General features: G+C 38.0%; 8 protein-coding genes across 14 annotated transcripts; 3 read left to right on the forward strand and 5 right to left on the reverse strand.

Moving 5' to 3' along the window:
• Nucleotides 1–2065: 2065 nt before the first annotated feature.
• On the reverse strand, nucleotides 2066–44157 carry LOC121645578 (calpain-5-like). Of its 2 annotated transcripts, XM_041994077.1 has the most exons (15): nucleotides 44153–44157; nucleotides 35753–35757; nucleotides 31629–31632; nucleotides 24714–24874; nucleotides 21909–22040; nucleotides 9589–9797; nucleotides 8325–8517; nucleotides 8050–8243; nucleotides 7328–7405; nucleotides 6332–6527; nucleotides 6117–6239; nucleotides 5792–5988; nucleotides 4871–4992; nucleotides 4093–4229; nucleotides 2066–4009 (listed from the first exon to the last, which is right to left on the reverse strand). In XM_041994077.1, the coding sequence occupies exons 4-15, from the start codon at nucleotides 24867–24869 to the stop codon at nucleotides 3833–3835; spliced, it is 1914 nt and encodes a 637-aa protein (XP_041850011.1). In that variant the 5' UTR covers nucleotides 24870–24874; nucleotides 31629–31632; nucleotides 35753–35757; nucleotides 44153–44157; the 3' UTR covers nucleotides 2066–3832. The 2 variants fall into 2 exon arrangements, with proteins under 2 accessions (XP_041850011.1, XP_041850010.1); XM_041994076.1 differs by lacking the exons at nucleotides 31629–31632; nucleotides 35753–35757; nucleotides 44153–44157 and adding exons at nucleotides 30379–30388; nucleotides 33171–33175.
• ompa (olfactory marker protein a) lies at nucleotides 10635–16357 on the forward strand. Of its 2 annotated transcripts, XM_041994079.1 has the most exons (4): nucleotides 10635–10839; nucleotides 11238–11401; nucleotides 11538–14536; nucleotides 15808–16357. In XM_041994079.1, exons 3-4 carry the CDS (start codon nucleotides 14468–14470, stop codon nucleotides 16237–16239), a joined length of 501 nt encoding a protein of 166 aa, XP_041850013.1. In that variant the 5' UTR covers nucleotides 10635–10839; nucleotides 11238–11401; nucleotides 11538–14467; the 3' UTR covers nucleotides 16240–16357. The 2 variants fall into 2 exon arrangements, with proteins under 2 accessions (XP_041850013.1, XP_041850012.1); XM_041994078.1 differs by lacking the exon at nucleotides 15808–16357 and having other exon boundaries at nucleotides 11538–12576.
• dcun1d5 (DCN1, defective in cullin neddylation 1, domain containing 5 (S. cerevisiae)) lies at nucleotides 36329–46040 on the reverse strand. Its single transcript, XM_041994080.1, has 10 exons — nucleotides 45941–46040; nucleotides 43574–43631; nucleotides 43354–43396; nucleotides 40981–41077; nucleotides 39523–39688; nucleotides 39256–39347; nucleotides 39056–39164; nucleotides 38365–38469; nucleotides 37031–37133; nucleotides 36329–36867 (listed from the first exon to the last, which is right to left on the reverse strand). The coding sequence occupies exons 4-10, from the start codon at nucleotides 41043–41045 to the stop codon at nucleotides 36815–36817; spliced, it is 693 nt and encodes a 230-aa protein (XP_041850014.1). The 5' UTR covers nucleotides 41046–41077; nucleotides 43354–43396; nucleotides 43574–43631; nucleotides 45941–46040; the 3' UTR covers nucleotides 36329–36814.
• A 545-nt stretch (nucleotides 46041–46585) lies between these two features.
• LOC121645656 (cullin-5-like) lies at nucleotides 46586–64536 on the reverse strand. 2 transcript variants are annotated; one of them, XM_041994237.1, is made up of 19 exons: nucleotides 64509–64536; nucleotides 62658–62767; nucleotides 61046–61145; nucleotides 60352–60528; nucleotides 59518–59659; nucleotides 59250–59395; nucleotides 58642–58722; nucleotides 58188–58281; nucleotides 57342–57472; nucleotides 57155–57262; nucleotides 55906–55970; nucleotides 55675–55807; nucleotides 55406–55537; nucleotides 54763–54886; nucleotides 54015–54190; nucleotides 53054–53215; nucleotides 52581–52699; nucleotides 52225–52348; nucleotides 46586–51365 (listed from the first exon to the last, which is right to left on the reverse strand). In XM_041994237.1, exons 1-19 carry the CDS (start codon nucleotides 64530–64532, stop codon nucleotides 51171–51173), a joined length of 2343 nt encoding a protein of 780 aa, XP_041850171.1. In that variant the 5' UTR covers nucleotides 64533–64536; the 3' UTR covers nucleotides 46586–51170. The 2 variants fall into 2 exon arrangements, with proteins under 2 accessions (XP_041850171.1, XP_041850172.1); XM_041994238.1 differs by lacking the exon at nucleotides 64509–64536 and adding an exon at nucleotides 63511–63623.
• Nucleotides 64537–64957: 421 nt separating this feature from the next.
• On the forward strand, nucleotides 64958–72171 carry LOC121645657 (solute carrier family 35 member F2-like). The gene is made up of 8 exons (XM_041994239.1): nucleotides 64958–65315; nucleotides 66326–66501; nucleotides 66959–67086; nucleotides 67541–67700; nucleotides 68484–68640; nucleotides 68732–68784; nucleotides 70475–70629; nucleotides 71483–72171. The coding sequence occupies exons 1-8, from the start codon at nucleotides 65224–65226 to the stop codon at nucleotides 71846–71848; spliced, it is 1287 nt and encodes a 428-aa protein (XP_041850173.1). The 5' UTR covers nucleotides 64958–65223; the 3' UTR covers nucleotides 71849–72171.
• A 1012-nt stretch (nucleotides 72172–73183) lies between these two features.
• On the reverse strand, nucleotides 73184–86013 carry LOC121645658 (rhomboid-related protein 4-like). Of its 4 annotated transcripts, XM_041994240.1 has the most exons (9): nucleotides 85288–86013; nucleotides 85116–85137; nucleotides 83194–83349; nucleotides 82740–83049; nucleotides 82172–82304; nucleotides 80884–80972; nucleotides 80538–80594; nucleotides 73874–74026; nucleotides 73184–73777 (listed from the first exon to the last, which is right to left on the reverse strand). In XM_041994240.1, exons 1-9 carry the CDS (start codon nucleotides 85311–85313, stop codon nucleotides 73653–73655), a joined length of 1071 nt encoding a protein of 356 aa, XP_041850174.1. In that variant the 5' UTR covers nucleotides 85314–86013; the 3' UTR covers nucleotides 73184–73652. The 4 variants fall into 4 exon arrangements, with proteins under 4 accessions (XP_041850174.1, XP_041850175.1, XP_041850177.1 ...); XM_041994241.1 differs by lacking the exon at nucleotides 85116–85137; XM_041994243.1 differs by lacking the exons at nucleotides 85116–85137; nucleotides 85288–86013 and adding an exon at nucleotides 84810–84922.
• Nucleotides 86014–88967: 2954 nt separating this feature from the next.
• clns1a (chloride channel, nucleotide-sensitive, 1A) lies at nucleotides 88968–99106 on the forward strand. The gene is made up of 8 exons (XM_041994245.1): nucleotides 88968–89429; nucleotides 90348–90484; nucleotides 91002–91133; nucleotides 92913–93023; nucleotides 93800–93805; nucleotides 94043–94216; nucleotides 96847–96913; nucleotides 98624–99106. Coding segments are annotated over exons 1-8 (747 nt in total). The 5' UTR covers nucleotides 88968–89310; the 3' UTR covers nucleotides 98625–99106.
• Nucleotides 99103–103411, reverse strand: aqp11 (aquaporin 11). The gene is made up of 3 exons (XM_041994244.1): nucleotides 102603–103411; nucleotides 101679–101795; nucleotides 99103–100027 (listed from the first exon to the last, which is right to left on the reverse strand). The coding sequence occupies exons 1-3, from the start codon at nucleotides 103198–103200 to the stop codon at nucleotides 99924–99926; spliced, it is 819 nt and encodes a 272-aa protein (XP_041850178.1). The 5' UTR covers nucleotides 103201–103411; the 3' UTR covers nucleotides 99103–99923.
• Between the last annotated feature and the right edge of the window lie 1312 nt (nucleotides 103412–104723).

The following is a 104723-nucleotide window of genomic DNA, read 5'->3' on the forward strand; positions in this document are numbered from 1 at the left end:
TCAAGACAAAGATTATTACACTTTATTCATTGTAAAATTTAGTCTTAGTTTTTGCACCACTATTGGTGTGATGGTTTACACCGTGACCTCGCAGCAAGTCGCTGGTTCGAGCCTCAGCTGGGGGAGGGTCGCGCGGTGGCCTTTCTGTGTGGAGTTTGCATGTTCTCCCCGTGTATGCGTGGGTTCTCTCTGGGTTCTCTCTGGGTTCTCCGGCTTCCTCCCACCGTTCAAAGACCTGCATGTTAGGTTTATTGGTCACTCTAAATTCTCCCTAGAAGTGAGTGGTTGTTTGTATCTCTATGTTGTCCCTGCGATGGACTGGCGACCTGTCCAGGGTGGACCCTGCCTCTCACCTGTTAATGCTGGGATAGACTCCAGCTTCCCCATGACCCTTAATTGGACAATATTGTTAATAAAATCTGTTCTTCTTTTAAAATGAGAAAAAAGTCAACAGAAATCTGATAAGATTTTTTATTTTTTTTATCCTGAAGGCTGCAAGTTAAACTTGACAATCTTCATTTTTATATTCAGCAGTTTGACAGATTTGGTCCTGATCAGCCATCAGATGTGGTCTGAGTTTGTCTTTCCGTTGATTTGTTTGAAAACAGCCTGTTAGACTTCTGTCCAAAATAAAACACGTGCAAAAGCGTTAAAAATATATGTATATGATAACATCACTCTAATCAAAGGATTTTCTCTTCTGAACATAAAAAAACACCCAACTGAAAAAGTTATTTCCTTACAAGTGTTTACTCTTCCACATACAGAAGTAAATCTGTATTTTTCTAAACAAATTTCACCTGTTGCTCATCAAAAAAGTCACGTTCAAGCAAACTCGAGCTGCACCTAAATAGAAACTCAGTTTCACTGCTTTTTATTCCATTTTGAAACTGACATGATTTATTATTGCTTGTATCGAAGTCTGATCTGATGAAAGGTTCTGATGTGTAAAAGGTCCACACCTATTTTACTAGTGAGAGCAGATAATGTGAGTTTATGCCACCAGTCCAGCATCATGCCAGTCAGTCCACTGTGCTCTGTGTTCGCTGCTGTGGCAGAATATGTTGGTTTTAAAATGTACAATGGATGTGAATGCAGCTCCTTTAATTTCTCTGTTGTACTGTTACTGTAGTACTGCTGTAACATAAATGTTTTCTAAGTTATTAAAACCAACATCCCAGGCATCTCCTCAAAACACACTGGCTGTTTGTCTTTTTTTTGTTCCCATTAAGGTAAAGCTGATATGAATTTGGGAAGGATAAGTGATGATGATTTCAGGCTATGGAGGAGCAATCTTCTCATCACTTACTGTGTTTTTGTTTTTTTTACTTAAACGTTTGATCCACAAAAAGTATTCAGTGGAATGAAGCACATCCCACTGTCCTCCTTAAAGTACCGCAGCTGTGGATGAAACACTCAATATATGTTCTTTTAAAAAGAAAAGTTAAACCTTTGTAACAAAGTTAAGAGGTTTTTAGCAGGGAATATTCCCCTAGAGAAATAATTTATTATGCAAAGTAAATCCCAAAGACATAATCCTAAAATTGCCTTAAACATTCTTAAACAACCCTGTTTTATCCATCCATCCATTCTTGCAGATGTATCCTGAAAATACGCATTTTGAAGGCATGTATGTTTTTGTCATTGAAATAGTTCAATGTGCAAAATGTTGACAGATTCCTGTGAGAAGATTGTTCCTGTATTTTTATATTTTTCTCAAACATATGTGGTGCAGTAAATTAGGTAGATTTTAGAGTTTCCTTACTTCAGCACACCCGACTTCTCAACCTCGACCCGACTCAAATTATTGTGCAGAACTTGGTAATGAGCTGTTTGATTAGTTTCAGGTGAGTTGGAGCAGGGAAATCTCTAAAATATGCAGGACTGTGGCCCTCAAAGACCAGAGTTTGTTATCCCTGTTGTAGATAGTAGTGTGTGAGGCATTTTCCTTTTCTTATTGTTAAACTTCTGGGTCTACTTTCTTTTTAGTGTGAATGTGCAGGTTCACTTACAGTTTTGTGGAGGAAACGTAACACATGAAAATCATGGAGGACTTTCAGATGTATTTAGGAAGTAAACTTTATTTGTCAGATTAAAAAAAAGCAACAAAAAAAAACAAAACTTCAGTTCTGGACATGTTTGCCTTGGAAGAACGTCATTACTTCCCTGATGGTAGAAACACATACAGTCCTGTAGGACTGTTACTTTACAACAACTTCACATGAAATCCCGGTGTGAGCTCTGAACATTTTGATTGAGCAGTAGAAGGAGAGTTTCATTTTGTGGTAACGTCAATGATCCACCAGTACAAAACCCTGTTGTCTGAATGCTTTTCACGTCACATCTAAAACAGCTAAAAGTGGACAAAACTCATTTTTTCAAGTGGTCTCTGTATGTTGGTTCCTGCCAGGTTTTACTTGACAGTTCAACCACTGATTAAACACTGAAATGGACACATGGCACAGTTTGGTTGGTAGGCATGGCACGTCCACAGGCATTGCACCACATCAGTAAAGACCAGAGTCATCTCTGTCAAATCACTGTGGCAGACTGAGAATTATACTTGGCAGCATTTATATATGGCATCATGCTAGTAGGCAAGTTTATGTGTAAACAAATCTCAACGATAAGGCAAAACAAATTGCTTTAAATAAGACAAAAAAGACTCTGGGACAAGTCGTTAAGAACACATCACCATCTGCTGGTTAAGAAGAGACTGGTTGTACTGGTACTGAACCTGCTGAGGGCGTTATCAGGGAATCAATACTGTGTTGGGCCTTTTTTTCTTTTCAAACATCATCAGTTATTCATATGATGTTGTAAACATTTTAACCTCTTAAGTCCTCTTAAACTAACTTGATCCAGTGGTTTGTGCCAAGGTACATTATCCTGCTAAAAAGTGCCACCAGTAGTGGTAAATTCTGGCCAACAACTCGGGCTGGCTGTGGCATTCAAACCATGATCAGGAAACATCGTTTCAGTTCACAGAGCTGTCTATACTCACATTTTTTTTCTTTCTCATAATTAAATGTTAGACTGGTGCCAAAATGTAGAAGACTGGTGGCTTCAGAAATATCCTGTCACCAACAGTCACACCACAGCTAACTGCTGATTTTTTTTATCCCTTATGTTTGATGTAAACGTTAACTTGAGTTTCTGACCCTTGTGTTTGCAGATTTTCATGATGAATGGGTGTTCCTAATAGAAATGCTCAGTTAGTACAAACTTGGTCAAATTTAGTAAAAAAGAAAAAAGGAGCTGTTTTTCTGAATATTCTACAACTAAAATTGTAAATAAAAGCATGCAGAGTTTAAAAAAGTTTTAAAGAATAGTATAATGATGAAGAGCATTTAGTAAAGAAAGCTGATAAAACCAAATGTGACACCAGATCAGACTGAGTTATATTGTTTCATGTTAGGATTTCTATGTTGATCCACTTTGTTTATCTAAACACATGCTTTGTAAGTTTGAGTTTGGAAGGTAAACGGGAAAAGTAGCTGCATCACCAACAGCCTGAGAAAAGGTGTGTGTGCTCAGTTGGATAATAACGTACATGAAATTAAGAATCAGTTTTAGTGAATCCATCTGTTTTCTTTGCCAGCTCACAAGATAATGCTCAATTTCTGTAAACATTTATAAGCTAAGCAGAAATGAATATTTTTTCAGTATATTCAGATACACAGAGTGCAGATGTTTTGTAAAACATTTATGGTTTCTGATGAGTTTGCGATTATTTGGTCTGCAGACTGCCTGCTGCATCTGATCTCCTGAAGCAAGTCGATCTTCTGCTGAGTAAACGCAAACAAAGTAGCGATGGTCTGGTAGATATGCCTCAGATGCTGGTCAGCACTGAGCTGCTCTCTATGGCAAGAGTGATAGTACCAGGGAGGTCGTTGTCACGGCGATCCCCCTTGCCTTTCAGGTGGAGCGTCTTCTGGATTTTTCCCTGCTCAGCTGGCAATGTCACCTGACCCATGAAGGAGTCCTTGAGGACGTTGTGGTTGTAGATCTGAGGGACAGAAAGTTCAGTCACACAGGGTCACACAGTTGTTTTAAAAATATGTACACACACATACACACACACACACTAACCTCGATGCAGATCGGTCGGTTGGCTTTCTTCCTGTAGAAGAGTCCTTTAGTGTTGAACACGGGGCTGCATGTGTTTTTATGGACCAGAGAGCGAACCTTTTCTCCTTCGCAATAAATTATCACGTAAGGATCTGACACTGGAAACACACACACATACACACACACTTTTATCATCTTTCCAGAGGATATCACAATGAAGAACATTCATTTTCTGGAAAGACAGTATTATCATTCCTCTAATCAGCATATTGCACATAGTAGAGGCTTTAGAGGCAGGTGAATATTTAGTGTTCAAAGTTAAGATGATGAAAAATTCAGACAATAATTTTCAACACAAGAAAAAAAAATCACTTAAAAGTCATAACTCCATGATATTCCCTCCATTTTATACACAAATTATGATTCATTTAGTCATTTTCTATACTGCTTATTCCAGTTCATGGTCACAGGGAGGTTGCAGGGTACAACCTGAACCGATACATTAGGAAATCATAAAAATGTAGTCATGAAAAGTATTTCAGTATGTTGAACAATCAAAATAAATGACAACGTGCTTTTACTTTCAGTCCGATGTAAATTTGGTTTGTTCAGGTACAGCAGCTGCTGATATGACAGGTAATTTTTTAAAGGTGATACAAAAGCTCTTTCAGAGCAAATTATATAATATATATTTTTTTTATGTTAACAAGGTTCAGTTTGATGTGATTAGGCTTTGAGTAGGTAACCTGTCAATACAAAGCAAGAATTCAGTGAGCAAAGAGCAAAACTGAACATTTACCCCCGTCTGAGTCCTGTGCAGCGAGTCCGTCGGCCTGAAGTACGTGGACCTGAGTTACTAGAGAGGGATAACCACACAACCCAGACCAGCAGGTCTGAGGAGGCTCATCAAGAATCAACTCCCTACCGGACAAAGAGAGACAGGAGAAGGATACTTACTTGTAAGTATAATTATAGTTTAAAAACACAGCCTGAAACTGGTATTACATTGATAGTGAATTGAAATACAGAATGCTAACTATCTGTTTCAACAATATTTTGTTGGAGGACACCAAGGAAGGGTTAAATAAGCTCAGTAATAATTTCAAGGCAGTATCAACTCTGAATGTGCAGCACTGATACCGACCACATTATACTAGAAGTCAGATAAAAGCCTGATCATAATAGATTATTCTTTATCAGACCACACCATGAGTGAGACGTCTGACTGGTCCTGAATATACTCTGCAGAAGGGAAACAAATCCAAACATCCAGTTAAAATCATAGGAAACTAGTTTCAGCCACTAGAAAGAGTCCTGCCACAGACCGGCTTTCCCCACAGAGTCCAAATTTCTGTATCATAGAGTCAGACTTGTTTTTCATGGAGAAACAGAAAGACACTCCCTGTATCCATAGAAACACTGTGACGTTAGGAGGACTAAACTGACTGAAATAATATGGTTGTTGTGCAGTATTTTTATTAAAAATATTTGGCTATTTTTACAACAATGTAAAAATAAGGTTTTTCAGTTTTTTTTCTCGTGCATACTGTGCTTTTTTAAACTTCTGAAAACTAATATCGGGTGAAAAGAAATAAAAATATACACTGGTTTAACTCCATGTATTCCCACCTCTAGCTTGGCACGTCAAGCACCTTTTACAACATCAGTTTGTCCAGTAACACTTCCCAAACTACATTAAACTTCAACAGCCCGTCCGTACTTGCAGTCAGAGGGAACATCGGTGAAGATTCGGAGCAGAAAGTCTCCTTCCAGGTCAGGGTTAAAGGTTGTGGGTATAATGGCGTATCGGCCCTCTGTCAGGTCGATGCGCAGGAACACAGATCTTGAGTTAATGTAGATGCTTCCTCCAACTTTCTGCTGGATGGCATGCATACGATAGGTCCTGTTTAACTCCACCTGAACACAGAAAGACAGCAGCAGGTTTCACCTCCTAAATGTCCACGTTTGTATTAGTTTTTAAACTTTCATTAGGTTTGCACAGATCAGTTTATTCTTAGACCTGAACACATATAGAAATTTCTCACTCTGTGTATGTCAAAGCCAATAGCCAGGTTTTCTCCTCGCCCTTCCTTCAGGGTGGCTCTGCGGTCTTTCTGCTGCAGACAGATCAGCACCTCGTCCTCCGACTTTTTCACATCAAAAACGTACTGAACCACAGAAGAAAAGACTTCGCTCTATATCACTTATGAAAAGACACAGACCAAAACAGAATCTGTGATATGAATAAATGAAAGAAGACCTGTGGGTTTTGAAGGAAGGTGTGCTTGTTGTTGCTGCAGCCACCGGCTCGGTTGAGAAGCGGGTCATCATGGCGGCGCCAGGAACCCCACATCACAGCCTCCTCCCAGGTCTTATGGAAGCTAAGGTAGGACGTGTTGATAAGTCGACAGAGAATTAGGTCTGTGAAGTTGGCGATGAAATCATCAAATTTCATCCTGCAAAGAGGAGAGAAAGAACTCATAAGTCGTGTTTTCCACATCTGCATGCATGAATAAACTGGGACTTTGTGGATGATCTTGCAGATCAGTTCACACTAAAAATGGGAAAAGCTGCAGCAAAGCTTTTCATACATGTGCAGCAACTGAGCTACAGTCCTTGTGCTCTTTTAACAAGTATCACTGAGGTGTGAGTGATGGTGAATGCTCTTGAAATATCTCTCCTCAAAATAAACATTTATTATTTATTTTTGATTGTTGTATTTTTTCTCAGCCAAGAAAAAATCCTTTGAACACTCAGGAGTACATCTGAAAGTGGACATGTTTTCTGCTGTTCGTTAAACTACAATAATAAAAACTACAGTAATGTTTTTGTCAGATTTTTAAATAACTTTTGGTAAAGTACAAAATATTTTGTTAGTTAAGATAAATACCAATATTACAGATCCAGATGTTACAATTTCCCTCACAGGAAAAGAAAACTATTTTTCATCCATTTCATTTATTCAAGAACAAGTCGCAGTCAAGACGGATCTAATTCTATTGCTGGTCTTCCACACACACACGTCAGATCAGTTCCCTCAGCCACAAGAATATCACTCCATAAATGTCCAGATCCACCTGCTGAATGTAGTCTTTAATAATTAAAATTTACTACAACAGTTTATTTTTATTATAATAATTTTATTAAGAATTCAAGGTTATTTTCGGGTTAATAACACCTGGAGGATTCCTCAAATGCACCATTCGCTAGGTCATCTTATTTTGCCAACAGGTGGGGATGTTGTACTGAAACTCACCAGAACTCTCCATCATCCTGCACTGTGACGCCCATCTTTTCTCTCTCACTCTTACTGACTTTCTTCCACTCTTCAGAGCTGAAAACATACAGAAAATGTTCAGTCATCTTCATTTAGATATTCACTCAAGACACAGATTCATTATAAATTTATCTGACAGATGATATAACATTTAGCATATTATGTTCTAAACAAGAGCAAACCTCTTTTTTTTTTTAAAAGGAAGCCTGGTTCATTGCCTGACTTTAAATCAGGTGAGAGAACATGGAAATCATGTTGGAGGGAATTTCTTTTTGTAGAGCTGTGGTGTAAAGATACCTGGCCGAAACTGTGTGTTGCTCAAATCAACATAATAATGTTACAAACGAAGCTAATCTTTAGCAAACTAACAGATATGTTGAACTGTGAATAGCTTCCACAAACATGTGTTTCCCAATGAGTTAGAGCTCTAAAATTCTGAGTATGTTTGACAAATAAGTTTGCCAATGTCCTGCTGCTGGATGATTGTCTAATATAAATGGTTTAGTTTGTGTGATGTGTTTACAGTAACTGCTATGCCTGTAGATTAGATTACTGACACTTTTTTAGGAGAGACTTACAAATTCAAATGATATCATTAAGTTGTCTGATGCCAATTAATCCAAAGAAAAAACATTTTCTTTATTCTTTTTTCTTTATTTACTCCACCTGTTTACCATTTCCTGTTTCCTCATCTTCCTCACCTGTCGCTCCAGGCCCCATTCCACTCTTTCTCCCCCCAGGGGTTCCTCATCCGGATCATGTTGAGTTTGTCTGACTTGAAGAAGGCCAACAACCCGTGGCCAAGCCTTACCCTGCGGACATCTGTCACAGCATATGCATGTCCCTTCACCAGGCCACAGGCCAGTTTGGCCTCCATGTCTGCTGCAGTGGTTGCCTGAACAAACATCTCAGAGCTTTAATTTATGCATAAATTCATTTAATAACTCAGTCATATGGGTTTTTTTGGTCTCCTCACCCGGATTGAACAGCTAATGAGGCCTCCTCTGTCGTGCACTTTCAGAACTCTCTCAAAAAGCTCACTTTGCTTTTCTTCATCTTCTTTGTATCCGTTTTCAGTCAAGTCCATCGGCTCAGAAACACCTCCCGTGAAATCCACCAGCGCGTCGGCTGTGTTTCCCCCATCCAGACCTTCATAGCACCCACACATCCTGTAAAACACATATTATACTGTACATTCAGACACAGAAGCTAAACTACTGAATGTGCTTTCTTATAGTAGATTCTGCTCCACTAAATTTAACAAAGCAGAAATGAAACAGTGTGACAGCCTGAATGTCTGTTATATGTTTATCTATTTACTTACAGAAAATAACATTTATGAGAAACATGGTATTTTTAAACAATTTAATTTCAAGTAGAATATTTTAATATGTCAGGTTTTTTTTCTTGTCTTAAGAAGATGAGTTTCTACAGCTTAAAATTCAGAAGCCATAAAACAATTACTGATACAACTTAATTATTTTTCCTTTACAGGACTTTTCTCTTATTTATCCAGTTGGTACTATCAAAGCCAAACATTTGTATTAATTGATTATTTATTTACTCCTTTATCTTAATTAATTAAAATAGAAAAGATTGTATTTGTTTCATTCTTTCTAAGCTGGGATGGGCTTTGACATCACCTATTCAATGGTTCTGTGCTTGACAGGAAGAAAATAGACCCACACATGAAAGAGCTCATGGAAAAGATTTTATTAGTAGTAATGTGTCATTTTTTAGAACACCAGTCCTTTTTTTAAGCTAATAAAATCTTTTACAGGAACTTTACCATGTGCAATCCATTGTCTCCCTATCTACTCTTCGGGATCTAAAACTGGTAGACATGTAATGTAGTTTCTAATGTTTCTTGTGTTTCCAAAATATCTTAAATCAATTTCATAGAAGTTGAAAGTGCTTCTATAAGCTAAGACTAAGTGCAGAGGGGGCCAGTCAGATTTCTGGCTCAGCCATCTGGTCCATGCTATGGACCATCCAGACAGTCCACAGTATGGAAACATGCATCCCGATCTGCTGGGTTGTTGGATGGTGCTGCATTTTATTTACAAGTAAGAAACATTCATGGTTAAAGGTGTTGATGCATCTCTCTTTGGGTGCTGTTGCAGTTTTTCTTCACAGAAGCAGAAGCTATACAACCTTTTTCAGTTATTAGTATCCACAGTGACTAATGACAATGACTCTAAGCATGCAGACACAAACATAACAACAGTATATTTACTTACTTGGCGTAGGCCTTCTCCACCAGTGCACTCCAGAACTCATTGCGGTCGTTGGAGTGACAATAAATGAGCTCTCCATTCAGAGTGGGAAGCCTGTCATCAATCACCATGTCCACCCACTCACCAAATCTCCAGAACCGGAAGTGGAAGATACCAGCATAGGACTCTGGTTTTTCTTTATTCCACTCCTGGTCCTTCCAGTCTGGAATAACCTGAAAGAAATACAGAGAGCACAATACTTTGGGTGATGTAGTAAAAAATCTTGTTAGTCATAATTTACCAAAAGCAAAGGATATATGCAGAAACTACTAGAGTAGTAAGAAACATACATGGTAGCACATGAAATAAGTAGATTTATTTCACGACTAGTTATTTTTTGCTGCTTGATGTTTTTATTTATTAACACATAAACAGCTTGATGTGAGAAATGTCTGACCTTAAGACGTTCATTAATGACTGCATCCAGACAGAAGTGTGATGTTGCTAGAAGATCCCCAGCAAACTGGGGCATATAAAGATTATCGAGCTGTTTTTGTTCCAATTTTCCCCCTTCATGACCAAGGATAGCAAACGGCCATTTATAAGCTTGCCATTTAATGAGATAAGGATAATAAGACATGATATTGTCTTATAAACAATAAAGGTCTCATATAAGATGTCCTATAAGATTATTCTATGGACTGAGGTGTGTTAAGAGTGAACAATTGTCTCAGAAATCGTCTCAGAAACAGTTCGTGGAGGTTAAAAAAATAAAGCAGAAGTACAGCGCTAAAAGCTGCTAAAAATCTATCAAAACCTTGCTGACACAACAACAACCCTCGAACAATAATGTTATGTACTGTTGTTTTTCTATTTACGTGTTGAAATAAAACATGGTCAAGACGATTATGCGCTACTGAAGGAGTGCGCGCTCCCGCGTCAAGGGATACATTTTTTTGTTGGGGATAACGGTCTTGGCACGACACCGGGTCGTGAAACTGTGGATTGTGACGTAAAAGGGCATGAAGCCAATCAAGAGACCGAGCTGGAAGCAGGAAGGAAGTTGGCACGTTGACCACTGGAATCAGCCGAGAACAACAGCTAGCATGGCTGACGTGAAACTTAAAGTCCGATGGACTTCAGAAATGGAGAACAAACTCGTGGAGCTGTGGGAAGAGAGAGAATGTTTATTCAACGTCTCTGCCAAGTCGTATCATAGCAGAAACGACAAGGACAAGAGTTGGCAAGAAATCGCCAGTGCCATGCAGTTATCGGGTAGGTAGCTCGCTGCTAGCCTTGCTACAACCAATACTGTACTGTTCACAATCACTGCGTTAATCCAGTTAAATGAGCTCGCTGCTAGTCTCACTTCAGTCAGTGTTGTATCGCTAATCACGGCAACTGCGTTAAACCAGTGATGAGCTTTAACTCTGCTGTGCTTGCACCCCAAAGTTGTGTCACCATCTGCCACTTCTTCTATTTACCTGAAAAGTAGCACCCCGATGCACGATTGTTTTTACTTGCCCCCGTTCAATAGAATCAACACATTGCATTTGCTTGGGCTTTTTTAGTTCATGTAGGTGGTGTTCATGAGTGTTTGTATGTGCATCAGAGACATTGAACTAAAGGGGGGAAACAAAAACACAAACAGTTGTTGGTGGTTATGATTGCAGTGGAAGAAGTACGTGGAAGAGCTACAACATTAAGGACACAATATTCGAAACTACTAAAAAGTAAAGCAAGTGGGAGTGAAGAGAAGGCCTTGACAGCAAAGCAGACATGGATGCTCAAGTCCCTGTCCTTCCTCAAAACATATGTCATCCAACGTACTACCAGCGTAAGTATTATAGGCTACTGTGTTTTTTTTTTGTTTTGTTTTTTTATCGTTGTTTCCTTTCCTATTAGTTTTTATTTTCTCATTTTATATGCAGATATGCCATTACCAGATAAACTATTTCATCCTTTAATTACAGCTTCCCACCTCCATGAAAAATACCCTGGCTACAGAGGAGCTTCCCTGCAGTGATCAAGATGAAGCACCAGAGTGGTCCGAGGATTCGGAGCGGTTAACAAGTGCCTCGTCTGGATCATCTACTCCGCTAACTTCCCATACTCTGGAACCTTCCAAAAAACGAAAGAAAATCCAATCCACTGATGCCATTGAATTGGAGAAAATAAAAATTTTACAGCAGATGTCAAGAACTTTAAAGAATAGAAGTAGACCAGCTGCAGACGCTGACACCACGTTCGGAGTTCAAGTTACCTCAGAGCTGAAGCTCATTACAGATCCGGTGGTCAAGACAAGAGTCAAGCGGCGGATCATGACTGCTTTATACGAGGCTCAGGAATTATTCCTGCAAAGCAGCTGGCCCTGGAACTGATCAAAAGAAGGCAGGGTTGTTTTTCTTGTTGTTGTTTTTTAAAAAATCTTTTTTTTTTTAGCATTAAAGGAGTAAGTCTCTGCTAATGACTGTGTAGATTTTCAATCATCCAAGTCAATCCTAAATGTGTGAATAGAAGGCAACTGGATTTTTGGAGAATGAATCCAGTTGTCCTATTTGAGCACTAAGATTTTTTTTATATTTACCCAATCATAATTAACCCGTTAACAACAGACATCCTGGGTTGGGACCTGACAAATAAATCTGTATTTTACTCAGTCTCCCTACCAAATACCTTAGACACCACTGGAAGCTAAGGTTCTGCACTCCAGTATTAGATGGTACCACAACAAAAATGGTCCTGTTACTTCAGCAAGGGTCAGTAAAAGTAGTCCAGTAAAATAGTTGGCCCATAACAAGTCAAATATCCATTAAAAAAATCATTTTAGGCGAAAATTGCAAGATTTTAAGGAATAAAACAGTAATGGCTGCAGGGTGAAGATCCATCCACAAGGAAGGATGACGAGCAGATTGTATTTGTGTGCTAAGGAGACTTAAAGTATTTATGATCCATTATGAACCACAGTGCAAGCTTATTGTGGTGAATAGCAACATTAAATATATTGTTCAACTTGTGTGTACACATTTACTATAACTACCTTACCCTGAGACTTGTTTCTTTTTTTATTTTGTTAAAAACTGCAACTTTTTCAGGACAAATAGTCCTTGTGGGGACCGAAGCCTGATCTTAACGACGCAGCATGTCATTTCTGGAGTAGTGGTTATAGTTAAAGTGTGAGAAAAAAGGTATAGTTACAGCAGTAATTACCTATGATTATGATTTGTCTATCTACAATAAATACAAGTCAGTGCAAAGTCATAATAAGAACAGTCCATGACTGCTGAGTTTTGTCAAGGCTGAAAAACGTTAACCACTCCCATTTTGGAACATAACCTATGTCTGGCAAAGCCTTATGAAAGTTAAACTATATCTTTAGAAAAATTCTGCAAATGGACTAATACAGCCAACCAAACAACTTTGTCAACAAAGATAAAATGGACAGCTGCAAAACCTTGTGTGTAATTGAAGCCACAACATGAAAGATTTAAATAAAATGATAAAAACAATTATTTGCTTAAAGAACTCTTATGTGTTGTCTATTAATACAGAGCTTTAATGTCCTGATGTTCCTCTCTCTGTCTTCTCAGCACAGCAACAGTAAAATCATGTGATCTTTGTAGCTTTACCCTAGAAAAATTCAGGCATGGTTGACCTGACTCAAACTCATGCTATGTGTCATAAATCTAGATGTCTTATAGAAGATACCATATAGGAGTCATTAAACATGAATTGTCCATCTTATTCTGTGGATAAATGCATTTCCTGTAAGCTTTCATTTTGACCTTATTACAGCTGGTTAATTCAATCATGTCATAGTAGCACATCAGAAAATGGAAAGGAAAAAACTGTGCCCACATTAGCAATATAGCAACACAGAAAAAAAATGTAATAAGCTTGCCTTAATTCACCTCTACTAATAGTTCCATCTATAAATACTCATTCAGATAAACCTAAGGGATATACAGCAAACGTTTTAAAACACCCATATTTCCGCTTGTATACCCGACATGAGACAACAGATTGACAAAGTTTTCCAGGGAATACCATCCATCCATATCCTGTGACAAAATCCCCACTGACGACACATTAACGGTGATGTAACAGAGTAACATAAACACACACAATCCTTAGCGAGGTGAGAGATATAAATATGAGATCCATTAAGCCAGGACGAGCTGAGCTCTCGGTGGACCCCAGGAAACTCCCAGAGTTCCCTCTTGTACGTCATCAGTGTCTCCTGTTGCCTAGCACCCTCCCACATCATGTACCTGCTTAATGCCGCCAAAAAAACCTCTGCGCATTCTCATTAGACTAAGATATTTCCAACCCTTACCATAGTACACACTACTGAGCGTTAATAATTCCACTGCAGGCAAAGATCAGTGTTCACACTTTTGGAGAATATAAAATATTTCAGACTGTCATGGTTTCAGTTATGTACACAAATATTCCCTCATAGCTCAAATACTTATATACTTAAATAGTGCACTTTTCAGAATCTATGTGATGGTTTGGTGCAGATATGTCATATATATTTGGTCCTAAAATACCTGACATAATGTTAGCAGGGTTCAATGCACAGGACGACATAAATGACTGCTGGAATAACTAGCTTTTTGCATTGATCTTATCTCCCAGTTCTCTCCCTCATCCTCTCCTGCCAGTCAATATGTCCTAACCAAACAGCCCCATGGGCAGCAGGGGGAGGGGGTGTACGCTGTGGACCAAAGTGAGAAACTGGTACACTGATGGAAACAGTTGGAAGGGGAGGAGGGAAAGAGGAGGCATATGAGCCTATAAAAAAGAGAGGGAGAGATCAGAAACTCCAGAGCTGCATCACTGCATCCCTCCACACGAGCAGACATACCCTCTCCTTAACCAGGATTGCAAGCTTGAAGACATGGACATGGAAAAATCTCCCTCCAAATTAATGGTGCTGGAATTTAAAGAAGACACTGCTCTGACAGAGGTGAGTTTCACTCTGAAATAACGACTTCTCACTTGTAGAGACATGACAGAGCCTTCTAATGTGTGAATGCAATTAGCGCCTTACTCTTGAAATACATTCGTGGTTGCCTAATTCTTTTTATTACATTTATTTATTTATCTATCACTGACTTGGTTATAGATGATTTTAAAAGACTAATATAATCCGTAATAATCAGGCATATAATGTGCATTAAATGAAATTACTTTTCTAGGTTGTTGTTGGGTAAGACTTAGGTTAGATTTAGGAGAAGTATTTCAGGAATGTCTCTTATACACAAACCTGCGCTTGTATAAACATTTCTGCTTGTTTCAATAGAAGCAACACCCTTCAGAATATTTGTTCTGAAAGTTATTATCAGTCTATCTGTTGGATTTAATGTCCAGTAATGATCAACAGCTCTGCTCATCAGTTGAAATGCTGACCTGTTGTCTGGCATTCAGTCATCGCAGTGTGTGGAATCATTTAGCGTGAAGTGACCTTCAAATCATACTTAAATTAGAGGTAAACCCCCCTGTGTACATCCATATTTGATCCCAGCCACAAAAACATTTTTTAAGTATTGAAAGACCAGAGGGCTAGAGCAATGCCTCTCAAAGTGGTGTCCAAACCTTTTTAATACAGTTTCTACAAGACCAGAAAATGCTGTTTGTAAGGAATGAAGGAGCAAAGCAGATGCATCCCTGAGCTGACAGTTGTGTGTAAGTGAGGAAAAGCCAACACACAAATCACACCTCTCTAGACACTGACTCTGTGTCACTCCACTGCTTGTGCAATGTGAGCATGTTATTTGAAAGCCCACAGTTTGATGGTACAACATCGCCCGTTTGGTCGGCACAAACAAGTAACTGGAACCAGTGAAGGAATAATTATTAGTTATTTTTGGGGTGTTATTGTGTGAAAAGGGCTACAGATTTTAAGTGGTAGTCTGGAAAATCAATACAACAAAAAGGTTGATATCACAGTTACTCAATTTTATAAATTTTCAACTGTACTATGCCATGATTATAGTATTATAACTCTCACTCTGCATAATTTCCCATTAATACAGTATAACTTTCTATGGATCTCTAAAGCTTCAGATCAACCACCAGTGAACTTATCTTAAGTGTGAATTCAGACTATTGTTTCAGATAGTTTATCATGTTTCTCTTGACTCAAACTATGACTGAGTCTTTACTGCTTCTCCTCCAGTCCCTTCAAATGTCCATGTAATGAGTCTCTTGCTGTATGATCTAATGTTTCCCCTGCAGATGATGCGTCTTCGTGTGTCTTCTCTGAAGAGGTCAGGGCAGAAGCGTCAGGATGGTGAACGTCTGCTTCTTCCCTATGAGGCTGTGTATCGTCTGGACTTCCCCACCCAGGAGCTGAATTTCTCCCGTTGGTATTTCTCTCTCTCCGGCCACGGCCGGGTCACCATCACCGGTATTTCCCAGCACTGGACCCCTGACCTCACCAACCTGATGACCCGTCAGCTTCTGGAACCGATTGGGACATTTTGGCGAAACTCTGAGGACCCAGAGGACTCGCCACTCAAGTGCTTGGAGGCAGACATGCAGGAGTTCGGGGAAAGAATTGCTGAGCTGGCCAAAGTGAGGAAAGTCATGTACTTTCTATTTGCTTTTAAGGATGGGGCAGAGGCAGCAAACCTAAGCTGCTCTATTGAGTTCACACCAGAGAAATGACTTTACATCCAACCAGGAGTCCTGCTGTAGCACTAGAAAAGCCTTCATGTTTTCTTCTTAAATATTCTCCTTCAAACTCACTCACAGATGAACCCATTTTTATTACACCATCACACCCTTTTTAATGCCACAGTTCAGATTTAAAGCTTTGCAAAAAGCTAAAAAAATTACACACATGTACCACAAAAACATATATAAGAAAATAGTTTTCACAGAAAGTTCACATACGTTTAAATAAGGCATAAAAACTGGGATGAACAAAGTGAAGAAAGTGTAAATACATCTCATTCTGCACCAACACAGAACCAATCCTGTTGTACACCTTCATCTCCTGGTTCTACTTTTCAGTCAAACAGTTTCTCTGATAAATAAAACACAGCATTAACGGCCAGCCAGATATTGTTTCATGAGCAATGAGTGACTTTGTAAGTGACTGTTTGCGGTTTTGTTGTTTTTGTAAGCATAATGCAAGACCGATGACCTGGCAGATGACAGAGATCAATGGAGTGACATCAATTACAAAGCCAGTGAAATCCGTTCAGTTCAACAGAACAACATGCTGTTCACCCTTCAGGAGAGTCACATTAATCATTCTGATCATTTTTCTCCTGTTTTCCTTTCTCAAAATGTTTTCTTCTTTAGTTTCATAACTTGAAACTAAACTAAAACTACAAGATTTCATATTTTTAATAAGATAATTTAGTAAAATAGCTTAGACAGGATGAACAAAGATGAGATGGAAGTTTAGTGAAGCAGGAGACGGATGAGAGGAATAACTTTTGAGTACAAATATTATCTGTTCTGTACAATCTGTCATCCAGAAGTTCTTTTTAAATTCCATCCTTTACAATGTTGTCCATCTTTTTACGTGAGGCACAACTAACAGCAAATAAAGTCAGAAATGTTAAATTTTGTGAGCACGAGCCTTTAGCAGGAATGCAGAATCAACCAGCAGGAACAATGACATGAACGCCTCTAACTGCAGTGATTAAACTCACAGAGAGGAACGTGTGTGTGTGCTGTGTTTATCTTCTCAATGTGACAGAGTATTTAGATTTCCAGCAGATGCAAACTTCACTTGTATCAATATTACAAAATTTTACAAAAGATTTGATGTACAAACTTCTGTTTCTGATTTTTATGGAACTTGGTCATGTGTTGCATGATTGAAATAACTTCAGTGATGAACTATTAAAGTGTTCACACATTTTCTGTCTCTTTTTTTCTGTCTTCATGACAGTCTGTCAGACTACATATCTAGCCACAGCTCAAATTAAATCCCAGTTTATCTGCATTCAAACTACCAATGTAATTACAGCTTTTTTTTTCTTTATTGCAAATGATTTAATAAAAGAAAAAATATAATTGCTTTGGTTTAAGTCATGAGTTAATGAGTTAAATACTTTCACAAATGGAAAGAATTGGAGAAATTGGAACAATTATTTTCTCCAGAATGCAGACTTCACTGTGACAGAAACCAAATCAAAGAAAAACAGAATTTAACTGGAATAATCTACAGATTTAATCTCTCACTGCATATAACAGACTACTGTTTTATATAAATTCAAACTTTATATGTTTTAATAATTTTGTATATCAGGCAACTGTTTTCTTATCATTTAAAGCAAATGTTGTCATATTCTTCATCACCACCGACATCACAATAGTTTGAGAACCAGTGTTTGTTTTAGAAGCATGAAGGTTGTCGAGACAACTGCACCATAGAGACAATGAAAAAAGACTTTCCTTTCCACCCAGCTAATGGAAAACTGAGAACTACGGAGGACCTTTGAGACTAGACAGAACACATGAGGCACTGGTGGAAAAAAACGAAACAAAACAACAAAATACAAAAAAAAAAAAAAAAAAAAAACACACTGAAGACACACAATGCACAAAGGCCAAAACACACATAGACTCACAATACATATACCAGTAACTGGAATTATACTTATGTCCAGCTTCGTGTTTTCACGAAGTCAAAGCACATAAAGGAGTGTTTGGCAACTGGTGGCCTGCAGGCTGCCAGTAATATCTAGCCCACCAGATTACACTGATTAAATAAAAAATAAATAAAGAAGTTAACTTACCTGCACTCTAATCCTGGATTAGTTGAGCTTACTAGAATTTTTTGTGGAAACCCGTTGCCTTATACAGATGTGACTTAATGAACGAATCAATTCTTTTGAACGACTCTTTTAAATGAAAGATGGGAACCGATTCACAGCTGTGAGCGGTTCATTTGTGAGCCATTTTTTTTATATACAAATTTTGACACTGCCTTCACGAAAACAAATCAAATTTCATTTATAAAGTGCTTTTCATGCCATAGGCAACACAAAGTTATTAACATGATTAAGAATAAAAACACTCAATGAAATCTTTCACACAGTCACACGCACACACTTATACACACACGCCAAGCCCAATCCCCCCACCCCCGTTCCAGTTAAAAACGACTGAATGAATAAAAAAATGAATAAATAAGAAAATACAAAGTAGTACAGTTGAGTAAAATGAAAATAAAATGAATAACATGTGTGACATCATAGAAGTCTGATTTCCAACACGCTCCATTCATGTGAAGCATCTATGGGCAGAGAGTATTGTTTGGAAACAAATACTGTGAATTATATCTAAAAAATTTACTAGAATTTGCACTGACTGCTCAGATTTATCCTTTTTAATCTATATTTTTCCTATAATTTTTTATTCTTGTATAGTAGATTTCATATAGGTACATATTTTCATTATTTGTCATTCTTATATATTGTGAAATTTTGTGAGATATTGTGAGAACGAGCTAGTCTTTTGAATAGCTCTTTGAAAGGAACGGCTCCTCAAGATCCGGATCCCCTCAAAGAGTCATAAATCCCATCTCTATTGCCTTAAATCATTCTAGTTTTTACAAATGCTGAAACATGTCAAGTTGTATCAACACGGGTAACCATTAGAATTTAAATTTCTTTAAAGCATCTAATAGTTCAATTATCTTATATTAGATTTACTGATATTGTTTAGTTCTTTCATTGACCTTTGGCATACATTTAACAATAAAATGAAGATGATGATTCACATCAACTTGCAGATCCAGAACCAATACTGAGAAGACAGCAATAGGTTGGGAAAGTATCTAATATTTTTACTTACAATATTGTGAATAAACTTAGGTGGTGATTTCTTTACCTGTACTGTCCTTTTTATTCATGGTACCAAGTTTAAAATTCAAAGAGGGCAGAACTTTATAGCATTGTCTATTTGTTAACATAACACAGGAATTAAATCACACAACTCAAATTTATAGCACTGCAATAATAAGAAAAAGGTTAAATTTCAGCTGAATCTGCATCTCCCATGAGCCTTTGCAGTCCAGATATGTTGAGTTTTTAAAATAGCCCCGCCCCCTCTGACAGAAACCATGTTGAGTTTTCTTGGCAAATCATTATTATTACACTGCACAATGTAGAAAACTATTTATTTATTTTATTATTTTATTTATTTTACTAATGAGACACATTAGTGTCTATACAAAACATAAAATGATAATTAGTCACTACTAAAAAGTTTATGTTCAAACAAAATTTGGGCTAAGAGTGTGGAGTCACTGTGTCAAGTAAAACAAGCGCACCCTGAAGAAGGTGAGGACGACTTGCTCGATTGTATACTATTGGCTGGAGGAGGTTTGACAGACAACTCTTTCAGCAACCCAAGAGAGAGGAAAAATATCCAAGAGCAGAAGTTTTCAGAGAGAAGAGAAGGTGTCTGAGTGCAGAGTTTTGAAAGGAAGAACAATATATTTGAAAGCAAGAGGGGACTTTCTGAGTTTTGAGATCTTAATGAACATTTCCAACACAACAGCTGACAGTAGGGATGATGTTCTGGACGTGCACGCTTCTTTCTTTCATCATATTAAAGCTGCATTCCTTAAGACCAAACAAATCTATTTCTATCTCATCCATCAACATGATCGGTGTCCAATGTGTAATTTTCTTTGACCAGATAAGACATTTGCAAAAGCTAGGTGAGTTTTTGTGTCACTTTCTTGGTCTGCATTACTGGAAACCAGCTTGTTATGTATCCTGACTTGAGATGTTAGAATTGCTCAGATCCTTGGACCTTGGACAGTACTTGGAAAAGGGACAATGTGAGGACTCTGCAGGAAAACTTGGCCGTGGGCAACAGTGGATCTGGCACTAGGACAATGATCTGAAACATGCAGCCAAAATGGCCTCCAAATAGTTAACAGAGAACCATCCCAACATTTTGGAGTGGCCCAGATGGTCCAGACCTGAATCCCATCCCTAATCTTTTAAAAGGAACTGAAGACCAGAGAAATAACAAAGGGGCCTTCTAACCCCAAATAGATGGACACTGTTCCCAAAGACATGTGGTCCAACATCCCAGTGGAGACACTGAAACCTGGCTCTGATATCAGATTTTAAATTACAGAGACAAGGTCTAAATCATTTTGATCAAGGATTTTTTAAGGAAAACAAGCATCTCAAAATAAAATTCATCAACTAACTACGGTGAAGACTACTTATTAAAAAGATTTATACGATTAATAACTCAATATTCTATCCCAAACTGACTGATAATCTGTTCACACGATAGTCAGGATTATCAGTGCCACCTTATGGATGAAAGATGTTATCATCCAGGTGAAACAACAAACAGCTTCCAAAACTCACACCAGGAGGTTTAAAAAATAAATCTTTTTTAAGAAAATCATTTAAATTTAGGGTGCTGATTTAACTATTAATAGAGTAATTGGTAAATAGTGCTACTCACTTCTTACTGTGTCCAGCCTCAATCAGATTATAATCTTTTCATACTGAGATGATGTAATTATCTGTACAGGTTTATTAAGGATTTATATTTCTAATAAGTTCTGCAACAACACATTAAATAGTGTGTGGTAGTTTATAACCTTGAACACAACTTTTTACAGTTTCACACATGCATGCATAGATGTGAATAAAATAAAAGTGAATAAAAAATGGTGTGTAAGAGAGATTATTAGTCTTCCTTTAGTAGAAATCTGTTAGAAAATCACAAAGAATACACAGCGTCACAGTACACATAAATCTAGAGAACACAAACACAGTCATGCAAATCTGACTAGATTTTACACACACCCACAGGGATGACGTCCCAGACACACCCAAACACACAAGCATGTGCATGCAAACTAGGTTACTGGTGGAGGTTTGACAGGTTTCTCTGGAGTCCCAGTTAAAGTGTTTCAGCCTTTAGGAAAGCACTCTGCACAGCGGCTTGCTGTTATCAGTGTCAGTGTGGGTGTGTGACTGAGAGGTATCATCCCCCCACAATTCTTTCCATTTTCTACGTTCTTTTTTTCAGCTTTTCATTTCAGAATTCAAGATTGAAGATATTTATTGTCAAATGCAGAGTAAAAACACAGTGATTGTGACACTACAATTATTTTCTAATTTGGTTTGTTTCCCTTTACACACAGTGACTCACAACACAATGATGAACTGAAGTAAATGAAAGAAATAAAGAACAAGAAATTATTATAATTATAATAGTACACAGAACATACAGAGCTGCTCCTTGCTGCAGAGGCAGTGTGGAACAAAATGTTTTTATTCTATTGTAAGTTTTTTGACCTGAAAACATTTCCTGGAATGTGGGACATGTCTCACCTTATGCCATAGTGCTTCAATGGAGGCCAGACTGGAGCAGGCGGCTACAAACCAGCAGTTCCCCAGCCGGCCTTGGTGCAGGTCGTGAGCACTGAGGCCGTTCACAAACAGGTGGGGGTCGCTGCTTAACTCCTAGAGATGAAGATGATTGCTGTCAGTTTTGCAGTCATAAAGATGAGTCATGAAATTATCTTTTAAATTAATTTAAAATAAACTGATGTGATTTTTTTTAGCAATCCAACAACAATCAGTGCTTTACTACCTTTAGAAATATAAATGGACAAATTACAGTTAATTTACAAGGTATTTTCTATCTAATAGTCAGACACACCCTGTACAACACTAATTATACTGTCTCTTTAGCCCCCCATATTCCCCCTGTATATCTTCTAGTTTGGTGTCTGTCTCATCGACATACACCAACAGCAGAAGGATGTGGTCTGAAGCCACCAGGTGTGGATAAATATGGAGAAGGGTGTTAGTCATAGAATTAAGTCAACCTTTATAAAGTAAATACAGTTTCCAAAGAAGAGGCTGCTTGAGTTTTCAAAGCAAAACAAACCACAGAGACACAGAGAAACTGGACGGTAACCAAATGACAGGCCTGCGATAAACCAGTAGCACACACCCACCAAAACCACCACATATGTACAGACATACCAACAAGTACGTACAGACATACCAACAAGTACGTACAGACATACCAACAAGTACGTACAGACATACCAACAAGTACGTACAGACATACCAACAAGTACGTACAGACATACCAACAAGTACGTACAGACAGTGACTTCTAAGCATCTTTCATCTTGTCTGGTATAAGATTTAAGTGAACCTAGAAAACTAGGTATTTCTAATAGGAATTATAAAATAATCTATATTATTTGACTAATTATTATAAATAAAATAAAAATGTATTATAATTTTAATATTGATTGTTAATAGAACAATAATTAATAAATTAGTTTTATTAATAATACAATAATAACTTAAATAATAATATATTATTAGGTTATTATTATTATTATCTAATAAAAACCTAATAATATTTTAATTTTACTTTCCATCAAAAATCAAATATTGCTTCAAATGTCTGAAGATTCTTTTAAACTGATTAATGGAGATAAAGAAAACTGTCTGTATATCTAGTTAAATGTGCTCACACATTTTTTGTCCTGAATGTACACATCTGTCCAACCACCAAAAAGAAGTGGCTGGTCAGTGTGGAGAAACAGTATGATGCTGTCCTTATTCTTATTTTCTTCTTCAACAAAATACAGTAAAATACAATATGTACAATAGATTAATATAAAAGATAAATACAAGACATTACTACTCAACAGCTAAATGAATGAACACCTGGCCACAGGAGTAGGTCGGTGTTTTAAAACATTGATGGATGACCTAAAAGTAGTTGACACATCTCAAACTCTGAAATCATTATTAATGCACCGTACACAGCAAGAAAACACTATAATCTCTTTCCTCCCCACCTCAGGATTTCAGCCTGGATGCTAATCACTAAAAACCCTTTAATTATGTGTGCAATCTGCATTACACAATGACCATGGCCAACATTATCTATACGTCAGTAAAATATCAACAGGATCTCACATGCCAACCTTCTCCTTATGACTCCTGTTAATTTTAGCATTGTATGTTAGTTCCATTGTAACTAAAGAATAACCAATATTCTGTCTGTTAATGTTTCAACCTCTTATCATAAGCTTTAAGGATAAAGCTTATAATGATAAGCACTCCAGCCACAGTAAAAACATTCACTATATGATCCATTTCTCTATGTGTGTGAATTAACTAAAGTCAAGCAAAGAACAAGAAAATTATGTTTTCTTTTTAGTATCCAAATCAGTACAATTCATTGCCACAGTGCATTAGTTTCACTGGGCAGCACAGAAACAAGTAATGTTTAGCTTGTAGTAATAAAAATGTTTTTTCTATCTCTTCATTCCTAAAGAAAATCTATAACATTGATCCAGTGCTGTGCTCCAAGTGTCCTGTTTAATTATTTAGCCACTCAAATGATCAGTGACTGATAGTAAAGGTGTGTTAAACATGCAGAATTGTGGCTTTTTTTCATTTGGCTTAAAAAATTCTTCATTGTTCCTTCATGGAGCAGTGAGAGTCAATGGTGGGTGTCTCAGTGGGTTTGTCTGCACTGCACAGCTCAGTTTGTAAAATTAGAAGATTTGAGAAAGAATTAAGGTAATAAACATGTTTGGCTAAGACTCACAGTCACTAACAGTAACTGTACGGCACTCAGTGTAAGTGTGTTATGGAAGTGCGGTTTGATTACCATTAATTTTTCAGTATCAATCTCCACTGCAAATGGAGAACAAGGCATATTTCCCTCAACTTTCAGAGACACAACTCAATGTACAAATCAAAAAAGCAAACACGTGCAGCAAATGCACACAAAGCTGTTGGTTTGGGATTTCAGTAGCGTTAACAGAAATTCCATGAATTCCTTCTCCCTATTGAATTCCATGCAACCTCTTCTTTGTTTAGACTCAAGCTCATGACCACCTCCCCCATTTCCCACCTACTGTCTCCATCTCTGTGAATCAGAGCGGCTGAATCAACTTGTGTGCAGAAAAGCTGAGCCTTCATCTCTGACATAAATATTATTAACCGTTCTAAGGCTATTTCTCACTTCTGAGTGCTTCCAGTATCATCCAGAATTATTAAGTGAGTTATCAGGGGGGATTTCTTAAATCCTCTTGGATAAAAGAAGGTATGTAGATGCCTTCTTTCCTCTTTAACAAAGCATTTCAGTTTTCTTACCTTGGGTCTTTTCCAGGTGACATGGCCAATTTGGTTTCTCTGGTAGAACAGAGACTGGTCCGACGCCGGGAACAGAGGGTCTTCAAACAAACTTCCATTCTGCTGGCATCGTCTCCTCAGTGCAGAGAAAGACTGGCCTTCATAGAGAACCACCATCCCTCCTGCACAAGCAGAAAATCAAGGTTTCTAATGAGGCATCAACAACACCCTAAGCTCACACACACAGTATATATTTTATTAAAAAGTAAACTTTTAGAACAACACGTGTCTCATATCTAAAGAATAACCACCTACTGACCATCTTTATTAAGCTCAAAAATGCCATTGCAGATATCATCTACAAGACAGCTAATCAGGAAATAAAGCTTAAACGGACGATAAACAAGAAAAGTTCAGCAGACTGAGGATGTGCCCCACCTGAAGGTGTTTAAACTTCAAGTTTACAAAGTGCTGACAGAGATTAATAACAAGGATACACTCTTCTAAAAACCTTTTGTAACACGCTCAAAACATGCCTAATCGCCACATACACGCACACTATCGACAAATTTACATCACAGAAACTGCCTCACCAGTCGTGTAGCAGGATGACAAACAGAAACTTGGACAGTCATGTTTGACTAAAGATCACCAGCAAAGTAAACACGATTTAACTTTTATGTGTGTCTGCAAACACAGTCCCAACAGCAGCTTCCTGCTCGCCTAATAAAGAGTGTGTGGTTGGAAGTGCATGTCCAAAAACAATGGCTGGAGATCAGACAGGCTTCACAGGCAGCAACATACTTTCAATGCAATCTACATACTGTCAGCAGAGAAAGACACTCAGTAAACCTGAGTGGTGCCTCGAACATCACACATTTTTATCCTTTACTGTGGAATTTGATAAAGATTCACTTTGCAATTTAGCATTTAAACAATGAACAAATATCATATTTTAAAACCGCTTCTTCAGGTGCAAACAAGCTGATTTTCTTGACTATTAGGCCAATAATAACATTACTGCAAGCAACTCATAACAGCGATTAAATATATTTAATCGCTGCTTGTTATCTAATTAGTTGTTAAAAAACATGTATGTGCGTGTGTGTGTGTGTATTTTGATTGACTTTCAACCAATCAATGGATAAATGATCAAATCAGATTATACAGTCATGGTGTTACATTGCTGAGAGTTGTTATGCACAGTAAAACACAGAAACATTTTCTTCAAGGCCGCGTCTACAACAAGCAACATTTATGAGCTCTTTCCCGCTGGCATTAGTTAACAGACGTATCAAATGAATCAGCAAAGACGGTATTTAGGAAGCTGTCTTTGTATGGAGTTTTATTACCACTATTAGTCAGGAGAGTTTTATTTTTTCTAAATTTGAGAGCAGAATTACTTGTTCTGTCAGGTTTTATTCTTCTCTGCCTCTCCATCACCTCTCCTCCTTTAGCCCCTTCTAAATTCTGCTAAACAGAATAATGTATGAACATCAATAAACTAACCTGGACACAATCAACAGTCACCTTGGAGACAGTTCCTGAGACACATCAGTAATTATATCAGTGTCAGTGGAAGGCAAAAACAGAACTGATACTACACAGGACAGAGTGTGTTTCCTTAACCACATGGACTGTATATTACATCATATCATACATGTCTGGTGGTCTGTTTAAGGTAAAACATTGTTTCTGAGCAGAATGTTGCGGACTGTTCTCACATGAAGCCTTTTAGCTTCCCCTTGTATCTAAAGGTGATTAGGTTGTGCTATCTGTGTGTGCAAACAAGGCGGAACTCCGCCGTGTAGAGAGAAATGAGGTGCTGTGGCGAAAATAAGAAAAATAACATCAGGCTGCTTGATTTTCACTACAAGGACAAAGTATAAACATGTTCTAGAGGAAGAGTAACATTCAGCCTGCAGTGTTTTGGCCACAGGTTGCGTCTAACAGCTGGTAAGTGAAGCCGTTCATATCTCAACTTGTGTCCTTGCGTTAGAATATGGAGCATTTTATATTTAGATTCACGCCAAAATGACTTGGAGTTGTCTGAACCGATTCCACTTGAAGTCTTCCCTTCCATCTTAAATGACAGAAACCACTGGGCAATGCTCCTGCTTTTAACTGGTTACTCTGGTCTATTGGTTGTTAATGTTTACGTATTAGGGATGATAATGACCTTTGTGGGGTATTTGGATAGAAGTTAGATTAGCGACGACTGCGTAAACGTGCTCTCTCAGTAAAAAAGTTTTTTGAAGGAAACATGCTGACTCTATAAAGCAAACACTGTTAGAAAACCTTAAGAAAGAGAGTTGATCTTTGTAACAAACAACCAGCATGACTGGAAAATGACTCATCATTGGCTGGAAGAGGACTACAACACAGCTTTCTGTTTATCTGAGCGAGTGCATTTAATCACATTAAACAGTAAATGCATTTACATTTTCAGCATTCAGAAGCCACTAGTGACACCATTTTCATAGACTGCTACTCGCTTAGCTGCTGTCTTCTCTGATTTATTATTAACACTAATCTGACTGTCAGACTTGTACTCCAACTCTTCTTTAAACTTATGTTTAAGAAAGATTTAATTAGTTTGTGTTTCAGGGATCTACTTCTGTGACTCTAACATCTTTTTAGGAGGCATAATTGAGTTTATATGTTAATATAATGATGAAAAAAGACAACAACAACATACATGCATCCTCTCTCTGCTGAATCTGTTCGAAGTTACAGCACTGCAGGCAACAACACATGACAAGTGTGTGACTGGACAATGATCTTGAAACAGAGCTAAAATGAGAAGATGAGGAAGTAGTCCTCAGATTTCAGCAAAGCTTTAACAGTAGCACAAACATCTATTACCACAAATCGATCTAATACAGTTATGTGACTGAAAGCTGATTCTCCATCGTCAACTGTTAAGGGAGAGAACATTTCAAAACCTACAAATCAGCTTCTCAGTTCATGAGATCTCATCACATTTGTTTTTTTACATTCTTCCTAATAGAAAAAAAATAAAAGGAAAGCAACTAAATGTCCAAATTTAAGAAGTTTAAACTTAACTTTTTATTTTAAAACTAACTTAAACAATAACCAAACTATTTTTAATTAACTAATTTATAATCTAGCATTTTGGCTTGGTTTCGGCATGAAACTTGGTATTTTACAAAGCTTTGCCCATTTTATAATCTCCATAAATATTAACCAGTCCCTCCTATTAAAGCTGCGATTAAAGCCATGACCAGTGTTTGTTTCCCTTCCAAATATGTTGAAACAGAAGTACAGCAAAGCTCACAAAACCTATTATGCACCAAGCTGTGGTACTTCAATGAAAGTGCCAAGTTAACTCCTGATTTATTTCCCCAGAAATTCCTGCTTTGATTTTAAATTTCTAACTCTGTGTTGCAGTAACACATTCGGGACCCCCTTGCTTCATATTCTGTTTCAGCCACCAGTTGCAGCTCTGATAGGTGGATGAAGGAACTGAGGAGGAACAAACACTGCCTGGTCAAAAAAAAAAAAGCCTTTTGCTTTGAATTCAGTAGCATTCACTGTGTCATTGTTTTGATAAGCTTCTGCAACATCACAAAATTTACTTCCAACAAGTGTTGCATTTGTTTTCACCTAGATCTTGTATTGATGATGTGAGAGTCCTACCACTGTACAACGCCTTCTCCAGGCCATCCCCACCCCAAGGATTCTCAATAGGGTTCAGGCCTGGAGTCTGTGTTGGCAAATCCATGTGTGAAAATGATGTGTCATGCTCCCAGAACCACTCTTTCACAATTTGAGCCCAATGAATCCTGGCATTGTCATCTTAGAATATGCCCATGCCATCGGGGAAGAAAAATCCATTGATGGAATAACCTTGTCGCTCAGTATATTCCGGTATCAGCTGACTTCATTCTTCGGGCACATAATGTTGCTGAAATAGACCTGACCAACTGCAGCAACCCCAGATCATAAACTGCCCTCACAGGCTTGTACAGTAGATGCTAAGCATGATGGCTGCATCACTTCATCTGCCTCCCTTCTTACCTAAATGCCCCCATCACTCTGGAACAGGGTAAATCTGCTCATCAGACCACATGACCTTCTTCCATTACTCCAGAGTGCAATCTTAATGCTCCCTAGCAAACTGAAGCCTTTTTCTCTGGTTATCCTCACTGATTATTGGTTTTCTTAAAGCTACACAGCTGTTCAGTCCCAATCCCTTGAGTTACATTTTGATTGTGTGCGTGGAAATGTTTCACTATTAAACGCAGCCCCAAGTTTTACTGGTGTTTGTTTACCATGATTTCACTTAATGTTTAAGTGATCATGATCACCATCAATCAGGATGTTTTTCAGAACACATTTCTTCCTGGAAAATTATGGTTCCCCACTATCCTTCCAGTTTTTAATAATGTGCTGGACAGTTTTTAACCCAGTTTTAGTAGTTTCTGCCATTTCCTTAGAGGTTTTCTCTGCTTGATGCCAAAGACCCTTCTTAAGCAGACTAACATCTTTTTCACGACTACAGGTTGTGTCTTTCTACAGGGTTGTTTAAGAAATGAGAAGCTATTTATTGCATCAGGATAACTTGTTGCAGGTGAAGAATATTCACCCACGCAGTAATTATCCAACAGGAGGCTCATACCTATTTGCTCAGTTAAATCCTGGTGGCGGCTTTTTTTTTTTTTTTTTTTTTTTTTTGCTAGGGAAGTGAATTTCACAACCATCCTGCCATGAAGACTTGAAGTCACCATCCAGTTTTCCTTCTCCTGTCTCTGCAGGATTGCCACATTTACTTCAGCTTTGTTTCTAGATTATATCCATCACAGACCAAACCGTCCATTGATATGAAAACATTCAGAATATGAATTAAGGTAAATGAGATTTTGTCAACAAACACGGAGGTTTCGTAGCAAGCACTAGAGCAGTACCAGCCAGTTATGGGTGTGGTTTCATGTGGGCACCAACAGACATACAACAACAACAACGCAAAGCAGATGTTGAATAAGTGTGCCAGGTAAAACAGGGACATGTTTCCATCACGAATTTTTTTACCAAACCTTTATCACTTTGCCATAAGATCTGTATTTTGTTGAAGACTAGCGGGTTTCACCACGGCGAAGGCACAGAATTAGAGCAAAGATCCAGTCGGAAATCCGTTTTCAAATACATTTCATTAGGATGCATCAATGCCCAGAATCCCTCGGGTATAATTTATCTGTCAGTTAAGTGTGTGTGTGTGTGTGTGTGTGTGTGTGTGTGTTTTTTTACTGTGGCTTGTTTTCGCTGTGAAAAACATTTTGATCATCAAATCTAAAATCCAATTTGAATGAAGATGATTATTATACAGAAATGTGCTCGAAGTATGAATTAAATTAAGCAAAACATTAAAGCACCCTGACGCCCTGATGTTAAGTTTGACTTGAAAGTTGTTTTTTTTTGTTTTGTTTTATACCGGATTGTTGATGACGGCAAACATTACAAAATATGAAGAATCTACTTTGAGAAATGTTTCGGCTTTTCCCCACCTTGGTTGAAGACGAGAGAAACGAAACCGGTTCTGCTTTACTATCTAACAGTGATGAACGTCACCAACGACTCTTTCGTAAAAAGTAACCTTAAGGATTTAATTAAAAAGAAATGGCAGTTAAAAAAAAACAACTACTGCTGTCAGCTAATACAAACTTACCTGAAGACGTCTCCTCCCTTGATGCCAGACACCTTTTGTTTTAGTTTCACTGCTTTTTCCCCCCAGTTGGCAGCTCGCACGAAAACTTTTCAGCTGGAGTTCAGTTACTTTACGACCCTCAAAATAAAATCAGACAGACAGGCGGAGCTTCATCTACACTGGGGAGCTCAAACCGACCAGCCCACCGTCTCATCTGGTGGCTGGAGACAGTAGGCGTGATGCCTTCAGGTTCCGCTTTAATAAACTGAAATCTCACGAGTTAATCGATTCTTCTTCTTCTTCTTCTTCTTCTTCTTCTTCTTCTTCTTCTTCTTCTTCTTCTTCTTCTTCTTCTTCTTCTTCTTCTTCTTCTTCTTCTTCTTCTTATTCTTATTGTTAATAATAATAATAATAATAATAATAATAATAATAATAATACTTTTATTTAATTTTTTACACTAAACAACTCAACATCCTTCAGTTCACATCGACGGCCAAACGTCTGTCTGTATTATAATATAAATTTGAAATAAAATCAGAAAATATTATATTTGGGTTTCCTACAGACGCACCTTGACAAGACTGTTTGTGTTCACCAGAAACCATAAAGTACCGAAACGTCATAAGTTGTTTACGTAATTTATGTATAATAATTTCACAAGTTATAAATATGATGGGTCTTGAAATATGATGATCTGAGAAGAAATCGTTAAACATGACTGCACAATATAAAATGTTGGAAAATTAAACTGGGAACAAAATATTATCTTGTGTGGAATTATAAGAAGTTGGTGGTACAAGATAAAAAATAATGATAAAAAGTAAACTTTTGGCATTTTAGGCGCCCCATACTTCTAAATCTATTAAAATAACTCGATATATTATTATCAATTCATATGGTCTGGGGTGCAGAACTATTTTTTGAGTTATACTTATCTCAAATGGTCTGCATTTTTTTACATTTTAACAAACAACTACCGCCTTCTAGTGGTATTGTGCACTAATTACATCAGGACGAAAACATTGATACTAAATTAATAAGGAGAAGCTGCAATTAGCTGTTATGCTGTAAACAAATGGAACAAACTATGAGTGGAGATTAAACTTTCACCAAATGTAGACACTTTTAATCCATGTTAAACACATTTCTTTTCTCATGTAACTATGCATGAAATCTGTACTGTATCTTTTGACTTGTCTAGATTAGGTTAATTCGGTTCTACAAAGGCCATAGTCGTGCAAGTTTTCCATGTTTCCCTGCTCCAACATACCTGACTCAAATTAAATTAATCCAACAGCCTATGACGTTCAGCACAATGACCTATTGATTAGAGTCAAGTGTGTTGGAGCAGGGATACATTGAAAACCTGCAGAGCTACAGCCCTCATAGGGCTGAATTGAGTAGCCTTGATCTAGACTGTTGCATGCTTTTAATAATTTTGATTTAATTTAGTTATTTAACATAGTTTTATCGTTTGCATGATAATTTGAATACATTTGTAATGTGGATTATTAAATAGCTTGAGTAAGGTTGTTGGACCTAAGATGGACTGAAAAACATGGCTGAAACACCTCTGTGTAGATACACCATCATAGTAATGCCATTTATTCTTTGGAGCATGTATTTTTGCACATGTTATTATAGAAATGCAACAGATGTTTTTTTTCTGCTGGTTTCCAGTAAAGGACAAGAAATATAGATTGTGTACATAAAAAAGATGTTGGCATTCTTTTTCCTCTGCCAAATGTTGGAATTTATTCAGACGTTTAACAAGTCAGCTGCAGCGGAGCACAAAGCAAGTAAACACAATACCACTGTCCTTGTGATGCTATTAATCTTTAACATCATCAGAAGAGAAGACATCCACAGTGTCATGTGAGAAAATGCACTTTACACCTACTGGATGAGACCATACCAGCAACACAATCATTACTTACGTTTACGAAGTAAAGGATAAAACTGCTGCATTTGGAAGAACAAGGTAAATATGACAGGCTATGTAAGGGGGTAATCAGCAAATATTCTAAATATAAATAATTTTTGTGTTACTTTAACACAAACTATCGACTGTAAAAATGTTCTCTCAAATCTAGTTATTCATTTTGTTCTATCGTTGCAATATGAACCCATTTACTTTGTAGATAGGTCAACAGAAAGTAATGTCCTGAAGTTTCAGAATCCTTGTGGTCTGTTCCTCATATTCAGTATATTCCAATATTCCTTTTGTTTGCATTTCTAATGAGTAAAAATCAAGTATAGTAAATTCACACAGTAGAAACTGGTGCAAATGCATAATTTTGAACTGGATTATTTCCCACATTTAACAGACCTTAAAGCTTGACTTCATTTTCTTTTCTCTAGAGGGCAGCTGAACACAGAAGTCACAAAATATCTCATGGAAAAGCCTAATAAAGTTGTAACAGTAAAAAGTTGGTAAATAAATTGCACATTTATCTACACAGCAACTACAATTACTCTGAGTTGTATGTGTGACCACCTGATGAATCCAAGTTTCTTCAGTCTTAGTTTTTTTTCGTCTGTTGTGAGAACATAAGCACGGTTTTAGATGCTTCATATTTCACTTTCCTCTAGAACTCACATCTAAGTTGATTTAAGCAGACTGTTGGCTTTTTATTTGAACTTGTAAGCTGTTATTGGGGTTAATGTGTATACTGATGCACTTATGTTCACTGCAAATGCATGTTTAAAACTGTATTTTTTCCTCTGCTCTGATCACAGTCTTGTTTCATTCAGCGCCTGAACCATAAAAAGAGAGCTGACTTTATTTCTTCCACAGGTTTAAAATGTTAACCTGGTTAACGTTAACAGCTATCCTGGCTGGCTCAGTGATTACAGGAAGAGCAGCCGCCAGCCGGGGACTGACTTTTGCACCCACATGCAGAGTAAAAAGCCATCAGGAGGTAGAACTAACTTTAAAGTGTGGAGACGGAGAGTGTGCAGGTAAGGCTGAGCATCTCGCTTAAATTTAAACAACCCTCTACAAGTAGTGGAAGCACTGGAAAAATGTGCGGTTTCATTGTAAAAGGTTTTTCCAACTCAAATAAAATATAAACTGTTGTTAAACTTAAAAATTTAAAGTCACTGTCATGTTCTAAATATGTCAAATTGCACTTATGATTTTCCCCCAAACTGTCTGTAAGTGAAAAAAGAATTTGGAGTCTGAATATTATTTTTAAACCAGTTGTGCTAAACCCTAAACCCTAGCGTATCCTTCCATGAAGGCGAGATAATCTGAAAGTGGGTTTAGGAACAAACATGTTCTAACTGGAAACAGCATACATAAAGAGTTATAATTTCTCTGGAGCAGACTGAGATATGCTCAATAATGGCAACAAATTAAAGCTGAGCTCATTCATGTGTGTTATTATATAATTTATATATTAACATATGGAATATCTCCACACTTATAGGTGCCATTTTGCATTATTTTGCAGCTTTTGAACTTACTCATCTTTAACTCAATTTAGGTGTGGTCCAATACTGGCACACTCCCTTTGGAGAACTCCAGACCCCTGGTTTCCATGCTAAACTGAACCCCGTGTTTATGCACGACGACGGGAGCCTGGTGATCCCCAACTCCAGCATCCTCCACAGTGGACTGTACTACTGCCTGCAGCAGAACATGGGTGGAATGACGTTGTGGCAATATGAACTCCATGTTGATCCCAACAATCGAAATCACAGTGACAAACACGAGCAAAGCAACAGCTGTGCTGCAGTCAGGTTCAGGAGGAGCGCTGGACTGGCTGAGAAGACGCAGGCCGGTGTCTCAGATGGCTTGTTTGCAGGAGCTGTAGTAGCATCAGTGCTGCTGACGTTTGTGGTGGGATTCAGTGCTGGAGCTCTGAGCCGGACTCCTGTTCTCAGGTGTGTTGAGAGACAACAACCCGTCTGTCACACCATTCTACTAATGTTTTAACCAGTTTAACACAAAATATGGTGTATGTTGATGATGTGCAGTTGAAATTTGACCTGCCGCTGAAACCGCTCAGTGCTCTTTGGATAAAAAGAACTGACTGTTGGAAGAGAACGGATGTTACATTATGCAATTTTTAAGATTGTGTCAATCCAATTAGCCAAAATCTTGTCATTTAGCTTCATTTATATTCCACCCTTTTCACCAAAAACGAAATCCACTCTGTTTTTTGGCCAAGAATAATGAAAAAATAAAGAAGTATTCCCCTACAAAAGTCATAGCTGCAGATATTTAAAATTGCTCAAATTAATCACTGCAAGAATCTCCTCTGCATTATTATTTATGTGCCATCAGTTCGTGCTCATGCAGTTTAAGGTCAGAGAAATTTAAAACATGGTTATGTAGCTAAAATAGAAAAAAAACTTAAGTTACAGAAAATATCTATAGAAAACATCTTTAATGTAAGACTGAGTACAGAAAATACATTAATTCCAGATACCTCTTTTCCTTCTAGGTGCTTTGAGGCCATCACTACGAGACTGCAGGCACCAAAGCGCCAGCCATGCCAAACTGACATGCCTAACCAGGGCTCTCGGGTCACCATGACAACCATGCCATCCACATACAACAACCAAGCCTTTGAGTCAGAAGACGGCTCTGCAAATTGTGCAACCATGGAGTTGACAACTTTGACAAGCCCATCTCCTCCTGCCAAACCCCAGAGAAGCTTCCGGCACAAACGAGAGGGGGAAGAGGAAGCCACTGCCTATTTAGAAGGATGTGACCATGTGAAGAAGGGTGAGGTGGCAGGAGAAGGTGTGGAAGAAATTAAAGAAGTGTGTGATGGGGAGCCAAAGGAGAAAGAAAGCGAGTTTAATGGTGCTTATCTGTTGGAAGATGAAGGGAATCAAACTGAAACAGATGAAGACAAACATAGTGAGGACAAGGAGGTGGAAGATGAAAAAAGCACAATGGATGGGAATTTCGAGGATGAAGAGGCAACAGGTGAGGTGGAAAGCTTGAGCAAAGAAGATGGCGATGAGGTTAGAAGAGACAGAGAAAAGACATCTGAGGAGGTTAAAGAGGAAGAAATATGTGCAGAGTTGGAGCAGCCATCTACAGAAACTGAAGATAGTGAGAAAAGTGGTAAAAATGAGGATGCAACAAGCAATGACATAACAGGAGAATCATCCTCTGCTCCCATCAGGGGGCGTCGCAGTCGTGTTATCCGTCTGTACCAGTATGATGAGGATGGCCAAAGGTTTGGTCACCTTCCTGACCCCACCCCAGAAGATCAAAGGCCTGCCCCAAAGCTGAGACAACGCTCCATCTCTCTAACACGCCTGAGCACCATCATAGCTGCTGCATCAGGACCACTGGACCAGAAAGAGACCGACACCACAGAGAGTGATGAGGAGAGACCACAGTTCCACATGGAGATCTAATAGACCGGATACAGATGCTGTCGGGACATTTTTATCTTCATAAGGAACCAAAGGGTTTGGGAACTGAGTCAGGACATCCTGAATCACCACAGACTAATTCACCACAAACCATGTTGTAAATAATGGCCTGCCCCTAAACACCATAATTCAACTAATAATCCCTAACTTGATCATTCATTTATTCTTTAAGGTCTCATAATTTCCCAATTTACTGATTTAAACAGTCCTGAAACTAAATTTACATTATATATATTATTTTCTGAAGATGTACAATGTATATTCAGTGTATATCTGGCTTTAAATGTTTTTCCAATAAAATTGATCGTTTTTACAGTTTCATGATCAATAACTAAGAAGGATAGATACAAATACTGATGGTCATTTGTTTTGGCTCATATACACATTGATTAAATTGCATCACTGAAAGGGTTAAATGGCAGAATACAACCTTGTAGCTGGCGTATCATTTAGTAGTATGTGTGTGTGTGTGTGTGTGTGTGTGTGTGTGTGTGTGTATATATATATATATATATATATATAAATAAAGGTTGTTTCTACCTGACTAAGCATTGAAGAAAAACCTCTGGGTTACCACATTCATCATTTATTAAGAAGCAGCTTGTCATTTTTCCACCTCCTTTTTAATTACTGTGAAAGCATCTATTAACCAGACAAAACAGGAAAGAAAAACCAAAAACAACAAAAAAAAAAACTAATTCGACTGCTTCCTCTGTCCATTTTGTTTTCTTATTTTAAATAACCCCTTAACCCCCTCCCCCACACACCTTTTTTCCAAATTAATACTGTCGGAAAAAAAAAAACCTCAGAGAAAAATGCCTCCTAACAGCAGGCCGACGCAGCGATGATCTCTGATGGGATACGAGAGCACAAAGCATCCACAGGGATGATCCTGCAGTCCATGTTCATGTGAATGTGTAGGTGAAACATGAAACAGTAAGTTCTTTTATTTTTTTTTCCTTTTTGATAATTTTTCCCCACCAAATGACAAACATTTTGTCCTGTTTATTGTTCTTGATTTGTTCTTCTCTCCTTTTTTTGGTGTTTTATTTAGTGCTATGTCGACCTCGTCTTCTGCCATTCCACAAACTCGTCTAGCAGCACTGGCCCTGCAGATAAAACAAACCCAGAACATTAAGGAACTCTTTACCTGCACCTCATTGGCCGATCTGCTTTAAAGACAATACATGTAGACGGATTTTGCTAGAGTCAGATACCACTGACCGCCACCTCACTGTGGAGTTGCTGGGAAATCTTAGTGTTTATACTCACAAGCGCCGTCTTCATCGTAGTTACTGAGTTCTGCGTTGATGGTCCTGCTGAACTCCAGAACGTTGTACCACTGGTCCTTGTTCAACCCCTTGTATTTTGACTGCTGTGGGAGGTTAAAGGGTGGGGGAGCAACAGAAAGTAGGAAAGAGCAGCTGTTAGTACGCCTAAGGTGACTTTTAAATGGTTACTTTTTTTCTCCCTGGCTGGCAAGTTTGCAGATATTACATAATTTAATTTACCAAAAGACCAGTTTCTTCCATCAATAGATGTTTTTTTCCAGATTTATTTCCCCCTCTAGGAGACATAAGAGACTCATCTAGGAGGCATAATTTTCACACATGGATTGCCCACCAGAGTCCACACTGTAACCACAGTGCAAACACTTGCCAGTCATCATGAGAAACAGTCTTCTTCTATGGATTGAGCTCCTCCTCCACATTAGACAAGCGCCGCATCGTCTATTTTTAAAACTCATCTTAAAATCCACTTTTATTCTTTGGTTTTCAGCCCAGCATCAGACTCAGTTTCTGTTTTTGTGCTGTGGTTTCTCTTATTTATCAGTTTTATTTGTTTTTAATCTGTTCATTATTTTAAAATGGTTTGTTTTTAAAACAATGAACGATTATGTTATATTATTTATTTCCCTGTTAATTGTTGTATTTTCTGTGATGCTTGTCAGTTTTTCTACAGCGCTTTACTGCAACTGTGCAAATTAAGCTTAAATCTCGATGTGCAGATTCAGAGTAATTTAAGCTCAAAGCACCAGGTCACAAAAATCTCCAGTCAAGCCTTTAATCAGACTATAAATAACCCATTTTTAATTGCCTAAATAATAAATCCATGTTTCGATATCGTGCAAAACTCAGTTGCCAAACTTTCAACAAGAACCAGAAAATGTTACATCAGTTTTAACTTCCCTGCACTGGTTTCCAGAATGTTTTAGGACTGATTTTAAGATTTAACCATCAACATTTTGAGCTCTTAATGGTCCCGCTTTCTCTCCCAGCAACATATCTGACCTTCTGTTGCTACTGCACACAAATCAAGATTTTCCACTCATCTGCGCCTGAAACATGGCTGAAACAGAGGCGACGACATTTTAAGCATTCAGGCTCTAAAGTTGTGAAATGAGCTGCCAGAAAAGATTAGATCAATAATATTCGCATTTCTTTACTACTTTGATTTAGATTTATTTCCAATTTGTTACATATTTCACAACAAAAGTTCAGGAAAGTCCATGAATTAGATTAAAAGATTAGAGATAAAAGATTATGATGATATTGAATTATTATACACTTTTTGTTCCCTACACAAATAAGAGCAAATTAATTTACCTCCAGAAACTGGTGGAAAAGGGGAAAGAGAGGCCATGTCCTCCCCAGCAGTAAAGCCAGCATGGATTTAGCCGTGTCCATGTCCAAACTCCTCTGGTTCTTATCCTGATAAGACACAGAAACAGCAGCTGTGAGTGAGAAGTGACGATACTGGGTCAGTTTTAATCTGTTTGGATGCTGCACACGATTGCTGATTCACACATTCAGTGCCTCAGATGTGGAAGTGGAGACCCGGATGACGCAAAGATACAACATTGTCAGTCTGTCCGTCCCTGTACTAGGTCCAAATCATGAAAGCCAAGCTATGAACCAGGTTCACAGCTACAAATAGCTTCTACTTCTGGAAAGGTTACAGTACTTTAGACTAAGATATACATGCAGCCTGTCACATTTACTCATTAATAACATTAACTGTGTTAGCTGGCATGCAGTATTGTTGGCTGGATGTACTCCAATGATACATGAACTCAGATATTCAAACAGGAAAAAAGCAACTTCCTCCTCTAACTTCAGTGGCACCTGGAAAACACAGTGCTTAAGTTTCCACAAGCAGGTGACATGGAATCTGTTATCACAAGGTCCTGTATACACTGCCACACTACTATAGCAAGTTGAGAGGTTAAAAGACTGGAGATAAAAACACAACAGAGATGTAAAACCACTACAAGAAACACAAAAAGATCAAACTCACCCTGGCAAAGTCAAAGGCATATCTGTAGATATTTTTGAAGACTACGGAGTCGTTGAGTTCACTGCGAAGGTAATCAAGTTTGCTTTGTAACCTCTCTGTGCAGTCACACCTGCAAATGAATGAAAAATTTGTAATTTATGAGTCTGTGTTTTTAAATAAGATAAAATAACTTAAAAATAATAATAATAAAAAAAACTTACTGTAGTAATGTCATTCCCCTGAGCCACTCATCTTTTGTGAAGTACCCCATATTTACTGCTTCTAGATGCCACGCTAAAACTAACATAATAATCTGAAAGAAAAGAAGCAACCAGTTTATTTCATGTAAAAATTTCATTAAACAGTTTTGCAACCTTATTTACTCCAACCAAACCCAAGAGAGAAGACTCAAAGTTCATAAACTTGGCAACTACTTTGGACAGGAGAAGAACAGTCTGAAAATGCCTGTGATAGTGAGGCTGACTCACATTCTCTGGTTCCACACCGATGTCTTCACAGAACTTCTCCATGGCCTCTGGACCAACCACCTTGTCGGTACCAGCATACTTGTGGAACCAGGCCTGGCACTTCTTATTGGAAAACAGCTTCTCGGTGCTGACTGGCTTCACACTGCGGATCTGAGGTCGAGTAAAACTACCACATAGACCAAACATTTAGGTTAAACATTTTCACTGTGCTGCTCTCAGATGTTTCACTTGCAGTTATGTGTAAAAGACTAGTAAAAAATATGGGAAATAAGATATTTTCGTAGTCATCTTAAAACTTGTGCCATGTTAAAAATGCAGTGTCAGAAGATAGAAGATAAGGTCATGTGATTTTATTGTGACTTAAATTAGACATCACCAATTGTCACTGAGTAAATCATACACAAACAGCAGCCCAGCAGTAAATCCTACCATCATAAAGGCTATGATGTTCAGGTTTAGTCCTCAGGGTGGGTGTACAGTTCTGCTGAAATGTGTCACTTTGTGAGCCACTTGTTTATATGACTGATATGAGACATCTATAATTAAAAACTAGCAGCAGATACAATTCTCTTGCAGCGTTCATCCTATGAGCTGATGTGCTGATTAGGAAAAAAAACATTTGAGAAATAAGGAACTCTGACTTTCAATTTTAATGTTTAACTAATCAGGAGAAGTTCTGCCAAAGTTTTATTCAGATGCACTTTTACAAACCTAAGCTGTTCTGCCATAATCTTTTTGGAGAGAAGAAGTTTTTCCCCTGCAATGCAAGCCATACTTGTTCAGTCTTTTACTAACTGTACCATCATGAACTTTAACATTTAACATGCTACTGTGGTCTGATCTTTGGCTAAACCTGCTGGGTCATCCATTCCTGGAAGCCACACAGCTGTCTTTAATGTTTTCCCACTGGTAAATCTTCTTCGCAGTAGAATAGACTCCATGTTGTTTGGAAATGGCCTTATAACCCTTCCCAGATTGATGAGCAGCAACAGTTACTTCTGTAAGATCCCTGCTGGCATCTGTCTTCCTTAACACACAGCTGAATGCTGCAGTACAGCAAACTGACAAAACTTCTGCTTTTATCGGGATAATTACACTTTTTAACGATCAGGTTATCAAGGAAAATTTGATTAACAGCATCTGCTTGTTATTGACCCTCTAAATTTCTATTGAAACAGTAAGAGTAATTTAAAAAAGCCAATAATAGTAAAACTGAAGAACTGTAAAAGGTTTTGCCTTCTTTTTCATGTGACTGCAAAGACCTTTTAGTGTGCGACAGCAAGGAGATGAAAGGCTTCAGTGCACAAGTATGTAGCAAAGAGCCTCCAAAATGCTCCAGAACACACCAAGATTCAAGGTGCAACAACAACAAATCATGGAGGCAATTTTATGAAGAGCAAATGCATGAGCATATGACAGACAACAAGTTAGAATATGAGTAAATTTATGTGAGTTTACCTTGTAATTTTACATTTATGGTCATGGTCATTTGATTCAGGTAGTTTTCTCTTCTTCAAAGGCATTACAGAACCTTTATTGGGCTTCACTAGCTGGGCTACAAACAGAAAGACAAAAGAGTGTGACTGGAAATGATTCAATCCAAAATCAGTTCAAGTCCCTGAAACTATTATCATTCATCAGACTGAATATCAGACTGGTGTCACGATCCAGGTATGGATTAAAACTCTGTATAAGTTAATAATTAGTTAGCCAAGCAAGAACATTAAGTGTTCCATTCATGGTTCAGACACTTTTTTTTTCTTTTTGTGGCACCCTGTTAAGAGACCAGCATGTTGTCCAATAAATACTTAAAAAACTGAAAAGCTGTACACATGCTTTCAAAAGCTTAGAGAACGTCAAATCAACTTTAAAGGTTTTTGTGTATTTTAAGTACATTCTTTCATCATACAAAAAGCTGAATATCCATTACTGTTTGTGAGTAGAGTACAGACATACAGTATGTGTCCTAAGTTTCTCAGAGTTAGACATCTAGGCAGAGCGTCCCGTGACCCTGTTGCCAAACACAGCTTGTTTACTACAGTGTCCGTAGCCTATCGAAACATGTCTTTGTTTGCAGAGATTTTAGTATAGAAACAGAGGAAATGTGCCATGTGAAAATCTTGTTGTACTTTATAAAATAAAACCTAAAATAAAAAAAAAAAATTCCCCACAGCACACATTAAGGAGAAATTAGCTTCAGCAGACATCATGACGGCTGAATGATTATAAAAAGTTGCTCCGTCTGTGGTAATACAGACTAGTTTTTTTTCCACCAGGTCCCCATAGCTATTGTTTATCTCAGACCAGCAGCTATGTTCTGCCTGGTGTGATCTGGAAAAAATTAGTCTACACATTTCGTTTTCATGTTGAAATCTGCGTCAATAAAATGTAACGCGACATTTATATACGGCTCTATGGAGCAGCTTGACCACAGGTCCATAGTGGTGGCGAAACATTGGACTGTAACCACGTCCTTCACAGCACCCTCACCACCCTCTTAATACAGGGCAGGGAGACTCTCCACTAACATGGAGACAAGATGGCAGTGATGCCGTTTGTCCAACGTGTTGATGAGTTTCTTAAATCCCAGGTTGTTCACTGTGTTAACTGGGAAAGAAGTTCTGTTTGTTTATAACGTTTGTTGTCTCTGTGTCTCTGGGATTATTTAGTCGCAACTCACAAAAATTTAACATTTTTCTATTTTCTTGTGTCGCGTCGCAAGCCCCCATGTGCACGTCTGCGTGAACGAGCGCAACATTTCACATGCATAAATGTCGCCTGTCGCTTGGCTGGAGGAGGGCAACGATCGCGCAAGTTCCACAGAAAATGAATGGAGAAGAAGCAACGTCACCTCCTGTGTGTCTAGCCCATAACTGGCGAGGTGTTTGCAACTCGCATTGAATAAAACCAAAGCAGACGGAGCTGTGGGAGGAGTCTGCAGCAGAACGCTGCAATGCCAGTGGCACTCGATTTGCAACTGATCGATCTACGTTCCTACCCTCACCTATGGTCATGAGCTGTGGGTAGTGACCAAAAGAACGAGATCGCAAAAACAAGCGGCCGAAATGAGTTTTCTCCGCAGGGCGGCCGGGCTCTCCCTTAGAGATAGGGTGAGAAGCTCGGTGATCCAGGAGGGGCTCAGAGTAGAGCCGCTGCTCTTCCACATCGAGAGGAGCCAGATGAGGTGGCTCGGGCATCTGGTTAGGATGCCTCCTGGACGCCTCCCTGGCGAGGTGTTCCGGGCACGTCCCACCGGAAAGGGGCCCTGAGGAAGACCTAGGAGGCGCTGGACGGACTACATCTCTCAGCTGGCCAGGGAACGCCTCGGGATCCCCCCAGATGAGCTGGTGAATGTGACCTGACTCTGGATAAGCGGCAGACAATGAACTTTTGCTATTTCTTGCTGCCTTTTACAACTTTTTAATGCTTTTGTTGCACCGTCTGTAATACGTTTAATGCTTTATGTAAAGCACCTTGATTGTCCTGTACATGAAATGTCCTATAAAATAAAACTTATCTTGGCTAAAATAGAGGAGAAATGTGAAATTTCTATCCTTGCTTGTTTTTTTCCCCACCTGATCTGGCTTATGGGATTAATATTCATCATCCAGCGTAAGAAGCTGTGGGAGAAAGTGAGAATTTTTGCTGTGTGGTAATGACATGAGAGACTTTACACAAGGTTGTCGTGATAACCCCAGTAAAGTGAGATGTCATGATAGTGCGCTGTCTCGATTTTGTACCAGTGTACCAACTCAATATGATGCTGTACCCTGGATATCAACAGTACTCAATAATCAATCATCTATTAAATGTTTGACATAAAGATCTTACCTGTATACTTCTTGCTGCCTTGTCCATTCAAATCTAGGAGATTCTAGAAATAAAAGTAAAGATTGTTGGTAAAAATGTCCTTCCGATAAACAAGTTGTAGTCCAGTATGATGCAAGAAGAGATTATGATTTAAATATTGCGAAGGAAAGTTTACCCTTATTATAAATGTGTAAATGTTTCAGCTTTGTCTGTTACAAGAGAAATGAACAAAACTACTTACAAGCTTGTCCAGTGTTTCTGAAACTGTACTGTTGCCTGCCAGACCGTACAGGTTATTCCTATGATCAGATTCAAGGTAAAATATCACTGAGATTCACAGATTGTCACTCAGTTAAAACATATATGCATCCTTCACATTATAAACTTTTCATTCCTGTTCAAACAGAACAGAAAAAAACTAAATAGCGCTTCATTTATTTATAAAACCACATCTACTAAATAACAGAAAAATAGTGACACAGCACACGAACAATCCTCAGACATTGCAAAACAATTATTCCGTTTCAATTAAAACCATGCACCACTAAATCGCAACAAAAATCATCTAAACATCTTAAATAAAATTCATTATAATCCGGTTTTATAAAATTAATTACCATCCAATCCATTCAAATCAGAATCCTACTCAATTCTAGATCAATCCAATTCATTTCAAATGCACCCATATGCTGACTTATAGAAAAGTATCCTGCCTAACAGATTTAATCAAAAGGACAGCAAGACACAGTAAATATAAAACAACAGCTACAGCTATGTGGGAGTTAAATAAAAATACACACGTGGACAAAATTGTTGGCACCCTTTGGTTAATGAAAGAAAAACTCACAATGGTCACAGAAATAACATGAATCTGACAACAGTAATAATAAATAAAAATTCTATGAAATTTAACCAATGAAAGTCAGACATTGCTTTTCAACCATGCTTCAACAGAATTATTAAAAAAATATATACTCATGAAACAGGCCTGGACAAAAATGATGGTAACCCTAGAAAAGAAAATAATGTGACCAAAGGGACATGTTAATCCAAGGTGTGTCCACCAATTAGCATCAAAGTTTGCTTATAAGGAGTGGCCAAAATACCTGCTGAGAGGTGCAGAAGTTGCATTGACAGTTACAGGAATCGTTAGATTGCAGTGATTGCCTCAAAAGGTTGTGCAACAAAATATTAAGTTAAGGGTCCCATAATTTTTGTCCAGGCCTGTTTCATGAGTTTTTTTTATTTTATTTTTTTAGTCAATACCTCACTTATATATCTGAACCTTGTAATATATTATAAGTGTACTCTTTAATTTTATTGTTTTCTCTGTGCAATGACATTAAAGCTTTCTCATTAATGCACATAATTAACATGAAATGATGAATTTTACTGATGGAATCAATTAATTCAAACACATACTTTAAAAAGGTGATTTCTAATAGAAACATAGAGAATTGTACCATACATGTAATTACAAATTTTCAAAGAATGTATTTTCAGCCCCCAGACACTGAGCCTGAAATCTACCCATCAAGGGAACATTTTCTAGCTGTACGCCCATTTATATATTAAATCTTTGAAAAGAGGGCTTTACTCATGTCTCTTTCAAAACTTGATCTTGATTACCAATTTATTTCTATGTGCATATGTTTTTTAATCTATAGCTTGATTTAAAATACAACTACATCTGTAAAAACCTTTGATTGGTTTTAAAAAGCTGCATATTTTTACATTTAGACACGGATTACAGCTTGGTAATCTTTTCTACATCTTTAAGATGATAAATGGGTAAAATCGCGTTACCAGGTGTATTTTTTCAACTGAATCGTGTCCTGACTTTAATTTCTGAGATGATTCACGAAGCAGCTGACACATTAACCCTAGCATCACGTAGGACACGAAGCTTTAATTAGAGCAAAGCCTTAAAAAAATAAAACAAAAAAACATACTTTGTTGTTGTTTGGTCCTAAAATGACAAGACACGACCAACTGGTCTATGCTACAACAGAAAAAAACATATTTCATTGCTAAGCAACTTGTTAATTTTTAAAATGATTGCACACTTGGATACGTGCACTTAAAAATAGTGAGAAAAAGGTTAAGTTAATTCCAACCTATATTCTACAGCATGATATTTGTTTTGAGTCAGGTTTTATAGCCAAAATACCCAACGTAAATTGTCCGATGACTAATCGTTAACGTATATTAAGTTACAAAAATGGCAGAGTGATTCCTCTGTTGATGCTAACGTTAGCTGCACATGTCTAATCAAACTGCGATGACTAATAATCACGAATCATTGAAATATCGCTTATTGTGTTTTAGATTGAACGCAAAAACAACGTCTCATAGCACACAACAATACATTAGTTCACTCAGTACTGGAACCCAATCTTGACTCACATTAGACTTCTTTTGTTTGCTAGCTAACGTTAGCAGTACACCGCGGGTGTCAGATTTGCTAGCATTGGCTAGTTTATTAACATGTGTATCAAACACTACTCAGATAATCATTTCCACGGTCAAATCAAATAGATAGGGTTTATTTTTTTACTAGCTGACAGCATTTAAAGTCTTTAAAGTCGAATTATTCTTAGACACTTACGCTTCTCTGCTTCACTGCCTGAAAAATCAATTCCACCTGCTTCTCCAATGCAGAGAATTCTGCTGTAGCCGGCGTTTCCGCGGAGTGGGCGATACCATCAGTCAGTGGGGGTGTGTTGATGAATTCACGTTAACATATCTGGGAAAACCTTTGCTAATATGAGTTTTTAAAAGTTGGGTTGAAATAAAAGCTTACATAAATTAATTTAAATGTGAAATATAATATTTTAGGCGGCGCCAAGCCATATGATTACATTTGATGAAAACAATGTCCACCCTGTAGTATATAAGAAGGTAAAACGTGCAATCTTTTTAAAGGAACTATCCAATTTTTGGCACTCACGGGCAGCTAAACTCACGTGTTAACAAGCGTATTCAAACACATACTCCAACTCTTAACCATTACGCAAAACTTCATTTAGTCTTGTGCTCCTTTTCTCCTTTATTTATTTATTTTAACAAAACGTCTATGAGTTTAAACCAAACACAATTCTTTGTTTATATTTTTGGCCTTTTTGATTTATAAATGAAAAAACATTCTTAGATTGCTGACAACATTCAACAGTTTGACTTTGTGTAACTGACGTCTCAAACCATCTATATATCGTAGTTCAGAGAAACAGAAAAAATTAAAAATATATATGAATCTCAATATAGCATATACTTTTAATAAAGTTTTCGGTTCTAAAATGTGTCTGAATGAACAAATCTTCAACATTTTCAACAAAAAATTAAACTAGATATGAACATAGATGTTATGGCAGGGGTGGCCAACAAAAGTTCAAGACAAAGCGTACCAAGATAAATTTTTGCATTCATCCTCTGATGACAGTCTGAACCAATTTTCCTTTCAATCATCATAGTAAACAACCCAACAATATAAAACTATTAGCAATGTTACTGAAAACCTGATATAAACATAATGTTTTAGTTTTGTGTGGTACTGTTGTGTCTGCTGTAGTTTGAGATTACTTAACTACTATATGCAAATTTTACTGTGTAGGTGCCACGCTGTGATAGACCAATAATCAGCAGCTCACAGCAGATTGGTTTGTGGAGCTCTCAGACCTGAGATGATCACTGATTTGTGCATTTCCTCCTCCCAACTACCTGCACACAGTTTGCAACATGACATACAATTGAATCATTGATGACTAAGAGTTTATAGAGGTGGGCTCCAACTCTTTTTTTATTAATTTTTCTCCTGTTTTGTTAGTCTAGGGGGAAAATTACTGGATTTTCTTTCACTTTGTTTCGGATTGATTTTCTCTTTCTTGCTATGATTTTGCTATTTGGGCCTTGGTCCACCCTAAAGCTAATTTATCTTCTTAAGACTTGTGATCTTAATTCTTGTAGATAAACTTTTAATTTTATTTTATTGCAATTTCCCACTGGGATTAATAAAGTGAATAATATCTGTTACATTTCCATTCTTTCTTTTACTTTAAGCTCAACAGAAACCAGATTAAGTCTTAACTCACTAAATAAGCACACATGGATGGTATTAAATGTCTGAAAACCAATTTAACATTTGTTTTAATTTGTTGGTCAACATGAATTGTTATAATAATTTAATAAGTTTCGGATCACACAAATGAAAAAAAGTACTGACATTTAGAAAGGCCTAATTTACTGGACTCATGTGTAGCGTTTAAAAGATCAAAAAACAAGCAGGAATCATCTGGACTATACTGACCGAACCGGGCCTGTGCATAGAGAATGGAACTGCAAAAGTTGTTGTTTTTCTCATTCATTTCTGGTACATCTTTAAAATAAAGTCTCACTCATTCAGAGAAGTTGGCAATAAAAGAGAACTCTTCTTGTCGTTTTCTGTTTGTTTTTTGCAAATCTGTAATCAATGTGTGTAACATGAACTGAAAAGTTATGCCAGATTTTAAACAAAATTGTAGATGTGCCTGGTAAAATTGACAATGATTTCATTGAAGTAACAGTTTTTTTCCTTTATGAATAAAAATTAAACAGAAGAATGATAGCAAATAAATACTGTTCATAATAGTACAGTGAACATAACAATGAAACAAACAAAGAACAGGAAAAAATATTGCAGCTGACAAAGAGTAACATTCTTTGTTAACATAAAATAAATTTAAAAAAATCATCCCTAAACATTCACTGTTGTCTTTCTTTTTCTCACTGCTCAGAGGATTTACTGTTTAATTTAACAGAATGTCCAAAATTAGAGCAGAATGTCTCTCAGTGCAACAGATAACATGATTTCCATTCAGCAAGTCATTACACTGCAATTTGTGCAGCTCGGTTATTATTTACCGAAGATGAAAGGAACTGCTATAAGAAATTAATGTTTAAAACATTAAGTGTCTCAGCAAGAATGCAGTAAAAACAACTTTCAGGCCCTAAAGGACAAATATGACTTGTCAACTCCCTATAAGTGCAACAAGACCATAAAAGAGGGGAAAAAAAACTCACAAATTTCAACACAAGAGATTTTTTCAGTGGAGAATCAAACTGTCTTTTTCCCCTATGTATCAGCCATGAACAAAAAGAGAAAAAAGGCAAGGAGAAAACTCAAAGGGCCACCACGTCATCCTTAGTAACACCAAAACCATCCTCAAAATGAACACGCACCAGATGAAGTAACTTTTCTTTGTGTTAATTTTTGAGTCTGTTAATTTGAGCTGAAAAAGAAAGAAAGAAAAAAAAAACAAACACAAAAAAAACAACAACAGACAAGCAAAAACACACACACATAATGGCTATATTAACTTTAAAATAGCTCAGACTTGGAGAAAAATGATCCTTCGCTCATTAAACCTTAGTAAAACACATTTCTGCAACTAACACTGCTTCACTTTAACTTCTTGGTATCACGCTGTGCAAAAATGACTCAAGGATTTCTCTTAGTGGCTTAGATACAGTCAAACAGCCTCGGTCCAATGAGTGCATGGCCCAGACCACAAGCATTTAGATATTTGTACAACTCTTTACTTTTGGTTTTCGGTGTCATCAAATTTGTACTAAAGTGAAATAATGAATATGAAATAAAAACTTCACAGCTTTAATTTGAGCACATTTACTTCCACACAGGGCAGACCCTGTTCGAGGTGTAGCCCACTTAACACACCATGCCCAAAGTTTATGGTTAAAAAGAAATCACACACTTAATAGATTTTTCTTGAACAATTGAGTGTTGTTTCCATATTGGTTTATGAACAGTTAACTCGTGGGCCTCAAGAGTAAGTCAGAGTTGCCCTTTAGATTGAGGTAGTTTTCTAAAACATGAGGAGTAGAGTTGAGTTTGCAAGTGGAAAAAGATTAGCATGAGATCCTAAACTGAAGAAATATATCACTGGGTTGGTTATCTGAGGTAGCCAGTTTACCAAAATCAACAGTTGGGTACATCTTCTAAAAAGCAGGATGTAAATAAGCAGCACAGGATTTGTGTAAACGCAGGAAATGATGTGTATACTAAAGAAACATTTTCTGAACACACCAACTCAAACTGCTGTTCAGGACTTAGGAAACAAGTATCTCTGGAGCGATAAATCAGGAATCCACCTCAATCAAAATTGTGGAAAGAGGAAAGTGTGGCATCTCCTCTGACAACATGTAACATACTTGCACTTGGAAATTTATGATTGCCAAAATAAATGCTATACTGTAATTAATCGATGGTTTCACTGTTACTGAAACCTTTGTGCTTACATTCAGAAATAAATTTTAAAGTAGTCTCAGTCCTACTTAGCTGCTGTCAACCTGATGGGGACCAGTCATCAAGCAAAGAATCAACAAAGAACTGAACTGGTGGCTGCAGGAATAATGTGGGAAAGCAGGTGCCGATGTGTAAGAGTCCAAAATTTAGGATAGCACTAAGTGGAAGGAGTTATACAAAAATACTTAATACAGAGACTTTTTTCTGCTGCATGCACATCCAATAACATCAGAACCTGCAAACATTGGGCACTGTATGTTTGAAAGAGCTTTATCTCAGATTATTTCTATAGTGGAGTAAAAATATCCAAATCAAAGCATGCTCAGCCACTTCACTGTGGTCACCATAGTTTTATTTTAAATTAAATATATTTAAGTACAAATAATTTAATGTCTTATTATCCAAGTACTTATGGTGCAGACTGTAGGGATTGTTCTATTTTACTCATACACAAAAGTTACCTGGTCACAAATTTCTCTCTGTTCCCCTTTGATGCAATTAAGTGGTATTTTATCTTAAAATGTTCAAAGCTTTCTTTTTGTTGTTTTTTACACACCAAATAAATAGTTGGCAGGACGCAAACTGTCCAAAAGAAACTACAGACAAAACCTGTTCACCATCGGATAATGGTCACCTGCAGTCACAGAGCATCATAAAAAAAACTATATATCAGCATTTAATGACAACCCATCTTAATTTTTCAGCCACAAAGTGACCGATTCTCCACTGAATGGAAAAAAAGAAAAAAAAATCATAGAGCAGCATGCTGTTGAAAGTGCAAACACACACACACACACACACATACACATGTCTGAAAGATCAGATGCACGCCATGCACATGGACACACACCCAGCACACACACAATTTGGCAAAATACTCCTCTGTAGTTTGAACTCTTTTTTTGTCCATGTGTGCTCCTCATTGGCTCAGTTCCTTGCATTCCCTGTCCAGGAAAAACTAACCAACAAACAAAAGAAAAAAAAAACCTAGAAAACCTCAAAGGAGGATAGGTGGGATGCAAGACTGTTGCCACAAAAATGGCAGCTGTGGTGTCAAGTGAAAGCAAGGGATTGATATCAGCTTCTTAAATTTGTCCTCCTTCCCTCCACAATTCATTTTCACCTCTTTTGTGGCCCAATGCTGATGAAAAGTAAGGCAGGAAGTATTTAATTATTTTTACTATTATTATTTTTTTGTTTCATTTTCTGAGCTGCTGGCAAACGGCGCACAGTGCCATGCCTCTCCACTGATCAGACACTAGAGGGCAGCAGAGACAAACAACCTGATGACTCAACACTACATCTTGAAATGACACTCACATAACACACTGGAGCCTCACAAACAAAGAATATCCACACCTTTGTTGAAAAGGCTCCAAAAGGTAGAGCCTTTTCTTTTGACATTTCCCCTGCTTAGCATCAGCTTCTTTCTCTTTCTTCAGACACATTCTTTTCCTCCCTTGTCTCCTCGTGCAGGTTTCTGTAGCGCCAGCTGCAGGCCAGCAGTAAAAAACAGCAAAATGCGATTCTCACTCGCTGCCTAGGCCATGTAGATGAAGGTGTTGATGTCTCCCTCGTCTCTCTTAATATACTTGTGCTCGATAAGCCATTCAATCTGCTCCTTTATCATCTTCTTCTGAGGCAGAAACATATTTTTCAAGATTTCTACCAGCTCCGTCTGCAGCTGGGCATTGCTGATGCGCTTCCTCATCTTCATAATTTGGATGATTGCCTCCTGAAGATGAAATACAGATAATATTACACAACTGACATTTCTTAATGCGCTATTACAAAAATAAAAATCAAATTAGATAATCTGAATGGTATCAGCACAGTTGTAACGAGTCTATCCAATGTGCGTAATCATTTTATAGTCGCTGGTCCTATTTATACATGATCTACTTAACTTTTAGGGCTTTGAGTCATAAACAGGAGGTTATAGGACAGTCAGTTTGTTTTGAAGATACAAAATGTTAATTTATGATTCAACTTAGAATGAACATTGCCAGGTTTGCTTTAACAAAAATTATTTATATATATTTTTAGTTATTATTCCCCTGGAACAGGTTTAATCTTAACTAATTAAAGTGACACAGGTTTAAGAGGATCAAACATCCCAAAAGAACAACATACAACATGTTTACTGAGTCTGAGGTCTGTGCATCTTCAGAACGAAGGGAAAAATAGTGAAATTCCTGCTACAACTGTAAACTTTAGTAGCAGTTATTTGATCAAAATACTAAAAGTTAATACATTTATCTCACGTGACAAAATTTAACATGTTACAGCTACAAGTTGTCCTCTACTTCCTTTTCCTTGACTTTTGAACATGTCATTTTAACATAGTGAATGTTGATGAACACCACAATGTCAGAATTTGATTAGGATATGACTTTTTGGCTAAATACAGAAGACTAGTTCTATATGTGTCATTAAACAAGACAAGTGCAGGTTACTTAGTCACTAATAACTGCATGCTGTGCATAGAAATCTGTTTTGAGTATAAACACACCCTAACAATGATGACACAGTGAGATTAACATCGCTGGAAGCATTAATCTTGTGAACACACTGTGAGAGTTGTGTTTTTGTACCTGAGTCCTGAGTATTCTGAGCTGTACAATTCCTTCATTCTCCTCTTCTCTCATTCGCTCAGTGGTCAGCTGCAGCCGACCAATCAGGTTGATTTTTCCTCTCTTCTGGACTTTGGAGTTTTTGCTGAGAAAATTATTAAACAAAGATACAGTTTATGTTTTAAGTTTAAGAGTTAAATGATGACTATGGAGCAGAACTGACATGCTTGTTAATAAATTTTACATCATATAAAGGGGCACTTCAAAATTTCACCAGAATTCAAGATTTTTAGGTAAGTTATGTATTTACTTAAAAAAAATCCATGTCATAGTAAAGTATGCGGCATGCTTTAGCCCCTAGAAACACCTTTACATACATAAGTGAGAAGTCCTGGTTGACGTAGAAAAGCGTGCCGTCCGTGAAGTCTTTGGGAGAACTAACTGGAGGGTCATAGGACAGCACTTGTCTCTTCAGCTTGGGGAAGGCAACCAGGGACTGCACAAACAGGACAGAGAAGCTTCAAAATGTAGGACAAAGTGTTACTGGAGTCTTACTTTTAACATTAATAATGCAGAGAACCTTATTAATGATACAGCTGTTGTTATAACTACTTTTAAAAATATCAAGAGAGGTAATATGCATACACATTCTTGTGTGGATATAAATGTAGACATACAATTCAGATTTTTCAGAAACTTTTGTTTAATCTCATCTGCAAAGATCAGGCTATATTTTCTAACCAATGAGTGGTGAAGAATTTATTAAGCTCCAGTTAATGTATTAATCATAAAATCTTTTGATGTAACTGGTAAATTAAAAGGAAATGTTAAATTCTATCCTTGCTCTGACCCATAGTGTTCGACGCAGCTCGGCATCAGGCAGCTCTGTGGCCAGTTTGAGATTCTCAAAGCTGATTCTCTCTCTGGGTCTCTGGTTCCAAGCAAACAACACGGCAAGTTGGAACGTTGTCACCTCCAGGTCGTACTGGCCCACCTCGTTTTTAAAGGTGATCTGAGCAGAGCGAAGAAGAAACGAATGAGATGATGAGAAAAGCAAGATGACAACAGGGGTTACTGTATCAGCTTATAATCTGGTACCCTGACATCTGATGATGAATGACTGAAATGCTAAAATAACTTCTACATGCCTCCCCATAATGATACCAGTATACACAATGAGTGTCTTCCTAGAATTGTAAAAAAAAAACATCTGCTGTACTAAAAATTTTTTAAATATTTTCTATGGTAAACAAGTCTTTTCTTTTTTTATGACTTAATTAAACAAAATGTGAGAGAAGACACTTAGAAAGAAATGACCAGACCACAAAAAGGGGAACGAAGAAGACTACGGCTGGACTTTAGAAGAAGAGGCATCAAAGACGCACTATGTAACTTTATAATCTTAAAACTCCATGTTCCAGACTTGTTTAATGGCACAGTGATATTATCTACACTTGTAGAGCAGCAGTGTCCGAGGCTGAAAAACCACACTTTGCAACTTATTTTCCGGGATGCCGTGTGACGTTGCAGCTAGGTTTTGCTAACAAGCAGATATCAACACACCGGCCATTTTAAACGTGCACCGTGGCTGATTCAGCAAAGAAATGCAAAGAGACTTTATTGGAGGAGAGGAACAGAAAGAGAGAAAGGGACAGAGCAAGAATGAAGCTAAGACTGTCTTTTACTGGCTGGAGAGGTCCACAGTACAGGTAGGATGTAAGATGGATGCTGAGTTAGCCGTGGATCTGCAAAGTTCTGTATTGTGTCTTATTAAAGTTTAATAATGGCTTTTTTATTTACTGTCTACTCACAATCCCATTGGACATGAGGTGATGCCAGTGGAGTTTACGGCCACTATGATTTCTTTTATAGAAGTCTTCCACCTCAGGAATCAGGTCCTCCAGCTCCGTGGGCAGCGAGACAAAAACCTTCTCACTGCTTCGTGACCACGCCCCAGCATTCAGGATCTTAATGTTCACACTGTCAGCTGCAGGAAGGAGGATGGACAAACGGCACATTTAAATTTGTCCTATCATCACGCTTTGGTGTTATTTATAAATGTGCCACATATTAGAAAAGCTTAATCTCTGGAATGGTGTGACCGCTTCACAGGTACAGACACTGAAAATGTTTTTAGATGTATTTGAAATGTAGCATTTAGTTATTCATTCAAATATAATTCCCAATTTTATTTATAAATGACAGACATTATTTGGTTTTGGAAAACTTTTGCATGATTTACAATGATAGAGTTTAAAACATGAGTTTTAATAAAAGCTGTAATCACAACATCAAACAGATGAGTCAAAACAAGCAAGGCTTGCAACACCCCAGACAGCTAAAAAATTCAATAATACAGATATTTATATTTGCACTAAAATCCTGAGTGAATAGAAACATTACATCTTCATCTATGTCATCAATGATGAAGGTGACAAAGTTTCCACAAAGAGGACATTTTCTACTGACTGCTGTTTGTACTGACTTGGTTTACATTGTGTTTCTGTTTCAGATACTAAGTGGCAGCCTGGTTTGTGTTTGTGGGTGTGTATGCGGTACCTGGCAGGGCCAGCTTGTTGTGTTTGTGCATCTCTTTGAAGACTTGATTGAGGTCCTCTGAGACTTTGATGTCCTGGAACATCCTGGCCAGCTTGTTCACATAATCAGCAGGCATTCCTACTTCCTACAATGAAAAACAAACATGTACACAGATTCTTACCACATATAGAAAGATTTTAACATAGGGGTTGTTACTGAAACTAAATTATGAGTATTTACTAAAATTTATGTCACCAAATGTACATCAATATATTTTTCAATTCCAATTCTATAACAGTGAGTGAGTTTTACATATGGGAAAAAGTTTTCTTTCATGTTACAGTGAATCTCTTGAGTATTTTATATTCAATTATTTCTTTGCAGATTAACAATCACAACAGCCATCTCCCAAAATAATAGTCTTTCACTTCATTTGGGTCTCCCCTAACTCCTCACTGCAGCTGACCATAAATGTTAATACAATGATGTATGTAAGGCTGTGGGTGGTAGAAATGCGGTTAGGATTATTAATAATCTGACAGCAAGTTAATAGTTCAAGACAGAGGATTTTTTGCTCACGAGAGGTTTGTAACTAAAACCAGTAATGATTTTAATGCTGGTTCTGAGTCTTTGGTTATAGCAATTTAAGAAAATCATAACTCACTCTAAGCCACTCCACCATGTTCTCTTCAATCTCACTGTCTGCTGAAATGTCCAGAATCAGGCGCCTGGTCAGGTGAGCCTTGTGATAACGCATAAACACATCTTTGTTCTGGACGTACTTCAACACCAAGAGCTGCAAGAACAGAAGAGAAACAAGTGTGGGAACAGGGGGATAAATAAGACCAAGAGGGATTGAAATGATCTAAAAACCAAAGCAACATAGCTGAACAACATAAAATACAAAGTGAGGCAAAGGGGATGAAGACCTACCACTTCTTTGAGTTTGAGCTCAATTTCTTCTGAGGTGAGTTTCTTGCTAAGGGGAGTTTTTCTCAGCAGCATGTCACAATAGTTTGCCAGCAGCTCAGGACATTTGGACTCTGGCTGAGTCTTCATACCCACACTGATTGAATAGGGATGTGCACACACATATTTACACAATAATTACGTCTACCAGTTTTGATCAATGCTTTAACACACAACTAAAACAGCACCACTCACCCCTTCTGCTTCATAGGCAGCTCCAATTTGAAGATTGTGGCATCATTGACAACAGCCTTATAAGCCTGGGGGGTGTAGAAACAGAAAAGTGAACTGAATAATGATTACCATTATTGTTGTAATAAAAAAACAACACAGTTGATGTTATGCTTTTACTCTTCCCAAAATAAACCACTTAGTCCTTTGTTCTGAAGAATGAAGCTTATGAAAAGAAGAAAAAAGGAATAAAGTCTGTCTTGTCCACACAAACTGAACCATAACAAAAACAATACAGTGCAATGCTAACAGTTATATTTTGACTGGTTTATAAATTATTTATCATTCATTCTCTCTACCACTTCGTCCATTACGGGTCGCGGGTAAGCTGGAGCCTATCCCAACATTAATAGGTGAGAGGCAGGGTACACCCTGGACAGGTCACCAGTCCATAGCAGGGCCAACACATAGGGGACAAACAACCATTCACACTCGCATACACACTCCTAGGGAGAATTTAGAGTAATCAATTAACCTAACATGCATGTCTTTGGATGGTGGGAGGAAGCCGGAGTATCAGGAGAGAACCCACGCACAACATGGGGAGAACATGCAAACTCCACAAAGGTTCGAACCTCTCCCCAGCCGAGATTCGAACCAGCAACCTTCTTGCTGTGAGGCTGCGGTGCTAACCACCACACCACCATGCATGTCCATTTATTTTTTGTGTCTGTCATTTTTGATAAGTCAATAACTTTAATAAGTCTGTAATTTCCATTAAAATCCCCAAACGGTAGTATTTACCATTTGTTTTGGTTAACCAATAGCTGAAAAGCTTACATATTATTACGGCAGATAAAATAGCATATTAACACAAAAGCTTTAAATTCTCTCATTTTTGGAGCCTGCTTTTCGATCAGTTGCTAATTAATAAATTCTCTAATCGTTCCAGTTTCATTCAGCCTTGTCAGAAGTTTTAAAAGTAAAGTGGAAGAAGTAGAAATGTTTGACATAATATTTAGAGACGGTAGGTTTGAACAGTGTTTGTGGTTGTCATTTTGATTTGTTGTGTACGGCAGGCTTAGCTCTAAAATAACTCGTGACAGGGAAGTAGAAGCATCAACAGAAGAACAGAACAGCTGGGCAGAAGCTAAATACCTACTAATGGATGATTCACATAATTCTCATAGTCATTTATTAGTTTGTATTGTTAGGGGTGATCACTTTGTTTTTTCTTTTCTTTTTTGTGCTGTGAAAGTCAGATTAACCAGACCTTATCTCTTGCAGTGAGGAAGCGAGGATCGTCCTGGAAAGCTTCCTTAACCAGCTTACTGAAGCGGTTAAACAACGTCAACAGCTGCTCCACGTATTTCTCAGAATCCTGGATGAACACACACACATTAGTAACGACTGAGCAGAAAAAGGCTGTGCTTTGCTGTCAACTTCGTTACTGTACGTACAGTAGTGATTGTCTCAGCAGCAGCCACCATGTCTGCTAGACCTGCATTGATGATATGCTCTTCCAAGTCTTTTAGCATGGGCTCGATCCCACTGGGAACCTTGTCCATCAGGGAAAACATCAGGTGCAGCTCTGCAACAAGAAAAGAAAATCAGTTGCACACAGGAGAAGACACATACTGGATAACATCAACAACATGAATTTCACAAACATGCAAATACGGACACTTAAGACTATGGAAGCTTTTTTAGTTTTACTCTTTGTATTTGTATTGCAGGAATATAGAGTCATCCTAGTTATTATTATTTTAAACGGGTCATTTTATGCTTATATTCTAGAACAAATACTCTGAAATCAGAAATAAACTACCAGTGCTGTAAACGCATCAACTAGTCTATGCATCAACTAGTCAACACATGAAGGCATCACCTGCAACCCATACTGCTAACAACTATGTAAACACTCCTAAAACAATGACCAAGTAAAAAAAAGAGAAAAGTTAATGTTACAAGAAGAAAAATTAAACAAAACAAAGCTAACATATCCACAGTGTACTTCAGAATCTGACTTTCCAAATGTTGGCATTGGGCCTGAAGGAGATTTTCTGCAGTCATCTTAAGTCATTAATGTGTGTAATCCCTTCCCCCCAGTCCAGTTAAAAGCCAACGCTCCGAGGCGCTACTTCTGTTTTTAAAGTGTAGTTAGCTGATGCTGAGGTAAAGACTGATGCCACCAGATATTAGTTTGAGTCCCACAAAACAGCCAAGATGACTATCTCCTTATCATTAACAAAAAACAACAAAAAACTTTAATGCTACCGATGCCACAACAGTGTAGAGATACTCACTGTCTGTTTCATTGTGTTTAATCATTCCTGGACATTCGGCTAAGATGGTCTCTTTGAAGGACGTCACCAGTGCATTCACACAACATTCCATAAGCTGAGTGGGCACACAAGAAAAAGACTACTGTAAGGAAAACACTCATATAAAATAAGTAACCAGGCATCACGTACATTTTAATGAGACTCCTGAAGAGAAGTCTCTCAGAATGTGACGTAATAGAAAACATTGATTTAGAGCAGCTTCAGGAGATCTTCATCATATATGTTAATGTTATGTCTTTGTATGTCATTTTCAGTCCAGTATAATCAAGCACTACTATGCTGTTCTATGATTATAAGCTGAATTTTATCCATTTATGTGACCTAAAAATACTGTAAATTTAAGTGGGAAAAAATTGGCTGAAGAAATTAAAAAGTGTGTTGTGTTGACACTTCAGATTACGTGAAAGGCACTTACTGCTTGAACAGAGTTACATTCACGGCGTGTCTCCAGATATCTTAGTGCTCTCTTCTCCTCTTCTCTCAGCTTTGCATCGGCCTGCAAGGAACCACAGATCAGCAAAAGTTACAAATACAAGGCTGTGAAATCACTGAATTAATAAAAACCAAAACATTCTTTTGTACAAACATTTTATGCTGCAATTTGTTTATTCCTCAAATCTGCCCCAAATATTTACAGATGTAAAACTAGTAATAATTTAATCCCAATATTTACTGCAAAACAGTTTTCTGACATTCTGCTGTCCAAAAACTCAAGATAAGCCTGTTTGCATGTCTTCCATTAACCATTCAATTTTTAACTGTTGTTTAAGCCTGAGTTTAGAGTGTGAAAGAGTTAAATTATACACGTGATTGGATGATAACACAGATGCTGTTAATAACATATAATATGGATGGCTTGCTGAGGAATATGGCTGTTCATCATTAAGTTTAAAAATATAAAGAACGTCCATTCGTTAATCAGAATATTCATTAGTGACACCTCAAATTTTACATTGACAACATCCTTCATACTAACCCTGACTCTGAATAGTAATAATAATTGTCAACATTATCATGTCTCACATATTTCATGTAATTCTGGACACCATTTTGTTGCAGGTAGGATGGTGCCTGTGTTCGGTAAAACCTCTCTGTGGAGTCCAAATAAGCTTTCTCAAAGTTATCCCTGTAGATCTGCAGCTTGTCATCTGGGTTAGAGCACAAGTTGACTGGCAGGAGAAAAGACAGAAAAAGGAGAAAATTAAATACAAACACACACGTCTCTACAATTTGGTATTTTTGCACACACTGAAAACAATGAATTATTGCAGTTTTTTGTTGTCTGTCTTACCGTACGACTCGCGTACACCTATAACTAGCTGCGAGTCAAATGCCTCTCCCAACCTCTCGGCGTGAACCAGCTTCATAGCACTATCTTGCAGGCGACTCTTAATGTTGGAAAAGATTGACTCGTTCCACGTGTCCAGCATCAGCTGTGAAAAATAAAGTGAACGCATTAACTGATGTATGCCAAATTCACAAAAATGGTAAATTATTAGCTACAGTTAATGTTCTGCCACCCACAAGCAATCAGATCATATTTTTGTATCATTCAAGCTTCTTAATTATATTCCCTGACCAACAATTTCCAGCTCAATCACCCTTTATTAAAAAACACCAACAACAAAAAAAAAATTAAAAACAGATAACCAATGAAAACTCAAGTGATCGCGCTCACATAGATTTAATAAAATATTAAGTGGTTAGTAACTTATGTTGTTCTCATATCCTTTTTAAGGTATGATGTCCTCTACAGTTACATTGCAACGCAGCTACAATTTGTCAATTTAATGTGTTCATCATCTTGAATCTGTTTTATTCTACCTTGTGACACATATTTTGCCTTTTGTTTTGATAAATGATTCCTTGGTTACATTATTTCACACCACTGTAAATAAATTGTGTTTTATTATAAATATCCAATTCCAAATCATTTGTGTTGCCACCCTTTTTCCCCTAGACTTCACAGGGGTCTTTACATACCTCCTTTCCATTTTTCTGCGTTTTGTTTTTCCCTCCTTCCTTATTATCTTTCTCTTTTTTCCCTTGTGCCTGCAGTTGCACAGCTTTCAAGCCCTCTCTTTAGAACTCAACATCTGGGTATGTTTCGGCTTTTTGGTCTCACCTTGCGTACAATGCTGTCTTCCATGTTAGTTTTCTTGTTGCTGCCTTGTTTTCCCATCAGTGTGATCTCCAACTGACAGAAAGGTTTAGGCAGGATGTCACACTGGGTGAAGAACTTCCTCCACTCTACAATGTAGGCTTTAAGCAGAGCTGTGTCATCCTGATGGCTCAGCACACGCTGCCATGACAAGAGATACAACCAAACGTTAGAGGTGGCACTGCTTCACCCATAAATACTAATCAAAGCTTGATGCACTATTTCCTGAAAAGCCTAAGATGATAACTTTTCACATGTATCAAACATTTTTTTAGAGATTTGCAAATGAAAGGAAGCATCTCAATAATGGTTCACAGACATTCAAGGGACAAATGTTTAAGTTATGAAGCTAAAAGTATTAGATGACCCTGCCTCTCACCTGTTAAAATACTGGGATAGGCTCCAGCTTACCAGAGAATGACAATAATCCTTTTTTGTGTGTGTTGTGAAAACATGCTTACTGTGCCCTGTTATAAAAAATCAATCCAGGATATCTGATATAAATCTGGTAAACATTTTCATACAAGTGGTTAAGATGCTTATTTAGACACTACGCTTAACCAGCCCTCTTCACCGGACATGAAAACAGCAAAGTTTTAGGGTACCTTACTCATGACAAAGAACACAGAGACAAACAACCACAAAGACATAAACTTACAGTTTGTGCTTGCTTGATAAAGTCGAGGATGTCTTCTTTGAGGGCTTGGTGGATTTTGGCTGGACCTTTATCATCCCATAGACAAACAGCATGGACATCTCTAGAGAAAGAAAATCATCCTGTTAGCTCATACTTAGGTGTGAAAGAAAATGTGTGTGTGATATAGCACATATAATATTTTAAGTGATATTTATAAAGTACTTTTCTACATCAGATGTCTCATAACACTTGACAAACAAACACAAAGACAAAAAATGCTAAATAATAACTAAATAAATAGATACAAGTGATAGATATAAAGTTTCAAAGACAGACTAGACTGAAAACTAACCAACAGACCCTAACCTGCTATTAGTGACATACAATAGTAGAGTTGCTGACGATCTTTAAAACTGGCATGTCCATATTTGTTAGTAAGTTTTCCGTCATAGTGAAAAACATGGTTTTAATTTCAACCCAACATCATCGTCAGACTGAGATGTCCTCTTGTATAACTTAGTTGTTCACATGAATACTGCCAACAACAACCTAGCAGTGACTGCTTAAGATAAACCCTTTTTATTTATTTATTATTTTTAGAATTTTTAGTTTATTTAAATTGTTTTATTTAAATTGTATTACTGTTGACTGTGTAGTAGGAAATTCAACTGTTTTTATAATGTTTCATTTGCATACATTATGTTTGTTATACTGCAGAGTAAATTAAAAGCCTTTATTAATAAAGCTGAGTTGAGTTGAGTTTTATCTCTGCATTTACATGGTTCCTTCAAATTATGTCAACTCAAACTCATATTACTAACCCCTACATAGCTCATCAGATGTTACATTTTTAAGATAAATTGGATGGCACATTGAGATCTAATTTAACCACCATGTTCCTGCTCTCATCATCCTCTTTCTTATAATAAAAAGAACAACTTCCTTTTCTTGATACTTTTACTCTCCACATTATACCCTGGACTTGGATGTTAAATCATTTTATCCAAACTACCCAGAATAACAAATTTGCCTCAGGTATCTGAACGACTTCACAATCGCTTAGTTCAATACATGAAAGCCTGCTTCTTAAGTATAAGGGCCACTGCATCTAGAGACAGAAATGTAAACAATTCTAAATAAAAAAGAAAGATAGTTTTGTGTGACCAAAACATCACAAGGGGTTGGGTAGGGGAACAATAACCCTAACAACCCAGGATGGCTATGTGGACCAAGTGGCATACAGGACCTAAATAATACGTAGCGCGAGTGACCCTTGCTGAGAAAACCTCCAAAGTTAGTTACTGTTGGATGAGGGCTACATTTCTTTAAGAACAACAAGAACTTTTGCTACATGTTCTTTAATATCTAAGATTAAAATGAAGTGTGCTTTTAAAGATAAGAGGCAGATGTGTGTAGCAGTTAAGCTAAACCAAGACTTTTTCCAATCCACTTTTTCCAATCCAAGCTGATGAGTTTTTACAAGTATCGCCTCTAATGTGTCCACTGAAATGCACTAATATGTAATACTGTTTTATATAAAATAACTATTGGCCATTCTGGCTTCAAAATCAGGTAACTGTTTTCAGGAAGCAGCAGCTGCATACATGAGGGCAGAGCAAAGAGCATATCTTACGAGAACAAGTCAAACCACTGTTGCTTGGTGACTGCCTCCTGTCTGAGCAACTTGAGGACGATGGGTCGCATCAGGTCCCACTTGTCCTCAAATTGTAGGGACCCCTTGTTCTGAAGGAGACATATGGTATGGTGGAGGAAGACGAAAAATGAAAAAAGATATGTGAGTAGTTGAAGCAAGATTATGCAAAAGACATACAGTACACGAAGACTGAAGATGCACAGGAGCTAAGATGCAGTATCATAAATGTTGCCACAGTAGAAAAATATTTTTTGTTGTTTTAATGTAGAATTTTATATCACATTGATTGTTTGGTTTTAAAAAATCTACATGTGGTTTGGTATCTGGCCTCTCTGAACTCAAGTTGAGAGTCTACTTAGAAAATTAGGAAAAAGAAGCGTTTAGATGACCGACAAGCGTATTTCTCATATGACACATCTTTTCAAATTCTTCATTTAAGGTAGTTCATACTCATCTTTACTCAGGTATTCTGATCCAAAAGCCCATGCTTGTACACACGTTTTATAATCTTGCACAAAAAAAAAGCAAAACCGGTAATAACAGAAGCTTAAAACCTTGAAATATAGAGTAGATTTAAAAGGTTACTATTCACACAACATAGGTTTGTAATAATGTGAGTGAACAGTTAGTGAGGTGTATTAGGATTGCTGATCAACATTAAATTCAACATAAACTTCAGCAAATCATCACCATGTTAGACATCTGTTTTTTGATGAAACCCTGTCACCCTTCACATGTTTCCTAAAAATAGTTGTCAATGTCACATCATAATATTATACTATATTAATATAATACTATTTACACAGGTTTACATATTTTGAATATCTCTTACCTTGGCTTTGAGACACTCAAAACTTTGAAAAAAAGGGTTCAACACATATTTTCAGGGGAGTCCTTAGTGTTGTTTGTGTTAATGGTAGATATAAAGATTTTTGACATCTCAAAACTATCTTTAGGTTATTATTTATGTTATCTATTTTCTCTGTGGTTTGAAACCCTATTTATGATTCAAAAAGTGTGAGACAGCACATGTTAAAGCATGAACACAGCAGTGATCTTATCTGGGTCTCAGAATTGTATGTGCCACCGAGGCTAAGTGTCAAACGGAAGAGGCCGCTTGTCAAAGCTACCTGTCCTGTGATTAGCTGTTAATGATTTTACTGCCCATTTGAGATAGAATCTAAACAGTTTACCAGACCGCAGACCGCAAAATTTGGGGTTCAACCGATACAAATTAAGAAGGCCCTTTGAGACGCAGACATTACATTTTAAACGGCTCATGTCGAGAGCTTGTCAAAATAAAAGCTAGCACGTTAGCAGCGTTTAGCCAAAAGGCAGTAATCACGATTCTGCTGCAGACGTGAAGGGATGTACGGTGTCGAGCGTTTATTAACCTCCGAACCGTGTTTCCCCTGTTTTCCAGCAGTGGCTCAAGGGCTGGATATTGTTTTTGTTTCTCTATGGTTCGCCTTAGCTGAAATGCCTCTACTAGGTAATAGGTTTGTTTTGCTATTGGCTCAGAATTTTAGGAAACAGAAGAAGTTTCCGTTTGAAAATTCGTTGTGTTATATTTAGTTTTAGGTAGTGAGGCACATATAATTTGGGGTAGCAGACCCCGGCATAACACCATCGGGTTCCAACAACGGCAGCGGTGGCAACTGTGACTTCAGTCGCGCCTATTTGTGTTTTTATTACAGAAATGCTATTACTACAAAATTCGCGTATAAGCCATAATACAGAAAAAAATGTACCAAGAGTTTAACTAAAACTATAGGACAACAAAGAGCCTAAATCTGCACGTAAACATTGCTATATTCAACTGCTTCTTACCTTTAACAAATTAGACGTCGCCATGTTTCTTTAACTTATCACCTCGCAGAATATCGCGAGACAGGTGTTCAGGACTATGTAATGACGCGCGCGCGCGCGCGCGCGCGCGCGCGCACACACACACACACACACACATATATATATATATACATATATATACATATATATATATATATATATATATATATATATATAGTTTTGAGTGTTTAATTGTCTGTGTGACTAAATCATGAATGTAGCATAGCCAACTGGTCTGTGTGTGACCAGTACATCAATGGTGTGATGCAGCCAGTTATACAGCATTTATTTATTAAATCAATAAGTCATACAATCACAATTTTACTTAAGTTAAAGTACAAAAAATCATTCACAAAATATACTTTAAATGTTGAATATTTAATTCCTCTGCAGCAGGTTCTTGATATTGATATATGGCATATGACATTTTCACTGTAAGACAAATACTCAGGTTATAGCACTATAAAAAGCCATTTATACAAGTTGATAACTACTCTGTGAATGCATCTTTCATTATCAGCTCTTATCTCAGAGTGTTGCTCGTTGTCTTCATTGTGCTTTGCACAAACACAGATAAGTGACAATGTAATCTTTGCCCTCACAAAAGCAGTTAATCATTCAGTCTCTGAATGTCAAGGAGTTAAAAGCCTGTTTCAGAGAAAGTCAGAGAGAGCTCCTTCATCAGTGGTGAGGAAATATGGCTGATTCAAATGGCAACGTGGGCTTTGGGAATGAAAGCAGACTTCTAGTGAGGATCAGGAAATACAATCCCAAGGAAATTTTCACATGGTGAGTGGACAAAGGAGATGAGAGGAGGAGAAGTTTGGAAGTGCTAATTCTGGCAATTCTGCATGCATAATTTAAAATCCCATCTAACATATTAGGGGCTGGCAAAGCCTATTCACAGTGGACCAAAATGGAGATATTTGGAAATAATGCATAGCAGCATGTTTGGAGACATCCATACACTGCATATCAGAACAAACACCTCATAGCAGCCGTCTTAAATTGAGTCATACAACAAGATAGCACAGCACAGTAAAGCAAAACTACAACTGTATTGCAGAAAAAGAAAAGAATCAAGGTGTTGCAGTGATTCAGTCAAAGTCCAGACTGAAATGCTGTGGTGGGAAAACTTAAGAGGACTGTGCATAAACAAATGCTGCAAATGTCAATGAACTGAAGCTGAGCTGTAAAAAAGAGTGGAGCAAAATTCCTCCACAAACATGTGGAAGAATGGCAATGTCATGCAGAAAATGATTACAAGCAGCAACAGCAGTTAAGTCTTTGTTGCTGTAGTTCTAAAAACTACAGAATCATGAGCTGTACTTAGTTCTTCTACTCTGTTTCTACATTTTAACTTAACGTTTGCTACATGAATAATAAAGTCATGGGTTTTTGTTCATTTGAGGTTGTATTTACCCAAATTTATTTTAACTTATCATGTCTCAATATGCTACACCAAAGAATAATTTTGCTTATCTAAATAGTATTAAATTTACAGTGGGAATTTGGCTAAATATTTAACTGGTATTGTTATTTTTTTCCTCTGTTTACACTTAGTAGGTAGTCCTAATGCCCTAGTATGACAGTTTGCAAAAAGCCAGGAGAGAAGAGGCTGTTTTTTCCACATAAATGTGACTGTATTAATCATTTTGCTAATCTGACTCTTAACAACACAGCCAATAAGCTTACAGAATTTCGTATATTGATATATTTTCTCTCTAAATTCACAGTGACCTTTCATATGTTTTTAAAATGAATAAATTTGCCTAACAGGTCATGTTTTCTTTTCTCAGGCAGCTGGCCAAGATGCTGATGATGGGTCAGGGTCTGGCTGGACTCATTTGTGGAACAGCTATCTCCTCCCAGTATCTAGCCACATACTTCCATGTGAACACACCCATGCTGCAGAGCTTCCTGAACTATGCTCTGCTGTGCACAACCTACAGCACTGTGCTGCTCTGCAGAACAGGTACAGCTGAGAAAATATCTGACATACAGTTTGACTTTGTTATAGTAAAAGGATTCTCTCTGATATTTTAGTTTTGGAAATGTCTTTGTTGTTGGTTATCTAATCAAGGCTTTCTTATTTTATTAGGTAATGTACATATTTTTAGCATTTGGACTTTGTGAATACAACTTTTTTTACTAATTGCCAGCTCTATGTAATTTTAAGCAAAGATCAAGACTAACTGTTTCTGTTAGCATTTGTTTTCATATATGTCCTGCTAATTATGTTTTAAGACAGAAGATTTTTTTAGTGGATCGTTTTGAAGATTTCTTAAAGAATAAACCGTACAGGCAAACATGGTTAAAAAGTGAATGAATGTGCCCACAGTGAGCAGCAGTCTTTCAGCTGCTGTCCTCAGGTTGGTAAAACAAACGCAGGTCAGTACTGAACTTCAGGGGTGCTCCCCTTTAAAACGTAGGGGATGGCAATATTTTACAGATTCTGAAGAGAAGATGGTGGAAGTACCTTCTGCTGGGGCTGGTGGATGTGGAGGCCAACTATGCTGTGGTCAAAGCATACCAGTACTCCACCCTTACCAGCGTGCAGGTGAGTATAGGCTTCCTTTGCAGGGGTTTTTGTCATTCTCTACACACACACACCATCTCAGTTATGCCACAATATATTCGGCCTTGTCAGATATACCCTATGAAATTTGTTGTGTAAACATCTTTTAGCCAGACAGCCTTCGAGATCAACACTTTCCCTCTAGAACATGCACCCATTAGATATTCAATATAACAGTTTTACAACTTATTTTCATGTAGCAGCCAGATGTGCTCTCAGTGGGTCCTCACCTCATAGATCCTACTCTGAAAATGTGACATTATCCCAACCCAAATATATTCTGTAGCATGAGTAAAAGGATGTTTCAGTACAGTAATGTACAACTTTATGACATTTTGTCCAGATGTGTGCATCTTTTATTTAAGTACGGGTAACAATCCATAGTTTCACTTTATCTCATCTTTAAAATCTTTCATTTTTGTGTATTTATCTCTAGCTGCTTGACTGCTTTGTGATCCCAGTCCTAATGGTGCTGTCCTGGTGGATTTTGAAGACACGTTACAGAATAGTCCATTATGTCGCAGTCTGCATCTGCCTTCTTGGTGTGGGGGCCATGGTGGGGGCTGACCTGCTGGCTGGAAGAGATCAGGGTTCCAGTAAGAACTATATAACTGGTTTTGGGAATTCAGACCTTACATTTATCAACATGAAATGCCAAGTCTTGACTGGAAAGAAAAATGTATGAAAGTTAATGTTTTCACTGCAACTTTTTTATTATTATTTTTATTTTTTTTTTAAAGACCAAGCCACACTTTGTATTGGTTGTTTTCAGATGTATCTTTTGGTACATCTAAAAAATAGTTTTAGTTTACTTTGAACCTTAATCTTATAGCACCCTTGGAAGACCTTTTTGTTTGTTTTTTTTCCAATTTGTGTTTTATTTTGAGACTATTACTTGTTGTTATGACAGCTGATACAAAAAATAGTTAAATGAACTGAACTGTCAGAATAGGATTTTGGATGGATTTTTAGAAGTTAACATTAGAGTAGTGGCAGGTTAAATTCTTTACTTTCTGATCATAAAAATACTTTACAACTATTTTGCTCATTATAGGCAGCATTTCAGCATTCACTACTCAGGTAATTGGGGGATTTTAAAATAATAAGATCTATTAGCTTTTACTTACACAGCAGTTGATATGTATACAGATGTATTTATTATTGTAGCTGAGTTATACATTTAAACAGATGCCATAATCCTCTTAGATAAGTTGTTTTATTTTATAACAGGAGAATATATTTGATCTAAAAGATCTGAGATTTTCATTTACAATCATGTGTCTGCTGTTCAGACATGCTAAACAGCTATCCATCATCAGTTCAACCACGCCTGAATTTAAAGTGTTGCATCAGTGATGTTGTGTCTCTCTTTTCTGCAGCCTCAAATATCTTATTAGGTGATGGTTTAGTGCTGCTCAGTGCTACGTTGTATGCCGTGTCTAACGTGTCTCAGGAATACACAGTGAAGAACCTGAGCAGGGAGGAGTTTCTTGGTATGATCGGCCTGTTCGGAACAATCATCAGCACCATACAGATGTAAGTGTGTGTAAGTATCATCAGTCTTTACTCACTTAACTGTTGTTTAGTCTGATGGGTTTTTTTTTTTCTTTTTTCCATCATTATTCAGGGTGATCCTGGAACCGAATGATATTTCTGCCATCAAGTGGAGCTGGCAAGTAGGTCAGTGCTCATCTTACCCATAAACATTTTGAAAACAAAAAAGCATAAGACAGCCAAGCACAAGCTAAAATTTTACCTTCCAGATTCACAGATTTATCCTTGTTATATTATCCTTGTTATATAGAAACTGAGTGGTGCATGATGATAGATTGATTTTTAATTTTTTTCTTTTTGTTTCTTTTGCTGCCTCTTTCCAAATAAACTATGCTTTTTTTTGCTCTCATGATAAGAACAGTTCCTCTGTTAAAGTAAACCACTTCTTTTATCAACATACAAAATATATTAAGTACAAAAAACTTAGCACACTCACTGGCCATTTTATCGGGTTCACTTATTTAGCTGCTTGTTAGCAGAAAAAGCTTATCAGCCAAGCATGTGGCAGAAACTCAATGCATTTAGTGGTCAAGACAACTTGCTGAAGTTCAAACTGAGCATCAAAATGGGGAAGAAAGGGGATTTAAGTGACTTTGAATGTGGCATGGTTGTTGGTCTGAGTATTTCAGAAACTGTTGATCTAATGGGATTTTCACATGCAACCATCTCTAGGGTTTATAGAGAATGGTCTGAAAAATAGAAAATTTCCAGTGAGCAGCAGTTGTCTGGACCAAAACGCCTTGTTGTTGTCAGAAGTCTGAGGAGAACGGGGAGACTGATTGGAGATGATAGAAATGTAAACGTAACTCAGATAACCACTGGTTCCAACCAAAGTATGCAGAATACCACCTCTGAACCGTGAAGCAGATGGGCCACAGCAACAGAAGACCACACCGGGTACTACTCCTCTCAGCTAAGAACAGGAAACTGAGGCTACAATTTACACAGACTCACCAAAACTGGAAAATAGAAGATGGAAAAATGTTGCCTGGTTTGATGAGTCTCTATTTCAGCTCCACATTCAGGTGGTAGGATCCTAATTTGGTGGAAACAGCATGAAAGCATGGATCCATCCTGCATTGTGTCAAAGATTCACTGCTGCTACTGGTGATGTAATGGTGCAGAGCATATTTTCTCAGCACACTTTGGGCCCCACTTTAATAGACTATAGTACCAACATGGCATAGTTTAACTACCACAGCCTACTTGAATATTTTTTTACTGAAAATGTCCATCCCTTTATAACCACAGTGTAGCATCTTCTGATGGTTACTTCCAGCAGGATACTGCACCATGTCACAAAGCTCAGCTCATCTCCAGCTACCTTAATGAACACAACAATGAGTTCACTGTACTCCAGTGGCCTCTACAGTCACCCAGTCTCAATCCAATAGAGCAGCCTTGGGTTGTGGTGGAACGGGAGATTCTCATCATGGACGTGATGCCAACGCATTGACGTGATGCTGTCATGTCAATATGGAACAACGTCTCTCAGGAATGTTTCTAATGTCTTGTTGAAACTATGACACCAAGAATTAACACAGTTCTGGAGGCAAAAAGGGACCCAACCTGGTATTCGGAAGGTGAAAAGTTGGCACTGAGTGTACATAACCTACTGTACATTTGCTAGCTTTGGAGTTGATAGAAAAGCTTGTTGACAATTTCTCTTAAGCAGGCTGCTGCTACACTTAAAATGTTACAGTTCTGTAATGTTCATGTTTATGAAGTAAACGATAGTTAAGCTGAGAAATAATCAGATTTCCTTAATGTTTGAGTGTTTCAGTAATGTTCACATGTTGGGCATCTCTTCTCTCAGGACTCCTGTTTTCTGCATATGCATTATGCATGTACCTTTTGTACAGCTTTATGCCCATCGTAATTAAACTGAGCAGCGCCACTTCTGTCAACCTCTCCCTGCTCACCGCTGACCTCTTCAGCCTCTTCTGCGGAATCTTCCTCTTCCAGTACAATGTAAGTGCTGTTATGTACTCACAGCAACCTAACTGCAGCCTTTTATTAGCCTGAGTTTTCTCCAAAACTTCACAGTTTTACAAAAACTACTTAAAAGCAGGGTGAATCAGACAGTAAAGTCAGATAAAATCTTTTCATGGCATTTTCATGACACAAAGCATTTTGTTTTATACCACCTTGTGGGTCACAATGACCTGCCCAATGTTATAGATACACAGCAGTGTTAATAAATAATGATAAAAGTTAAAGTTTAATCTCGCTGACAAGTGTTTTCACACAGCTGCATGTACAAAATATGAAGGGTGTATTGAGTTTTATGTCATTTAGGCAGTAGACTGGATAAAAAAAAATATTATAAAAATTTGTTGTCAGACATTTTTTTAAATATCTCTTTCATCTCCTCCGTAGAAAAATATAGAATTAATAAATCTATAAACATGTTTTACTTCTAAAATTTAACCACAAGACATTTGCTTCTTTACTGAAATCATTTGTTGTTCATCATATGTGACCTGAAGGTAACAAGTTCTCAGTTCCCAGCAGCCTCCAAACTCATAGGCATGTAAAAAACACAGCAAGGGTCAAACTCTGCAAAGACAACATCATTCTGTACACTGAAGCTTCCACTTTAAAGAGAAAAAACAATAAATAAAACATATTTTGGTAAGACTCAGGTACAACTTATATACCGATTTCATACTTTAAAGGCAAACAAAGGAGCTTTTTAGTACATAAGTCTATTTCAGATTATTCTTTGAATACAGAGTAGTTCTTAAACTGCTTCTACTTAAAAAAGAAATCACTCTTTCTCACTTCTTTTTTCTTATCTTGTTTACTGTTATGCCCAACTCAGTTTTCTGGACTCTACCTGGTCTCCCTCGTGGTCATTCTCATTGGCTTCATCACCTTTAATGCTGTACCGACACCTACCACCCCCACAGACTCCAGCATATCCTCTTCCACCACTTCTAGGTGTGAGGACGGTTACTATGACAATCCTGTTGCAGCTGAGAATGATATAACCAGGAAGGAAGTGGCTGTTAGGATCCCCACTGAGGAAGAGGTAGAGGATGAAGAGGAGCTGTCAGGGACTGGAGATAAGGAAGACAAGTGGGAGGAGACGAGGAAGCAAAATAAGAGTGCTTCAGGTGCATCACAGAACTTTGGAGAACAGAGAAATGATGAAGATCTGGTTGTTGGACGTAGCACTAAACTATGAAAAACAGCATAACAGCCTGTCAGGATACAATATGCAACCTTAAATATATGAATATATATTGATAAAATGTTGTTGAAAAAGATTTATTTATTGATTTGTTCATGTAAAACAACCTACATAACATGAAAAGGCAAAATACACAAAGTTAGAGCAAAGGCAAATAAAACTGTTGTATTTTTTTTGTATGAGTCAAAAATCTTTTGAAAGTTGAGTATGTGTTAATTTTTTTCTTCTTTTTTACTTATTCCATATTCCTAAAGGGCCCATATTAGGCTAAATTCACTTTCTAAAGGTTTCTAACAGTCATATGTGTCCTCATAGCCTGTGTATGAGGCCCTAAAACGAGAAAATTCTGTCTCCTCTCTCACTTGCTTGCTCCCCATTTTCGGCGAATGTGTGCTCAAACGGGTTAGTCTGATATCTTTCCCTTTGTGACCTCACAATGGGAAAAAAACACTTCCTCAGGTAGTTGATACTGTCATTGAACTCCTCCCCGGCTAGCTGAGCCTGGCCTCTAACATCACAGAGCAGGTGTCAGCGAAAGCCGGATCCTCTCCCAGAGAGGGGCGTGGGGAGGCACCACTCATGAACATTTAAAAGTTCAGAAACAGCCCATTCTCATTAGAGCTCACTAATTTGGAATGGCTGAAATGAAGGACCAAGTCTGAAATTGGGGTAATACACTTTGAAAACAATGTTGTTGGACCTCTGATACCCATATGAAATTGTTGAAAAAAATGTAGAATATGGGACCTATTTCTTATTCAGGCAAAAGAACAAAACATAACTGTAGAGGCAAAAAAAAAGTTACTCTGTCAAGGATGAGGAGTCTGGTTCTGAAGTGAAAAATGATTACAAGTTTATTGAACACAGGATTAAAATATAAAAATAATAGAATTGCAATCCGAGACACTGTTCAGAGGTCTGACAGCACAGAGATCTGAAGAGAATCTGATAAGAAACATACATGCAGCATCTTTTAAGCAGAATGATCAGTCACAACACATCATGAAATACAAACAAAGAGATTGTCTGTTCCCCACACAGGATTAGACACTTCAGCAAACCTAATGAGCTGTTTTTCAGTTTCTTGAGCACGTAAACAACCCCAATGACATTAAGACAGGATGCCCGGCTAGGTCATCCTGAGGCTCCTGGCTGGTATCAGATAAGTCACACAGGTCAGAGTGAACTGTTCTAAAGAATGCACGATAGCAACAGGCTACTCAGTATTAAACTTAATTACCAAGAACCTAAACAACATGTTTACCCTGAGAGTGATCAGTAGACACAATATAATAAAGGGAATAATATGAAATTTCCCCAGCAATAACATTCACTAACATTACTGTAAATTAACTTCATTCTTTACATTACAAAACATAAACATTACAAACCAAGCATACAATAAACGTATAATAAACATGGTCCAGTTGTTGAAGTTTGATTGTTCCTTAGGACAGAGTAGGACAAAACTATTTCAGCAAGAACAAAACCCAAACCAAGAAGAAATGATTAGTACACAGTTAAAAGATGTGGAAAAGTAAAATGACAGGCAGTTATGTCCTCTCAGTGCGACTGATGTATTTATTTTTTTCCAATCTCACTGTGTGTAGAAAAGTTCAGAGGTTTTAAGCCAGGCCAGCTGTTCCTGAAAATATTGCTAGGATGCTTCCCGTGACTGCTTGATTTAAAAAAGGCAAAAGACATAAAGGGAAACTGCAAGCTGCACAGATGACTCCAGGTTTCATATAAAACAAAATCCCAGCTGTGATGAACTGCTTTTTACTCATCATTGTTGAAGTCATTCTATCACTACAGTCTTCTCTCCTCTTTTCTGAACACATCTTTTCCTTGTGCGCTCCTCCAAAGTGCCTTCATCCTCCTTCTCCTCGCGGGTACGCTGCGTTTCCCTCTGCCTGGTTTGTTCTAAATAATAAGAGATAATAATTTACATGTATGTTTTTTTAACATTCAGTTGTCTCTTATTTACTTTTGCTTCAAGCTGTTATTTTTCTTTCTTGCCTTTATTCTTTAAACTGTTTCTTATTGCCATTTCTATCTGCTCCTCCTCAGTCAGTCCAGCGATGTCATATTCTGAATAATCTGAGGCATCTTCTGTGTTGCGATTCTCTGTTGGATGTCGGTCATCCGAGGAGGTGTCGCCTCTTCCTCTGTCTATACACACACACACACACCGACCAACACAATAAAAGGGTAATAAAATGAAGTAGAATGAAAAAATTCTAAACTAGTTAAAGTTTTCATTCTTGCTTAAAGTTTCAGTACAATTCTTAAAATACATCCAATGGCCTACATAGTATTATATATTTTAATATTTGTTTATTATATATTTATATTTATTAATATTTTTTAAATTAATAGCTTGATGTCAGCAGCATTAAAACTCTGCAGTGGCCAGAAATGCTGGCATCATTTTATGAAGAATTTTTTATTTTCAATTGTGTGTAAAGAGCCAGGGCCATCTTTTTAAAGCCGTAAAATACTAAAATCAGCCAATGTTCTCCCTTTAGTGGTTCTTAAACTCTGATGATACTTTGTGTCATGTAACATAACAGTAAGCAATCACCTCCCTTCCCTCCACTAATCAGGTCTGATACAACAGCTGCGGCCGACCGAGCTGCAGGTTCTGTGTGCTGGTTACCTTGCCAACGCGTCACAACTAAGTAGTCCACTCAGCTGCTTCTTGTGAATAACTTAGGATTTTAATGGTGAAAAACAATATTAACGTAATAATAATAATTGATTTAATATTTATTTCTTTCGTAAGTGACCATGGTATAAGCGGGATAATGGCTAATGAGGTGTCCATTATGATAAATAATGGACGACCTCGTCGTGCATTATCCCTTACTTAGTATTCACCCTCCGTAATCCGTTCGCTGATGTCTGTTCCGTAGTAGAGTCTAGCAGCGCGGGGTTTGTTTGGAACTATGGGTCTGTCTCAGCTGACATCACACTTTGGATAGCCGCAGTCGATCGCCATGTTGGTTGCATCGTTGTAAACAACTGTTCATCGTCTTTGCCTGTGTTATAATCTATGATAAAGTGGGAGTCTCGTGTTGTGTGAAAAACAAAAAAATAAAAAAGGTAGAAAAGTAGGCCACAACGTGAGATTTTTTTCGGTTTCCCATTTTTAAAAGAGGCTTTGGAAAACAGGTTAAGGATGTAACTGAAGTGTTGGAAGGCCTGGGCTGCAGCGGGGAGAGGGAAGGACATCACTTTCATCACCACATCTCCCTTCATACGTGTTTGTGCTCAGCATTTTCATAAAGGCAAGTAGGAGAGTTTTTTTGTTGTTGCTGTTGTTTTTATTGTGTAAGTAATGTTAATGAATATACTTTATTTGGCTTTCTAAAGTCACTATAGTTACATTGGCTAACTTCATTTGTAAACTACAGGCAAAGAGGGAGGAAAATAGAAATGGGTTTTATTTAATCATCTTTATATCAAAACGTTACAGAGTGAATGATTTTAAAAATACAGGTAAATACCAAGAGTGCTCTGTGAAATCTGATGGGATGGTTAACTGGTTGGATTAAGTGGTTAAGATTGTGAAATGTAATGGAAGCATCCAATGTTATCTAGTTTTTTAATAGATAAGAAACGATGGAGGCTGGCTCAGACTGTGCACCATCCCTGCTTCTAAGACACACATCAGTTACACGCACAAATGCTGCACGCTCTGCAAGACGAAGAAGACGGGATCAGCGGAGGAAAAAGACACTGCAAGCAGCAGAGATGGAGTCCACCAGGATGCAGACAATGGAGAGCAACAGACCATGAAGAGGATACCTGATGCTGGAGAGGAAAGCGATCAGCTACAGACCAAAGAGGAGACACATAAGGTTGGAGAAGATGGTGATCAGCTGATAACAGAGGATAAGACACATGATGACGATGATGTATGTGTACAGTCAGACAGTTGGAAGTTTTTTTTATATTATTTGTGCAGCAAAAATGTGCAATTTTTTTGTTTTTGCCTGGGCTCTGGCCTGAGAATGCTATACCGCGAGTCTCGGCGAGACTTGGCAGAATCAAGATGGCGTGCAACTGAAAACAAACAAACGCCCTAAGCTAATAGAGAGAAAAAAAAAGTTTGATATTCCAAACCACACCAGCATGGTCACTCTGGATCACAGCTAAGAAGATCTCACCAGGCCGACGAATTTCATCGAAGAAAGCTTCCAGAGGATCTTAATGGGAAAATCCAACAACGCTGCGGCGAAGGCCTCCAAAACCGGCTTCAGCTCCAAAAGAGTTCGCCCGGCGGATTCGGAGCCCAGTCCAGTTTCTCCAACCGGCAGCGATACAACGGATTTCTTAATCTCCATTGAAGGGAAGCTATCCAGCCTCGATGCCGGGCTCTCCCTGCTGGAAGTTCTTCACCGTGAGTTTCAATCTTTAAAAGAAAGTTTGGAATATAGCTGAAAGCAAGTGGAAGCTCTTACTGCGGAGAACAACGCCCTCAGAGACTCGGTGAAAAGCCTTACCGTAGGAGTAAGCCGACTATCAGTGGAAAATAAAAAAAATGAAAGAATTAGTCCTAGATCCACAGGCTCGTAGCATGAGAGAGATAACCTAGTTATTTCTGGGATCCCTGAGCAGGTGGAGGAAGATACAGAGCCAGCTGTAAAAAAATGATCAGAACCAACCTGAAACTTCAAAAGGAAAAGGCAAAAGCCATCTCTTTCATCGGGTTCACCGCATAGGGGAAAAAAACCAGAGCACAGACCCAGGCCGATAGTAGCTAAATTTGTTCTCCACGAAGAAAAAGAAGAGGTGAAGCGTTGCGGCAGACAACTTCGTGGGACTGACCTTAGCATGAACGATCAGTTTCCCAGAGAAATCCTGGAGCGTCACAAGATCTTGTTCCCCATCAGGAGGAAATTCCTGGACGGAGGAGCCCGCGCTGTCATCTCGGTGGACAAACTTTACGTCAATGGACAGCTACATGACCATAACACCATTCCCTGACTCTACTGACCTCAGACATGCATCCACACTCTGCACTTTGCACAGGTGATATAAATGCTAAGCAGCACAGTATATTTAGTAATACCTGTATATATAACCCAACACTCACATTTATCAATTCAAGTACATTTAATAACATTCAACACAGGCACACAACACTACTCATACATATTTATACACCTACACACACACACACACACACACATTTATATCAACAAGAAGCATCCAACACTCACTTTTTCACCTCAAGCATGACCATACTTAGATTTATTACGTGGAATGTGCACGGAGCTGGGACCAGAGAGAAGAGACTAAAAGTCTTTACTAGATTAAAGGATCTGCAGGCAGACATTGTGTTCTTACAGGAGATTCGTATGACAAAAACACCAGTGAATGCCCTCTCTACAACCCAGTTTCCTCATGTTTACTCAGCCTGTTATAACTCCAGACAGAGAGGGGTAGCCATTTTGATAAATAGAAAAGTAACATTCACAGAAATCCACGTAATCACAGATCCAGAAGAGAGATTCATCATAGTAAAATTATATATTCAAAATATGAAGTTATGCTTAGCTAACTTATATGGCCCAAATGTTGATGATCCCTCCTTCTTTCACACTTTCTTCACATCACTTTCTGAACACACAGATAGCACACTAATCGTAGGAGGGGATTTTAATATGGTTCTGGGCTCAGCTGATAGATTTAGTAACACTGTAAACCATCGAAACTAGCAATCCACAAACACTGTTAAACGATATATGGAGGAACACGAGAATCACTCCACCGGCTTACAGCTGGAGATTTAATACAGCGTTGCTTAAAGATCACGACTTTATCAGCTACTATACAAAAGAATGGGCTATATACTTAGAAAACAATGACAAACCAGGAGTCTTAGCATGTGTTCTGTGGGAAGCAGGGAAGCAGGAAAGGCGGTAATGCAAGGCAAAATTATCGCTTCTGCATCACATAAAGAAAAAAAAAGAAAACTCAAATATATTAGAATTAGAACTAAGAATTAAATCATTAGAGGACGCCTACAGTGCTTCACCAGATGAACCAACGATAAACCAAATAAGGAAGGCTAGACTTGAATTAAATGAAATAATTAACAAGAGAACAGAATTTCTGGTGCAAAGATTACACTCGGAGATGTTTGAACACAGTAATAAATCTGGAAGATTTTTAGCTAATCAGTTAAAAATAAATAAGGAAAAATCTACCATATCACCTGTTGAAGATTCAGTAGGTAATATTACGCATGACCCAGATGCAATAAACATCTTTAGAGATTTCTTTACAACACAATTAGATCCATCAGACAATGATATCCATCAATTTCTTAACAATATAGATCTTCCAGGTTTACAGCAGAAACAAGTCATGGCCTTAAATTCCCCCCTCACAGTGGAGGAGCTACGTGAAGCCCTTAGACATATGCCCTGTAAAAAAGCCCCAGGTCCGGATGGCTTCCCAGCAGAGTTCTATAAAGAACACTGGCCCCTACATTTTTTTTTAAATGGTGACATAAATAAAGGAAAATGGTTATTTACCCTAAAACATAAACTCTGCCACCATTACTGTACTATTAAAACCAGGTAAAGACCTCACAATACCATCTAGTTACAGACCCATATCACAGATAAATTCTGACCTTAAAATAATCTGCAAAGTAGTAGCTGGAAGGTTAGAGAAAGTAACTCCTCTCATTATACACCCTGATCAAACAGGCTTTATAAAGGGCAGATATTCCTCTGTTAACATGCGGAGACTAATTAATATAATAGATTATTCTACCATCAATAACCTGGAAACAATAATAGTTTCTTTAGATGCAGAGAAAGCTTTTGATCGTATTAACTGGAAATATTTACTAGCTACTTTAAACAGATTCGGCTTTGGACCGCATCTTTTATTAACTGGATTAGAACAAATGATCAAACCTCTCCAAGTTTTAATCTACAAAGGGGTACCAGACAAGGGGGTGGTGGTGTAGAGTGAGTGGGTAAGGGTTGGGGTAAAGAGGGGTTTTTGGGGGCAGTAAAGGGGGGGGCGCTGTGGACATGTTCTTGTCCCTGGGGTGCCTGGCCTTGGTGTTGGGTTGGCGTGGCGTGCGATGGTTTTGCCTGGGGCGGTCGGGCTCCGTCGGGTTCCTGGACGGGGCTCTGCTGGGGGGGATGGGTGGTCCTTGGACCTGTGGGGTGCCTACCCTATGTGCCGCTGGGTCCTGGCGCCCACTGGGCCTGCTCACCGTCGCCCTGTGCTGCCCAGTGCCCCTGCCCTGTCATGTTGGGGGGCTCCGGTCTGGCGGCCCCTCTGCTCTGGGCTGAGTGGGCCGCTGCTGTCTCTTCTTTGGCTGTCCTGGGCACGGTGCTCTGTGGATCTGCTGGGCCTTTGGGGCCTCAGGCTCCCCCCATCCCCCGTTGATGCTTCGGGGTGCGGCACGGTCATGGCCCCCTTGCAAGCACACATTTCCTTGCACACACGCACATTCGCACGTGCATGCTCACAAATGTGTTTGTCTCTCCATCCGCTTCTGACTAGATGTTGATGTTTGTGTGTTGGTACGTTTCTCTGCAGGTACGTTTGATGACTACTGTACTTTTTCATATCATCATTATCCTATTTTCTTTATGTATCATGTGGTACTGTGGTAGTTATATTGTTTTTTGTGATGTGTTTTAGGCAGCCTAGACAACTTTATTTTCACATTGTAATCATATCCTTTTCTCCCTTTTTTTCCCACTCTTCCTCTGTCTCCCTGTCAGGTTCAGTATATAACATGTCTCCCCTGGTAGAGCAAATCTGTCAAGCAAAATATGGCACACAGACAACTGTTCTATATGTTAGCATGCTGGGCAGTACAGGGTAAAAAAAAGAAAAAGAAAAATACGGGCCAGATTGGTCGGCCGATTTTAGGTTCCTGGACCCTACATTTAATAGCCTTGCTCTACATCCTGACCTGAGACCCCATACTGTTTAAATCTACAAGTGCAACATCTCCAGAGCTTGTCTGCTCAGTCTTCTCATCCTAACATATTGACCACTGTGATGTATATGAGCTCTCCTGAAGTTATTCTTTAGATGCTAACGCCAGTTTCTGACTGTCAGAGCAGCTATTGTTCGAGGAAAAGGAATGATTAGCTCTGTCTTGGCCTCTGATTGGATTTCACAGTGACTATAAACAATTACTTTATGGTGTTTAATGCAGGTATTGTGCTTTACAATACCTTTTGTACTTTTCTTTGCAGATGTAATCACTCATGTTTGCTTTGGTTGTATGTTTTTATAGTTAGAAAATTAACACTTTAAATGAATTGCTTGACAGTTGGACTTTATCTCCCGTTTCTCTCCATCTATGTAGATTTGTTGGTCTCCTGACCTGGGACTGGGACCTGACATACCAGCAGCCTTACTTCAGATCATTGCATCTTTTCTCTCTCTGTTCAGCCATTCAGCCATTTTGTAGTTTAAGTGCATTTTCCTAAATTACTTTGCTTGAAGTGACATTTAGATTTACTTGCAATGGTTTTTATAATGTGTTGTTAATAACTCATTTCTACTTGGGTAAAGAACCTGGAAGGTTCCTTTATTGCTGGCTATAGAAATCATACAAATGCTTGTACTGTCTTGTTTTCTTATTAATTATGTTTTTCTTTTTTACTGTCCTGAAAAACAATCACAATACCTGAAGAGTTGCTGGAGGAATTCAGCGGTGAGTTAATTCCACCTGAAGTTAATAACTCTGAAAGGGAATAAAAGAAAGTTTCACATTCAGACACACAGACAAACCCACACACAGACTTCTCAGAATATGAGACATTCAGTAAGCATTACAATTAGCTGATAAAGACCGTGAATAACTGTTGTCTTATAACTGTGCAAAACGACTGTGGTCAACTTGGCCATCACACCTTTGTTGATTCATCAAGTTCCAGCCTGAAGAAACTTCTAAACACAAGCAAAGACTAAAAACAAACTACACCAACTACATAACCTCCTTATAACCTCCAGCAAAAAAAAAACATTCGGACCTGCACATGTTTCCAGGATGATCTTCAGTGGACCCACAGTGTAGAGTAGACCCACCAGGATACCTGCCAGGTGGCCGACCAGAGAAGTCCTGATATGCAAAAACAAATAAACAAACAAAGCTAGTGATACGATACACTGACTGGCTTTAACCAGGATTAAATTACTCAGTCTGTATTTAACAAAGGAAGTTCTCTTCTCTTCTCACTGACACCACTTTTTCGTTTTGATTGAGACTTCAGATAAAACTTATAGATACAACTCTTGATACAAGTTTCCTTGTAATGGCTTACTTTTTATGTTTAAAAATATGGTCATTGTACAAGATTTTAAAAAAAGTCACAGAACCAAGTTATTATAATTAAGAGAGTCTATTTCTTTTATCAAAGGAGACCAAACTAACCGTAAGATTCAGACAAAATAACAGAATATTAGGGAAGAAAATCATGCTGAATCTTTTTAAATAAATTTTAATAAATCTAAGAAGCTCGAATGTGGATACTTGGTCTGAGCAGCTTTATTTCCCACCACAGTCAAAATCTCTTAGAAGCTTTCTTTCATTTCTTTAAGTCATCTTCAGGAACAGTTCTGCAGGCTTCTTGAAGAACTTTCAAAAGCTCTTCTTTGGATATTTCTGCCTTTTGTTCTGTTGTCTGTCCAGATGATCCCACACTGCTTCAATAATGTTGAGGTCTGGGCTCTGGGGAGGATTCATCCCTCCATCAGACCTGTTGTCACTGATTTTCAGCCCAGTTCTTGTGTCTTTTAGCATATCTCAGCCTATTCTCCCCATTTTCTTTCCTTGAGAATGGCTTCTTGACAGCCACGTGTCAGGGAGACTATTTCTGATGAGGCTTCAGGCAATAACAGATGGATCAACTGAGGAACCAGGCACAGCTCTCTTAAGGACTTACAGGACTTACTTACAGTAAAAAAGGACACTGCACATCACGCTGAGATATGCCAAGTTTTCAGCTAACAGCTGCTTGGGAATCACCTTGTTGATGCAAAATATTATTTTTTCTATGCCAAACTGCATTATTTTCTACTTTTTTATAACTGGATGTGACTAAAGAAATGTGACAGGGTGCAAGTAACAGACTAAAGATCCAATTTAAAATGAGTTCTTTGCTTAGTTGTCTGTTGACACACCTGGTCCTTCCCTGAGTTAGAACCCTTTTCAATGTTGAATAAAAGCCTGAAAAACCATAGTTAAAAAACTACCACTACTGTATAAAAAAAAAATAATAAAAAGAAATGAGAGGTGACTCAAGGCTTTTGGTATCTCACCCAGGAACAATAAGATGTATCAGCACCAGCTCCACCCAGCTTGCAAAGCGATTGGACACCCGAATATTCAATAGGAGGGTCACACCACCTGGGTTGAAGTGGTTGCTGACCACCTTCAGAGCAAACAGGACACCTGGAAACAGATAAGTACTGAGGAGGATGGATTTGATGAGGATGGTGGTTAAAACACAAGTTAAAAAAGATATATACAAGAAATATAACTTCTAAGATTAAAAACGTTTTTTTCAGATTTTTTCAAGTTCTGATTTGGTCATGGTATAGTTTTTAAACACAAAGACTTATTTTCATGAATATCAAATATCAAAACTATCAAGAAAGTATTATATTAAACTCTGTCAAATGTCACATTTCATATAAGTCTATAATATTGTCATCATAAAAAATGCTTATCACAGTTTACCAGAGGACAAGCTGAAATATTTAAGTTTTTTTTGTTAATCTGATCTAGATCATATGTTGAACTAATATATAGATACATTTTATCTTCCAGTCTGTATTTTCAGTGTTTTAAACAAACATTTTTTCAAACATTGTTGGTAAAATGAACCTGAGAAGCCGACCACACACTCGCTGCTGTACGACGGCAGGTCGATGTATTCCAGTAGGCGATCAGACCAGTCAATGACTTTTAACATCAGCGCCTGCAGCAGTAGGTACACCAGTCCAGAGAGAAGAGAGAAGACTGACAGCAGATAGAGGAACCAGCCTCCACCCAGATGACGCTCCAGCAGGCTGCCTTTCCACAGGAAGGATACCATGTTGGCGTAGAGGTGCCAGTCATCAACATGATGCAGGGGGGACAGGAAGAGACGATGCCACTCTTTAGACCGGTACACCTGATGAAGACTCACACAGGCCTGAGGATGGGATTTAAAGACAATAGTTATACTTATGTGTTACCAATGTACTCACAGCTTAAAGTACTTCAGTGAAGAGTTTCCATAATTTAAATGTATTTTTTTTAATCAATGAAAGTGGTGCAGCACAATCTAGTGAATTACCTTTAGTGAAGGAGTGGGAGGGAACACATAAAGATAAACATTGAAGCCGAAAACAGCCATAGTGATGGGAGGGATGTTTCCCAAACCTTCTTGGAACAACTGGATGACTAGGAGTGGCAAGCCCACCTGGAAACCCCTCTGCATGCTGAAAACAGCCTGAGGACAGAAAGTTTAGAGGAAATATATTCAATTTCCTACAAAGTCACAAATCATCCATCTGGCCCTTGTTGCTTCTGTCTGGAGTCTAGATATTTTTTAAAGTCTGTGCTGATTGACATGGATGATTTTGACATTAATATATATGCTGAAAGTGAGAGACAAAGTTTCACCCTTTAATTCTTAGATTTGCAGTATTTCTTCACATCATTTCCTTTGAAAATCTGCTGGTTTTGTTTGCACAAAAAACAAAGAAATCCACAGACCCACTAAAGTTCAAGGCTTAACATTGATATATTAATCTGTTCCAAAACAGACTGCTTTGCAGACATCACGTGTCTTAAAATCTAGGGACTCTGCACTTCTTCCAAAAAGGGCAATAGCTGTATCAGGCGCTTCACTGCTGAAGGACATCAAAACTTGTAAGAAAGCAGAATGAGCTGGAGCTCATTGATGGATTTATAGCTTTACTTTTTATTGGCATTATTATTATCCCTGTGAAAAATAAGGTTTTGATTTTGTTCTGGATATGTTTATTAATATTACTAAATAATATTACTGTTACTATTTTATTTCGTCTGCATTTTATTCTGATATATTCACATCTGAACTGTTACATTCACCTTGGTGCAACATATACACAGAACTCTTTCTCATTTCTACGACTTTGTTTCAACACGTTTGTCTATGTACAACTTTCTTTTTTCTCACTGTTCTGTACAATGTGTTTGCATGAAACAAAAAAATAAAAGGAAAAAAAGATGTGTGCTTATTGCATGTCAGATGAAATGTTAAACGACTAAATACAAGAGTGGTGGGAGGGAGCCCTATGACCAAAGGAATTTGTTTACTTTTGTAGCTCAAACAAAATATTTAATTAAGACTGCCCAACAATCTTACCTAAAAGTTAAGTTTTCCACCCCCGGAAATTAAAAGTATAAAGCACAACAGATGTGATTCCAGTAGCCACAAATTACTTACATAAAAGCATTTGTTGTTATGCTGACTGAAAACACAGTTCAAATAAAAATCAAAATGACAAAACCTGATTGATGCAAATGTCATAATCCTCAGCCAGACACACTGACAGCAGAAACCTACTATGTACACCACCACACCCAGCAATCAGAGCTACAGCTCATGGGTTTAACATGACAAGAAGGACGAGACTCCATCCGCATCCTGTCACGCAAATTTTCTTTTTTTTTTTTTTTTGAGATCTGAGAAATTACAAGGAAATTGATTTTCTTCCCCCCTGTTCCTCGATCTTTATCTTTTAGATAAGTCTAGCCAAACAGTTGTTTACAACAAGCGGCATAAAAAATAATTAAATAAATAACTATATCGAAACTCACAATTCATCCGAGTCTCCAACAGCCTTCTGTTACAGTGGTGCTACTTTGTTTGGAGTAAATATAATAGAAGATGTGGCGAGTGAAAGCTGCCAATTTAATGCTCACCAAGCACAGGAGTGGGCGCAGCCGACCCTCACGTAAAACTTCAATGGTATTTTGCTGGGCTGCTGACGTAGCGACGTCATGAAATGAACGTCGTCTACTGGCGGCGACGATGTAACGACGCAGAGTCAAATCCAAATTAAATTCTAAGTCTCACCTTACGTCGCCTCAAGAACTAAATGGCTAAATGGCTTTCTGGTAATTTTCCTGGTTCATCTAGCAGACACTCTTCTACATTGCTCAGCCTCTCACTGTCTTCCTCTCCTTTCTCCTCCTTACTACCTTCAGAGCAACCTTCACTTCACTTACATCTTCTGTATCGATCGCTCTTCTGCAAGGAGGACAGACCCCATACAAGACAGATACAAGATATCTGAATCTGCTTATAGCTTAAAATAAAATATAGTAAAAATTTGATGTAAATGTTAGTGAGACTATTTAGTTTGAACCTGCTACAGATAATTAATTGTAAACTGAATACCTTAACTGCCTCCATGAGCTCATCATGTCCCAGATCCTCAGTGATCATCTGCCTCTGCTGCTGTGTCTGAAACTGAGGACCATATGGTTCATGTTGTTAAGCTTTGCTAATACTAATGTTACAATGTTAAATTGGTACTGAAAGGTTCAACATATATGACTGCAATGCAATAAACCTGTTGCGAGGTAACACCAGCAAACACCCAAGTCACGTTTTGTAATGTACCTCCTGTCTGACTAAACTTCTTCTCCTGTCTTAACATGCGGGCTTGATATTTTTCTGATTCATGTCCCTTATTTTCTAGTTAATGCTTGGAATGAAGCAATTCAGTAATAATTATAAGACAGTCCTTTTCTTGTTTTCCAGGTTAGATATATTTCTAAAGTATTAAATCTGACTCAAAAACTCCAAAAGTAGGAGTTATGATGATCAGGCTCTGACTTCTTCATCGGTCATTGTGGCCTTAAAGCTGGAAAATCCCCCTCCTGTTTTATTTTATTGATTTGAAAAAATATGGCAGATCATTCGTTATCAACATTGCAGACCTCCTGGGTCTGGTGCACTCAGTTTTTCAGACATGATGTCAGTTGCATCGTCACAATCCTGAAATTACAAGGAATCCATTGATACCAAATATCTCACGACTGATCATTGGGAAAGGACTAAAATACTGATACAAAACAGAACTGTTTTTAATTGCGAGGTCAATAACATCAAATGATTGGCGGTAATGTGTTAGTCTGCTCACCTCTCTCTTTAAGAAATTAAAAAGAATCTACTGCCCCTCACTTCATTTTCTCACCCTATGTTTTTTTTTCTCCCTTTTCTGGTATCCAGACTTCACTTTCTTTGGCAAATACTTGACTTTCTCCTCTGGCTGTCTGGCTGCACTACACCTCTGGCTGGGGTGATAGGGCCCCTAAAGAACATCCATCATTATTGTAATGCAAAATTAATTCTCTCTGCACCTTCACTGACTGACTTTATTAGCAAATTTAAAATGAAACAAAAAAACTTTTCATTCAAGGATTTCCAAGGGCCTCCAACCAGCAGTGGGCCCTGGGTAAAAAGTACAGTTTAAACTAATGTTAGTAATTTAATATTTAACAGTGTTACAACAGGTGTGTAAGAATAACTCTAAGTTTGAGTTGTTTTATCTCTCTTCATGTTAATCAGTTCAAACTTTGAAACCGTGTGCTACAGACAAATGCACATCATCTCGTTTTTGTTGCATTTTTTCAATGGCACCATAAGGGGGCGGCAAACTTACATGAAGCTTTTCTTTCTTAGTGATTGCGTTTTTATTAAACAACAAAAATGTAAAAAAATTAGAAGCCACTCTGTGAGTCAAGCAACTGAAATGTAGCATGAAATAGCATAATACATTTAAACAATAGGTTAAATGTTAGAAATAGTGTTATGCACAAGGTAAAAAATTATTCACTATAGTCTTTCTTAACTGTAAAGAATGTTTTTTCATTGACCTAATAAAGTGGACAGGATAACAGAGACATCTCTCAAGACTTATCCCATACACATAATGAACACCTTAAGTCTGATATTCTTACATCAGTCTGCATCAGACAGTGTAGCCCATGACCCTGACTTTGGTTAAGCAGGTATAGAAAATTAATACATGTAAAAAAGCTGCATGTACATAACTTGCTGACAGTTGTGTAAAAATTCATCAAGAGGTGAGATTTGCTGATGCTGAATCAAAATTAAATGTATAAAATAAAAGTCAAGGCTACTCAACTAGGTTGACTAAGGGTCACAGTCCTGCAGGTTTTCAGTGTTTCCCTGCTCCAACACAAATGACTCAAATTAATGAGTCACTATACAGAACTTCATAGGCTTTTGGGTCCATTTAATTTGAGTCAGGTGTGTTGGAGCAGGGAAACGTTAAAAATTTGCTGGACTGTGGCCTTCGTATGACCGAATTGAAGTTATAGGGAAGCTCTTTACACTTCCACAATAACCGTGTTAAATGAAACCAATGTAAATGTATCTAGATATGTTGGAGCGGCATGGCTCATTGGGTAGAATGGTCGCCCCAAGAGTTGCAAATTCAATCCCCAGCTGGAGAGCTCATGTCGAGGTGTCCCTGAGCAAGACACCAAACCCCTAATTGCTCCTGATGGGGCGTGGTTGAATGCCTTGCATGGCAGCTTCCGCCATTTCTTTCTTTTTTTTTTTTATAACAGATTCATGAACATTTGAAATTGCACCATTTAGATTTTGCATACAAAAATTTCATGACATTCCTTATGATACAGTGACCCAGGAATTATTCACTTTGCTCAAACAAATTTCTGAATTTCAATTTCAATGCATTAGACAAAAATTGTTAATAACATTAAGAATTTTAGCACAAGTAACCATACCAAGAGAAATAGGTGGCAAAAGAAGTATGTTAAGCTTTAGACAAAAACAGATTTAGACATGCAGTACTGGTGTCATTAAAAGTAGCAGAATGTTTGTTTATTTCTCTGGTTTTACTTACAGCAATCTGATGTGGACAGTCCTGTCTGTGCATCTTCTGTTTCCTGTCACAAGTTCTCAGTTTTAATCTCTCACAATATACTTAATGTAAAGCAAATGCAGAGGCCCACTGAGGTTTAAAATATTTCTTCAGGGTTTTGTTGAGTGTTTTTATGTGAGCTCGATTAGTTTAACTTCTTAAAAGACTGGTTGAACCATTGAAACCCATATGAAGTTATTTTTATTTAAAATTGCTTTGTGATTTTTTTTTAAAATTTGGGATATGCGTTAAATTTAGCTAAAAATTGTGGAATTAAAAGAACAAGATCCTCACAGCACTGCCCCCAGGTGAGAAAAGACACCTGTTAAAATGTCTTTATGACAATTTCCTCACCCACCTTCTCCTGTGCAAACTCACATAACCCCACCAATCAAAATACAGCCAAAACTTTGTGCATCAGCAGCATAGAAGAGTATATTTATGTAAGGCTAATTAGTTATGCAAAATTTGTACAGCATTATGGAAGTATTTATTGTTAATATAACTGTTTTCATCTATTTGAAGAAGTAGTGAAATAATTCAATGCAATGTCACAGTGCACTCTTTAACACTTACTTGAGTTCATAATTTGTTTTTATTTATTTGGGTTACATGTTTGCATTCGGTTGAGTAAAACTTGAAAAGTAGTTTTACATCCCACTAGGCTCATGAGGGCAATACAGAAAATGTATAAACAAAATTTAGAACTAGAAGCACACAAAGAGCACAGACCTTCACCAAGCCATTATATATTTTTGCCAGTGATTGCATTATTATTATTATTATTATTATTATTATTATTATTATTATTATTATTATTATTATTATTATTAATAATAATAAGATAAAAGCTCTAATAGCAAAATTATTCCTATCTACCCATTGTAAAGAATCCTTTAAAAAAAATACTGGATTCAGGCAGAGATCCGGGTCACCTCCAGAATCTAGTTACTTATTCCATTTATTCCAAATTTAATAACAGTCCATAACTTTCGAGTTATGTTGCAGACAGACAGACAGACAGACATACAGACAGACCAACGCTCCCGAACAGGATCTCCACCTTGGCGGTGGCAAATATGCAGAAACAATGTACGCATATTACTACGTGAATTCGAAGGTTACGTACGAACGTCCAATACCAACTGTGGACGACGTGATCACGTGATTTATTGACGCATCGAACAAGCCGCGATATTTCAGCCCAACGTAGGTTGGTACTTGAAGCAGTTGGAGCTACAATTTGCTAACAAACTGTAGCATTTTTACACACATTTTGTGATAACTTCCTGAACGTTTCTTGTTGGTTTTGTTTATTCAAGAGAAGAAGAGCACAGCGGGGACTGCGTTTATCCGCGCCCAGTTGTCGGGCACGTATTTACTGAGAAGTTATCCCGTGTTTAATTAGCCAGCTTTGTGGTACGAAGTAGGTCACAGCTCCTTTTTGACTCCGGATTTCTGTTTCTTCCGTCGCACCACAAAGGTTTGCAATCATATAAACAATGGTTTTGCTCAAACGTCTCCATCCACCGACCGAGGGAGTACGACATGAGCAAGCAGACACCACGGCGGTGATGAACGGTCAGAGGCTGGGCTGCGGCACGCTATACGTTGCCGAAACGTAAGTGATGCACGTGTCTCTTGCTTTTCTTTTTAGATGGTTTCAAGTAATGAAGATTTACAATGACGTAAGGCAGACTACTGTTATATTCCAGTCATATTTTGGGCATAAAAAGTAATATTGGGAACTTCCGGGTTTTTTCTTTTCAGTAGCCTATAATATTTCGAAATGAATTTGTTTGGAAAACAGCTGTGATTTGTTGGTTTTATGGTCTCACATGACATTTGTGAAAACAAGAAAGACCAAGTAATTTCTACTTGGAAACTCCAAATGTCACCCTAGCAACATATGATTAAAATTAATTTCTGAGTTCATACAGTAAACAGAAATATTGCATTTTTAAAGATATCTGAAATGAGCAGAGGTTAAAAGAGATTAGAGAAAAAAAGTTTTCAAACATTAAATACAAGGCATTTTATTGTTTTATTGCCTGTTAATGTGATGGTTTTATAGGCAAGCAAAGAAATATATTTTAGCATCACCTGCTGAATGCATGCATGTTCCCATGGCAACGCAACACAGGGAATTTGCTCTACTTTAACTGCACAGCTTTGTTTGGCAGCTTTACTGATGTCCAGATCAACCATTTGTATTTATATGCATTCATTCAGCCAATAATGCACATCTTTTTATGCTGTCAATTCACCACTGAATTTTGATCAATAGGGTTAATTATTTAATGTTAAAAAAGACATCTATGAAACTCATGTTGCCATCTTTTGAAAGTGCTTCAGTCCCAAACTAGTCTGAACATAAACTGTTTCAGAGTAGCTAACTGATTTATCATGCATCATAGTATACTTCTGGTGCTTATTTATTTTGATATCTGGGAAATTTATATGAATATTCCTAATATTTACAGATCCTGCAGTTTAAACTGACCCATACCTCTTTTCTGTGTGTTTTTGTTTATTTCAGACGCTTGTCATGGTTTGATGGCTCAGGGATGGGTTTCTGTCTGGAGTATCCCACCATCGGTCTGCATGCCATCTCCAGAGATGTCAGCACTTACCCTCAGGAGCACCTGTATGTCATGGTCAATGGCAAACTTAGTGGTGAGAACAGCTTAATATTGTTAATCATGAAACAATCACTTAGTCTCTACTGTCTAAATGCAATTTACAGATGGTAAATTTTCATGACAGCTCACTGAAGAAGATGATCAGATTTCTCTCTGACAGGGCTTTTTGTGCAAATGAACTGCATCAACATAAGGAACATAAGGGGCAGAAGATGCTCTGTTGTTTTCAGTCTCGCACTGACTTTACATAGAGAACGGTGCCATTTGTCCAAGTCTGGAGGTGGCTCATTTCAGTAAATGTTTGGTTTTAGCTTCAGCTGTACCAAAGTAAAGCTCTGGATGTTTCTGTGATTATCTTGATGCAGTTGCAGTGCAGCTCTTGGACAGAAAATATTTGGTTTCCATTGTGTAGTATTTACAAGATCAGTTACTTTTCTTTATATCAATGAAAGGTGCTCTGTGTGCAGCACAGACGCTGAAACTTCTTATTTCTGCCTGTATGAGTTTTGATCTTGACATCACTGATATGTTTTCATGTTCACTTCTCACAGATGAGAATGAGGCAGAAATGGCAGAGAAAGCAGCTGATGATGAAGACCATGATGGTAGCAGCAGTGATGATGATGATGATGATGAGGGAGTGATCACAGAGATTCGATTCGTGCCCAGTGATAAGGCATCATGTAAGTGATCACACTGAGGATGAGTCGTATACTTACATCCCTGTATATCTCAGTTGTCACTATTTAGTGACCCAATGTTTCTCCCAATTTCTGAGATCAGAGGAATTTAAACTACATTGATCATATGATTTCAGATAGATGAATGTGAGTTGCTGTCAAAATGCTTTGAATATTCCGAAGACTAAATATAAAATCAGGTTGTAGAACCGCGGTGACATGCTTCCCTTAAACTAGGGGTCGGCAACCTTTACCACTCAAAGAGCCATTTGGACCTGTTTCCCACAGTAAAGAAAACACTGGGAGCCACAAATCCCTTATTACATTTAAAATTAAATACTGCATATGAAGTTTTTTCCTTTGCCCTTATTTTATATATAGCCTAAACAAAATGTGTTGTATTTATTAAATCAATGAATGACTGCAGAGAGAACATTACATTTCTGCATGCAACAAAAACATAAAAAAAGACAATGGGTTGAAGGTTATTTTCAAGGAAAATAGCCAATATCTATTTGAGTCCTTGTATTTAAGATAAAGCACCGAACTTAAATTATCCAGCGGCATCAAACCAAAAAGCCGTCTTTTCTCTGTGTGCTGTCTGGCGCGTGCAGTTAGTGGTCTACCCGAAAAATAAAAGGACTGTTTCACTGAACAATGAAAAAATATGAAAATATGCAAAATAATAGGCAATTAAAATATTTTTTTATATTTGGTTAATTTGATTTCTGCTCCTGAACCTCAGCGTACAGTGTCTGCACATCAGGGCTGTACGCCTTCACCTTTACTCAGGACTGGAAGCGAGAACGGCCCTCTGACTGCAACATCTTTAAGGTCTGCTGTCAAGCGTTTAAACTTGGACACCCATATGTCTTTGTCTGCTATGTCTGAACTCATAGAATCGTTTCCCATACAACGTTTGCGGGGATTGCAGAATGTAAATACTCTTAATTTATCACGTGAGCTTCTTTGAACTCTCTCAAACTGGGGAAGTGAGACAGATACCTTTTTTTAAATCTCGTGACAAGCACGGTCAGCTTGCGCTCGAATGCCGAAACCTCTTCCAAGGTGTGTGTCCTTTCCCCTGAAGAGCTGTGTTCAGCATGTTCAGGTGCGCTGTCATGTCTACCATGAAGTGTAGCTTTTCCAGCCATCTGGCTGTTCCAACTCAGGAAGTGTGAGCCTTTGCTGCTCAGAAAAATTTTCACTTCTTTCAGACACGCGACAAAGCGTGAAAATACATTTTAATTGAATACACATTTTATTATTTTCAAAAGCCAGGGAGCTGCATTGGAGGGATGAATAAGCCGACCTCTGCCTTAAGCCCTTTTTCCAACGGTCAGAAAACCTGCTAACAGCTGCTAACATCTGGCTTTTGAGTGCAGTGTTTTTATCTGCATTCAATCCCGCATCAAATGACTGTAGTGGACTAGTTTATTTTATTTTTATTTTTTTTTATAATCTCAGATTTGATAAGTGGGGATATAATGTCTGGGTGTACATTTATTAATCACAACATTTTACATTGATCAGGACTGCGTAGGACTGACAGCTGCTGTCCAGTTCAACCTAATACGATAGCTTAACTGGTGTGGTCCAGCACAGTCTGCAGGACACAGTGTAATGCCATCCCATAGTTGTTATAGGTTTGTTACCCAACCGACCGACCGACATTCCTACCTATTTATTTGCTTATTTACTTGCTTATTTACTTACTTGTTTACGTAGTCACTCAGTTATTCATTCATTCGTTCATTCATTCATTCATTCATTTACTTGCAGTGGAAACCATGTTCTCAGCAATGTGTGAGTGCCAGGCGTTGCACCCGGATCCAGAGGACGAGGACTCTGACAATGACTTTGAAGGAGAGGAGTATGATGTGGAGGAAGCCGGTGAGGAAAAATGTCTGCATGGCTGATAATTTATGAAAACTGGGAAAAAAAGATATGAAGTTTTTATTGTTGAAATCTAATCATTTAAGCAGATACTTGATAATGCAGAGCTTGCTGTAAACACGGATACCAGTTAAGATGAGTTTTTCTCTGGTTGCTACTTGTCAAATTGGATCTGCGTTTTTGATCATTCTCTTGCAATTGCAACAAAATCTGTCAGTCACCATTTGCAGCAGGTTTTCGTTTTTTATTTCTTCCTTTTTCTATTTTTTTTCTCATTTATTATCTGTCTCCTGCTATGATTTTCATCTGTATGCAGACTGGTTGTTTTTACCTCACACAAAAGTGAAGAGTATAGCAAAAAATCCTTTCACTGCCGTTGTCTTGACATTGTGTATGCAACAAATAAAACTTGTATGAGATGGTACAAGTAATTTGTCAAACCTTGGCAGGTTGGAGTTCTTAAATGCAGTGCTATGTATGTTGTTACCTTTGGAGCATAGAGTATAACGTGTCTGCTTACAACCGAAAAGGATTTAATTACCTTGTTTTGTCTTACACAAGTGTACCGTTAAGAGAAAACTGTTAAACGGCTAGTTTTGTTCCAGAAACAGTGTATGTCTACTTTTAATGAAAGAATCCAACTGGATGTAAAAACTGCAGGTTTTCATTCAGCAGTGTAACATAATGATCTATGTACTGAATGAAGTGTTGACTGTCTTTATTCTTGTGTTTGTCCTCCTCCTTATGGACTGGTTGTCTGGACTCGGTTGCAGAGGCAGGTAAGACATCTACAAATCATTCCAAATTGATATTTTCGCTTGATTGTGTACTTTTTTAGTCAATGCATTGCCTCAAATGATTAGACAATTGTTTTTGTATAAGCACAGAAACTTTAAAGTTAGTTATAAACCTGTATTAAATGCAAAATACGCGTAGATTCTTACTGGGCGTGGTCTCAAAGATTTACCATATTTCAAGCAACCTGTGCTGTTGTGTGTCTTTCTCCACCCACTTAGAGCACGGCCATGCTGACATCCCAACTTTCTACACCTGTGACGAGGGTCTGTCAGCGCTCACGCAGGAGGGCCAGGCCACGCTGGAGAGGCTGGAGGGAATGTTAGCCGAATCTGTCTCTCAGCAGTACCACATGGCTGGAGTGAGGACAGAAGAAACAAAGGATGAATTTGAAGGTTTGAATCGCACAGCAGTCTGATTGGGGGAATATATATATATATATATATTTATATATATATATATCCTAATTTTCAAGTAGTGTTATTCAGGATTCATAGTGACTAGGAAAAGACAGATGATGGAAACAGGATGATAATCTGCTGGTCTCAGACTAAAATTAGAGATGGTATTACAGCAGACATGAAGCAGGTCAGGGCTACAGGACGGTTACTACTGTCAGGACTTTGCTGAACTGTTGGATACAATCAGCTGTCAGGGTGCCTGGATATTCATCAGTGGCCTGAGTGGAGATTCAGCAGGTTGCTTAGTCTGAATACATGGCTGCTACATGTACCACACATCCAGTTAATTTCATAGACAACTTTATCTTCTTCTGGGACTGCATGCACTTTTTAAGACAGATGGATTCTGTCTGAACAGGTCAGGCGTGAGGCTGTTCGCCTCCAACTTGTTTTATTTCCTGAACAGACGCCTTGTTCCCTCAGACAAGGACAACAGAGCAAAGCAACGCATGCGCATATAAAGGCTCACTGCGTGTTGCAGGAAGTCCACATTGGAAGCAGAGAAGCTAGCTCAGGATTCACTGCGAGGCAAAATAGAAACATTTCTTTGGATTAATGAAGATGAAGTTGAGCTTCAAACCGATCCACTTTGGTACCTGGCTTCAGACATGGTCGGTTTCATGGAGGCTAATCCCTGGCTTCATGGGGATGAAAGGGTGGTTTGCTAAAATACTTTTGCGGTTTTGCTGCAATCCGGTGTCGTGGGGACAGTCCCAAAGCCTAGAGGAAACCCTGAGGGGAAAAAAAAACACCTCAGCCCCCTCCTGAAGAAACCTCAAAAGCTTCTAGCAAGGACCCGCCCCCTTCATCTCATCATACACCATCCAGGTCACCCTCCCTCTCCCCATCCTCCCCACCCCTCCTGGACTCCCCCACCTACATGAAGGAGCTGGTCACTATTGCCCCAGTCCCATCTTTTCACCTCTAAACATCACACTTCATCGTCCCCCACCTATTCCCCAGTGAGCTCTGACACAGTCGTCACTGCCCCAGCACCCAGCTCTCCAGATGGTCTCCCCCTCGCGTGTGTTGTTTCTTGTATTTAAGGCCAGTGTTTAAGGCCACTTAAATACCTTTTCTGATGACTTTGCTGAACTAATGTCAATAATCAGTGTTGACTTTGACCGTGTAGTTATAGTTGGTGATTTCAGCATTCATGCTGAAAACCGGGAGGGACCAAAAAATCGTCTTCTTTTTTTGATAACTTTGGTCTAACTCAGCATGTGAAAGAAAAAGTGTGCACAACAGAGGACACTGTTGGAAAAATGCCACCGGTAAGAGCTGAAAACCAAGAACGTGTAAAAGCTGAAAGCAGGTGGTGAAAAACAAAGTTGCAGGATCACTATGAGCCCTATAAAGAGAAACTGAGGATTTATAATTGGGAGCTGAGAAATGTGAAACGATCTTTCTTTTCTGATATCATTGCTAAGAGCAGCTCAACCTTGAGCCTTGCTCAATTGTTCTCACACTGGAACTTTTATTTCTTGCATTTTATCTATTTTATTTAAGCTCTTTTTAAAATATATAATTTCTTTAATTTCTTTTTAAAGTTTGTTTTTATTGCTCCCTGCACCCCGCTGTAATGCGTTTAATGTTTTATGTAAAGCACTTTGAATTGTCTTGTACATGAAGTGTGCTATACAAATAAATACAAATAATTTTGCCTTGCCTCATGACAAGAATGTTCCTGGTACAAATCTTGTCTGAGGCCTTTTTGGGTTTTCTTGAGATGCTCAGGCATCCCCTTACCACCCCAAAACCTGCATGTAATGTTAAATGGTGATTTTACATTGACCCTATGTGTGAGTGTACATGGTTGTTTGCCTTGATTGTCTCTTTGCTGACCCTGTGATGCGCTGACATCCTGTTCAGGTCACTGTTCAGGGTGTGCTCTGCCTCGCCCGATGGCAGGTGGGTTAGGAAACACATTACAGAGTTTTTATTTTATACTTGAAACAGTTTTAAGTAATATTAGAACCATTTGTAAAAGGATGAGGGCCAATTTGCTTTTTGTTTTTGGAGATGACCCACTGATAGTCTGTGAAACTTAATATCCAATAAAAATGCTAGATTTATATGTTATAAATACATAAGGAAGTCTAGTTTGACCAATAAAAGCAGTTTCCAACCTTTAGTGCTTTCATTTTAATTATTTGACAAACTAAAACAATTTTCTTCAAGAATAAAATGAGATTTTATATATTTTTTTACTGCATGTTTAAAGATATATTTCTGTGCTTAATTTTAAAATTATGTCTTGATTTGATCATATTGACTGTATCTCATTCCTCTCCTCATGGAGAGAGAAAGATTTTACACAAATGCATTTTTTGAGCTTTGCATAAAAATATATTAAGCACATTTTTAGAAAGAAAGTAGCCACAGATAAGCTCTGAAAAGACAAACAGCTGTTAAATGGTCGTGTAATTTGATGCTTAAATTAGTTTGTCTAGAGGATAAAGTCAACTGTATTAAAAATATTTGTGGATAATACACCCACATTATAAAGTAATATCATTCATATTTAGTTAGGTGTGGTCTGATTGGTATTTTGTTGTTTACAGATGGTATGGAGGTGGATGCTGATGCAGTTGAGGCCGGTCAGTTTGAGGATGCAGATGTTGAGCACTAGTAAGTCTCAGTGTCACCCACCATTTTTCAAAGCTCTGCCATGTTATTTGTTTGTAACTCTGAAATTCACTTGTTTGTTTTGTATTTCACAAGCATGTAATTGTGCTAACAAGGTCGAGCATTGCTCATTTTAGATATTGTTCTCTGTTTATATATAAGCGCTAGTTTCCTGAACATGTGATTTCAACGTAATTTATGGTTTCCAACTCTCCTTATGTCTGAGGTCTTTGCGATGTAAAATTCATCCTCACTGGTCTGTAAGGACTGTGATATGCTTGCTGTTAGAGAGGTGCTCATGTTTGAATCATGGCTGCCACACGTTCCTAGCATACTTCTGGCACGCTAGGATTGCGAGGCCACTTGAACTGACGTAAGGTAATGTGTCGCGTGTGCGAGTAGCAACATTGACTTTAACGCTAGAGATACACGAGGCAAGAGGTAAACACAATAACGGAGAGCGTTGACGAGCTCCTCTCAGACCTTTTCCGCAACTACTGGCCCCTTTGTGATTTTTCCTCCTCGTTGCACAGTGATAAATACTTGTGCCTTAACCGCTGGAAACAGATTGGTAAACTGGTGTTTACAGAAATGCCCTGGAAATACAATGTTTTTCAGAGTCCCAAGTGCTGTGTACTTGCAGTGACCCTAGTGTGACCTCCAGTATCGAGCATTTTAGCTGCGTTCTGCTGCTGTCGTGCCGCAGCAAGTATATACACGGATGATGCAGAACGTTGACGTGCACGTTTGCATACATGGCAAGTATATGCACTAAGAGTCCCCGAGGTCCCTCTGTGGCCGACTGTCACTCAAATATTAGTAACCATATGAACTGATCATGTTGATCCTCATTTAAAAAAAAAGCAAAAAAAACATGATTTTGATGAGATAAAAAGAAGTGCTTAGATGCTTGTTTTCATAAGACTTTGTCGGAGAATCGCCATTATTTACACCTCTACAATGTACTGAAGACCAACTACATGGCCATGCATGGAAACTCCTGCACAAATGACCCAGACATAGTCCCAGTCAGTTACAGGCATAAAGGTGGAAGTATAAAGTTGTTTACAACATTCCCAACGCACTCACACAGCCTTTCTTCAGAAGCTCACGCCGTCTCTACGGTTGTCCTCATTGTTAGTCTTTTTCTTCTTCCTCCTCCTGTTTCTCTTCTCTGGTTTGTTCCTTTCGCTGGTTGCATGTCAGCTATACTGCTCAGCACTGCCCCCGCGGTTTCCAGCGGTAATGCTCCATTTGCTGCGTCCAGTGACGGATCCGCAAGACCCCTGAAAACACACCAGTTACGCGCATAAACGACACAGGAGACAGACTAAAGTGTCTGTCTGTCTGTGTATCCGTCTTCTGCGTCGAGCATGAATAGGCTTTTAAAGTGTTGCATCCAGCACATCATGCCGCTGTTGAAAACCGACAGTTAACAGTGCAAAAATCAAAGCTGAAGCATAAGCTTTAACTTATATTTAAGCTACAAAGCTGAACTCGCATCCCAGTATTTGTCACTGGGATGTGAGTTTCCATGACCATTTGCGGATAACTAATGAGCTGAATGCATATGTAAGTTGAACACACAGTAAGTTTTCTTAACAGGAAATCACAGATTTGACAAATAAAGAAAGAAGCAACATAACATGATGAAACACTAAAGAACCTGTGTTAGCAGTCGTCATCATACATGCAATCTGTCTCTTTATGTAGATGGGAAGCATCTCTGCAGCCAAGCAAAGCACAAGTGTTGCATCACGGGACTGGAGAGAGGACAGCAGCACTTACTGAAGCCTGTCAGCTCTTATCCATACTCTCTACCCATGTCAGTAATTTTCTGTTCTCCTTTTTTAGAACTGTTTTTGCCATGAGCTAAAAGTCATCTCAGTGGTTGTTGCAGCTTCTCACATCTGCTCATGTGTTGTGTTGCAGCACACTGATTGCAATATGTTGTTGTTGCTTTATTTTCAAGCTGATATAAACAAACTGCTATACTGCATATTTGTGATGCAGCCAAGTGAACTAATGTTAGTTATTGAGATGAAGCCCCACATCCCTGGATCCAGTTTTTGACTGTATGACAAAACGCATACTTTGTCTCTGTTTTGTACCTTGAGACCAATTTATTAAGATTTTTCAGCAAAGGAGACTTGATGTATTTGTATGAAATAGTCAATAAATGAGTTTTTGTATCTGCTTTTGCTTGATTTATTATAATTCAGTGACTTGCCTGCTCGTTTGCACACAAATGACTATTAGATGTAACAGAACTACTTTGCAGAGATTCTTCTAAAATGTTAACTTTTTACAAATTTGTTGAAATAAATGGAGAAAAGGGAGACATCAGTAATTTGTCCAGCGACCAAGAACTAAAAGACATGCTGTGCAGAAGACTCCTAATTTGTGCTTTGATTTGGAATGTCACATTAAATAAAAACATTTATCATATTATATACATTCCTCTGTTAAACTGTTCAACTAATTAAAGTACCATGCATATAGTTTCATCATAATATTATAAAATATCCCACTTGGCTTCCAGTAAGAATTTAAAGTGAAATTATTTGTGCATTAGCTTAAATAAATGACTTATTGCATAAATATACAATAGCTGTGTATTATTACTACAACTACTTACTTGAGGGATTTGACATTAAAAGCAAAAAGGCACAGCTTGGTGCATATTTACCACCTGTGTTGAATAGGTGCAATAGTGAAAACCAGTTATTTGCATTTTTACTAATAAATCATGCAAACACTCTTTAGTAAGCTGTCCTAAAAGTCAGTTAAATAATTTGAAGTACTGTGTGGACTTAAAGTGTCTAACCAGTTCTATCTGTTGCTTACAGATAAAAAGTTTAAGCTGTATTTATCTCCTTCGAGGTGTGCTGCTGATGTGACATTGTCCTGATAATGCTTCACTGTAAAACATACGAGGTTGAAATATTTTTTAAAGTGCATATAAAGTGTGCCTTGTAGTTTGGGTTGAATAAAGTACGATAGCCTCCAATGCTCATGTTGTCTTCTTGGTCTGAAGTGGGAGATAGTTGAGAGATGGGGATTTCTTCGACAGCACAGGCGTAAGTTTATCAAACAGCAGCACTGAGCTCATCATACCTGAAACAAGAAGAATTTATTAAACAATCTGAAGCAGACAAGTGCAGATATTTTCCTTTTTTCTTTTGGGAACTTATTTTGTTTCATGCATGGTTATCCATTCATTCAAATTCCTATCTCCTCAGTTTCTCACACTGGGCAGTACAACCAAGGTGATGACAATAAGACAACAAAAGGACAGAAAATGTAATGATGATGGAGTAAATCAATGAATACATGACTATATACTACAAAGGATAAAGCAAGTATGTTGTTTGTTGAAGGTTCGAGCTTTAACCTGCTGGTACCAGAACAAAAACTCCCTGTTAATAAGCAAGGGTCCAGTAAAATTGTTGGTCCACAACAAGTCTTTTATACATAAAAACCTGTTTTAGGTGAAAATTGCAGGATTTTAGTGGAGTTTTAGCCACCTAATTGTAAAACATTTAATAACTGTCAGAAATATTTTAAGAAGTTTGGTTCTGACCTAACCAGCCACATTAAATCCATTGTGATTTTTAATCAAATATTTCTTTAATAGCTTCAAGCACATCTTTCCAGATTTTTCCAGGTTTGGGCATCAGCAGAATATTTGTGTCTGGTTGCCAATGTGTGGACCACAATTTCTACAGCATTTGTTTGAGTATACCCATTAAATTTAGCCACAATTTCAGGTGTCCAAAAGAACTTTATGATTACCTTCTATCTAAATTCGCCCCACACATTAGTTGCCAGATGTGCTTTAGTACATATTTCTTCCTACAGATCCTGTGATATATTTATGATAATTTAATTTTCCCATCTCTTTTTTATCTGCATGGCATTACTCAGATTCATACCTAAAAATATTTGGTAACAGAAACGTATTCATTTTTTTGTTCCAGCTTTTTGTTTGTACTTTTAACAATAGCTCCTCAGTTGGCATAGACTCAACCACTTTGACCCATTCTTTATGTTTTAATAAAAAATCTCTTAGTTGAAGGTATCTAAAGAAATCTGTATTTGGTAGCTTAAATTCCTCCCGTAAGTGCATAAGATTTAAAGTATTTAACCTCATGGACTTGATGTAAAATTACTTTGACCATTTGTTAAACCTTAATGCAAATATTCCTAATATAAGAAATGTGCTTCTAAAGACAAATGCCATCGTACTTCACAGAAGTAGCAGAAATAACCAAACGGATTGCAAAGAATAAACTATACAATTTAAAAATCTATAATATTTCACAGTATTGCTCAAATGTGAATTGTGAATGGATGAAACCTGATGGGAAATGAAGTGGTGTTCTTTAGACACTTTCTCTTTCTCTTACTGGGAAACTACTCTTGTCCTAACACTGGAGCACAGGAGCTCAGCAGCTCTGAAAAGAACTGATTAGATGTCTGAACAGCAGTTTTTCCATCTGAAATTAACTATCTGTATGTAACATACAGAGAAACTATATTTTCAGAGCTTCAACTACCAACAGACTAAATGTGTTTGCGTGCACAAAACAAATGACTCATAAGAATTCAACATTTAAGCAGCTTATCAGATTTGTGTCAACACTTTCAACATGAATGTCTGACAGCCAAACTGCACAAAAGCTACGTTATACAGCTAGAAAATGTACTAACTTTAATAGTTAAATTGAAATATTGCAATGAATGTATCTCTGTTAGTCAGTCTTACCCAGCAGAGGGCCCAGCCAGTAAACTAAGCAGTAGTCTGGGAGGGAGTTTCCACTGCAGGGGAACTGTGTGGAGAAGGCCAGCGCTGGGTTAAACACTGCTCCTGTCACACTGCCACCTAAACACACACACACAAAAGCATTTTTACACTTTAATTAGTGAACTTCAGTTGGTTAATAAGTTTAGCCTGTACCAGAGTCGGCCCGAGGCATAAGCAATCTAAGCCCCTCCTTAGATTTTTTTTATTAATAATAATAATTTAGATTAATAATCTTGTCTAAAAATATTAATTTAATTTTCCTAAAGTGGTCACTGAGGTTGATGTCACATCTACGTCCTCATCAACTTCAGTTTTCACCATGGATCAGCAGCTCCACCAGTTTAGCCAGCTAGGTGAATATCTTTACCCTCAGACTCTCAGAAACGGCTGATCAGGTATTCACGGTCACTGGTTATAAAAGAGAACGTATTATTTACTAAAAGACAAGATTGCTGACGTTTACACTACCACTATACCTTGGCTTAGGTTGGCCCTGGCCTGTACACACCATGAAGCTGATGATCATCATCACTCAGAAAAAAGATGCTGAGGGTAAACCTGAGTTGCAATACAGCAGTGTAACCGGTCAGCTTTGTTATATCAGTAATCTTTGTGTCACATAGTCATATATATATAGTTATTTTGGTTATAATTTGCATCAGTTTGCTGCAGGTTACAGCTACACCACAAATAGGACTGATGAGGACACAACAAGGCAACGCTAGGCTTACAACTAGACCATCTCTATCTAGGCTACTGTAGTGCCAATGAGCAAAAGCAGACTCGCGTGACTTTTGACAAAAGCAGGTAGCTATAGAATTGGAGATGAAAATGAATGTTGAGTGCAGTTCGCACAACCTTGTATCGATAAACAGTTTCTCATACCTGCATAAACAACTGTTGTGATGGCAGCAGCTACTGCGTGCACGCGGTATTTCTCCTCCACCGACTGTGTGTGCGTCAGGACAGTTTGGACCACAAAGGCGCACGCGAGTTCCACGGCCGCAGCCTTGGGCAGAGAAGCATGAATGGGGCTGATACACTGAAAACCAAGCAATTTATGCCTCACATGCAGTCCCGACATGCCAATACCCCACACTATGGGCACGCATGCTCGTGCAGCTGTGGCTGCAATGAACTGGCACCCGATCCGCCGCAGTGCGCACCCACCCGAAAATCTCGCATGGTACGCGTGCTCGAGCGTACCGGAGGGGTTCCCGATGGCACCTCTGAAGGTGAGTCCATGGACCACGGATGCCAGATACGTCAAGGTGAGTGCAAGCTGGGGTTCGATCCCGCCTACCTCGGAAAGCAGCTTAAGCTCGTGCGTGCAGCAGCATAGCTGGAAAGTAGACACAAGCTCCATCGCGTACACACACAGCCCGGTGTCCGCGAGGGCCCAACTCAACAACCTGCGGGTCACATCGCTCAGCACAAAGATAACTACCAGCACCGACAGAGACACCGCCACGTCCGCACTCATGATCGCGGTGGATCTGTGCTCTTTGCCGGGGACAGCCCGTGCTTTTCTCCGTTTTATGCACCTAGTCCTCTCGCTCGCACTGGAGCTTCCTGATTCAAGTTGATGGAAACCCCGGTTATGTCGGGGTGCCACTCTATCCAGGAGGATGCGGCATGCAACCGGGAACAAATGAGCTTCAGTCCCGGTAGCTCACATGGTGCGGAAGAGGCTGAGTTGGACAGACCTCCTCCTCTTTCTCCTCCTCCTCCTGATGGTAGCCTATTCTTCTCGTCTGCTCTACCATTGTTCTGTTTTTCCCTTTCTTTCTTTCGCTCTATCTTTCTCTTTTTACCTTCCATCTCTTCAACCCGCCTAAAACAGGTCTTTCTCCTTTCTTTGTCACACCTCTGACAATTTTCTTCTCTTTGCATGTTTGTTTTCGTCTTCTTTCAGAAACAGGGCATACATTAAAGCCACACTTGTTAGCTCAACTTTGTTTCTACGTGTTTCCCCCTCTTCTTCCTTCTAGATAGCTTGAAAATGTTCAGCATAAATAATTATTTATGCTGCATATTCGGTCAAACCCACATATTTTTCTTTTAAACTCTAATAGAAACAAAGATAATATTTGTGTCTTTTATGATACCACCAATAATAAATATATGCAACGTCATGATTTCATTTTGGGATTAAACAAAGTCAATAATAACATAATAATAATAATATAACCAATATTTTGGTTCACAAGTGTTAAAATATATCTATATAAAGACACTCGTCTATTTTGTCAACCTAAAAATATTAAACCTCAGCGTTAGCATATGGTGAAGTTTTGAGTTAATTCTGTAAAGACATTAGGTCTGTTAATTGTTGTTCTCCATTATTTATATAGTGAACTGGTTTTAATAGTGGATTTATGCTGCCAGTAACTAGAGAGTGGGCAATTAAAACATCTTTGAGAAACACTGTGTGTACATTAGAGCATTGGAATCAAATTAATGGATCACTCTCATAGATATTTATTTATTTATTCGTTTATTTATTCATTTATTTATTTAATTTCAAAATAGTAAAATATGTGTTCATGTACTTGGATAATTGGCCCACAGTTCATCACTGGCTGATTCACGTGGTAGCTTACTCTCACCACTAGATGCCACCATCTCGTTATTCTTCACTTAAGTTTTTTTTTTATCTTTGAGAGAGAAAGACTTAAAGAAAATGAATAAACTGATCAAGAAGGCCTATTCTGTAATGAGAATAACCCTGGAGCTCCTGGAGCTGGTACAGAAAAGAATGCTGCATGAGCTGCTGAAGATACTGAAAATTCTTCACATCTTCTACACAACACAGTGAAGAGACAACAAAATGTGTTCAGTGAGAGATTTCCTGCAAGACAGAAAGACAAGCAGCCATCACCTTCCAGAACAAGGCAGCATTTTTAAAAATAATAATAACAATTATTGTTTTATTAAATAAAAACAATTAAACAACCTGACCACAACATTGCAGTTTCCCTCTGGGCTTAATAGCTTTAATTTCAT

This window comes from Melanotaenia boesemani, chromosome 9, assembly GCF_017639745.1.
Source record: "Melanotaenia boesemani isolate fMelBoe1 chromosome 9, fMelBoe1.pri, whole genome shotgun sequence".
NCBI classification, from domain to species: domain Eukaryota; kingdom Metazoa; phylum Chordata; class Actinopteri; order Atheriniformes; family Melanotaeniidae; genus Melanotaenia; species Melanotaenia boesemani.

What these genes read in the sequence shown, in the direction of transcription:
- LOC121645657 (XM_041994239.1), top strand. Translation starts at nt 65,224, where the DNA reads ATGGCTGATTCAAATGGCAACGTGGGCTTTGGGAATGAAAGCAGACTT. An exon ending in TGGAAGAGATCAGGGTTCCA is followed by an intron (nt 67,701 to 68,483) that starts GTAAGAACTATA and finishes TCTTTTCTGCAG; the next exon opens with CCTCAAATATCTTATTAGGT. An exon ending in ATCATCAGCACCATACAGAT is followed by an intron (nt 68,641 to 68,731) that starts GTAAGTGTGTGT and finishes ATCATTATTCAG; the next exon opens with GGTGATCCTGGAACCGAATG.
- LOC121645658 (XM_041994241.1), bottom strand. Translation starts at nt 85,335, where the DNA reads ATGATCACTGAGGATCTGGGACATGATGAGCTCATGGAGGCAGTTAAG. An exon ending in CTCCCACTCCTTCACTAAAG is followed by an intron (nt 83,050 to 83,193) that starts GTAATTCACTAG and finishes TCCCATCCTCAG; the next exon opens with GCCTGTGTGAGTCTTCATCA. An exon ending in GTGTGTGGTCGGCTTCTCAG is followed by an intron (nt 82,305 to 82,739) that starts GTTCATTTTACC and finishes ATCTGTTTCCAG; the next exon opens with GTGTCCTGTTTGCTCTGAAG.
- LOC121645578 (XM_041994077.1), bottom strand. Translation starts at nt 24,869, where the DNA reads ATGGTGGTTCTCTATGAAGGCCAGTCTTTCTCTGCACTGAGGAGACGA. An exon ending in TCACCTGGAAAAGACCCAAG is followed by an intron (nt 22,041 to 24,713) that starts GTAAGAAAACTG and finishes CTTCATCTCTAG; the next exon opens with GAGTTAAGCAGCGACCCCCA. An exon ending in TCATTAGCTGTTCAATCCGG is followed by an intron (nt 8,244 to 8,324) that starts GTGAGGAGACCA and finishes ATGTTTGTTCAG; the next exon opens with GCAACCACTGCAGCAGACAT.
- ompa (XM_041994078.1), top strand. Translation starts at nt 10,671, where the DNA reads ATGGCTGACGTGAAACTTAAAGTCCGATGGACTTCAGAAATGGAGAAC. An exon ending in CAGTGCCATGCAGTTATCGG is followed by an intron (nt 10,840 to 11,237) that starts GTAGGTAGCTCG and finishes TTATGATTGCAG; the next exon opens with TGGAAGAAGTACGTGGAAGA. An exon ending in TCATCCAACGTACTACCAGC is followed by an intron (nt 11,402 to 11,537) that starts GTAAGTATTATA and finishes CTTTAATTACAG; the next exon opens with CTTCCCACCTCCATGAAAAA.
- clns1a (XM_041994245.1), top strand. Translation starts at nt 89,311, where the DNA reads ATGGTTTTGCTCAAACGTCTCCATCCACCGACCGAGGGAGTACGACAT. An exon ending in ACGCTATACGTTGCCGAAAC is followed by an intron (nt 89,430 to 90,347) that starts GTAAGTGATGCA and finishes TGTTTATTTCAG; the next exon opens with ACGCTTGTCATGGTTTGATG. An exon ending in GGTCAATGGCAAACTTAGTG is followed by an intron (nt 90,485 to 91,001) that starts GTGAGAACAGCT and finishes CACTTCTCACAG; the next exon opens with ATGAGAATGAGGCAGAAATG.
- LOC121645656 (XM_041994237.1), bottom strand. Translation starts at nt 64,532, where the DNA reads ATGGCGACGTCTAATTTGTTAAAG. An exon ending in TTATCAAGCAAGCACAAACT is followed by an intron (nt 60,529 to 61,045) that starts GTAAGTTTATGT and finishes TTGTCATGGCAG; the next exon opens with CGTGTGCTGAGCCATCAGGA. An exon ending in AGCTGCGTCGAACACTATGG is followed by an intron (nt 52,700 to 53,053) that starts GTCAGAGCAAGG and finishes CTGTTTGTGCAG; the next exon opens with TCCCTGGTTGCCTTCCCCAA.
- aqp11 (XM_041994244.1), bottom strand. Translation starts at nt 103,200, where the DNA reads ATGAGTGCGGACGTGGCGGTGTCTCTGTCGGTGCTGGTAGTTATCTTT. An exon ending in CACAACAGTTGTTTATGCAG is followed by an intron (nt 101,796 to 102,602) that starts GTATGAGAAACT and finishes GTGTGTGTTTAG; the next exon opens with GTGGCAGTGTGACAGGAGCA. An exon ending in CTGGCTGGGCCCTCTGCTGG is followed by an intron (nt 100,028 to 101,678) that starts GTAAGACTGACT and finishes TTCTTGTTTCAG; the next exon opens with GTATGATGAGCTCAGTGCTG.
- dcun1d5 (XM_041994080.1), bottom strand. Translation starts at nt 41,045, where the DNA reads ATGCCTTTGAAGAAGAGAAAACTACCTGAATCAAATGACCATGACCAT. An exon ending in ATGCCTTTGACTTTGCCAGG is followed by an intron (nt 38,470 to 39,055) that starts GTGAGTTTGATC and finishes GTGTCTTATCAG; the next exon opens with GATAAGAACCAGAGGAGTTT. An exon ending in CTACGATGAAGACGGCGCTT is followed by an intron (nt 36,868 to 37,030) that starts GTGAGTATAAAC and finishes TTTTATCTGCAG; the next exon opens with GGCCAGTGCTGCTAGACGAG.